This window comes from Vigna radiata, chromosome 3 (assembly GCF_000741045.1).
Source record: "Vigna radiata var. radiata cultivar VC1973A chromosome 3, Vradiata_ver6, whole genome shotgun sequence".
NCBI lineage: Eukaryota > Viridiplantae > Streptophyta > Magnoliopsida > Fabales > Fabaceae > Vigna > Vigna radiata.
This window is the reverse complement of record NC_028353.1, coordinates 8,620,936-8,763,877: the sequence shown is the minus strand read 5'-3', so window position 1 is coordinate 8,763,877 and position 142,942 is coordinate 8,620,936. Positions and strand designations below refer to the sequence as shown.

General features: G+C 31.8%; 15 protein-coding genes, 2 non-coding genes and 1 pseudogene across 21 annotated transcripts in view; 10 read left to right on the top strand and 8 right to left on the bottom strand.

The window, feature by feature from the left end:
* LOC106757992 (ATP-citrate synthase alpha chain protein 2) overlaps positions 1 to 4,816 on the top strand; it is a 5,379-nt gene extending 563 nt beyond the window's left edge. Inside the window, exons 3-12 of the mRNA XM_014640870.2 lie at positions 332 to 493; positions 632 to 712; positions 1,074 to 1,125; positions 1,471 to 1,585; positions 1,699 to 1,780; positions 3,413 to 3,508; positions 3,637 to 3,738; positions 3,873 to 3,989; positions 4,074 to 4,190; positions 4,475 to 4,816. Of these exons, the coding sequence (XP_014496356.1) occupies positions 332 to 493; positions 632 to 712; positions 1,074 to 1,125; positions 1,471 to 1,585; positions 1,699 to 1,780; positions 3,413 to 3,508; positions 3,637 to 3,738; positions 3,873 to 3,989; positions 4,074 to 4,190; positions 4,475 to 4,546 (996 nt within the window). The 3' untranslated portion in view covers positions 4,547 to 4,816. The remainder of the gene's footprint in view (positions 1 to 331; positions 494 to 631; positions 713 to 1,073; positions 1,126 to 1,470; positions 1,586 to 1,698; positions 1,781 to 3,412; positions 3,509 to 3,636; positions 3,739 to 3,872; positions 3,990 to 4,073; positions 4,191 to 4,474) is intronic.
* A 543-nt stretch (positions 4,817 to 5,359) lies between these two features.
* On the bottom strand, positions 5,360 to 5,433 carry TRNAI-UAU. The gene has a single exon. It is a non-coding gene; the product is annotated as a tRNA-Ile (tRNA).
* A 1,268-nt stretch (positions 5,434 to 6,701) lies between these two features.
* On the top strand, positions 6,702 to 6,772 carry TRNAF-GAA. Its single transcript has one exon. It is a non-coding gene; the product is annotated as a tRNA-Phe (tRNA).
* A 1,761-nt stretch (positions 6,773 to 8,533) lies between these two features.
* LOC106757817 (probable receptor-like protein kinase At5g18500) lies at positions 8,534 to 12,968 on the bottom strand. 2 transcript variants are annotated; one of them, XM_014640626.2, is made up of 8 exons: positions 12,361 to 12,968; positions 11,502 to 12,195; positions 11,284 to 11,388; positions 10,625 to 10,747; positions 10,385 to 10,555; positions 10,147 to 10,276; positions 9,136 to 9,348; positions 8,534 to 8,877 (listed from the first exon to the last, which is right to left on the bottom strand). In XM_014640626.2, exons 2-8 carry the CDS (start codon positions 12,173 to 12,175, stop codon positions 8,761 to 8,763), a joined length of 1,533 nt encoding a protein of 510 aa, XP_014496112.1. In that variant the 5' UTR covers positions 12,176 to 12,195; positions 12,361 to 12,968; the 3' UTR covers positions 8,534 to 8,760. The 2 variants fall into 2 exon arrangements, with proteins under 2 accessions (XP_014496112.1, XP_014496113.1); XM_014640627.2 differs by having other exon boundaries at positions 12,367 to 12,968.
* A 10,781-nt stretch (positions 12,969 to 23,749) lies between these two features.
* LOC106757143 (serine/threonine-protein kinase haspin homolog) lies at positions 23,750 to 30,468 on the top strand. Its single transcript, XM_014639741.2, has 14 exons — positions 23,750 to 24,081; positions 24,170 to 24,259; positions 24,337 to 24,427; positions 24,656 to 25,230; positions 26,170 to 26,293; positions 26,461 to 26,570; positions 26,858 to 26,969; positions 27,337 to 27,429; positions 27,520 to 27,581; positions 27,662 to 27,792; positions 27,876 to 27,946; positions 28,025 to 28,077; positions 29,628 to 29,694; positions 30,045 to 30,468. Exons 1-14 carry the CDS (start codon positions 23,846 to 23,848, stop codon positions 30,174 to 30,176), a joined length of 1,947 nt encoding a protein of 648 aa, XP_014495227.1. The 5' UTR covers positions 23,750 to 23,845; the 3' UTR covers positions 30,177 to 30,468.
* A 2,372-nt stretch (positions 30,469 to 32,840) lies between these two features.
* Positions 32,841 to 36,109, top strand: LOC106757955. The gene is made up of 4 exons (XM_014640822.2): positions 32,841 to 33,232; positions 33,321 to 34,667; positions 35,295 to 35,343; positions 35,447 to 36,109. The coding sequence occupies exons 1-4, from the start codon at positions 33,172 to 33,174 to the stop codon at positions 35,583 to 35,585; spliced, it is 1,596 nt and encodes a 531-aa protein (XP_014496308.1). The 5' UTR covers positions 32,841 to 33,171; the 3' UTR covers positions 35,586 to 36,109.
* A 4,067-nt stretch (positions 36,110 to 40,176) lies between these two features.
* On the top strand, positions 40,177 to 44,584 carry LOC106757711. Of its 2 annotated transcripts, none has more exons than XM_014640469.2 (3): positions 40,177 to 40,633; positions 41,613 to 43,056; positions 43,152 to 44,584. In XM_014640469.2, the coding sequence occupies exons 1-3, from the start codon at positions 40,372 to 40,374 to the stop codon at positions 43,336 to 43,338; spliced, it is 1,893 nt and encodes a 630-aa protein (XP_014495955.1). In that variant the 5' UTR covers positions 40,177 to 40,371; the 3' UTR covers positions 43,339 to 44,584. The 2 variants fall into 2 exon arrangements, with proteins under 2 accessions (XP_014495955.1, XP_022635080.1); XM_022779359.1 differs by having other exon boundaries at positions 40,499 to 40,637.
* Positions 44,585 to 47,258: 2,674 nt separating this feature from the next.
* On the bottom strand, positions 47,259 to 49,756 carry LOC106757980 (probable L-cysteine desulfhydrase, chloroplastic). Of its 2 annotated transcripts, none has more exons than XM_014640852.2 (2): positions 48,214 to 49,756; positions 47,259 to 47,534 (listed from the first exon to the last, which is right to left on the bottom strand). In XM_014640852.2, exon 1 carries the CDS (start codon positions 49,595 to 49,597, stop codon positions 48,242 to 48,244), a length of 1,356 nt encoding a protein of 451 aa, XP_014496338.1. In that variant the 5' UTR covers positions 49,598 to 49,756; the 3' UTR covers positions 47,259 to 47,534; positions 48,214 to 48,241. The 2 variants fall into 2 exon arrangements, with proteins under 2 accessions (XP_014496338.1, XP_014496337.1); XM_014640851.2 differs by having other exon boundaries at positions 48,238 to 49,755.
* A 4,351-nt stretch (positions 49,757 to 54,107) lies between these two features.
* Positions 54,108 to 58,566, top strand: LOC106757806 (cyprosin). Its single transcript, XM_014640605.2, has 14 exons — positions 54,108 to 54,260; positions 54,990 to 55,359; positions 55,437 to 55,497; positions 55,640 to 55,734; positions 55,817 to 55,929; positions 56,036 to 56,204; positions 56,344 to 56,383; positions 56,656 to 56,720; positions 56,797 to 56,910; positions 57,007 to 57,071; positions 57,449 to 57,602; positions 57,702 to 57,821; positions 57,962 to 58,050; positions 58,183 to 58,566. The coding sequence occupies exons 2-14, from the start codon at positions 55,003 to 55,005 to the stop codon at positions 58,265 to 58,267; spliced, it is 1,527 nt and encodes a 508-aa protein (XP_014496091.1). The 5' UTR covers positions 54,108 to 54,260; positions 54,990 to 55,002; the 3' UTR covers positions 58,268 to 58,566.
* Positions 58,567 to 59,636: 1,070 nt separating this feature from the next.
* On the bottom strand, positions 59,637 to 63,144 carry LOC106756737 (G patch domain-containing protein 8). 2 transcript variants are annotated; one of them, XM_014639287.2, is made up of 8 exons: positions 62,950 to 63,144; positions 62,599 to 62,677; positions 61,913 to 62,108; positions 61,072 to 61,226; positions 60,679 to 60,822; positions 60,470 to 60,573; positions 60,169 to 60,322; positions 59,637 to 59,954 (listed from the first exon to the last, which is right to left on the bottom strand). In XM_014639287.2, exons 2-8 carry the CDS (start codon positions 62,668 to 62,670, stop codon positions 59,865 to 59,867), a joined length of 915 nt encoding a protein of 304 aa, XP_014494773.1. In that variant the 5' UTR covers positions 62,671 to 62,677; positions 62,950 to 63,144; the 3' UTR covers positions 59,637 to 59,864. The 2 variants fall into 2 exon arrangements, with proteins under 2 accessions (XP_014494773.1, XP_014494772.1); XM_014639286.2 differs by having other exon boundaries at positions 62,977 to 63,144.
* A 15,530-nt stretch (positions 63,145 to 78,674) lies between these two features.
* On the bottom strand, positions 78,675 to 79,670 carry LOC106757363 (hydrophobic protein RCI2A). Its single transcript, XM_014640018.2, has 3 exons — positions 79,517 to 79,670; positions 79,296 to 79,411; positions 78,675 to 78,880 (listed from the first exon to the last, which is right to left on the bottom strand). The coding sequence occupies exons 1-2, from the start codon at positions 79,604 to 79,606 to the stop codon at positions 79,328 to 79,330; spliced, it is 174 nt and encodes a 57-aa protein (XP_014495504.1). The 5' UTR covers positions 79,607 to 79,670; the 3' UTR covers positions 78,675 to 78,880; positions 79,296 to 79,327.
* A 1,683-nt stretch (positions 79,671 to 81,353) lies between these two features.
* Positions 81,354 to 83,583, top strand: LOC106756990 (pentatricopeptide repeat-containing protein At3g24000, mitochondrial-like). Its single transcript, XM_014639578.2, has one exon. The coding sequence runs from the start codon at positions 81,445 to 81,447 to the stop codon at positions 83,548 to 83,550; it is 2,106 nt and encodes a 701-aa protein (XP_014495064.2). The 5' UTR covers positions 81,354 to 81,444; the 3' UTR covers positions 83,551 to 83,583.
* Positions 83,584 to 87,155: 3,572 nt separating this feature from the next.
* LOC106756809 (transcription factor PIF3) lies at positions 87,156 to 90,255 on the top strand. The gene is made up of 6 exons (XM_014639402.2): positions 87,156 to 87,395; positions 87,497 to 88,556; positions 88,651 to 88,752; positions 88,880 to 88,945; positions 89,360 to 89,425; positions 89,519 to 90,255. Exons 1-6 carry the CDS (start codon positions 87,358 to 87,360, stop codon positions 89,993 to 89,995), a joined length of 1,809 nt encoding a protein of 602 aa, XP_014494888.1. The 5' UTR covers positions 87,156 to 87,357; the 3' UTR covers positions 89,996 to 90,255.
* Positions 90,256 to 98,395: 8,140 nt separating this feature from the next.
* LOC106757123 (transcription factor MYB61) lies at positions 98,396 to 100,754 on the top strand. Its single transcript, XM_014639712.2, has 3 exons — positions 98,396 to 99,022; positions 99,169 to 99,298; positions 99,474 to 100,754. The coding sequence occupies exons 1-3, from the start codon at positions 98,890 to 98,892 to the stop codon at positions 100,528 to 100,530; spliced, it is 1,320 nt and encodes a 439-aa protein (XP_014495198.1). The 5' UTR covers positions 98,396 to 98,889; the 3' UTR covers positions 100,531 to 100,754.
* Positions 100,755 to 107,086: 6,332 nt separating this feature from the next.
* Positions 107,087 to 111,567, bottom strand: LOC106757094 (pectin acetylesterase 12). Its single transcript, XM_014639682.2, has 12 exons — positions 110,867 to 111,567; positions 110,350 to 110,432; positions 109,925 to 110,054; positions 109,745 to 109,818; positions 109,077 to 109,163; positions 108,861 to 108,985; positions 108,694 to 108,754; positions 108,374 to 108,427; positions 108,166 to 108,243; positions 107,953 to 108,058; positions 107,705 to 107,850; positions 107,087 to 107,541 (listed from the first exon to the last, which is right to left on the bottom strand). Exons 1-12 carry the CDS (start codon positions 111,069 to 111,071, stop codon positions 107,434 to 107,436), a joined length of 1,257 nt encoding a protein of 418 aa, XP_014495168.1. The 5' UTR covers positions 111,072 to 111,567; the 3' UTR covers positions 107,087 to 107,433.
* Positions 111,568 to 116,214: 4,647 nt separating this feature from the next.
* On the bottom strand, positions 116,215 to 120,214 carry LOC106757785 (protein NRT1/ PTR FAMILY 4.6). Its single transcript, XM_014640576.2, has 6 exons — positions 119,606 to 120,214; positions 119,399 to 119,486; positions 119,080 to 119,297; positions 118,462 to 118,884; positions 118,233 to 118,351; positions 116,215 to 117,381 (listed from the first exon to the last, which is right to left on the bottom strand). The coding sequence occupies exons 1-6, from the start codon at positions 119,606 to 119,608 to the stop codon at positions 116,502 to 116,504; spliced, it is 1,731 nt and encodes a 576-aa protein (XP_014496062.1). The 5' UTR covers positions 119,609 to 120,214; the 3' UTR covers positions 116,215 to 116,501.
* Positions 120,215 to 130,609: 10,395 nt separating this feature from the next.
* LOC106757061 (rhicadhesin receptor) lies at positions 130,610 to 132,063 on the top strand. The gene is made up of 2 exons (XM_014639644.2): positions 130,610 to 130,876; positions 131,311 to 132,063. The coding sequence occupies exons 1-2, from the start codon at positions 130,765 to 130,767 to the stop codon at positions 131,847 to 131,849; spliced, it is 651 nt and encodes a 216-aa protein (XP_014495130.1). The 5' UTR covers positions 130,610 to 130,764; the 3' UTR covers positions 131,850 to 132,063.
* A 2,076-nt stretch (positions 132,064 to 134,139) lies between these two features.
* LOC106757788 lies at positions 134,140 to 139,451 on the bottom strand (annotated as a pseudogene).
* Between the last annotated feature and the right edge of the window lie 3,491 nt (positions 139,452 to 142,942).

The window sequence follows — 142,942 nt, the reverse complement described above, 5'->3', positions numbered from 1 at the left end:
CTCCTTTGTTACATACGTTTCACTTATTTGGCTTTGTTGCCTCCATCTTTTTTTTATTCTCCTGCTATCTTAGTACTTCAGTTTCGATTATCAACCTGACATTCAATATTATCAGATGGAAATGCTAAGCTGCACGTCTGAAATTCTGTTAAATATATATTGGATGTCAAGTTGATAGATGAATTTGTAGGAATCGAAATCTGATTAAAAAAAAAAAAATGAGAGGAATTTAATTTGTGAAATGATGGATAAAGGGAGCGAAAAAGTGCTATTAAGTTGTAACATTTCGTCTTCCTTGCCTGAACTTTTTATTGTATTGAACATTTGGTAGGTTGAGATGGGAGGTTGCAAGGCGCCTATAACTACTTTCATTGTGGAACCGTTTGTTGCTCATGACCAAGAGTATTATTTGTCCATTGTTTCTGAAAGGCTTGGCTCCACTATCAGCTTCTCCGAATGCGGGGGCATTGATATTGAAGAGAATTGGGATAAGGTGTTATTGACGTATGGTTAAATTAAATTGAATCAGTGTTACTGTTTTACTTGTTTTGTCTAGTGTGATGCCGTGTTTGTGCTTCCTTTCTGCAAATGCAACCTTGATAAGATGGGAAGGTTGACTGCTGATTGTCAGGTGAAAACTATATTCCTTCCAACGGAAAAACAGTTGACTCCGGAGGCATGCGCACCGTTGATTGCTACACTTCCCTTGGAGGTCAGTATTTTGCCACTTCCCTTATTTCTATCAGTTTCTTGTGTGTTTGCTTGGGAGTTTACATCATGTTGAGCATTCAAAGAATTCATATAGTCTCCAGAATTGCTCTCGCGCTAACTTTAGTTGAGATTTTGCATTTGGTGAAAAAGTCACACAGACGTGACTGCATGATTTGGATGTGATATGTTTAGTTTCGTTTGGTTCTAACCTTTGCACTATCTCTATTAAGATTTTGAGAGTTTGTTTGAACTTCTCTTTCTTTAGGATAATGCTTGTCTATATTCACTATTTCTTTATATGTAGAAGCTTTTTTCTTCTCCATTGTGCATCGAACCAATGCTTATTCAACTCTAATTTACAGATTCGGGGAACAATAGGTGATTTCATACTGGGTGTGTTTGCTGTTTTCCAAGGTATGGCATAAGCAAGCTTGAAAACTACTTGATCACCTCGTGGTTTTGGAACCTAAAGCAAAATATGAACTCTGGAACGTAGAATTTAGAAAATGCTTTAGAACTTTTAATATGTGCTTTTAAGTCGTCCATCTCAACTCACTAACTCGTGCATGACTAGTCGAAGATAATAATGAATATTGTTTGCTCTATTTAACTTAAGATACGGGGAAATTCTAAATACTCAATTTTGTGCAAGATAGAATTCATTTGTGTTTACTTCTCTCATAAAAAATGCTAACTGTCATCGCTATCCCTATATGCACTAGTCTAACCTTTTTTTTTTAACTCCCATATTTTCCATAGATCTGGACTTCAATTTCCTTGAGATGAATCCATTTACACTGGTGAACGAAAAGCCATATCCTCTGGATATGAGAGGGGAATTGGATGACACTGCTGCATTTAAGAACTTCAACAAGTATAATCCTTTTGATATTATGTTAAGAGATGAATATTTAATTTTTAAGTGGAAATTTCGTATCTAGTGCATATAACTAGTTGTTTCTAATCTATATATCTTAATGCCTTCAGGTGGGGAGATATAGAGTTTCCATTGCCTTTTGGAAGAGTTCTCAGCCCNNCAGAAAGCTTCATTCATTCATTGGATGATAAGGTATATGTTTTTTATTTTTTTGCATTTTAGGTTTAAATAAGTTTTATATCTTTCATATATTACTTTTTGTTTTGTTTTAACTAATCAATAAATTACTTTCTTAATTTGAGCATTTAATAAATTATAAAAATTGATTTAAGTATTTGGAATTTTTTATTTATTGTAATATTATATTATATCTTTTAACTAATTTTTTAAATATTTTAAGATTTTNTTTTAGTCTCTCAACTTGTTTTTTTTTTTATCATAATAACTTTGTATATTTATAGTTAGATGAAGTGTAAGAGAAATTACTTTACTTACACATATATAATTTTCTAACATTGATTTAATTAACTTGTGAATAGTAAAAGTATAAACACAATCCACTTCTGCAAAATTATTATATTACATTGGGTTATTTAAGATATACTATCGGTTTTAGGATGAACCGTAGACCTAGTTGATGTAATAAATTAAATATATTACATTAGGTTGTTTAAGATATACTATCGGTTTTAAAATGGATGTAGATCTAGTTGACGTAATAAATTAAAAATATTTTACATTGGTTATTTATAATCGATTTAATATTTAAAAAAAAAAAATCACTCGTCCATGAAGTTGTCCACGAAGCGTTATCCATGATGTTGTACCATCTCGAAGCATCATCAAAGACAATGTTATTCACCATGACACTTTTAAGACCTTGGTTTGAATCAAAGGAGCTAAATTAATTCTCCACTACGTCGATTATTCACTATAACCGTTGTAGTATCTAGTTTCTTTTTTAAAAAATAACCTTAAGAAAACATATTACATTATTTATATATATATATATATATATATATATATATATATATATATATATATATATATATATATATATATATATATATATATATATATATATATATATATATATATATATTTATTTCGTGTATTTAAACAAATGCCACCGTACAAAAAATCACATTATTTTTTCAAGAACTAATATCATAATATGTTGTTATATCTCTATTTTATACTAGTGTATCGTACAAAATTAAATCCAAATACAATATTTATTGGATATTAAATTTGAAAAAAAAATATATATAATAGTTACTCGAACTTAAGGTCAGACTAAAAACCTATCTCAACATTTATTTTAATATGTAAAATTTATTTGCCATTGCTTTAAAAGATTTTTTATGTTCGTATAATGTGCTGAAAACAATTTTATGCAATAATTTTGTGAGGAGACTAAATATTGATAGCGTATAACATTCACAATAGATTCAACAAATGTTTTAGGATAAAGTCTTATATCATATTAATGAAAAATAAATTTAATTCATCTTCACAAAATCAAATTGTAAAATAAAGATTACTCCTTTAATTCACATTATTGCTAATGGAATCTCTAACCAGTCCATAATAGCATTTTCTGTCACCATTCTGATGAAGTTGAGAAAATAGTTCCTGATTTCGTGATAAATCTCGCCTCAGTAAGTCATCCACATATTTACAGTTGATCACCTTATGGTTATCATGTTCTTACAGTACATTAGTTCATTAAAATTCATACTTCCCCGTTATAATAATTGCAAATTGCATGTGGAACTTTTCTGTGTAAAGATTCTTAAATTTTTTGTCTTTTTCATATTACAGACAAGTGCGTCTTTGAAATTTACTGTATTGAACCCAAAAGGACGCATCTGGACAATGGTAGCTGGAGGTGGTGCAAGTGTAATTTATGCCGATACTGTAAGCTTCCATTTTTTATGGATTATTTTAATTCTGGCTAAAATTGTAAATAAAGGACCATCTCCAACATTGATTGATTATTGAATAACTTCTACTTTAGTATGTCATCTATACATGCTGTTTACTAGGTTGGAGATTTAGGCTATGCATCAGAGCTTGGTAACTATGCTGAGTATAGTGGAGCACCAAACGAGGAGGAAGTGCTGCAGTATGCAAGAGTCGTAATTGATGTAAAACTCACATATCCAATTGATATATTCTTTTTCTTTCTTGTGGCTTAAATTTCTCTAATTGGTCATATCTATTGGCTTTATCACTACATCATTTGTGAAGATTGTGCTCACGAACCATGACTGTGTTACAGTGTGCTACTGCAGACCCTGATGGCCGTAAGAGAGCCCTACTTATTGGAGGTGGCATAGCAAATTTCACTGATGTTGCTGCCACATTCAGCGGAATTATTCGAGCGCTGAAAGAGAAGGTATGTTAATGTTAGTTGTATCCTTAGTACGCTTCAACTTGTTAACTTGAAAGTTATGAGTTTGTTTCCCTATCACTCCAACAGGAATCAAAGCTTAAAGCAGCGCGAGTCCACATCTTTGTCAGAAGAGGTGGTCCAAACTATCAGACTGGTTTGGCAAAGATGCGTGCATTGGGAGAGGAATTGGGAGTACCGATTCAGGTAAGGAATGAGGATGACAATCTTTGTAGGGATCTCGCTTTGAAATGTAAAATAAATTTGCTCACCTGCTAACCACTGGCAAGCTACCTTTAGTTATCAGAATCTGGGAGCGATAAGGTTAATCATTGATCAAACTATTATAGAAAATGATTTAAATTTTGAAGTCTTGCAACTTAGTTCTTTACCTTAAAGCTTAAGACAGAAGATTTTAAAGCTAAACAGTTGAAATACAAATTATTTTTTCTGTATTGAGTTGTGTGATTGTGGCGGTGTTGTTGTTCCAGGTTTATGGACCGGAGGCCACAATGACGGGTATCTGCAAACAAGCTATAGATTGCATCATATCCGAAGCTTAACGCCGAAACTTTTGGCTCATGCATCATGTTTCATTTCGGTAACTAACTTGGTGGCTTGTTGATGGATATAAGTCCGTAATGTGGACCAAGCAAGGAGGAATAAGATTCGTGTGGAGAGGATACACGTTGCAAGGAAGCTGTTCTTATCTTTTGTCATTGTGAAATCTGGACTGGAATATGGTCATAACACTGTTAAATTCCCCAGTAGTATACGACCAAAGTGTAACTTTAGTTGAAGGCTTTTTCTTTCAAGTGATGGATTCGATTCAATGTCTTTTTCCCTTAAAAATTTACCCCAAAGCAGTCTTTTTAATTTACAAGAATAGGACAGATTATTGTAAAAAGTTTAGAATTCGGTATTCCCCTTAATTAATAAAAAAATAAAAATAAAGGTTAAAATGTTTTCTGTTGAAATTTAATTTTGCACCGGAATCTGTACTATTACAATAAATACATAAAAAATGTGTATGATAAACTTTTATAGGCATACACAAAGATGTCTCAAGCCCCATTGTCAAGAACAAGTACTTCTCAAAATGCTTTTGAGGCATTAATTCATGACATAAATGTTAAAATCTCAATTGACTGTGATTTGATGTCAGGTCACATTCATAAACAAAAGAAAAAAGAAAAAGAAGAGGAAAAAGAAAAACATGTAACAACGTTGACAACAAAGCAAGAAGATAAAATGCATCATTGTACGACCAAACCGTCCTCGTCACCAATCCTAGCCGCCGCGACTCAGCCAAATTTGTCTTAAAGTAATTAAAAAAAGACAGATTTATATAAAAAGTGTAGAACCAAATTTAACAATGGTTCCGGCGGGGCTCGAACCCGCGACCTTCGGCTCATAAGACCAACGCTCTAACCAACTGAGCTACGGAACCATTACATTAAAGCATTTCAATATAAATTTTACAAAGTAAGAAAGTAGCTATTAGCTCTAGTTTAGCATACCTAAATATAATTCTTTTAGTTGATTTTGTTTTCCTTATCTCTTTTATGTTACAATTCCATTTTAGATGCTCAACAAATATTTTATGAAACGTGAATTGAAGAATAAATTCCATCTGCATTCTTTAAAACATTTGGTATTGTTGTTATTATTAAACGGAATTCTTTTACGTGTTAAAATCGTTCACAGAACATATTTTTCATAAATAAATATAGGTCATTAACACTCTTATTCTTATAAATATGTAAAAGTTAAGATGTAAATATGAATGATATAATAACTGTGTAAATAGAATATGTACATATGCATAATATTATTTGGATTTGATTGATATTCGGAATTAAATTAGAATTCAACATGATTCAGTAGAAAAATAATCCATGTAGATGGAATTTTACTGGATACTGTAAGTTTATAAAGTCCTAAGTATTTTTATATTTAAGGGTTAAATCGTGTCTTAATTTTTAGTAAAATTTGGAATTAGTCTCTCTTTGAAATTTTGGTCTAATTTAGTTTTCTAACTTTATAAATGTATGAATTTAGTTCTTTTAACTAAATTTTGTTTATTTTATTTGATATTTCAAACACGTTTCATGACAACATTTGGGTTGTTTATACTATTTGACCCATTTTTGCTTGAATCTTAACTTAGAAATACATTTGAAACATCAAATAAAGTTAACAAATTTTGGTTAAAAAGACTAAATTCATACATTTCTAAAGTTAAGGGACTAAATTAAGCCAACATTTTGAAGAGAGACTAATTCTAATTTTTACTAGATCAAAAACATATTTAACCGTATATTTAATAATATCAATTGTACTTTTTTGTCTTTTACTCCAAAATAATTTATAATCCCTAATCAGGACTAGAGAAATCTGAGTCATAATTTAATCATTTTAAATCAAAAGTTAATTAAAAAAATTGTAAATAAAAATAAAGGTTTAGTGATAAAATTTATTTTCTTTATATTAAAAACGAATTAACTTTCACATAAGACTTTTGACAAATATTTTCGATAGATATTCAGGAATAAAAAACTTAAAAGTAAGAAGTTTTGTACCACTATTTGAAAGTAAACGATGGACCTGTAAACATTTTAATTTTATAAAATCCTGTGCAAAAATATTGATGTGTATTATGTTTTCTTTATCCGATTTTCATAGTCTTAATATATAATAAACTTTAAATTTCGCGTTGCGGGGATAGCTCAGTTGGGAGAGCGTCAGACTGAAGATCTGAAGGTCGCGTGTTCGATCCGCTCACCGCATATCCTCTTTTTTTCTTAATTCCTATTGATTCGTTTTTATTTTTCACCACGTTTTATATAATTTATTTAATAATAAAAGAATTCCTTGATATAAACACTTTATTTGGCTATGTATAGCCAAATAATTATATTTAAATAATAATTGTATAAACAATAAATTGTATTTAAAAAATTGTGCGAATAAAAGAGCACACGGTATTGTCGCATTTTTCATTTTATTTCTAAATTTGGATCAATTAGTATATATATATATATATATATATATATATATATATATATATATATATANTCCCTTGGTCCTCGTATTTGTGTGAAAATCTCAGTTCGGTCCTCAAGTTTTGAACTGTCTCAATTGAGTCATAATTTTTGTAAAAATGCACACATTTTACCCCGACTGTTAACCGATCTCAAACGGCGTTAAGTTTAGCTGACGTGGTATGCTGACGTGTTGGCTTAATCCCTTCTTGGTCCTCGTATTTGTGTGAAAATCTCAGTTCGGTCCTCAAGTTTTGAACTGTCTCAATTGGGTCATGATTTTTGTAAAAATGCACACATTTTACCCCAACCGTTAACTGATCTCAAACGGCGTTAAATTTAGCTGACGTGGTAGCCAGAGGACATGCTGACGTGTATTATTTAATTATATGAATTATTTTTTAAAATAAGCAGTGTTTCACGTGGCACAGTGAGATCAATTAGCGATTGGGGTAAAATGTGTGCATTTTTACAAAAATTATGGCCCAATTGAGACAGTTCAAAACTTGAGGACCGAATTGAGATTTTCACACAAAGACGAGGACCAAGAAGGGATTAAGCTACCACGTCAGCATACCACGTCAACTAAACTTAACTCCGTTTGAGAGATCAATTAACGGTTGGGGTAAAATGTGTGCATTTTTACAAAAATCATGACCCAATTGAGACAGTTTAAAACTTGAGGACCAAACTGAGATTTTCACACAAATACGAGGACCAAGGGAGGTATTAAGCCTAAAAAAAACTCACTAGAAGTCTTTTATTGTGTTTCTTAATAGCGATAAATGAATATTTGGTAGAAGGAAAATAAATTAAAAAAAATAGAAAATATATCGAAAATAAATATTATATAACTGAAGAAAAATATATTAAAATTTTTGTTATTAATTTTTATTGTTATAATAAAAAATAAATGAAGGTAATAGGTATAAAAGATTAGTCTTATCTGAATAATTTATTAAGAGTAGCAATGTGTTTTTTGGCTGAAAGTGGAGCATTTAGATGGTTGTGTTTGGTTTGGTGTTGCTTTAGAAATCCGATTGCTTTGACACGAAGATAAGTATTCACCATGCACCTTCATAGTTCCTTCATGTATATTTTTATATTATAAATTATGATACCTAACCTTACTTCCATTTTTTCTATTCTCTCTAACAACTATCTGAAATTATTTTCTTTCACGTATCAAACTGTGTTTCTTTTCTATTTATCTGTATAATCAACCTCCATTTTTTTTTTTTATTTCCATCCCTAAATTTTATTATTTTTTTCAATATGTTAATAAAAAATAAATTATTACTATTAGTATTACTTTTATAATTTGATCTAAAAATCACCAACCATATTAGAAAGACGTATACACAAATATAGGTACCATCACACATATGCAAGAACATTTTGTATCTGTTATAAATTTTAGCATAAATATTCACATACAAGATATTTTTTTCATTCTAGGAACAGACTAAGGAATACAGTTTGCAGGAGAGAAAGAAAGATATAAAGTTCTGTACAGACCCCAATGTTATGGGTTATTATCTCAGAAATAGCATCTACACACAAGCAAAGGGACACCAAGAACTGATGAATGCATAGAAAAAGAAATATTAAAATGAGCTGTACCATCGAAGAATCAGAAAAGCTATGGAAGAAAATAAAAAAGAAGCTAGCACTTCCACTTTGTACACCCACCAAATTCTGAATAAGAATCCATCTTAAGGTCATTTGTATCGTCACCCTCTTCTTTCTTCTCTGGAATCCTGAATCTCACTCCTGTCTGTGTCAGAATATTCCTTCTGGGAATCCATTTCTCCACTCCCCCCTCCATTTCTTCTTCGGTGTCTTCGGTCCTGAACATTCACACAACCATCTCAAATATCCAATATTTTTAAATCATGTCATTTATGCTTCCAAGTTTTTACTCTAAAAAACAACTTAATAGTATAGCAAAACCCGGTATAAATTTCTTCATCCATCTAATGTGAATTAAGAAAATAATTGGTAAGTTTTTTGTTGATTTTTACTATAGATAATCCCAGACTAAAGGGGGAAAATGTGCAATATTTAATGTATTCATGAAAGTAGAGTGGCAATGGGGAAAAACAAACCTCTCTTGGTAAAGGGTATTCCTCTGACTCCACCATTCGAACCACTTGGCCCATCTTCGGCCTTTTCTCAGAATCTGGATCTACACATCTTAAAGCTGTTAAGAGAGCCCGTTTTAAAGCTCTTGTGGATGGCTTCACCTCAATGTTGGGGTCCACCACTTCTTCTGATCTCCTATTACCAACCATCATCTTCAGCCAATCAACCAGGTTCACCTGTAAACAATTCAGATAATTGGTACAGCCAAGTTAAAACCACTGTATCAGAACCTGTCACGTAGAAATAAGTTATAAAGAACATAGAATTCTTGTTAATAATCGAGCAAAGGGTGCTGGATACAGGAATATTTATAATCATTCACCCAAAATCCTCTTAGAAATAATGAAAGTAGAAAAATAGTGTTAATTTTTTTATCCCAGAGCAAAGATAACAAGTAATGAACATGAAAAAAATTATTTATCAAGAATCAACTAAGTATTTATCCTAAAGTAGTAGTGAAAACAATGAACATGCAAAAGAATAGTTACTACCATTGTTGAGAATGTTATTTAGTGCTATATGCTTCAAAACCGAAGATTAACTTTAATTCCTATCCTTGTTTTACTTTAACTGTCAAATGTCTTTTAAGCATAATGTCCCAGTATATCCCAAGTCACTGCTTCAAATCCTAGCTTCTCCACCTGAGCCAAAAGGTCACATGCATCTACCATTCAACAAACTTCACCAGGTGTGGAGCCTTGTACACTGGGTCACTCTTTAATGTCCCAATTATTTGCTTCTTTCAGTGTTGGAGAAAATAATTAGATTTTATAGCTATAACATATGTTTAGATTAGCCTCATATACACAAGACATCCATATAGTTACTTTGGTGCAGCAATTTAGCTGAATGATCCTAACTCACTGCAGGGTTTGAACCGCTACACAGGATATTTGGTGAAATGCTCAAAAAACAAGTGCGCACGCATACTGAAAGCTATACTTTGCCCAAGAAAAACAACAAGTTTTACTCACTTCATTTGCTGGTCGACCATAGTCAACTGGGTCTCTTCCAGTAATTCCTTCCAATAACAAAACACCAAAGCTATAAACATCACTCTTCTCATTCAGAAGACCAGTATTTGCATATTCAGGAGCCACGTATCTGTGAAATATTTATAGCAATAAAGAAATAAGCATAGTTTTTTTATTTTCTTACCAAAATAACAATACTGAGAATGGGAAAACTTCAGCAAAGCAAAAAATCACTGACCCAAAAGTTCCCATAACTCTTGTGGTGACATAACTCTTCCCAGCACCCAATAACTTGGCCAGGCCAAAATCAGAAACCTTGGCATTGAAATCATCATCAATTAATATGTTGCTTGACTTGATATCACGGTGTACCACCTTTGGCTCAATTGCTTCATGCAAATATGCTAGCCTGTAATAAGTAAATTGCTTTATATGAGGACTAAGAAAAGATAGAAGTAAAATAGATGCAGACGCTCACGCTTTGGCCGTGCCCAGCAGAATCTTGATACGTGCTTCCCAGGTAAGGTATCCATGGTGCCGCATTGCTCCATGAAGCCATTGCTCTAAGTTTCCATTATTGACATACTCATAAACCAACATCCTGTGAATGTATCATAACAGGACAAATATGCCCAGTAGCAGATTAATAAACACGCACAATTCATATTATTACGGAAAAAAATGTTTAATTTAGCTAAGCCGGTTATAATGTTATATGCAAGATTGTCAAACTCAAAAAAGTTCACATAAAATTGAAGAGTTTCCATAAACTTGTAAGACTTTACTCAATATTAAAAACCCAGTAATGACATATATGCATAATATAACACTAAGCACAGCAATATTTCCACATTTTAATTTGATAATACAGAAAAGTACCAAACCACCATAAAAAAGTGTGATGATACATTAGCACTATTAAGAACAAACTGCATAACTGACCTAATCATATATAAACACATCTTAAAGTGAAAACATTTAAAAGAGGAGTTGATTTCTTCAAACAATTTGAGTCTTAGAGCTAACTCGTTTCGGTTACTTTTAATCGTACAAGTGTAAGAGTTAACTTGAGAAATTGACAAGGTTATATTAAATCATTTATATTGAGATGATAATACTGTAACTGATAATTGATACCTGTGGGTTCCCTCAACGCAGAACCCCAAAAGGCGAACCAGGTTTTTGTGTCGGACATGGCCAATAGCTTCAACTTCCACTCTAAATTCTTTCTCTGCTTGACCACTGCTAAACCAAAAACGTTAGAGTAGAATTTCAGCTGAACAGAGAAGGAACAAAAGCAAAGCAAGTAAGGTATCTATCTACAATGGACAATTGGACATTGTACTGGAACTCACATGTTATTGAGTATCTTTTTAACTGCAACTGGAGTTCCATTGACCAATTGGCCCTTATAAACTACTCCATACCCTCCTTCACCCAGGACATTTTCTTTGGAAAAACGGTTAGTGGCAAGTTCAAGATCCCTCAAGGTAAACCAGTGACCCCAACCCAAGTGAGAAAATTCTGGAAGGCCAGATAGAGGTGAGGGAGCTGTTATAGGGTGTGAAGAAGATTGCTTGTACACTGTAAACGTGCCAGAGCTACCTTCTTCTCCGGACTGTGAGTGTGAACCGCTTCCATCTTTCTCTATGTAACGAAATGAATCTGAGTGAGTGTTGCTGTTCCCATTCTTCATCTTCCCCACACCTAAATGAACCATGACATTGTCTGATTCCTTGCCACTGGACTTGTCCCGAATTGTAAGAAGTATTCCATCGCGAGGAGCAAATGAATTAGTTGGCACTTGTTCAACCCGCACTTCCTTGATTTCCTTTGACACAGTTGGTATTTGACTAAGGGGAATCCTGTCTTTCTCTTTTCTAGATTTCTTCCTTGACGTGAGGCAAAGTGAGACCACAGAAAGAATGACTATTATTGACAAACCAACTACAATTCCAATGATTTCCCAAACTTTGAGACCGAAAATTGGAGTTTTCTTGGATAATTCAGCATTAAGACCAGACCCCATTTTTCAGAAAGCCTCAATATCTACAATATGCAACAAAAAGACATTATCAATATCAATCAATCAGCACAACAGAACACGTTCATAAAAATAAAAATTAAAAAAAAAATGGAAGGAAAAAGAACCAAGAAACACAGACATGAGATTGGAAATAACTCAAATTAAAGAGATAATAATCACACTCTGACCAGTACTCATTCAGAAGAACAAGTGAGAAGCCTGAAATCCCAGATCTTTGAAATAGCCCCTTCACAAACTAAGAGGCTGAAACAATGGAAGAAACTCAAAAGGGCAGATCTTTGAGGCCTCCGAATGTTGGGGTGTCAGCAAAAGCAAGTTTGCCTATATGAGCGAGAATCCTATTCCCATATATATGCGGAAAATGTTAGAGTGAATCTAAGTTGGAGTGGAGCTATCTGAAGAACAGAGAGAAAGGTGGTCGGGTAAGAGGGAGATGAAGGGGAATGTGAGTGATGATAAAGAGGAAGGGGTGGAGTTATCAGTGGTAGGTGATGAGTTTTGGAATAGATGCCTTCCAACGCATGCATATAAACAAACATCCATTTTCTTTTTCTAACATCAAAATTCTCTTATGTAATGCAAGTACGGCACCACAAAAACACGGCCATGCTTCTCCCTCTTGCCATTTCACGAACATCACTCTCTATATGCCTAACTATTTTCATTTCAATCCTTTTTCTTTCACTTCGTTTCGTGCTCAACCATGCTGTGAATTTACCATACATCAACACCTGCATCTCTCAATCTTTATCTTTTCTTTTCCTATTTTTCTCTTACCCCCTCCTTCATTAATGCCACATTCATGTTTTTTTATCCATTTTCTAACAAATATTCAAATTTTAGTTTATGTGGAATCAAATCCCTTTAACTGAACCTAACCAAGATCATATTTTTAATCCATTTTTGAGGAAACCAATACAGATCCCACCATTTTGTTACTATAAATTTAAGTTACCATTTATTTTATCCTTTTGCTTCTCTTAAGAGAAAACTTAGACACCATATTGTATTAAATGCATTGTACATTATTAAGACAGAAGAAAATTATTAATTACCTGTTAGTGTTTCTGCTTAGAGAACTAACTACTTATTAGCGCTGGAGTCTATTCCTAATTGCCAAAACTCATGAACGATTTTTATAATAAAATATATGATTGGCTTTTCACTGATTACGATAAGATGAGTATTTATTAACACCTTTAAAAGATACTTAACAGTCAGACTGTGGGAAAACAACGAATAAAAAAGAAAGAAAGAAAAACAATAATCAAATCAATTAATGAAATTTAACATGGCTATATTAAACGCTAAACAGATACATGCTAGTATATTTATTTTTTATTTTTTACTTATATGTGATGAAAATAGTTTTCGCTCAAAGTTGGAGAACACTATACTATCAATTGCAACAAAAAGTTTAATTGAATTACCAGATTTATCATCATCCATTAACGAATTACCATGTTGGTATAAATAATTTATCATATACTATAAATGATTTACATTAAGTAAGGGTTGAATATAATTATAGCTACATTACTTTACGTAAGAAGATAACTATTTTTCTTGAAGATTCTAATATATAAAGTTTCAAAAATATGTAGTCATAAAACAGATAATAGGTGCCCTCAATTCATGATTTTAATGACATTAAATGTTAATTTAATATAATTATAAATTAAATTAAAAGTATTGTGAAATAAATGCATGTCTCTATTATGAAGCAATCACTAAATGAATGCACGTCAGTTGTCGATGATTGATGATGTTTGTGAACCACAAGATGGACTTACAAAGGAAACACCCAAATTCCCATGTTTTAAACATAAATTCAATATATAGTTGATTCTACTGTAAACATATTCGTTCTGAATTTAAATTAAAGAGGAAATAAATTGAAAAAATAATAATTTTTAGTAGTCACTGTTTTGTTATTTTATCAAAAAAAATTCTTAATTATCTTGTCTTTTTTATCCAAACGGATGTCAAAGCCGCCCAATACATCGATTTATAGATTTTTACTTTATATAATATTTTGTTCTGCTTTTAATTTTTCCGTCAGATATAAATTTATATTTATTGTTTTGGGATGATGATCAAAGTATTCTTTCACCATTTTTTCTAAAGTTTTATAAGGTCGTTTTTTATTTATTTTATCGTGAGAGATAAATTCATATTCATTGTGTTTGACAAATTACAATCAAAATATCCATTAACACTCTAAGTTTTCTAATATTGTTTTTGGTTTTTGTCACTCTGATGCTTAAGTCACTAAAATATTTTATAAGTTAATACAATAAAGTTTTAAATTCATAATTCATCTACCTTCTTATCTAACTTTTGTATTTATAGATTTTGAAATAAACTTTTTAATTATGATTAATATGATCACGACCCAAAAACTAGTAAGTATATTTTACCTGTGTTCAATTTGTAATGTCATCAACTAATAAATATTTGATCGATTGGTTACTTACTCTTTAAAGCACCTGTACGATATGCAGAAGGTAAACAACAATGAAAACGTTAACTTCCTCAACTCATATAAAAACGTTAATCATCCGGTAAATCGAGAACCGATCGACCATATAATACACTTATATTTCTAACAATTTCTTTTATACATAACATCAACAATGATACATACCTGACTAGTATATAAGAAAAAAAGTGGTTACAAGAAAAAAACGAAAAAAGAAGGAGGGAATATAGAAACTATTATTATATGTATTAGAAATTAGAAGGTGGCATTGAAATTTGTGAAGAAGTTCTAATTGTGAATTAAGTGTTGAGTTAAATGTTGGGTTGATAGGTTAAGGAAGATCTTAATTCTTTCACGTTTTGGATTTGGGATCCCATGCTAATGATACGGTCAAATGACCAAACTTATTATGGACCTAAACATCTTAGTCATGCCACCAAACTTAACTTTTTCAGCCACCACCATATACAGTTAATACATTGTTCAACATTATAAAAAAAAAAAATTCTAACAAGATGAAGTGGGTAATCCCTTGTGAATTCTATAATTTCTTAGTGATTTCTTTTGCAAATTTTGCAAATTCAATTAGTTATGGAGTAAAAAAAATTGAATGTGATCATTAGAATATCATAACCTCCTACAACTTATATCAGATTTATGATAAGGTAACTTTTTTAGCATGATTATATATTATAGGAACTTTTTAACTATTTTTTTTAATGTACATTAGATGGTAAAATGTCACAACCCAGGTCGTCCAGGTCCTATCTGTTATAATTTAATATAAATAGATGATTTTGTTTTGCTATTTTTTTTTTAAAATCATTAGGATAAATATGTTTGTAATTTTTAAATTTTAATAGAAATTGATTTTTTTTAAATATTTGTAAAATTTTTATTTTTATATTTTACTAATTAATAGTTATAATTCTCAAAATTCATATTAATTGTTTTTTACATATTATCTTTATACTATCATTTTAATTAAACAATGTTAAACGAGATCAAATATTATATTAAACACATGGTTTATGCTTAAAAAACTTTACACATTTAAGTTATAATAATTATATCAATTAATTTTTAAGATTTGAAGACCAAATTATATCAAGTTTGGAATAATGATGAATTTATACACTAAACACATATCATTCTTAATTATTTAATATATATATATATATATATATATATATATATTATAATTGTGTTTGTTTAAGAGAATTAATTATTCACAATTATGAAAAAATTAAATCAGTTCTATTTGTTGCTAAAAATATGGGTAGAAATACAATGATTGAAACATATAAGCGATGATGTTGGAGTCATTGTTGTGAGAAAAAAAAAATCAATTTAATAAAATGATTTTTCGCATTTAACATTACATTTTTCATTTATTGTGCATTTTCATGTGTTTTCAACTATGAATTATTGATACGTGTGAGTGACTCTCGTGTCATGGCATAATTAACGGTGCAAGTCGACTATGGATATTTTTTTTCATATATACATTTTTTTAAATCAAATATAGACCATGAAATAATAAGGATTGAGAGTATAATTTTAAATAATATATTATCATTCATTCTAAAATATTATTAAACATAAGGATAAAATGGCAATACTATGAATTTATAAATTAAAAATTATTTTGCTATCACAACAATTAAATCATTCACAAATTTATGTTTCACATTTTATTTATTTTTTCTTAATTCAAACAATCTTTCTTTACGCTTTCTTTTCCCTTTTTTTCATAATTTTTCACTTCCTTAAATTCAATATTTGATTCAAAAGAAACATCTTTCTATCATATTTTTTTTTCTCTCATTTCAATTTTTTTCCACTCCATCAAATTCACTTAAACAAGAGGAAACATGAAATCTACTAACCTAAGTTTACTTAAATCTTCGATCTCAATACTCTTTTACCTAACCTAAAAATGATAAAATAATTATATATGATTTATCTTATAAAGTTACTTCAAATAAAAAATACAATAAAATGGTGCAAACTATATGATTTTCAGTCTAAATTCCAATATAATTTATTTTCAGTTAATAAAATGTATACATTTCATAAAATAAACCAGTAATCATATTTTAAAAAAATTAAAGTTCTGATGTAAATTTTATGTTGATTTTTATTGGATTTAAATCCTCATCCAATATTCCAATTTGAAGGTAGGTCAGTAGCGTAGTTTATCCGACCTATCCTTACAGAAATATAAATGATCTTCTTATCATGATACAACTTCTGATAATTATTACATTACAAACAAGTTAATGTAAAAAAGTTGCTTTACTCTAAAATTTAAATTATAATTTTATATTATTTTTATTATTTAAATTGGATTTTGTTAAAGTTAAATAATAATAAAATATAAACAAATTATTCATATATTGAAATAATGTCAGAATTTGTTTTACATAAACCATATATCAAATATTTTTTATTGATATTAAAATTCACAAATACAGTATATGTGAAAATAAATTTCATTACATCAATTTTATGAAAAGAATTATGTTAATTAAAAACTATTAAATAATATAACTGTCAATAAAAGTTATATATTGTAATTTGATTACTGATGTATTGTGTTGTGTATGTTAGGATGATGTTGATAAAGATTTCGATAAATGATTTTAAGAAAAAATAATTAAAGTATATATATTTCTTCATAATCTAAAATTATGTTGTCCATATGATTTAAAAAACCATATTTAGTGATGATTTAACTTTAGAGTTTGAGACAGCATGAGAAAGTACAGCAATGATGCCAAAACAACAGGAATTGTGAACAAACTTAAGCAAACCAGCTATGAAACAAAACATGATAGAAGTGAAGGTTCCTGTGAACAAAACTATGTCACTAACTAATTTCACGAGTTTAGTTAGGGAGACAACTTTTAGGTATCACCATTATTGTATTTCTATAAAACTGAAATATTCCATTGTTAAATTTCCTAAGATTTCGGTTTTTCAATAACTATACATCAATGAACAAGGAAATTCTAATTAATGAAAAAAAATAAATTTTTATTTAAATTATTTCTATCATATTCAATAATCTTGTAAAAATTAAAATTAGAAAAAAATCTAAAATAGTTTAAATATTTTTTTTATCTTCTAATGTATTTTTTTTTTAAAAACAAAACTATAATAAACAAGGCTTCAAAATAAATAATATTTTGAATATACAATTGATTCTAAAACTACTATTCGAAAAATTTGTAATCGAAACATAAATAAAATACGTTTTTTCTCTTAAAAAAATATATTTTTATATATTATTTTATTACTTAATTTTGATAATGACCAAAAATATTGAAAGAAAAAAATAATAGATTATAAGTTCAATCAAATGGTTTATCATTATTTGCTTGACCTAACTCATGACATAATTCAAAAATATTCTTTCACTGCTTTTCATTTTTTGGTTTGTGGACCAATTCTAACAAACAATACTACACAAAAATTCCAAACGTAAACATAAGTAATAAACACTATAATTTAAGTTTAGGAGCTGTGAATGCCCAATTTGTTCCAAGTAAATAGCTACAATACAAACAAGGATAAAAAGAAAAAAAAAAAGGTATAGTTTTGAATTAAATAAAACAACCTGTCTTTCTATGTTTGACTCAATGACTTTAGAATAATGTTTAATTATTGAGTTATTATAATTTGGACTTATGTTTCACTTCAACTTTACAAAATTTATTTGTAATTTGAAAATAGTTATTATTAGAAAGTATAAGAAATTGGGTGGTCCAATAGCGATCCAACAACATATATATCATATTAGAAGTGGACTTTAAGTCTAACTCAATTCCACAAAACTAGTTTGTAAATTGATCTTATTTTTAGTTGACGTGAAATTGACCTTATTTTTAGTTGACATGAAATTTAATGAAGTGAGAGATGTTAGTTTTATAAGAGCACACAAACATGAGTATGCTGGAACATGGTAAAATAGTTTATCCTATAATAATCTATAATATATTCTAACATCATGGCTTAAAATACAATTAAATCCTTTAAAATAGTGATAGCAAAACCATACGATGAAGAAAGGAAGGAAAGTAGGTTGGGTGGTGTAGATAGTACTTTGAATTGAAAAAGAAACCCTAACAAATTTGATTTGAAATTTATGAACGCTGAATCTGAAGCAAATTGTGCATTGAATTAATCTTGGCGAAAATCATAGCTTGTGGTGGTTATGAGCAACACTGGCAACTGATTTAGATTGCGATAACACATTTTTCTTTGGTATACAAACAAACATATCAAACTGCATAATTGTGGTTATGTTGTGTGTGCTTGGTCGCTTCAGTGATTAAATGACAATAATGATGAATGAAATTGGTCTTGGGTGGTCTCAAATGCTCCACTTAGAAAGGTACCAAGAAATTTGACATGTGTTGTCGAATTATTTAATGTTTGTTAAGCAGACAAAGCATGTCATTGTACACACGAATGCTAAAACATAAGCCTCTCCAAATAACCGCATTATTATGGCATTAGTGCTACTTTATGTAAAGTAGCTGCAATATATATGGTAGGTGTTAGTATCTGATTAATTGAGACACTGAAATTATGCATCTTTGTCTTCATTCATGATGCAACACGCATTTCTCACAACTTTCTCAAACGCAATTTATTGACGGTGGGCGTGAGAGTGACACAGATGTTAGCATCCTTCTTGCCTTCTTCATATGCATTATTCATTCAAAACAACACCTGTTTTCGCTTTATTTATTTTTTAATTCCCAACTTCACATAATTTATATATAAAAAAGTGTTTACATATAAAACTAAATTTTGAAATTAAATATGTTTTTCATTCTTTAATTTTTAATAAAAATTAGAATTTGTCTCTTAATTTTAAAAAAGTGTAAATTTAATTAAATTTATTTAATATTTCAAATGTATTTTATAATAATATTTTTTAAATTCTTTATTTTAAATTATTTATATTATTTGACGCATTTTTTTAATATTAATTAAAAAACACAAAATTTCAAATAAATCTAATAAAATTTAGTTAAAAAAAATTAAACTCACATAATTTTAAAAATAAAAGATAAAATTAATCAAAAATTTGAAAAAAAAAACATAAAACTAAATTCACATAATTTTAAAGATAAAAGATAAAATTAATAAAAAATTTGAAAAAAAAACATAATTATAATTTTCACATAAAATTAAGAATAAATAAAAAAACATATTTAATCTTAAATTTTAATTTTAAGTATATAAAGGAGAGATGAAATTTGCTTTATGATTTGACACCAAACTTATAATTTAACAAATAAGTGTGTGATTGGAATATACGTGAGTCCATGACTTTGTTGATATATAATATGTTTTGTGGAATTTCAGATGTGAAAACATAAACTATTTTATTTAAAAATATATAACATTAATATAAATATTAAATCTTTTATTTATTAAAATAAAATAACATGATAAGTTAAAATATATAACATAAGTAAACTAAAACTTTTTGGGTGTTGATCCCTACACCTCCACCATTTGGAGTTCTACCTCCCCATTTTTTTTTAAATTTTCATTAATTATAAAACTAACTTTTTTTATTTTTTATTTTTACTTTTTTAACCCTCTTAAAAAATAACTCTACTTTACTTTCTACTTTTGAAAACAACTTCACTCCCCTTCCACTTTGCATTCAGCAAGATTCTCTCGCCTCGCTCTTTTTCTAGTTTTTCATTTTCTTCTTCTCACGGTTCAAGGTTCCAGTAACCCAAATTTCGAGACTCTCGTGGCCTTCAAAACCGCTTCAGACACTTCCCAGAAGCTCACAACATGGAACACCAGCACCACCNGCCCNTGTTCCTGGAGCGGNGTGTCGTGCATTGGCGACTGTGTCTCGCGACTCGTTCTCGAAAACCTCGACCTCCAAGGCTCCATTCATCCCTTGACTTCTCTAACTCAGCTCCGAGTACGCTCCCCCCTTTCATTTGCCAAAAGTTTTCAACTTTTCCAGTTATCTCCGGCGGTTGTGTGCGGAGGTTCGGTGATTGTGTGCCGCAGTGCGGCACGGTGGTCGTGGCTCTGTAGTGCGGTGTGAGTGTGTGTGGCACGGTGGTCGTGGCTCTGTGGGTGTGTGTGGCCTTGCAGCGGCGGCGGTGCTGCGTGGTGTGTGCGGCGGTGCGGCTTGAGCGTGCGGCGAGTGTTTGGTTTCTGCTTAGTTTTCGTTGATTTTTTGGTTTGCAAATGTATGTGATTTAGGGTTTAAGATCAAATTGATTTTTTGCTCTAAGACCTTAACGGATGTTGACATCCGTTGACGGATAATCAGATCTGTTTAAGGTATTAGGATAAACATATCTTTAAGAGGAGAAGAATTCTGTCAATAATTCTCACAATGAAAGAAAATTCTCACAATAAAAGAAAATTTTGACAGTGAAAGAAAAGAGCACACAAAAAATTTGAAAAACCAAATGAAACAGAGAGAGAGTTGGAAGAAAAAAAAGTTAAAAGTTAGGTTTATATTAGAATTAAAATTAATCTATTAGATTTTACTAAAGGGTATAATAGGAATATAAATAATAAATAAAAATATAAATAAAAAAAAGGAAAGATAAAAGTGGGATGGGGAGGTGGAAGTTCAAATATGTGGAGGTGCAGAGATCAACGCCCAAACTTTTTTGGTTCACAGTTACAAGAAAAGAAAGCCTCAAACAACACCAAAGTCGTGGGCATTTATATTGGGCTGGATCCACTAAGGGCCCAGTTTGGCGATGGAATTAAGAATCGAATTACTTTTGTTGTTTGGGTGTTGCTCCCTACACCTCCCCAAGTGGGACCTGTACCTCTCCATTAATTTAATTTATTTCAAAAATATTCTATACCTCCCCACTATTTTCTTTATTCCAAAAATACCCTACAGTTCCCCATTATCCTTAACAATCTTTCTCTTTCTCTCTCTACATTAATGGATTCACATGATTGAGATTTGAATTTGTAACATACTACAAAATATAAAATTAAGAGGAAATTTCAATATTAGTACTTCTACCTTTTCCATTTTATAAAATTAAAAGTTAGATGCAAATACAAAATAATAAACATAATAATATTAATAGTAAATAATGATATATTATTATTATTATTATTATTATTATTATTATTATTATTATTATATACTAACTTTATAATGACGAAAGAACTAAATAAATTCTAAATCTTTAACAAATAACTTTTTTTTATATTTTAAGTATTTAATAATATTTTTATATTATTTATCTAATAAATTAAATATTTTATTCAAGTTATTTGAGTCAAACATGTCGGTGAGTTAAAACATAATATAATGTTAAAAATTATAGATATTATATGTAAAAAAAAGATACGTGTATATAAACATTTTTCTAGAAATTTAGAAATTTTTTTTACCATTTATTAAGTAATTTGAAAAGAAAAAAATATATTTAACAACGAAAATAAGATTGAATCAAACTTATTTAATAAAATATATTCAAATTTAAGTCATATAAATGTTCCATTAATGAGCCATGTAAATGTTCAATTAATGTAGAGAGAGAAAGAGAAAGATTGTTAAGGATAGTGAGGAGGTGTATGGTATTTTTGGAATAAAAGAAAGAGTGTTTCTCCCTCCACCTCACATTCTTCTTCCTGCACCTCCAAAATTACTCATTTGTCCTTCGTTTAATAAATTTAAAGCATAATTAATGATTATTTAATTATATTCTATCCTCCCTGCAACCCCACACTCCCTTCGCGTTCACTTTTATGGCATTTTTTTCCATTCAGTTTTACAGTTTATATATTGTTATTTCTAATTCTAATTCTGATCCGTGGTGTGGTGGTGCTTATTGGTCGTGGTGGTGATACTTGGTGGTGATGATCTTGACATTGGAGGAGAGAAAGAAGAAGAGACAGCTCGTGAAGGTTGCAAACTGCGAACCGCGTTTCGCTTCAGCCGCAATGTGAACTGCGGACAACGAAGATGCACCCCCAAAATAAACCAACCGCACTTCGAAATGCGGTTAAGGGGTGCCGCACTTTGAAATGCGGTTAAGGGTGCTGCATTTCGAAATGCGGTTAAGGGACTTTTTTAATTTTCAAAAATGCACCCCTTATTTTTAATTTTCAAATTGTAAAATTGGACTTTTTTTAATATGAAGATGCAGAGAAAAATATATAAAGGTGAAATTAATGCTTCTAGTTCCCAGTAATTGATATTTGCTTTCATGTTTGCATTTTAAGCAATTAACGTTCATTTTCAGTTATTCTTTTCCATATAATAATGATTATGAAATTTAAAATATTAATAATAAGATGCATATTTTAAAAATTAAAATTATAATATTTTAATTTTAAAGAATTATTTGATACTTTATTTTTTAAATTTCAGACCCATGAGTTCATACACAGGAATAGGAATACCAGGAAAATTTGTCTATATGTATAAATTGATAGATAATATATCGGAGTAACAGAGAGAAGAAGAGAAAATGGTGAAAATATAACCAATTTTAGCACCCTTAACCGCATTTCGAAATGCGGCACCCCTTCGAAATGCGGCACCCTTTAACCGCATTTCAAAGTGCGACACCTCTTAACTGCATTTCAAAGTGCGGTTTGTTTATTTTGGGGTGCATCTTCCTATCTCTTCTTCTTCTTCCTCTGCTCCAATGTCGAGATCATCACCACCAAGTATCACTACCAACAAGCACCACCACAACACGATTAGAAATAGAAATAACAATGTATAAACAGTAAAACTGAATGAGAAAGAAATGTCATAAAAGTGAACGGGAAGGGAGTGTGGGGGTGCAGGGAGGATAGAATATAATTAAATAATCATTAATTATGCTTTAAATTTATTAAAAGAAGGACAAATGAGTAATTTTGGAGGTGCAGGAAGAAGGAGGTGAGGTGTAGGGAGAAACACTCTAAAAGGAAATAGTAGGGAAGTGTAGAATATTTTTGAAATAAATTAAATTAATGGGGAGGTACAAGTCCTACTTGGGGAGGTGTAGGAAGCAACACGCTTGTTGTTTTTGTGTATTTTTTGTCTACAGCACCAGAAGAAGCATAAAGGAGAAATCAATGCTTGAAAGTTCCCGCCAGGCATAATTTTAAACTGGGAACATTGATAGGATGGGACTTGAATCAAATTGATGAGTGAAGCAAAAGTAGAAGCAGAACAGAAGTACAGAAGCATGAGCACCAATTCCAAAGCAATTAACGGCACGGGTTTTCCTCTTCCTCGCTGCCCTTCCTCAAATTCAAATGCATCATCTTCTTCACTTGATCTATGGTCACAAATCATCGCCGTTGAATCCCCCCAACCCCAACGAATCGACGTCGTTTACCGGAGAAGACACCCTCGCAACCCCCACAATCCTACCAACTCGTACCTCCCTCTTCTTCACTCCGTCAGTATGTTCTTTTTCATTTTCATTTTTTATTTTTGTTTTTTCATTTTCGGTTCATTTTTTCAGAAACCCTTCCGATCTTCCCCTACCGCGTCCTACTCGGCCGAGTTTGGATCCCAACAAGCGAATCAGTTGGAATCGTTCGCTTTCCACCAGGTCTGCATTCTCTTCTTTAGTTGCTCTCCAATCCTCGATCGCTGTTTCGTCTGATTTTTTACTAACGTTTTTTACAGAGGGAGGACTAGTATTGCTGTTGGTGCCTGTATGGTTTACCAGCCTCAGTTGAAGAAGGACAAAAGGAAAGGAAAGCCTGCACTTCCCAAAGTATGTCTTTGTCATCACACTATGTTACTCCATGTCTTGTATTCTGCACATTCTGGAAGATATCAAAATCAATAGCTGGGAGTTAGGTTTGAATTTCTGTTGGGAGAGTTGTCACATTTAATGCTTTGCAATCCCTCGAACAGGATTACCTTTGAAGGAGAATAATATCTGTGAGGTTTTAGGATACTTTGGTTGTTTGTTTGTTATTTGTGTGTTTGGTATGTATAGGGGAAGCTTGTGCAACCTCCGAACGTTGAGAAGGAGAGGTTATACTTTGAAGAGGTTGATGCTTTTGAGTTGTTGGAGGAAAGCCCCTCACCCAAGAAAAGCACATGGATCACAGGTGATATGACACAAGAGGGACCATTGCCAACTATATGCTCCAGATTAGAAAAGTGGTTACACTCCAGAAGGTTGAACTCCTCCTACGGTCCCTCGACTACACTGTCCAAAATACTAGATACTTCACCCACGCGTTTGGAAGGTATTCAAGATATTGATTTTAGTACTCCTGAATTGAGAATATTGGAAACAAATGAGAAAAACAATTCACTACTGCAAACCATTAAAACCGGAGATAGGAAAACTTCTGTTGGAAATGACATTCATCTGCGCCAAACAAATGAAAAGATGCTGTTTGCTCATAGTGGTGAAGGATGTGAAGATATTAATGCTGCCGTTAAGAAACTTTCTCTGGCATCAACGTCATCTTCGGTTGACAATGACCACATTAGTCCATTTTCCGCTTTATTAGCAACCTGTGGACAGTCTGCACCTTCACTGTTACAAGATATCTTTTCTAGGTATTTGATTGTTTCTTATTTTCTTGTAACATGCTATTTTTGTGTATGTTTGATTCACAAAGGTTGGCATAAGTGTGTGTGCTCTTGAATTTTTAAAGCATTTTAATTTCTACACGCATCCAAATATTACTTTGTTGTTTGTAGCGCAGTGTTTCTTCTTTTCATGCCGCCTACTTATTTGGTTGTTTTTTTGTAAAAGCATTGTTTTTGGCTTTTGGTATTGGTATTGTTATTTTTAGCTGCGTGCCAATTTTGTCTGCACTTAGTATTGGATTGTGATGCTAAGACGTTAATTTGATGTTAACTGGTTATTCTCCCCTTTATACATATTACGGTGTCATTATCTCACGTTAGCTGTTAAACCGGAAATAGATGACGTTTTGTCTTCAAGATCACAGGGAACTTACGTTATAAATCTGAATTTGTATATTATTTCCTGATAGTAAATTTACTGGGCTAGGGAGGATCTAAGGTTCATGGTGCGAGGTTGAAAACTAAGGGGACATTTATCTGCGCTTTTATTTTTATTTTCTGTTTTCACTTTTTGATTACAAAAATATCACAGTTTTGGATTTGCTTCCTATTTCTAAAGACTGTGTATGGGAATAGATAAAACAAAGGAGTTTTTTTTTCAGTGCTTTCTGTGCAATTATTTAAGAACAATGTGATATTATTGTAACAGAAAAATGAATTAGGGCTTAGGATTTTGGAGATCAAAATGTCTTTGCTAATATTTTTGGGGCATAATTGGCCCTCTGCATACAAACCCATGGAAGTCAAGTAAGCTTGCATCGAGTCTATACAAGAACTCTGTAGTTTTTAATTAAAAAATGTCTTTGCTATAGTTCACCCATGACCTTTTGACCAGCATTCCATGGGATTTTTGAATTATGGTTCAGTGTCCCCATGTTCACAGGAATGCACTTTTCTTTTTTCCAGTGCCTCAAAAACTATTGTGAAAGTTGGTGAAGGAACATTTGGAGAAGCCTTCAAGGTTAATAACTATGTCTGTAAAATTGTTCCGTTTGACGGGGACTTCAGAGTGAATGGTGAAATACAAAAGGTAACAGTCGCATATAATTGTATGATATATTTAGATACTACTACTTTTGTTCCAAATAGTTATATTTCAAATGTAATGGTAACTAAGTTTTCCCTGCTACGATCTGAATATATTTGATGAACAGTTGATGATTAACTTCTTAAATTTGTTGGTTCTATATACTACAGAGATCTGAAGAATTACTAGAGGAGGTGCTTCTATGCAAAACTCTCAATTTATTGAGAGGAAAAGTAGGAGCTTCTGATAATTTGTGCAGCGCATTTATCGATTGCGTAGAGTAAGTATATGACTCAAATAATTTTAACGTGCTGGAAAAAAAATTTTGCCAGAGAAGAAAATTTGTATTGCCTATTCTTCCACCAAGTTTAAGGTTTTAAATTGCGGCTGAGGTTTCTTTTCGTAAGTTGATACTGTGGGAAATTACATACAGTTAGTCGTGGATAACCTAAAAGTCTTAACATGTAGCTTAAATTGTGGTCGCATACTCTTTTTAAAACCTCAATTCTAGCAATACTTTTTGAGTTTACCAATCTCATCTATGTGTGGCCCTATCTTCTGTGATAGATTTAGAGTATGTCAGGGACCTTATGACGCGGAACTAATTCGAGCATGGGAAGATTGGGATCTAAAGCATGGTTCAGAGAATGATCATCCAAAAGAGTTTCCAGATAAACAGGTCTCCTCTTTAACTTTATCAGTGATCAGTGATGAACGTACGTGTATTTCTTATTTCTAATTTGAGTTAAATTTCACAACGATACTTCCAATGATATAATACTGTGAACATAACATGGTGATGAACTTATGAAGCGACTATAATCTTCCGTGAATCAAACCCAGCTAATTTTGTTATACTCTAATAATTTTTTTAAGTAAAAGCTCATATTGGCGAGAACATAGAAGTGATGAACGAAGACACATTCTTTGGTTGCTACTTATACACTATATTTACTCGTCAAATGAGCAATCCATACATCCATAAAAATCAAGCATGGCTGTATCTCCCCAACAAGTATTAGATACTAATATATAACTACATTTAGTGTTATGTGGTGTTCGTACAAGAACATGGTGGCAAGGATCTTGAAGGTTTTGCCCTCCTGAATTTTGACGAGGCAAGGGCATTGCTGGCTCAGGTATGTTATACGTGTTGTGATTTTACCCTCTACGTGCTTGAAGCTTGACGAAGTATTGATTTTTAGGTTAATTTCTGTCATAAAATGCAGGTTACGGCTGGGCTTGCTGTGGCTGAGTCTGCTTTTGAATTTGAACACAGAGATCTTCACTGGTGGGTCATCATGCAGTGACATAAACTATGCTGTCATAGTATTTTCACGATTTCTAATTTATGAATATTCAATTGCTCAGGGGAAATATACTTGTGGGCCGAAGTGACTCTGAAGCGTTGCAGTTCACTCTCGATGGCAGGAAGATGTTAGTCAAAACGTATGGTTTAATAATATCTATTATTGACTTCACTCTATCAAGAATAAACACAGGTGAGCACTTGAAACTTTGGGTTATTATAGATATCGGGTTTTACATTTGTCATTAGTTATGATTAGACGTATTGTTCGCACAGGTGATAGAATACTGTATTTAGATCTTTCCTCTGATCCTGACCTATTTAAAGGACCGAAAGGGGATAAACAGGTAAGGACTGCTTATTTAGAATGGTAAGTTCTGTATCTTCCATCTGATTAAACTAATGATTCTAAATAACATACACAGTCAGAAACATATAGGAAGATGAAGGAGGTGACTGAAGATTGGTGGGAAGGAAGGTACGATTCTCATAACTTTTTTTATCTCCCGTGACAACTTTTTTTTGAAAATAGTTCAGCATGATTCATTATTAAATTAGTGTATCTTCTAACACGGATTCAAATATTTTCGATCGTTAGACTATGGAAAATCCAGCCTCTAGTTTTAGGCACGACTCCCTCGTTCGTCCCTTTTTATTGATTTATTAAGGCCAATTTTCACCAAACTTGGATAATGAACAATGAGAACTTTAATACTAGATTACGAGTGTCATGTGGTGTTTAATATTATTTTTAGTGACGTATGTGACCAGTCGAAGTGATTCAGATCACTTGTTCCGCCACTCCCTTGTCTCTCTAATTAAGAAGCGATACCTCAAATTCTTATAAAAATAGCGATATTTAGGATACGCTGTTTTCGAATGTCGTGTTTTTTTCCGAGACAAACAGGAAAAAGGATAGGCAAGGTGACAGATGATTTGATTCCTCGGTCAACTAGACCCATCAAAGGAGAAAGGAGAGGGAGTATATACTTCCCATATAGCAATCCCTGAAGGATGAGCTAAAACTGATCTAGTGGGTTCTTGCTTACATGAAACATGGGTCTCAAAAATAGGTACATTTTTACGTAGGCAAAAACGCTTTTGATATTATGGATATAGGTTAAGTCCTACAGCTCTACACGATTTTAAATTAAGAACCTTTATACGACTTCAAACGAAGAAGTCGGTTCCATGATTTTTTTTCATTTGAAGTCGTGTGGAACTTGTCTATATCCTTAAAGCGTTTTTGTCTATAAAGGTAAAAAAACCTAAAAGGAGTGATTATATGTAAAATATCTCTTTCTTGTACTCAGGGAAAAGTTATTCAAAATTTCAAACGCGATTCATATCCCTCTTATGTCTTTCTTGTGTAGCCCGTAAATCCCTCCTGACATTTAGGGTATACAACAAAAATACTTATTCTATTGAGATTGACCGTGTCAATCATAGAATTTTCATTCCACTTGTTTAAAGACTACAGCTTTAGAGATATTACTTTGATAATGTACGCTTTAAACCTTATTTTTCTTCTCCTAATTTCTACCATTTGAAGTTTAAAAATTAAGAAAAGGTTTATATGCTGTCGTTGTTCTTTTTTGTTAGTGGAGTGAACAAAATCTGAAACTGAAATAATTCAATCAGAACTCCCTTTAAATGATCTTGCAGTATTTATTTCGAGATTCCTCTAAATAACTTCTCCCAGTGTTGTTGCTGATCTCCTTGTACTNCGTAAATCCCCTTCCTGTGGCATTNTTCGTGTAAGGAAAATTAATCGTGTGATAAAACAATTACATAATTTTTGATTGACTTAAGTATGATTCCACATATCCACGCCAATAGGATAATTTAATCTNTTGTAAGATTTGTCTGTGGTACACTCTTGACANTAGTCCTGGTATACTAGTTCCAATATTCTGCTGTTATTTNTTTGTTGGTACANTCTTGACAATAGTCCTGGTATAGTAGTTCCAATATTCTGTTATTTTGTTTTCTTGACACTGAATTCTTGTTGCCTTTACAAATTTACAGTTGTCCTAAAACAAACGTTTTATGGTTGATCTACTTAGTAGACATACTCCTCACGAAGAAATCATTTGTAAGTCTTCTCTCTAGTTTTACCAATTTTGCGTGTTTATATTATGTATGAAGGAATTCTTGTAGATTTTAAACTTTTAGTTTCAGATTCACTTTACAAATTGTGCTCTGTAAACTCTACTTTCATTTCACTGCATTACTCGATTTCTGGATAGTTTGTTATAATTGTTAAGAAAGTCAATCTTTTTCTTCTCCCTTTCTGAATGTGCTATTCGCACTTGGGTGTGCTACTTTGGTTACTCGGAGTTTAGCGGCACTTATTAAGTAGTCAAAAACTCTGGTCTTAAATGAATTGATCAATGTCGACAACAACATATTGACCTTGAATATAATGAACTACTGTTATTGTAGGAACGTACCTCGAAGCACGAGAGAGATCTACGCTCCTTTAAGAAACGCCTTGACAAGTATGAATCGTCAAAGGAAGCAATTCTTGATCCCTTCTTCACTGATTTGTTCATTGAGTCTGACGCAAAGGTTTAACAATCTATAGCTCCTTTTCCCTATCTAACATGTCATTTTGTCAAAAACTTTATCCACCTTTTTTGCATCATTGGAAGCAGCTCACTCCATTGTTCAGCTCCGTACAAGGTGAATTATGTTTTGCTAAGTTAAAGTATTGATGTATAGACCGAAATCTGATAACAGCATATATGGCTTCAAAACTTCCACAGCAATTCAGGTTAACCGAGAATTTTCTTCTGTAAATATTTCGCAATGATACTAGTACTCTGGTATATTTTTCCGAGTTAATGTTATCACATTTTAATTTTAACGTTTACAATTGACAATATTTTTTCTCCCCTAAACTACCAAACAAATGTTAGGATTACAGGGTACACGGCAAAATTTAGGATTTCAGGGAAATTTAGGTTAATTAAAAAAATAACTAAAAATTCTAACCGTGGCAAGGAATATAAATTTAGAATAAAACGTGTTTTAAGTCTTCATGTCAAATCATAATTAAGTTTAAGGACTCAATCTGTCATATAATCACATCAAGTATACGAAAAAAAAAAAGACAATATCACCATTTTTAAAGTGTAAAAGGCTAAAATTAATTTTAACTAAATCATTTGGAAAATCTAATACACATTTTATAGGTCCACTATGTGTAATTGCAGTTTCAATCCTAGTTAGGTAGGATGCATCTTAATATAGTAATCCTTCAAATTACGTTTTATGAAGCTCTACAAATGTTCATATTCTTTGTTCACGCTTTGACTCCTTAGTCATTCTGCTGTGAATTTTTTTCTAAGGTTTTGAGTAGTAAAGATTAATGAAAGGGTTACTTCACATGCAATACGTTTTTTGTTTAAAACTAAAAGTTGCTTAGGAAGATTCTGAATTACTCAAACTGTGGACGATCATAGACTCATGAGCCTTATAAGAATTAATATGATCAGGGAACTTAGAACCTATGTGTCCAAAGTCGTATAATATATGTTCGAACTCACATGATTGTTAATATCCCGTAAAATCCGCAATTTCTGAATAGCGTACAAATTCAACAATACTTTTTTAATTGCTCTTTGTTTCATGACTGAGATGGAGCTACTATGAGAGTGAAAAAACAAAACCTACACCTCTTTTTATGAAACTAAATTTTTTTCCCTGTTTTTTTAAGGAAGACAGAACAAAGAACTTTATAAACCCATAATCCTAGTAGACCGTTTGTCTTGTTGCCCCTCTTCTTCCTACTTTGTGGTTTTGAGCTTCAGAATGGACCCTTTTGACATATTCTGTGCATCACCCCTAACACTCTTTCTAAGCTTTCGGCCAGAAACCTAGTCAGACACTTGCCCTTGTTAAGTGATAGCAGGCAAAATTGATTATTCCACATGGCTTGTCCCCACTCATCTTACTTGCTAGACATTGTATCTTAGGCATTGCCTTTCTTAATACTCTGCCCAAACTACATATGGCTAACACAACCAATAATCGAAGTACAACCTTTCAGTCTTTCTTTCGTTACTTATTAAATTGTTTTCATTTTCAACCATGGCTTTTGCACCCAACAAAAACATATCCATCACTTTTTTATGCCTTTATTACTATTGGTAGTGGTTTTTGCTGAGCTGAGATACTATGTCTTTTCTTATATAAATCTTTACCACCATCCACTTAGCTTTATAGATCCTTAGTAGATACTCCAAACCTAACCAACGTCGTCGGTGCACATTTACGATTTTATTTTTAATTTGTCATCTTATTTTAAATAAATTAGAAAAATAAAAATTACTTTACAAAATTAAGAGCACATTAGAAGTCTGATTGTTAAAATTATACCTCTTATCTAAAATAACAGAAAAGACAACACAGACTGAATAACCTTTTTAAATAAAATCATTTATTTTTTATCAAAGAGTAGCAGCATCAGCCACTTTATTCAACAACTACCGCTAATGAACTTGCGCCAATCATTAATCACTAATTCATGACCCTCTCAATAATCCAACGGCTCACCATCATTTCTCATACATTAAATAGAATAAAATCAAAATTTCTTAGCTTTAAGCGTTATCACACAGGAACATGACACGTGTCCCACTCCAAGTATTTGTGCCAGCATTTTACGTCGATCTAATAAACATTATTAATCATTAATTATATACAAACAGCATTTACTTTATTTTATAAGTATATAAATATAGAAGAAGGTTTTTTTTCTATATTTATTAATATTTAATTACAATTTCATCAGATCAATAAAAATATCTAATAAGAATATATAATTATTAACAATATCCAAGGATAATTAATATTGCTCTATACATTTATAATCGTGGTTAATTTGGTGGAACAATAATTACATTAATTTATTTTTTAACGTTATTTTTTTTCAATCTGTAAGAATTTTAAATAAAAGAAATTTACAACAACTCACACGATATTCCATCAATTAAACTACTTTCCTTGACTGTATTTAAAGAAATATCAGATTTTGAAGTAGATACTGTATAGAAGATTCTGTCTTGATATTTATAAATCTTCATCAATAGAACAGAGACAGTTTATAAATATGAAAAATCAATAGATTCTAACATAAGAAACTACAAAAGCATTTAGTTTTGATAAATTAAAAAAAAGGAGCGTATAGTTGCAGTGTGAGAAGATCCAGAAGTGGTAGAAGCTGTTGCTGATATTGCTTGCACACAGAAAGGGGTTTGGGAAAGATAAAGAAGCAGCAACTTATGAAAAAGCAAGTTTCTGGTCAGACCCAAACATTTCCCAACCCATCCTTAGTGACAAAGTAACATATTTTCAATATTTTGTAAATGATTATTAGAACTTGGTCGTTTTCTTTTGTTCCAACTTTTCCCCAACCTTTTTGGTTTGGTTTTTGTATCTTGGAACACCTTTCCCGGTCTAAGCTCTGGTTCTTTCCCATGTCCTTTTGTTTTTAAAAGCAACCACTCCTCTCAATATTCCAACACACGCTCATTCTACATTGCTTAACCACAATATCTCTTTCATAATGGCCAAAGAACCTTCTCTGTGCCTCTTCTTCCTCTCTTTTCTCATTCTCCTTTCTTCCGGTGAGTAACCCTTCTCTTCTTCTCAATCTTTGCTTTTTCTTTTCGAATCTCAATCAATAACTGGGCTCCATCCTTTTCTACTTTGCAGGAACTGCATCTTCACCCTCTGTTGCTGCCTCATTCCTCCACCCAACCAAGATCTTCAAATCTCAGATTCGGTTTTCTGTTTCTGATTACAACATTTTGACCACTCTCACAGGCACCAACCTGTCAGTTGATTTCTTCTTAAACGAAAATTTTGTTTCTTCAAAATCATCTCCAGTTGCATGGATGAAAGTTCATCTTTTGAATATTCTTCCCCAAGTGGACATCCGCACCGTCATTGTTAGATGTGGCAGTGTGTGCTTAGGCCGAGATCAGATGCCTTTGCTCATACCTGTTATGGAATCAATTCATTCGTTTCTCAGCAATCTTCAACTGGGGAGGGAAGTAAAAGTCTCCGTGGCATTTCCGCTTTCGTTCCTAGAGAATTTGAATGCATCATATGAAAATGATCTTCTTAAGATTGTTGCGTTTGTAAAGAAAATAGATTCGTTTATCATGCTAGAAGACGCCAATGATGGGGAATTGGGAACTGTTCGATCTGTTATTGAAAGAACCATACTTACTTCTATTCTTCCTTGCAAAGATGTCCCTGTGGTTTTCACAATCAAGAGCCGTGATATTCGCAGTTCAATGGAATTAACTCAGTTTAGAGGGGCAGTATCCAAATATCTTGGAGCAGGATCTCATTTTACCAATGCGTTGTGTGCAGAAGTACAGACAACCAAAGGTTTTGTACTGGAAGATCTCAAAAGAGAAGAGGGAGAAGGGGTAATTCCTCTGATCCTGAGAGAAAAGCCAAGCAAAGTCCACATCAGAAGAATTCTTCAAGTCACAAACAACTCACCTACCACAGTTTCCTCCACAAATCCAACCCCACCTGCACCAGTCATCTCTCCTCCAGATACACCAACCATCATCACTGTTCCTTCCACCAATCCTGTCACAGTTTCCCCCACTAATCCAGGGGCAACACCTGTGACAGTTCCTTCTACTACACCAGCTTCTCCCTTAGCACCCACAAATCCAGCTAATCCAGGGCCTCAATCAGTTACCAACCCTGCTACCTCATATCCACCCCCATCAGGAAATGGTCCTGTCACAAATGCCCTTCCTCCTCCTCCAAACACAAATGCTCAAGCCACGCCTGGGGGCCAGAGTTGGTGTGTGGCAAAGACTGGAGTTTCAGAAGCTACTCTTCAAACGGCATTGGACTATGCTTGTGGAATGCCAAGTGTAGATTGTTCACAAATACAGCAAGGTGGGAGTTGTTACAATCCAAATTCACTTCAAAACCATGCTTCTTTTGCCTTCAATAGCTACTACCAGAAGAATCCTGCGTCAACAAGCTGTGACTTTGGAGGCGCTGCAACCATAGTTAACACCAATCCAAGTAAGATCTTAGTAGTTCAATATCCTTTTCTTTCAGAGTTTGATTTATATATTGTTACTCTAAAGATTAAATGGTTAATTTATCCCTTACTATTGTCTTCATTTTAAGATGATAATAAGTTTTAGTCTCCTTGCATGCATAAAAGGTTATTTAGTCTTATACTTGTATAAAAGAGAAGTTTCGGTTTCCATTACAATTATGAGAAAACTGTTTTTACCGTGTAAATAGACACCAAGAAAAACCACTACAAAACACACTGTTCAAGGACTAAAACTTACAGTATTCTGAGTTAAGTTCTAAGTCTTAAAATGTAAACCACTTTAAGAAAGAAACGCTAATTTAACCTTTGCTAAAACATCAGTTGACAGATATTCAATGAGAATTTACTTTATTATGGTATAATCTTATCGGATGTTTGTGTAAAGATGTTATCTACTAAAATCATCATTCTGTATCCCTAAGAGTATTTATGGGAAGAAATTCTTCCTCTAAATAAATTTCAGTGTTTTCTTTGTTGTTAGGATATATCCCAAGTTAAAAGAAATGTATGTAAATTAAACTCTTTCATAATTTGTAATTCACATAATTGAAGATAATTTCTGAAGGACTCTGTTAAACTGTGACCAGGTTCGGGTTCTTGCATTTACCCATCTTCTTCAGGGGCAGGCACATCCGGGTAAGTAAAAAGAAATGGATTCCTTAGCTACAGCAAATAGTTTTTTTTACCACTAAGCCTACAAGATACTGATCATGGTCCTGTATACTGCCATCTTTTGCAGCTCTAGTGGCTCACCTTCAGTTTTAGGATCCCAAAGCCCTCCTGATTTAAATACCTCAAATCCAGCTGGTCTGAGGCCTTCTATTAACTTTATGGTCCTGGTGGTATTATCCTTAGTCAGCATAAGACTCACTATATGAGTTTTCCTCAATACACGTAGTGTTGGAGTTACAATCAGTGTACAGCGCAAACAGCAGTATGACAGTAGAATGAATAGAAGAATAGAGACTACATGAGGATGACAGGTTGTGGTCTGGTTCAGGTACAAGAGTAGTGCGTAATTTAGTATGCATTGGTCAGAGTTTGTGTTGGAAATTCGTTTGCATATAAATGAGGGTTTGTTACTATTTTTCAAAATGATTCACGTGAATATGTCGAGTTAGAATCCAGGTTATTGAACTCATGGAACAATGTCACGCTATGGAAGAGTCAATTATGAGAGCTTGTGGTGATGTAGAAGATTAATAAAGAGGTGTTACGTTTCATGGCAATCATTTCTGTAAAGCAGAGCAGCAATTATGATACTGGTAGATTGTGAAGGTTTTTTTTGGGAAACCACTCTAAGGGGCACTGTAGATGATCGTAGTGGACTTCTCATGATTATATGCTGTAGAGCATGCATGCTTTGCTGGTTTTGAATCATCATAAGCAATATTTGTCCATATTCAAAAAGTTCTTCTTCTTAAATGAGTTACTGTTTGTTAAGGTAATGGTTGTGCATTATTGTTGCAGCAGATGGAGTTATCTAATGTTAATCTATTGCAATTATAAAATCAATTTTTAATTAAATGATTCCGAACTAATGAACTAAAAAAGACTGAACACAATGAGTCAAAGATGGGTTAAAAAACATTAAAAAATTAAGGTATTTTTCGTGGTATATGTATGATTCACAAACATTCAGTACCATCTCTCAAAAACTTTTTAAGTCGTTTTAAGTTGTCTTTTTCTTTGCTGCAGCAAATCTTTTTGACACCACAAAACTTCATGCTCCTGAGATTTGCATAATTTTTAGTGATGTATTTGGACGAGTGAGTGTTTGAATTCGACAGAGTAGAAAAAGAAGTAAACGAAGAAGAGGAGGGCGAAAGGTGATGTTATGCATACTAAGAGAAAAATGAAGAGAAAATAATTTTAGTTAAATATTACATTTTAGTCTTCTTATTATTTCGTAAATCTATTTTAATTATTTTTTTTAATGCACTGGATATCAAAATTTAAAGTAATTAATTTTCAATATTTTTAGTTTACTTATTTCTCTTATTATAACATACAATTAATAAAATATTAAAATATTGGATTTTATTGGTTATTTTAATTATTTATTTTTATAATATAAACTTATATTAATAAAATAGTAAATTAGTTTACATCATCTATTTATTTTAATATTTTTTTAATTATATGTTTTATTATAATATAACATAAATTTAAAAAGTTATCACATTTAAAATATTTAAATGCACGCTACTATTGATTAAAATTTTCACATAATCAATTATTTTTGTACTTTCTTCAGCAATCATCTATTTTGTCTGGAAAAAAGAAAATTGTTTCAAAAGTCTTTCGTTTTTTATAATCCTTTTTGTTTTTCGTACTCCTAACTTAAATATGTTCACACAAACATTGGAATCATAGTAACAAACAGAGGAAAAAGTTTTAAGCTACGCAGAGTGGGTGTGAAAAACAACAGAATGAAGTGCAGACTAATCTCGCATTCTCCTCAAAATGAAAGAATCGATTTTGTCCTAACCTCAGAATCAAAGAATCGATCCACACTGCACGTTGGTGGTGGACTTGGGCAGCATTTCTGGTATAGCGTGGTCTTCTTTGTGCTTTGCCAGTGGTGGGTCTTCTTCCCGCGTGATTATCATAGTAAATAGGAAATAACCTATTTTTATTAATTAAAACATTTAAATTTATATAACATTTTAGGAAGATTCTCATAAATTTTTTTATTCAAATCTCTTCATGCATCTCTTAATCCAAAGAATATATTTTTTTTTTCATTTTCTCGAATCAATCTAGTGACACTCTCTCAAATCATTTTCCTAATTTAAACACTACCTCAATAAAACAAAACTTCATTAATATAAAAAATATCTCGATTTCTTTAACAATAAATATATATATATATATATATATATATATATATATATATATAAATAATATTCAGAAATATAAGAATTTTAATATAATCAAAGTCATTTTAAATATAATAATAACTAATAAATAATTTTAAAGATATTTATGTTATCAAATATTTTAAAAAATTAATATAGTACGATAACGATAATTGATAAAGGTTTTAAAAAACACAATCTATTTTACATAATTATATATCATTTAATAGAAAACAAATTGAATCTATTTTATGTAACTATATATAAATTTACAGGTTAAAAGAACTTATAAATCCAACATAGTATAAAAAATACTCATGTTATTATTTTTCATCACTTTTTATATGTACAAATACTTTTCAAAACTTTATTAACTTAAAATATAAAAAGTTTGAATCTCTTATTAGTCTCTCTTAAAATTTAGACCTCTTCCACTATAAGATAATAATTATGTTATCAAGAGTCACCTACTTTTATTTTCAACCATCCAAATTCAATAAAAAAATAGGGCTTAATATAGTGAATTTTTAAAAGAATATTTATTTAAATATAACTTTAAAGAACGCCATATTAAATATAATTATTATAAACTTTATATTCCATATATATATATATATATATATATATATATATATATATTTATTAATTTACGTAAAATCTTTTTTAGTTGGTATAAGAAAAAAAATACTTTAAATCTAAAAATATTTTAATAATTTTAAAATTTAATTTAAAATAAAAAAATAGTTACTTATTATCAATGATAGCTGGTAATAGTAGTTATTAATTTTTTATTTTAAATAAAAAACAAAAAATACTTATTAAGTTATAAATAACTATCTTTTATTTTTTATTTAAATTAAATGTTAAAATTATTAAAATTTTAAAATATCTTTTTTTAATGAATTCTTTTCATTCAAAATTTAATACACTTTATTAAAATATACAAACTAAAAAAATCTTATATAAATTAAAAAATATTTTATATATATATATATATATATATATATATATATAAATAATTAAATAACTAATACACGTTTCGAATAAAAAATTATAGATGTAGAAGTTTTAACTTTGTTTTTATGTCTGTTCAACATAATAAAAAAGTTATTTCTTATATATTTGTTTATATCTCCTTAATTTATTTTATGTTTTAAAATAAATATATAGTTTTATTATTTTTCAGTAGACGTAGAGTAAAAAATTGAGTCCATATTATACAACATGTTTTTAATTCTTTTATCTTATAGTATATTGAAGATTAATGAAAATGGAATTGGTGATGGTACCTCACACAAAACACAAAATAAAAGGAATCTCATTTGTGAAGTAAAATGTGAAGATGAAAGTAAGAAGGGGATGCAGCAAAGGCTTGTGATGAGATGAAGAAGTCCACCAACATGACATCATAATTTAAACTTAACTTTTAAAAATTTATATTTGTTACATTAAAAAGTTAAAAAATTTAAACTTAATAATTTTTAAAAATGATATTTGTCACATTAAAAAGTTAAAAATTATGCACTCGGTGAAGATATCGTATCAGTGTGCCCAAGGGTTCTCATCGGCACGCAATCGCGCAGAACAGCACGAATGACCGTGTCTCCATCTTTGAATACGGATACATAACGGCGCTGTACAACACGCGCTCTTCAACACTAGAATTTCCCCCAACCACATCCCTGCCTGTAACTATCCTATCTCTTAAAATTTCGCCTTTATCTGTTTTTAGTCTTTTATAATTAAAAGGCTAGTGCATGAAAGATTTCAGATTAAAACCTTGATTTATTAATGAGAAACAATATATATAATTAACTGACACAAACGTGATTTTGAGGTTTTGATCCATTTCTTGATATTGTCGGATATTGCAAATAAACAGGGCTGATGCAACGATAGTTGAAGTTGCAGAAGCCACCAAATCCATGATCTTGTGCCAAAATTACAAGTCACGGTGATTGTGAATTTTATATGCTGTCAAGTTTCAAATATCTTTTGTTTACTTTTAAATTAATTAATAACTTGATAATAGGTGGGGAAAAAGGGACAAGAGGATTATTTATTAATTTCGGCTCAACAGTATACTATCATATGGGTATAAAAGTATAAAATAATTTTGTTAATTAAAAGATTTATTTTATTTAAATATTTCCTAAGACACAAAAGATTTGGCAATATTTTAAAAGATTTATTACGAATTTCTAAGAAATAAGATTTTGTGAATAATATATCAATAAAAAAATATTAAAACATATTTTTTTAAGAGATAAAATGTGATATAAACTGTTTTTTCAGTTAATATTGTCTTAGAGTCAGAGTTTGAGTATAAATAGATTAAAGTGAAAAGGAAAATTATAATTATAATTTAGTAACTTGATGGTTAGCATTGGGGTGGAATAAAACCTTACTTGCTACAACAGCAGAAATATACATTGCCGCACCCATGCCACGTCCTAAAACTTTATTCCCGCCAACCTAAACCACACATCTGGCCTCCACCTCACACCACCCCAATCACATCAACCGGGTTGCCCCGACCCACAACACCAATTTCATCCCAAAGGGCTAAATCAGTCAATTCATATTACTCTTTTCTTTTATTTCTCTCTCCCACCAACCATAAATCCCAAGAATCCTACCCTCACCTCACCCCCACCATCTTCTTCATCTAACTCCGTTTCTCCCGTCACACGTCTCGACCCTCACAAAAGGAAACCTCCAAGACGCCGCAACTTACTAACGCTGTCAGTCAGAGTGTTAATCAGGAATTCGAACAGATTAGGCTATTGAAGAGATCGGCGTCATGGGCGGAGATGGAGCGACGGCCAACGCGGAGGCGCAGTACGCCTCTGCAAAGACATCGGTGTGGTGGGACATCGAAAACTGCCACGTGCCCAAGGGTTCGGATCCGCACGCGATCGCGCAGAACATCAGCTCCGCGCTGGTCCGCATGAATTATCGTGGCCCTGTCTCCATCTCCGCCTACGGAGACACCACGCGCATCCCACCCTCAGTACAACACGCGCTCTCCAGCACTGGAATTTCCCTCCACCACGTCCCTGCCGGTCGGTAACTATCCTACCTCTTCAAATTTCACCTTTACTTGTTTTCAGTCTCTTATAATTAGAAGGTAAGTGCATGAAAGATTTCGTCTTAAAAATCTGATTTATCAATGATAAACCATATATATAATTAACTGACAAGAACACTTTCTTAATCTCTAAAAACAACTTCTTTAGAAATTAAGCAACAAACTCAAACCCCAGATTTTTAGTAACATGATGTGAAAACAGAGTATAATACTTCAAAAGGATCTCGGTAATCCACGCACAAAATCTCAGTAACCTTTCCTTCTTTTACCCGCACACGGCCCATGGTTACGAGTTTACAAATTAGTTCTGAGTTCCGAGTATACTGGGGTTTGCGCAACAGACCTTGTTAGTTCTGAGTTACTGGGAAGCATCGAGAAGTTCTTGTTGTCTCTTCAAAACATTGGAGAAGAATTTGTTGTATCTCGGTAACGTTCTAGAAGTTCCTGTTGGATCCGGTAGCTTAAGCAACATAACGTGTTTTTAAGGGAAGTGATCATCCACTCCTTAGGAAACTATCTTGTTTTGTTCCTGTTCAGCCAGTATTTATAACATCTAGTAACAGCTAGAAACTTATTAAAACATATTAAATATACAACACATTTTGATGCTTGATGTATAGTTATACACACTTGTGATCTATAATAACTTGGATGTTCTTTCTCCTCACTGTGATGCATGTGAAGGGACTGACGCAGATGGTTATTTGACTACCACAAGAAATTGTACTCCATTGTGACTAATTGTTGGTTCCGGTTTCGTAGTATTCCCCCATGTTACCAGAAATTACAGATAATTGTGGCCCATGCATGGCCACAATTACGAGTTTTCTATTTTTATTTTTATTTTTTTATATAAAGTCTATTGTGAGTTTTTTTTGTCTGTATGTACTGTGAATCTCGAAACATCTATCTTTTTCTCTTTTGAAAATTAACTTTGTAATATTTGTTAATAGGCGTGAAAGACGCAAGTGACAAGAAGATTCTTGTTGACATGCTATTCTGGGCAGTGGATAATCCTGCACCCGCCAATTATTTATTAATTTCGGGTGACCGAGACTTCTCAAATGCTCTCCATCAACTTCGGATGAGGAGATATAATATTCTTCTTGCGCAACCTCAGAAAGCATCAGCACCCTTGGTTGCTGCTGCTAAGAGTGTATGGCTTTGGACTAGCCTCTTAGCTGGAGGACCTCCTCTTTCTAATGGTGAATCGCAACAACTTGGTAATGGTAGCCTTAGCCATGTCTCATCTTCTGACTCCTTACAAGTTCCGGTTACAAGTACTGCTCAGATGCAGCAACAAGTAGAATCCTATTCAGAAGTTCATGCAGGAAATTCAAAATTTCCAAATGGAGGCAGGGGATTCGACACTAGGTTTCAGGGTAAACCTAATTGGAGAAGCCCGAGTCAATCAAATGCACCCAGAGCCGTGAATCCACCACCATCTGGACTTCAAGATAATCGTAATAATATAAACTCTTATCGACCTGGCAACTTTAATCCAAATGTTCCGCAGAGTGGATCTGCTACAAATTATTTTCATGGCAATACTGATCAGTTATGGAGCAGTAATAGTAATCTACAGGGCAATCATCAAGTTCCTTATTCCCAGCCATTAAGGCCAAATAACTTCCCATTGCAGCCTCCTTTTGCACCTAGTAATTCATATACTCCAAATCCCCATACTTTTGCACCTCCAACGGTGCCACCTAGAACTGGTGGTCCCAATTTCAACTCAGGGCCACATACCACTGTTCCAGATATTGGTAATCTAAACATTTCGGGATATCCTAATAGTGTTCATAACCCACCAACTATTCAACAACGGAATGGAGATTTGAAACAAAATCCTAATAGTAGTGCTCCACATCTTTTAAGATCAATTGATGAAAAAAATGGACATGTGGCACATAACAGTGGCACACAACAATTACGCCAAGGTTATCAACATGTTCCAGAATATCAACCAATGCTACCGGCAGCAATGGGTAATAATAATCTTCCTGGTAGTGGTATGTGGGGTTCTCCAGGATGTCCTAAGCCTTCTGAATATGTACAAGGCCTAATAGGGGTTGTTTTACTTGCCTTGAACTCACTGAAAAATGCAAAGATGATGCCAACTGAGGCAAATATAACTGATTGCATCCGGTTTGGAGATCCCAAGCACCGCAACACTGATGTTAAGAAGGCTCTTGACAGTGCTATTGAGCAGAATATGGTTGTGAAACAGAATTTAGGTGCTTTGCCATTGTATGTTGGTAAGAATGATAAACTATGGAAGTGCGTCAATCCTTTAGGTGGTAATCCTAAGCAACGCTCAAAAGAAACATGGGATCAAATTGAAAAGTTTTTAACAACTCCTGCTGGAAGATCAGCAATAATGGCTACTCTGTGCAAGTAAGCATATTGTGATGTCTCAAAAACTTGTAAGTTGATTATTATCTTTTCAAGCTTGTCTTAGTCATCTTATATGTCTTTGTTTTCATTTCTAGGTACGAAGCAGGTATTGTGATTAAGAATATGTGCTTCAAAGATCTTGCTTTGGGCGATGTCCTTCAGATATTGAACATGTTAATTACCCATAAAAAATGGATTGCACATAATCCGTCTGGTTGGCAACCACTTAGCATTGCTCTACCTGAGACAAACCCTGATTCAGGGGTTGTGGCTAGAGTATAACCACATTCTGATTATGGTAATGGAAAGGCACCCAGAGAAAACTCAATGAATATAGTACAAGCCAGTGCTCTAGGAATTTTGATGGCATAATCCTTTCTTTCCCGTCTGAATCAAAAAGGTAGGTAGTAATGGTGAACTGTAATACAAAAAGCATCTTCAGTGTTTATGGTTATTGTTAAAGCCTTCAGCTGGTCTTTAAGGTGAAATGAAAGCAGCATTGGACAATAGTTGAAATATACCAAACACTTAAGTTTGGTCTGGTTGTTGAGGTTTCTACGATGGCCTGCTATGCATCGCAATGGATCTATCTTGGAATTAGTGCGACTTCTTTTGTCATGAGCTTCGAAGCAACTTTTATCTTCCTACAGATTATTATATCTTGCCTGGAGTTTCCATTATTTGGCTGAACTCTTCGGATCGTTTTATTAATATATTTTAAGTAGTTTCCGGGATGCTGACCAAGTATATGTCTTTCACTTCTGCTGGATATTGATGGACCTTTGATCTAGTTAGGTAAACCATCCTCAATGCTGTCTGTTTATCACTTGGAAACTGATCTATCTACTCAATCAAATTCTTCAGGGTGAACTGTGGAATGCAAGTCCTGAAGCTGTTGTATCGCCTTATTTTGTTCGTTGGTGGTTGCCTGTCTTCGAAATGCTGCAGGAAGTTAAACCACTGTACAGAGAACACTTAATTTGCACAAAATTCAAGTTCTGCATGAAGCTCTTGATTTGTTATCTCAACACAAATACTCAGTATGTTTATGATCTGGGAATTTGACTATGAAAATCACGTTATGGAGTACTAAAAATGATTCAAAGATGGTGAAATCAAATGGTAGGGCTTCCTGATGGTGCCTACAGAGTTGTGATATTAACTATACATATGCAGTTAGCTTCTGGATACCTGGCTTAGTGCGCTGAATTGGATAATTTAGTGGGGGAATTAATCTGGTCATGCCGCTTCCTATACCTTGTTATGTTATCGGAATTTAAATTTCCATTGTATCATATTGTTTAATCATATGCCTTCAGCTTTGAGTTATATTTTGACTTGTGTTTGTTGGAGATGATATGGGTGGATGTCCTTATGAATGGAGCATACTTCAATTTGTGGTTAATCTGATTATACTTTCTTAACCTTTGGAATAGTCTGATTGATGGCCACTGGTGTTGGCTCAGACCGCTTCACATCTGTATATAAACAAAGCCAACAAGTAATGTACCGTTCTATTTTCTTTTAATGTTTCAGCGTCAACTAAATTTTCTTTTAATGTTTCAGTGTCAACTAAATTGTAGAATGTAATTCTTGGCTTTTAGATAACTGCAGTCTGTCAAAATACCATAAATCCTCTAATTAGAGATGCTCCAGCTATACTTAAATTCATCCAGAACCTTGATTTGACTTGGTTCGATAAATCTTATAAATTAGAAGGGCGTTCGTTATTTTAAGATTTTTTTTATAATTTAAATAAAGATTTGGTTTGAATCAATAAACCTCACTACGATTTTTTTAAAATTTTGTAGAACCGAAAGAAAATTTATACAATTTTACCCCAAAATTTTGAGGGATCGTAAGATGTTTGGAATGAAAAATAAAAAATGAAACATTAAAAGTGTCGTTGTCTCACATTTTTTTCTTGCATTTTTTTAAAATTTCAAAACTACCTTTTGTAATTTAAAAAATCCTACCACTCTCTTTTTTATATTTCAAAGAATTTCAAGATTGTCTTCAGCAAAGTTTTTGAAAAATCCTCCAATAATAGATTTTAAAATCTGTTAAAAAAACCTTTTAACAAATTTTGAAATTTGTTAAAAAAAACGTAATTCTAAAATTATTTTTGGAATACGAAGATGGAAGAAAAAAAATGTGTGAAGGTGCATAGAAACAATCCGTGTTTTTTAGTACATTTTTTTATAGTATGGTCCAGTTAGGATTTTAAAGTTGATAATTAACGACTTATTTATGAAGTTATAGACATTTAATGACGATTTTATGAAGTCAGACAACTAATGATTAATTTATGCTCTAAATGTAGTTTTCCTACTAAATATGGTCCATTCTATTTTATTTTTAGGAGTTCTAGATTACTGTGTGTTTGTCCAGCTCAGAATAATGTTATATCTTTTACTAACAAATACTTAATTTTAGATATTTCATTTGTCCAATAAAATCGTTTAATAAAATTTTAATTTTGCAATAAAAAGAGTTAGCATAACTGTTACTCCACATGTTATTATAATTTGTTTACCATACATAATTCGTATGTGACCATTTTATATATATTTTTATCATTTTATTTGTATAAATTATTTAAATTTATTATTTACTACATTATATAATATAAATTAATTATTTAATATGTTAAAGTAATTAATTGTATTCACAAAATTGACCTTGATAATTCTTAAATAAATTGTTTGAATCAGTTGCAGTGTAAGTGGATAACATGCACGTTGAGCAGAGCAACAAAATTATGTGTTAGAATAAAATAGTTACATACACACGTGAGTTTTAGCCTTTCCATTCTAAGTTCTCCACTGCAATCTCAAATCTCGTGTTTGACCTTTGTGAAGCAACATGCAAAGTATCCATGGATATATAGGTCACCCACAAATAAAAATGTGTTATAGTTTATGACAGACTGTTAATAAAAAGAAAAAACTGACTTGACCCAAGTAAAATTGAGTAGCTTCTAGATATCCTTTGGTGTTATAACTTTTTCTGTATTTATAGTATGAGAAACATTGTCCGAATTTTTGTTGGTGGTGTTGAGAAAATGGGGGATTGGTGCATCTTCATCAAGGAAGAACAACAATATATTAATTTATGTGATTGTGGATAATGAATATAAAATATAGCAAAATATCATACTAACGAGTCTCGTTTTATGAAGAAATGGACACAACAAATAGCTAAATACCAACTGATTACCCTCTGATAATGCTAGTATTATAAAATTTTAAAGTCTAACAAAGAACTAGTTCAATTTACTTCCAATATACGGGCACCCACCTTTTGTGATGTGCAACCAAACACACCAGACGTCCCATATTCTTATGCACATCATGTGAGCCCTGAAAATCACTATCACCTTTTTACAATCATCTGTTTTGCAATCTTGGAATCCGTCCCCTATAAACCATGAAATATAAGAAATCACCCCTACTAACTCTACCTACAGATGCCACACTCCAAGTCATCGTAAATAAAATAACATGAACAGTCAGAATGAACCAACACCTAAAAGATATAGTTCAAGGAGCCAATCAAATCTCCACCATCCAAACAGAATCCGTCCCTACAGTTCATTGAACCATGTTCCCCCATATATGACTAGAAAAACACAACAGAATCCACAGAAACAGAGCACGGTGCAATCACCAAGCCAAACCCCTCTTTAACATAAACCACTAATGTTTTAGCTGCAGGATAGATTCATGCCTAAAAGGGTTGGGGGTGATGACTGCTAATAGGGCTTTTTGTTGGAACAGGGAGTGTTTACATGTGCATGACATTTTGGGATGGGAAACCTACCTAAATGTGGTAGGAAGTTTTATGTCTATGCAGCTTTGGTACTTGGACACGTTTCTGGGAATAAACCTAAACAAATGTAGTAATGGGAAAACTTTTAAAATGAAAATGTCATAATATTCAATGGGCGGATATGATTGATAAGAAATCGACCAACTAAGATCTTTTCTGAGAACTAAACATCTTTAAAGGTACTTGAAAATTAAACTAGTAAGAACAATTAAAGAATTAAAAATTAACCGTACAAGGGGGGTCAATATCGTACTCTCTTGATGAAAAGATTTGTATTAAAAATGTGTGTGTGTAAGTGTGTTATAATTATTTTCTCTTCATTTCTTGCACATTTCTTTGGAAGCCAGAAACTAAGTAAAAGCAGTGCAAGATTAATCCTAAAATATCAAACTCAAAGATTATGGAAAAGTTTTATATAGACTCAGGAAGTTTCTTAAATCTTCACAGGATCATGATTATACACAAGGATATTTCCATCGATATCGACATTGAAGCTACTCCTAAGGAATTTTTCACAGCAAAGCTAAAATGAGCAATTACTTTAGCTTCTTAGCAAAACCTGCAGTCTATGGTATCGAAACCATCACAACTAGTCAAGCTTGCAAGCAGCTTTTATTCATCAGAAAGACAACAGTGACACCTCTCAACTGCAAATAAAGAATATCACTCCAATAAGAGTAATACCAAATATAACACAACCATAAAAAAACAAACAAAACAATTAAAACAACTAACTAAATTTCTTTGGTTAAACATAAAATGGACTCTTAGCAGTTGCAAAAGAATGTTTTGCCTCAATAACTTTAATAATGTTCTAAAGCCAAAATATACGTTTTAACTTACTAATGGTACCAACAAAAATGAGCACTTGCCGTTACCGAGATTAAAAGTACATAATATATGATATAACAGACTGGCAACTTTTTTCAGTAATGCTTTATGATTTATTAAGGAAATATTAATTTACCCTTTGATAATTTGAATAAGATGTTGAAATTTTCCAATATTTGTGTAAAGCAATGTGAATCAATGATGTTTTCAATCCAGTTATACCAGCACCACTACTCCTCCAAGAAATAAACTATAAACTATAAAGGAACAAACCGCAGTGATGCTGCAATTCTCTAGAAACAAAACTTTTAGACGAGTGGAATAACATTTGCAGTGGATTTCAGTGTCTGCCAGTGTTAACTTCTTGTAATTGTATTTACAATGACATTTTCAAAGGAAGTGGCACCACATTAGGCCACAATCACCGGCTTTACTAGGGTCACATCCAATTGCAAAGTCTGACATTCACACATTTATTGTTAAAAAATGAAGTACCATTCAAAGGAGGTTAGACCAAACCTCTTCAACCCGAAAGATCAGCACACGTGAACCCAATTTGCACAAGTTGGTTAACCGCATCTCTGAACTTGTAATAGTCATCAACTTTGTTATACACTTGATGAGAAATTCTGGCATACCCAGTAATCACCCCAACTTCCCCCTCTCTTGGGGGCCGATAATATAGCGGAACCTCAACTCCAAAAGCATCCCTCAAATGTGTTCTCAACTCTAGAGCATCAGAATCACTTCCAATCCCCAGACAAACGGGCAAACCAACCATAACCATGCTAGCACACATATGCGCCGGACTCCCCAGCCGAGTACCCCATGCCTTTGCCAACATCTCCCCCATCTCCACAACAGCCTCGTGATTCCTCTTCTTGATCCCCTCAATACCCCCTTCAAACCGGTTAACAAACTCCATCGCTGCAGGAACAACCAACTGTGCACTATAATCCCTGGTCCCAATCCAAGCACTCTCCACAGCCAGGCCATTGCCATACTCATGAGACACCACGGGGTGATGTAAATCAGAAACAGAACCCTTGGAGTTCCTACGAGTATACAAAAACGCAATTGAAGGTGGACAAAAGAACCACTTATGCAAATTGCTAGTGTAAAAATCAGCACCAATTTCCTTCATGTCAACATCAGTGCATCCAATGGAATGAGCAGCGTCAACAAAAACCTGGTCCACCCCCTCCTCCCTGCAAATTTGAATCAACTCCTTGACAGGAATAACCACACACGGCATGGAAGTCACGTGATCAATCACCGCTAATCTAACCCTATTTCCGTTACTTTTTCCTCTCTCCAAGGCCTTCCTAAACTCTGAAACGATCTCGTCGTTGGAGTTAACAGGGAAAGGGAGGGGAACCTCGACAACATTGCCTCCGGCGCGAGTGACGTACGCTTCCATGGATTTCTTGACGGCACCGTAAGCGTAGTGAAGCATGAGGACGACATCACCTTTCTGGAATCTTCCTTCGCGGAAGTTCCATGCGGTGTGCTGGAGGACGATGGCGGCAGCGGTGGTGGCGTTGTCGACAATGGAGATCTCATCGACGTGGTCAGCGTTGACAAGGTCCTTGATTAGGGTTCGCGATTGGAGGATGCCCGTTTTGAGGTCATTGAAGTAGAAGTGGTCGGGCTGGCGGAGGTACCGGAGCTGCCAGCGGTGCTGCGCGGCGATGATGGAGGCGGGGCAGCAACCGAAGCTGCCGTTATTGATGCGCGCAACGGAGGTGTCGTGGTGGCCAAATTCGGTTTCGATTTCCGAGGCCGTTATAAGGGAGGAGGAGAGTTTGGGCTTTTTGGGTATGCAAGAACCGTTGTGGTGGTTGTTTTCGTGGATATGGTTATCGGTGGCGGAAGACATTGGGCTTGCGAATTACGAGAATCGAGAAAATGAAGAGAAGAGCAACGAGAATTTCACCATAAGAGAAGACAGGAGCGAGTGAGTGAGTGAGTGAGAGAGAGAGAGAAAAAGAGGGAAAGAAAGGTACATTATAGATGAGGCCAACAATGACAAGTGGCTAACCCTCTTCTTCTTCTTCCATTTAACTATCACATTAATTAATTCATTATTCATAAATCTACCTACTATTATACTTCTTACTACCACTTTACCAAATACCTAGAAAATTGAAAATTACATGAAAATAATTAACTATACCAAGAATATATGTAGATATCACTTTGTTTAGCTTCATTTAGTAGCAAGAGTTTTATCATTATAGCTTTTACTTCTAACTTCGTCTACTTATTTCAGTTTTCTCTTATTTCAATAATCACAAATAGATAACACATTTTTTCATTATAAATTTATCCATACACATTCAGTAATAGTTTTTTAGTTTTGAATTTCAAATTTTTTTATCTAACGTATTCATGTTACATGGTATATTTTCATTTATTCATAATTTTTAGAAATTCCAAAATAAATTTTATCCTTTGGGATAAAAGAACTTTACCAAATGAACTTCTTATAGATTACGTTAATTAAATTCAGCTTTTTAATAAAAAAAAATGCTCAAAATTTGCAAAATTGATGTCTATGTATCATAGTTTTGTTGTTTTTTTTATCTTTGTTTCAATCATTGCAAGTGATGACAAATACGAAATGGTGGACTTCGTCCGCAAACACATGAGACGTTGATTTGTGAAAAAAATAAATAAAATTGTCGCCGACGCTGCCTTAATATGCTGCCCATAATGTACTAATCAAATTCTTTCAATATCCCTTCTTTTTATCATTTCCATTATATTATTATATAAAATATGGAAATAAAAATAGTATTAATAAAAATAATTTAATTTTAAATTTAAATAATTTAAAAATTTATTTCTACTTTTCTTGAGTAAAAAAAAAATATTTCCACTGTACTTTTACCATAATTATCATTTTTTTCACTTTTTTTCATTATATTGAACACATTTTCAGATTTATTTAATGTCTCTAAATAAATTATGTATATTTTCATGATATATATAAAACAATTCTTTGTATTTATATTTACCAGTATTGAATTGTTTTTTTCTTTCAATTTCTTACGGTAGATTTAGGACTGTTGTTGATTGATTTCAAAACTTGAGGATTAGTCTTCTTAAATTATTCCTTCTTTAGAATGAAAAACATTAAGGTAAAAAAGAAAGAATGAAATGATATTATAAATATAAATTTATAAAATTAAAGTTTTAGAGTTTATACTTGTAATCTAGCGTGAATATAAGGTTTTACACGAAAGTGATGTAATTTTTTAAAAGTTTATTAAAACAGTGAAGTCTCTGTAACTTTATTTTTTCCTTTTTAATAGTAAAATTTGTATATGATTTATCATTCTCCACACTTACTAATGGAGTGTTTAGTCAACCCATATTCGTAGTCTATATTTTAAGCATATAATCAGGATTTGTTCTTTTTAATTTTCTCCCATTTCTTGATTGATATCCTAAAAGCGTAATTTCATTCGCAACGTTTTTAGGTTTTTCATCTTGTGGTTAACTTTTACACTCGAATGCATATTTTTATAATTACATTGACTCATTAATAATTTGAATTAATCAATTAAGTCAATTATATAGAACACATTAACATATCATTTAATTTGATTAAAGTTATAAAATTAATATTCAATTGATTCATAATTTCACTTTTAAAACGAAAAAAACAAACTGTAATCACAGAATGTAAAAACAATTTTAGAAAAGAGGAACAAACTCAGAGACTTAAATAATCATTGAGAAAGAAAAGAAAGAAAGTTAAAAAGTTAAGAGAAAAGAGAGAATAAATAAATAGGCAATTATAAAATTGCAAAAGTAAAATGATTTTTGTATATATATTTATAAAAACATTTAGGTGAGGCCTTCTATTTTTCCACCATCTTATTTCTCCATGCACCATAGATGGGATAGAAGGAGCTCTCGTTGCATACCCCAAAGCCAATCCGTGGTAAAGGATGCTCAAATCTCTCATGCAACTACTCTCATTCCGTTTAAGTTTGTTCAATTTAATTTAGGAAAATAATATTTTAACACCATTTTTTGACACCATTTTAATACTGTACACGTGTCAAAATGTGATTGAACGAATTCAAATTAAAAAAACAAACTTTGGTTTCTCTCTTCCAAGTATACCCTACCTCAACTTTTTTAATTTAAAATCGTCCAATCACATTTTGACACGTGTGCAGTGTCAAAATGGTGTCAAAAAATGGTGTTAAAATATCATTTTCCTTTAATTTAATCCATACAATATTGGAAAATGATATTTTAACACTATTTTTTGACATCATTTTGACACTGCACACGTGTCAAAATGTGATTGGACGATTTCAAATTAAAAAGTTGAGACAGGGGTATATTTGAAAGAGAAAAACCAAAGTTTATTTTTTTTAATTTGAAATCGTCCAACCACATTTTGACACGTGTACAGTGTCAAAATGGTGTTAAAATATCATTTTCTTACAATATTAACTGAGTTGGACTCTCAGAATAGAAGAGTAGGAAAAAAAGAAAAATGAAAAATACATTATTAGAGGTGTGCAAACCCATTAAAATTATCAAGCAAAGAGACAAAAAAGTATCCAATAATATATACCAATTACGACACAAACAAGTGCCAAATTCAGATGACAAATAATTTCTCAAATGGAAAGACAGAAAACAGAAACAAACATAGCAGTGTGTGGAGTCACGGAAACATAAACAATATAAATATAACATTACCTAACTTCCCGTGATGTGGTGTCTTAAGTTAAGTTCACATCATGGTTTTATTGCAAATTGCCATGATAAACATAGCAATGTTTGTGTTCTGTCTCAAATTAATTGTATTACATCATTCTAATACTTGTAAGTAATAATGGGAAAGCAAAAACAAACCATGTTCAAAGTAAGCGCATAGAATCATCAAGTGCATCAGTACAGAGACTTTGTTTGGGTTTTATGGATTGGGCTTTTGAACGAAAAGCCCATTAAGATGCCCAGTCAATGATTGGTAGGTATAATTTATTTTGGCTTGGTTTGAGTATTCCATGATGATTACAAGGAACACAAGCGAAGCACTCAATGTTCTGCTTTTGGATTCAAAATAAAAGACTTAATTTTGGATTATGGAAGGACAATGTCACTTTCGGACGAAATACAAGGCAAACCAACCAAAAAGAAAATCATGCCATAACGTGAAACTTCTACGAAATTTCCTTAAAAAAAATATGTCACGACACGATGATAACTATTTTTATAATTTATTTTTATCTACTTTATTGCATTGTTATCTTTTCTTCAAATGTGCAGTCTTCTTGACATATAGCTCTTTTTTTTTCTAGAAAGATTTTTTATATATTAGCAAATAGTTATATTTCGATACAGAGTTATACTTTTTATTTTTAAAAGATATTTTAAATGTGATATAAAATACTTTTGAAAAACATGCATGTCTATTTTAATATAGCACTGACATTTTTTTTATCAATATTTTTCTTTTTGCGTACCCTGATTGTCACCAACTTCTCCAACTGGATGGATATTTTTTAATCACATTAGTTGACCTAAATTATTTTGGCTCAAATTTATAATACAACAATATACGGAAAACTTATGTTCCGTAATGCATGTAAATATAAACTAAATTAGGAACCATGTTTCTTTGAGAAAATTAAATTTATATATCCTTGGTTAGCTTAAACATTTAAGGAATATCTCAACATATCTTATTGATTCTTTGTGGAATGAAGCACGACACCTACTCATGGAAAATCATGTGTTTTTCTCCAATGAAAGGATAATTATGTTATACTTATTTTTCTAACAGTGAATCAATAATAATTAAAAGTTCTATCGCAATATGAAATTATCAGTCACATCATATGCCCTAAATAAATAAATAAAAGGAAGTGTTATCACTGCAGAAAAAAAAGAGAGAAAAAGAAACAAAGGCTAATGCTAAAACTTTTAACTTTGATGTGACCATCAAAACAAAAGAAAAAAAAATATATTAAAAATTTAAATTTGTTAATTTTATAAATAGTTCAAGATATTTAATATTTTCACATCATATATCATCTTCTATGTGCAACAAAAAGTTTCCCATTAAATTACAGAAAGTGTACAAAAAAAATATTTAAAAGGATGTCAGTGATAAAGTTTAATATAAAAAATTTAGTCTATCGAAAAAGTAGTACTTTTTTTTTTTCACTTTTAGGGAAAGAATTATGTTTGATTAAAAATAATCAATTTTTTTTTTCAGAAATAGACATTTGCCAATCTAAACATAAAAAAAAAAAAGAGAGCATAATAAGACCTGCAATTTTTTGGTCTGAAACAGATATTTCTAAAACAAATGACTTTTTATTATTTGATTATGTTAATTAGGTTGCAGATATGGCAAGTTACTGTTAACTTATGAATGGACATCCATCAGATTATTATATATTCCTTACGACCTTCCACCTTGTGTGTGTTTAGAGTTCTCTCCATTTCATCTGTGGGGCGCTCATAGCAGCAACATTATCTTCTGCAGTAGCTTTAAGCTAAGAAAGGTTTGTTTTTTTGTTTTCATTTATTTCAAATATTTTTGTCATCTTAGTGTGTTCAACCCATTTGATTCCTTTACCTCTTCATCTTGTTTTTGTTTTGGTTTTCAATCTTTAATCTTGGAACATGATGATGAGTTTAATCCAGTTGACTTCTGCCCTCTACTAACTATCCACCCCAAATTACCTATTTATTCTCCTTTAGTCTAGATTTTGTGGAATCTGTTCTTATAATTGGTATGTGGGTGTTGGAGATCTGTGTAAAATTGTCTGTAACAATAGTAGAGTGAACTGATTCTGTTTATTATGATTTTTTTTTTGGTGCTTTATGTTTTATGTATAAAACGGGTGGAGAATTACTTCCATGGAGGACGCAAAGATAAATCAACTGTAAATAAAGTTAATATCATTTCCTTTCTGCCACGTTGACCGAAAATGGAAATAGCTCAATGCCTTTTTTTTTTAAGATGACCATATATTCTAGATTGTATAAGAAGCTAAAAATTTTCTTGTGATTATGATGGTAGGAGTAATTGCTACACGAACAGTTACATATCTGTAAGAGGATTATGTTTTTCTGTTTATTTATCTGAGATTGTGTCTATGGAGAGTATACTACAAGGACTTAGTGTCTCAACTGATTTATTTCATTTATTGTTCTATTTTTACTTGCGTTTTGTGTAAAATTAGGACTGTATTCAGTTTAACTTACATTCTGATTACCTTTTACGGCAGATTTTCCTTGAGCATGGGGCAAAAGCATTTGGTGGTGGCCTTCTGTTTATGGGCATTAACATGTTCCCTTCTTCCATCTTTCTCCTACGGAATTCTGAAAATTGGTTTGAAGAAGAGACCTCTAGATCTTAATAGTATTAATGCTGCTAGAAAGGCAAGAGAAGGTTTAAGATCTGGAAGGCCAATTATGGGTGAGCATGATCAGTTTATTGGTAAGGCAAAGGGTGAAAACAGTGTACCTTTGAAAAATTATTTGGATGCTCAGTATTTTGGTGAGATTGGAATTGGCACACCCCCTCAGACCTTCACTGTTGTGTTTGATACTGGTAGTTCCAACCTTTGGGTTCCATCATCAAAATGCTACTTTTCTGTGAGTTCAACTTAACTTGTATGATTTTAGAAACATGTACGTATAAGCTTATCGTATTGACTAGTTTTCTCTCGCAGCTTGCTTGCTATACCCATAATTGGTATAAGCCAAAGAAATCCAGAACGTATGTCAAAAATGGTAATTCCTTTTTGTCATTATTCATGTTGATTAAAGTGGTACTGTGCTAGATGTATGCATTAAATTAAATGATATTCTATACCTTATTGTATGTCATGTAATGTTTGTTTAATCGTCAGTTTGTAACTATCTTGTTGATCAGGAACATCATGTAAAATAAACTATGGATCTGGATCAATATCTGGTTACTTCAGTCAAGATAGTGTTAAAGTTGGCAACGCTATTGTCAAGCAGCTGGTGAGTACCTTTTTTGTGAGCTTCCACTCATTATATATTTGTAGATAGCTATGCTTACAAATGTTACTACTGTGAACTGTAGGATTTCATTGAAGCTACCCGAGAAGGAAGTCTTTCCTTTCTGTCAGCAAAGTTCGATGGAATACTGGGACTTGGATTTCAGGAGATCTCAGTTGCAGATGCTGTTCCATTATGGTGTGTTTCAATATTCCTTTTGTTATTTCATCTGTACCTAATTTCATTATTAGGGCTGTTTCCCTTTTTCGTGCCTTTAACTGACCAGTCCATCATAAAATCACAGGTACAAAATGGTGGACCAAAATCTTATCAGTGAGAAGGTGTTTTCCTTTTGGTTGAATGGGGATCCAAATGCAAAAAAAGGCGGTGAATTAGTTTTCGGTGGTGTTAACCCAAAGCACTTTAAAGGAGACCACACTTATGTTCCAGTTACTGAAAAAGGTTACTGGCAGGTTAGCAAAAACACAATTTATTTGATTAGAAATTCCTTTTAAACACACACACACACACTCACATATGTATGTATGTATGTTGTATTTATGTATGTATTCACACCAGAAAATTCTTGAGCATGAAAGTTATCTTTTGCAGATTGAAATTGGAGATTTTTTCATTGGAGGTGCTTCTACAGGTGATTTTATTGTTCCTCAACAATAAAAACTTCTATTTTGGGATTTACTAATGGAGTCATTGAGTGTTAAGATGCTTTGGAATATGGTATAAGGAGTGAATCTAGACTGAATTTTTTACTTCCTAATACTTGAATTTGTTTTCAAGAAATGCAGAGTCAACAAACTATATCTTTACATCAATGTTTGTGAAATGAGATTTTTTCTCTCTTATTTGTTGCATATGCTTTGATTAATGTCTTTCTAATTCTGAAACATATCAATGCTTTTTTAGGTGTTTGTGAGGGTGGCTGTGCTGCTATTGTGGATTCAGGAACATCTTTGCTTGCTGGTCCAACTGTATGTGCTTCTATATTTCTGGAGATTTTCTGCTTATTTATTCTTATTTATAATTTCTGTTGACCATTAATTTCAGCCTGTTGTAGCTGAAATCAACCATGCTATTGGAGCTGAAGGAGTTCTCAGTGTAGAATGTAAGGATGTCGTTTCTCAATATGGAGAGATGATATGGGATCTCTTGGTATCAGGGGTAGGTATCGAATTGAACATGGTTTTTGGCTTGTGATATTTTTCCCATTTGCATTTTCACTCTTTGGACCTAAATGAGTTTGATCTTGTTCTGTAGGTGAAACCTGATGACATATGTTCCCAAGTTGGTTTATGTTCCGCCAAAAGGATTCAATCTAAGAGGTCAGAAATGTCTATGACTCTTTTATATAGATGTCTCTACTTTCTGCTTCCCTTGAACTGCTTTCTCACCGTATTTGTTTAATTGCTAGTTAGTTTGGTAATCATTTGAAGAGATTGGATGAATGTTTGATACTTCTTTCTGATCATTAAGGTTAAAAAGTCAAATGTATCAATTCCATGCATTAGCAAATAAGAAAAGACGTGTTGTTTAAAAAAACTGTCAGGGAACCTTAATTATATTGCAATTACCAGCTTAATAGTCTATGATTCTATTCTTTTATCATTGGGAGAGTTTAGGATTTGACCTCATGCTAAAAGCCTTCTATATTTTGGCTGAAACAGATTCCTAAATTAGTTTGAATTCTATTGTTGTGCAGCCCTGGGATTGAAATGGTAACTGAAAAGGAACAGAGTGAGTTGACAGCAAGAGATACTCCCTTATGTTCTTCTTGTCAGATGCTTGTTCTTTGGATTCAGAATCAACTAAAACAAAAACAAACAAAGGACAGAGTATTCAACTATGTGAATCAAGTATGCCCTTCACATTATTCCATCCACAAGCTCAAGCAGTAATATATATACGGTTTAGAGTACTGACATGTGGTTAATGTTTGTTTTGATGATTGGAAGCTGTGTGAGAGCTTGCCAAGTCCCTCTGGAGAGTCAGTGATAAGCTGTAACAGTCTTTCCAAGATGCCAAACATTACATTCACAATTGGAGATAAACCTTTTGTCCTTACACCAGAGCAGGTTAGGGTTTGAACATTCCATAAATTAAATTACATTGTGGCTTTGGTGGATATGATTATACTGTTATCTATAGATAGATAGATTAAGGGTAGCAATTTAGTTATTGTTTGTGATTCTAAGAATGTTTTTTGTGGTTTCAGTATATTTTGAGAACTGGAGAAGGCATTACAGAAGTATGCCTTAGTGGGTTTATCGCTTTTGATGTTCCTCCTCCACGGGGTCCATTGTGGTATGTTAACTTGTTAAATTATGTATCCATTTAAGATCACATGTGCACAGTAGAATGTACAGAAGAACCATGAATGAAGTGTATTATCCATGTAAGCTTTGTTCCTGAATGGTAGTGTATATGTATACGCAGGATTCTTGGGGATGTTTTCATGAGAGCATATCACACCATCTTTGACTATGGAAATCTCCGAGTTGGATTTGCTGAAGCTGTGTGATCAGTAATTATGGTTCTGAAAGATATGTTTGCAATCATTTCAGTAGCCTTTCGTGTAATGTAAATAAGTTGTTGTAACATCGCTAGCTGTTGATGGAATCACGGACGCATTTTATCGTTTTGAGACTTAGGAATAAATTTACAGTTGAAAGTGTTGGGTCGAATTATGTGCGCTCTGTTCCTTTCAAATTAGGAATATTTGTAATGTGCCATACTCATGCCAAACTTCCTTTGTAATGTCTCAAAATTTACTTTACTATCACTATAAATTTTCTCGACTGCTTTTCTATGTTGTCTTTAGACACAGTTTTAAAGTGATTTATTTATTTGCTTTATACGTTTCAAAAGAATTTTTTATACTGTTTTGTTCTTTCACCTTATGTTCGGTTTTATTTTATGTATGCAATTCTCTTCACTTATTTTTTTTACCCAAATCTTTCTCCCTTCATTCCTTTTCTTCTCTTTTCTACCCGTGTATTTTTTTTATTAATATAAAAATGTCAATATTTATTTTTTAAATTATTAATTGTTTAATGTTGAAATTTAACTTTTAAATATGTATATAACTTTTCAGGATTTAGATCTTATCTTCATTACCACTGACAGGATATTTTGTCTAATAAATTGTTTACTGTTTAATATATAATGTTGAAATAAAAATGGAATAATTTGTTAAATTTTTGTTTCCCATTATGGTTTTAGTTACTTTTATTGCACACTTAGATTTAATAACGAATACAATAAATGATTAGAATTTGCTAAATAGTGTTTCTCCGCTGACAGCAAATAAGAGAGGAGCCAAATCCAATTCTCTTATATCGTAAGGATACATTACACCGTCCAACTAGGTTTAAAATCTAAAGGATATGAATTGATGAGTAAATCAAACAAGGAAAAAGATACATCTACTAAATTTTTTAAACAGCCATATGACGATTATCTTGTAATATTAAAATATTAAATTGAAATATATAGTAAATTATTCAATAAGAAAAGTAAGAGTTATAAGATGATTGTATCAAAAATTGGGTACTCAAAATTACCTATCTTAATTTCAATTTTTACTCCCACAAATTTTTATATTCATAATAAACATGTGGAAGAATTAAACTCCCGAGAGAAAATGAATAACGCCTGACAGTAAACGCACATGCTTTGTAGCAAAGGACGTCGAACAAATATAAGCTCCCACAACCTAAACTTTTTTCAAAGTCATCTTCATTTCGTTAATAGTTCTGAGAATAGTACATCACTGCATCTAAGCAAAAGCTTTGTAATCACAAATTCACAGCCTTCAGCTTCAAGCTATCGAAAGGTTGTTTTACTGTTTCATGTCATCAGTAGTAACGACAACCTAATTAATTTATGGAAACTAACATAACTATTGTACCCACGTAAAAAATATAAAATCCTTACAAACACAATGTCACACAGATAAACAAATAAGATTTTTGGTCTACCAAATTATCGTGAAATTACAAATGTTTTCTTCCTCTTCAACTGAGGATGGTGGCAAATGTTTAATAAAACATATAATGCAAACCAAACCAGATAAAGGTCACAACATACTGATATGCCACTGCATGAGTAATGTTCCTTTATTCTTCATCGCTATCATTACTAAATATAGAGGAGATCGGGGCACTTTGCTTCTTTGCAACATTTTGTTTCTTGGCACCAAAAGTTATCTGTAAGACATTTTGGAAAAGAAAAAGATATTATTAGCATGCAAAAAGAACACTAAATGCATTGTCAGGCTTGAAAGTGTACAAGGCTTGAATTTGAACAAAACATTATCAAGAATTTGACAATGAGATGTATAAAAACTGCAAGCACTCCAAATTCCCAAGTACTAAGGACAATTTTGTCCTCTTTTCATACCCTAGAACCAGCTGGACATACCTTGGAACCACTGCCTTTAGACGAAAACCCAAATTTCAAAGTATTTCTCTGCTCCTGATCTGTAAGTGCAGTAGCAGTTCTAGATTCGGAGGACACTGTTCCTGATCCAGATTCTTGTTGCAATTGAAGGCGTTGCTGCTTTTGAGCATCAGCACTGATAGACATTAAGGAAACCAAAAACCAAGATAACACCAGAGAAAGTCGATAAAAAATAGAATATTGATCCCCTGGCCACCCACCCATAATAAAAACAAGGGAAGAAAGGGAATAAAAATAAATGGACATTGGATCAAATGGATACATTTGAGCAAACTTTGCCATTTCTCTCTCTTGACGCTGTTGTTCTCGCTTTTGCCTATCATCTCGACTGCCACCACCATGCATTTCCTTCATTTGTTTGAATCGCTGTAGTTAACAACAAGGATTTAGCATTACGAGAGAAAAAATGAGCCAATTTGGAAATCAAATTAACAAAAACAGAGCCAAGTTACTGTTAGTTAAACTGCTTACCTTTCTGTGATTGTGATCATAAGAGCTCAAGTGTGCTTCAAATTCCATAGCTAATTTGTATTGCTTGTTGCAGAGATCACAATAAAACACCTTTCGGATTTCTTTCACTTCAGTTTGAATTTTTTGCTCACGTTCAGCTAACACCTGAATTTTCATAATGTGCACGAAGCAGGCAGAAGAAGCCACCAGGTAATAAAAACTGCAGGAAATTCTCAAGACCTTCCAAACTTGATGGTTCCTTATGACATACCAATCCGGTCAAAAGACATGCATATATGCTATATGCAGCCTTCTGCTATGAGGGGTGCAGGTTTGAGAAAATATAAACATCAACTCGATACTACTATGTGGGTTTTGCACTAAGACCAACTACTAAGGAATGATAAATCATACCTCCCGCTTCTTCACATGTTCTTCTGTCTCCTCCAACTCAACATCAAGTTTTTTTCTCTGGATATTTTCTTCTGCAGTAAAGAAATCATCTTCTTCTTGCTTACCAACTCCAAGTCTTGGATCTCTAATCCCAGATTTAATTGGCTCAGTGATTCCTGTACACATGCCAGGTCAATTATCACATCATTTTCAGCTTAAGCATCCCCTCAATCAGGAACATTACATTATAAAATCAATACTTAAAAAAAATGTACTCATTGCCAAAATCCTTGTTTGAATCAGAAGCAAGTGCATTCAATAAATGAAGCAATTTAGCCGAACCAGAGAAAAATACAACTTTTCACCCAGAAGGAAAAATAAAAAGCTTGTGCAAATAGCACTTTGCATAGCATTAACAAGGGTGCTGAAGGTCTTATTAGCAAAGATCTAATTGTATACAAACAGAAAATCAATTTAAATGCTGGAATAAAATAACAAAAATCACAGCAATCTATGCTTAGAACAAATTAACACTAGGTGTTCATCTATTGAATGAATGACTGAATTAAGCAGCAGTAAAGACCAAAAATCAGAGAGTTTTGCTTTCATTTCAACCACTCCAGAGGAATAGAGAAGAAAGGGAAAAAAATAAACATAAAAGGCGTGTCCTAACGACACTATGAAGGAGGTACAAAAATGGGTGCTCAGAGGGGTAAGGGGAGACATTCAAGATGAACCAAGGAAAAGGGAAAAATTGTGCAGCACAGCAGATGCTAAGACGATGGGTAAATGCATTGTACAAATATTCATAAACAGAGTAACAAATTGTAAAAATCAAAGAAAGTAATAATATAGTACAAACCTTGTTCATCCTTCCCAAGACCCTTCCCTTTCCATCCCATCTTTTGGAGAAGCTTAAAGCCAATATTAGATGATGTTAACTGTGTGTCCAGAGACGCTTGCTCTACGTTGTCCAGATCAACATTTTCTGTTGGCCTGTGGTTGATTGGCAAGCGGAAATCTTCTGACAAATCCTCAACAAGAGAGTCCTGATATGCCTGAAAAATATTCATCTCAATACACTGGAAATCACAGTAATAGTTGCACGTCTAACATGTCTCAAAGACACAATATCATATTCATCGAGTTAAATATAATACACAATGTTTTAAATCCAAGATAGCAACCAGCCACAAAAAATGCTATAGCGGGAAAGTAGATAGCAAGGTAGCTGCTATTTTTAAAATTTTTATATAGTTTAGTATGCTATATATTAATTCTAAAAAATGATAAAAAAAAGATTATAAAGGAATTGATTCATAATTAGCAAAATAAAAAAGAATATTAGTGTCTTAAACAAAACACAAGTAAATGGCAACAAAAGTTTCCCAGATAGGAATCAGCAATCATTATCTTCTAAATTCTGGTCTTCATAATCATTTTCACAACAACTACAGAGACAGTTTTAACTTTCTAAAATTTAAATCTCAAAAACCTTAATGCAAGCACGCACACGACTCAATTGAGGAGATGGGGGATATCAATTACCTGTTCCCTTTTAGATTGCCTCCTGTCACGGCCACCTGTATCCGGCCTACCATTAGTCCACCGATAGTCCATTTTGAATCTGCACAAGAAACAATAATCACAGATAAAATGTAAAGACATCCACCGGGAGAGTCTGTTTACTAAATGAAGGTGGAAAAATGAGCTGAAAGGAGAAAACACAACATGAACCCACTTAGGAAAAAAAATACTACCTTGTTGAAATTTAACTAAAACAAAACAAGGAAAACTGTTAGGAATTAACATTGTAATCAGATCCAGAAAAACCTGGCTTAAACAATCTAAGAACAAAACCACGATTGGGAAATATTATTGTATAAGAAAGTACAAAACCTTGATGATAGGAAGAAGAGAGTATACCCTGAAAAAAAAAACAAAAACGTTGCTTTGTTGTCGTTCTGGTTAGATTTCAACGCAGGGTCTTGGGCTTGATATATTCAGATTTGATGAGATGAGGGGAAAACAGGATCAAGTTGAAAGCAAAAATATAGATATTTTAATATTAAAAGGAAAAAAAAAAAGAAATGGAAAAAAGAAGAGAGAGAAAGAACACGAATGGTGGATATTTAAGGATTGGACATTGGGCTCGTTTTATTCAATTTTGGGCTAAACCTGAAAAGTGTCCTGAGATCCATTTTCTGTGTTTGGGGCTTGGGCCGAGAAAGAAGTGGAAACTGAGAATAAGAATAACTACGGAATCGTATCAAAGTTACGGGAACAAACCTAGGTTTGGTTAGTGTTGTTTTTGCAAACATTACTGTATTACTTTTTTTTTAAAAAAAGAATATAATTTCTTGTTTCAGTTAAAAACTTGAAAAATTACTTTAACTCAGTATTCTTGTTTAACTTCTTAAAAAGAAATGATAAATTTTCAAAATGAGTTTTTGATAATAGAAAGTTTCACATTAGCGGTAAGAGACAAAAATGATGCAGGCTAGCACAAAAACCTCAAATCATACTAAAAAAAATCTCATCTTAATATAATACTAATTACTACCACCCTGAAAGAAAGCTCGAGTCATGTTATACTCAGTTCAGTCAAACATTTTTGCACATTGATTTGAACAGTCTTTACACATAGTGATAATATATATTTATTAGTATGATGCTGAGCACGTGTCATCTTTTTAACTTTTTACATGAAACATACTACAAAACAGTATTAAACAAACAAGACCACTGATCCGTATTTTGCACCCTCAGTTAAGAAACAAGTCATTTTTTTAAATAAATGCAGAAAGATGAGGGAAAAGGTTGAATATAAGACTGAATATGTTCAGTTTCAGGACAATTTTTATATAATTCAAGATAAACTCTTTTAAGGGCGCACTGATATAATGTATATAAAAGATTTATACTTTATGCATTAATATAATAGAAAAAATCATACCCAGTAATCGTATGAGGATTATGCAAATCTTGTAGCTGAAATATTAGACACAGGAATGAAATGTTCTTTTGGTCACAATGTTGAAAAGCTTAATTAAAAGTGATTACAGCTAGAAAACATTATCACAGCAAAGACTTAAAATAGCAGTTGTAATGCAAAGAAAGAATATATTAATATTAAAGGGTCTTGTTAAAGTACAAATGGGTATTCCAAACCATAGCCCTTTGCAAATATCTTAATTAATCAGTGGAGATATTTGAGAGATTCCTCATGCAAATGATGAAGAAAAACAAAAAAGTTCATTTGGTCACAACAGCAGTACCTTGCTTACTGTTAATCACTGATATTTTTGGGATCAGTACTCTGAATGTTAAAACTTGCAATCGAGGTTTTGGGTTATAGGGCGCCACCACTTTAAAGCGACCAAGTACGATCTACAGTGCAAGACAAAAACTTAACCATAACCCCAATAGAGAGAATAAACTTTACTTAAAAGCACTTAATTAAGACTCTTCTTTTGTTATAAAAAATTTTGGAAACGCCTGGATGGACCTTACGCTCCTGTATTGTGCATGAACCAATTAAAAAAGCTGTCTACCAACTATTTTTCACTTTCTTAATACATGACCAAGGATTATTTATTCTGCAAACTATTATTGTTGCTATTGTCATGTTATTTACATAAAAGCAGGTAACTTCTTGAGCAAACGCGTTCACTTTTGAGACTGAAAATCTTACATAGGACAGATGAGTCTAGATACTAGAGATTTTATAGGTTTGCTTGCAAAGTCTGGTTAAAAAGTGAGCTTTTTGTGATAGCTGTCAATGCATATTTGGTAAACTAAATTACATAACATGCACCACACACACTAGGACCCAATAGAATGCTTCTTACGAAGAGAGGAAAGGGTAAGTGGAAGATGGAACCCCAGCAACTGTGAAGTTTTCATGATCAAACGGGGAATGGGGCATAGCCAAGACCAACTTTGTGACTGAGTGAAACCAGCGGACCACAGAAAATGTGCCTTTGCCAAAAGATGGAACCGTTATACATGTTCCATGTCAGCTTTAATTGGACCATGAATATTGATCACAACAGTGGTTTGAATCGGATTCTCCACACCCTTAATCCCAGTTTAAAAAAGTTGCCAACTTGTGCTTATAAATTCAGCCCCTAGCCTCCAACGAGTAATCCAACACCTCAACTCCTACAAGTTTCTTTCCACTTGAACTCACCAAAAAGAGTCTCATCAGTGTTTCATAGCTAAAAAACCATAACCATGGCTGGCAGAAACAGACAACGAAAGTCTTCTTTTCTTTCTGTCTTCAACATTTTCAAATCCGGCAACAAGCAGAGAGGGGGAAGCGGTTACAGCACTTACTATGATGAAGGGCCAAAGGTTTCTGGGACCAAAGTGTGGCCTAGTGATGAGGACAAGGGACGATGGGGGGTGGCTGATCCTGTCATTGACATGAGAGCCACAGCTTACATTGCACAATACAAGAAGCGCGTTTCAGAATCTGAAATTCATTGTCAAGCTCAGTCACAGTACTAGACAATTTTTTGATATCCTTGTTCTTTTGTTGTACCTGTTTTAAACCTGCATGTCTTTAGTTACTATTGATTAATAAGTTGTGAAACACAATAAACCATGGTTGATATCAATAATAATCACGATATATTCTATATTTTTTATCTTTCCTTCTTCTTTCTCATACCATATTGAAAAAATATCAAGCTCTCAGTGGTGAGAGCTGAATCGAGAATAGACTTAACTACTTATAAACTACAATCTAATTATGGTTAAATGATAATTCTGAGTCTGGGTTATATATAGACATCCTTAATTAGTGTGTAATGTAGTTTGAGGTCATTCTTAGAAGGGTAATAATTATATATTGATTAGCATGTATTAATATTTCTTCCAGGACTAAAATGACAGAAAATATGTATAGTGAATTATGGCGATTTTGTTTCTCCTTTTTCCAAGCAAACACAGTGACTTGGTTGGTTTGATGTTATATGGACCAATCCACATGGATTCCCTTTCTACTTCAATCACCAAAGAATACCTTTGATTGCTTATTTGTTTTGACCACAATAGAATGGAATCGTTTGTAATCAAACTTTATAAAAAAGGGACAAAATATATCTAACAATGGAACGCTCCTCTTCTCTTTTAAATCAATCTCTACATATCTAAGACCATAAAAAACATACAATTAATTATTTTCATGACCAAATCATAAAAATACACACATATGAAAGAATGATTTGTTCACCCCAATCCAACGGCTTAACATCTCCTTCACAATCACCATTCCTTAGGATAACATTTAACTCTACCATAGGTTTGGTGTCACATCAAGTGAAAAAATGAATCCATAAAATAATGTTAAAACTGTTGGAGTCTGATACCATAGTTGCGAAAATTTCCCTGTACACACTCACAACGTGATCCACACAAATAATTTTACTCTCCAATCTATTGTGGGTTACCCAGACAAATAATATTACTCTTCAATCCATAGATGAGTTATTTTTATGAAACCTTAGCAACCTTTAAATAGGTGTAAATCAGGTCTCTGGCCAATTACAAATAATAAAAACTGACAATAAAATATCAACTTACCTAAAATCAAATCTCCTATTCTATCATAAAATAATATTAGATAAATAGAAAATCATAATTACCCATCCCTATTTGATATCTATCAAATCAAATCAAATATTACCAAATTCAAAACTAATAAAATAATAAATTTCTAAATTTTAGTTTATCCCAACAAAAACAACAAATCATTATCACACTTTATAAATAATATAAAAAATTAAGTGTTTCACCTAAAAAAACCCTTTCTAGTTTCACATCATCATTTACTCTCTTCTCTAAATATTTAGCAATGACATTCATTTCTGTCATTCCCAACAAATGAACCAATTTTAAAAAAATGTAATCCAATAACACCATAATAAAAACAATAAAACGAAACACAAAAAAATTACTCTTTCACTATAAACACAAATAAATCACGCGAAACCCACGAACCAAAAAACAACAAATTACACCAAACATAACAACACTCCAAAAACCAGCTTTTCCACACAAAAATCCAGTGAAACAGATAATGATGTTGAAAATAAAGACAAAGAATGAACAAACAAGTCTCACAATACACAATGTTCAAATGTTGGGTCTCACATATGCCCAACAAGCATCACAAGCAACAAACGAAAAAAACTCGCAATTTGATGGGATTTTCACTTAACAACCTTCAAAAACATGGGTTTTTCCGAAAATTAAGACCAAAACATAAAATTTTCAAACACCGATGCAATGCATTTGATTTCCACGTTAAAAACAATATAATAATCTGGACTAATGAAACAACATTACTAGAGTCAAAATATTTTCTTCAATATATCGTTTGCCAATAGAATGTCATCCACATAAATGAGGGAAAATATAGTTGATTTAGAAGAAAAATTAATTAATAAAAAGAAGTTTATTGAGTGCAGTACTCAATTTTTAAACAAGTTTTTTTTTTTCATTAAATACTTGATGATATAATATTTTATTTAATTTCTTAAAAATATCTAATTAATATTCGTAAGAATAAGGGCAAATACATACGTGTCAAACCTTTCCCGATGATGATGGAGTGATAAAAAAAAATCGTAAGGATGAAATTTTACTTTCAAGACTGAGATGGAATAGTCAAATCAGGATCCACCCTCTCCCCTTTTTCAACTTATTTTGTATCAACCATATTAAAAAAAGTATATTTCAAACAATTTCTTATGTTTTAAATTTGATAAAAATTTTAAACCTGATGGGAAATCAAATTTAAAACATATATATAATTTTTCTAGATAAATTAAATGTGTAAATTATTGTAATCTTATTAACTCGAAATTCATTTTAGACTTTGAATTTTGGCATATGTCAAAATAACATATAAAGATAATATTTTTATTTTACAATTAATTTGTATAGTTTTCTCATCAAATTTCAGAGTTGATATCTTTACGTTATTCGCATTTAACGTAATAGAATTCTGATTATTAATAACACTTTTTTGTATTATTCTCTTAAAAAAAAACTTTAACTAAAAATAGTATACATATAAGTTGATAGATGTTGGATGGATTTTTTTTTTCTTTTTCTAGAATTTATATAATAACATAAATTAATAAAATCAAACAGTGATTTTCTCCCTGAACTGGCTATGCACGAACAGATATAAAGATTATACTATAAAATAAAAAAAGATGTGCATTAAAAACTATCGAAACTACATATATATGTGCCATAAATTAAAATCAGAAGCAACTTTTTGTTATCTGGTTTTGTTGACCATAAAACCGTATCTAAATACGCCCATGTCATCTGTCTAGGTGTGGTTGTTTATTTTTTAAGTATTTTTTAATTAAAATATATGTTTAAAAAGTATACAAAGTGTTTTCAAACAAAAACCTTCAAATGTTTTTCACAAATAATTTTTTCAGTTAAAAAAAAAGCCTTCATTACTATTTCTTTCTTCTTCTTTTTTTTTTAAAAAAAAAAAAGTGACCTTGATGATATGATTATTTTTTAATTGAGTGAATGCCAGCTCTTGGAAGGAAACGGGGTTCTTGTGGTTTTGTTTGGGAAAAAAACAGTACCGTACGTTGTCTATGTTTTCTTATCAACCTCTTTTTGTGCTTCACTTTCAAACACTCCAATTTCATTTCCTTTCCTTCCTTTTTGGTCATTCCCTTTATTCTGTTATCAAAGACTTACGTAATCCCAAGTGAAATCCATTAGATAATTGAGGGCTCAAATTCAGCATCACATGTTAATTAATGAGAAACTACTGTTATTATTTGACGAAGAAATTAGTCGTTTAACGAGATCTTAAAACAACAACAATCAAGTTTAATGTTTGTTTTTTCTCTTTTTGAATGAAGAAAGGAAATGTAGATTAAGCAAAGTCCATTATTGGTGGTACAAGTGAAAAGTTGCAATATTCAATTAATAATAAGAATAAGGTGAATCTTCACTGAGGTGAGGAGAAAGTACAAAAGATGATAGCCTAGCTAGCCAGCATTATTAACAGTACCCTATACCTAGCTAGCTATACTCTCAATACTCTTCACATAAAAGCTTGTTTCGGTCAAAACGTGACTTGCGGACTATAGCAAATGTGCCATGCCAAAAGTATTGCTACCTTCATACTGCCGTTTGTTTCCATGCCATGCAATCATCAACGTTGATTGAGTCCTTCATCTTACCACTCCTTTATCAGATTCTCCAGTATTCATGGCCATTCACCAACCCATTTTACAACGCCACCCTCCTCAACCCACTATAAATTCAGATCATCGATAATTCATTATTTAACAATCATATTCCAAGAAGAGTTAACAACATGGGAGGTAAGTATTCATTGAGCTTCTTCTTTGTTTTCAACTTGTTCAGAAGAAACAAGAAGACGAAAGGAAGGCATAGCGATGGGCGTGAGACTGTGCGTGATTGGCCTAGCGATTATGACAAAGGGACTTGGGGTGTCGCTTCACCCAATATTGACAGCAAAGCTCGAATTTTCATTGATAAGCAGAAGAACCGTGTTCACCATCAACCTTGATTTCGCTATCAATGCTTGCATGCATGCTGTGGAAGAACAATATATCTCACTATTTCTTTATTTCTCTGGATTTTATTATTAAGCACTGACATGAAAAAAAAAATACAGTAATTTCTAATTTTAATTATTTCCATTATCAGTACTCTATTTTGTTCATACCTGTCCCTTGTTTTAAACAATCAAAATCTTAATAATTTCAAACTGGATCCAGTTGTCAACCTTATAATTGGTTTTTGTTTCCAAGTACAAAATATGACACGTTGAACACGAGCATGCATATTTCTAATTACATCTTACTTCTCACGTGCTTTTCAAAAGATGCCATCTTCTTCTTTTTTTTCTGCCCGTCTTTATTCCTCCCTTTATAGTATATATTGTTCATGTTTTTTTAGTTCAGCTTTCTAAGTGAAGGTGAAAGAAAGCGAATAATGGAGGAAGTTATATTCTACCAACTTCATGATATTTGACGAATTACTTTTTTATAAGATAGTCAATAATTATAATTTTTTTTCTTCTTATAATACATATTGAATAGTTATAAGAGAAATACCTGATCATTCATCTTAATAATTTCGACCTTATGTATATATACTCGTGAATTTCGTCCAGATTATACTAATGCTGACTTTCTCTATCTAATATTAAAGATACATAAATAAATAATTTAAACTCAAATTTATTATGAAGACTCAGTTGATGGGATTTACTATACTTTTAGTGACTTTAACAGTTTAATTCTTCTGCATATTTTCATTGCAAAAGTTGAGTTTAATAGACATACGAAGTGGTGTGCGCTGGACCATCTTTTGTTGAGTTACAGAGATAATATTATAATATTACATAATTTATAAATATATTAGGAACCTCGCTAAATTTTATATTGTATTCCTGTGTGTTATTCCGTTAGTTTAGATTAGTTGCTTGTATGTTAACATAACATTAGTATACAAACTATATTGTAATTTTTGTGTGAATTATAAAAACATTTTACTTTCAAATAACTTTTATAAAACTTAATAAATTTATTACGCGTTATGATTTTTAATTTGATAATAACGTAAACTTTTATATCATAATATATATTATTGATTCAAATTATTTTCACACAAATATTCAATATAAAGTGGAACAATTTTATCATATTACATATTAATTAAAACAAAAAAACAAATTTACTGAATTGATTATCATGATTTCAAAGTTTTGGGAGGCGGGGCATAGTAATTAAATCTTTTGAGAGATATTTCTTTTATAAGGCAAAGATAATGGTGTCGTTGTGTTGTCGAAATATTGAGCAAGAGTATCCGAACCCTGATACATAAATAAGGTAACATTATATGTGTGAAATACCTAAGATTTTGATATTGAAATTTGAATAATAAAAGAATGAAAAGAAAAAGTACAATATTGATGTGGTTTTCTCAAGAAAAAGCTACTATACATATCATGGTATAATTTTTTTTTTCGAAAATAAAAGAATGTTATTTTGAGGGTAGATATATACACATTTTTAAAATTGTTCAGTTTGTCTACTATTATTGCACATATTTTTATAAATAATATAGAATAGTAAGTAAATTTGAAAAGACAGTTTGTTGTAGAGAAAATTAATGAAAGCATATATATATATATATATATATATATATATATATATATATATATATATACACATAACTTTAAAAGGTAGGTAAGAATCCACTTTTTTCCATCAACATCAGCTTTATGATTTTGATGGTATGAGATATTCCAAGTTGCAGCAACCCTCCCAAGCAGGTAAAGAAAGAAAGATATGGTAAACTAAACAGCACACTGAATTTGGGGAGTCCAATTTACTTGCCAAGGGTTTTTGTGGAAACTAATATTCGCTTGTCTTGTCTACATCCATTTTCTTTGTTTGGCAACAAATAATTATAAATATTGTCTTTTGCTTTTGGTTTCCTTCTTTCCTTTAATTTCTGGATTCTGAAGCAAACCAAAAGGGAAAAAAATAAAATAAAAATGGAGTGAGTTAGTGATGCCAGGCTAAAAGAAAATGGTTCTCTAGTACTGTTGTACAGCTTTTGTATAACAGAACATAATGGTGACCATGGAAATGCAAATAAGGGTTTTACACTCAACCTTTTCAAGATACCTGCTGCAGTTCCATGCATATCAGTGTTGTTTTGTAGGTTTCTCATGTCATCGTGTGTCTTTTGCAGATTGTTTATAGACCCTTCCCTTCAATTCCATGCTTCACATCGACACCTGTATTCATTTACTGTTCATTTTCAAAACATAGAATTTTTTACATTAATACTTATATATATTGTGAGCATCCAGATAACTCGGTTTAAAGCCTCGAATTATTCATCCCACAATCATTTTAAAAGGATTTTTAATGCAGACAGATAAAGATAAAGTTGCTCCGAATTAATCCTCTGATGTTAGGTTTATTACTTCGCACTGTAACTCTTGATATATATTAACTCTAAGCATTCTAACTTACAGATCAAGTTTACAAACTTTTTTATCAAACTTGAAAAGTATGTTTGGTTTTTTTTTTTATGTAAAGTAAAATTGATTTATAGTATAGTTTTCTGAAATAGAGATAATTATTGCGAATAAAATTAGAGCATCTGTGCCAAGTAATTTTGGATAGCTTAAATTTAAACAAAATTCTTAAGTAAATTGTCATTTATGAGTTGTATATAGAGAATATGAAATATTATGAAAAAGAAAAAATGTTTTTGAAACAAATTTTTAATGTAGTTACATTAATTACATGTATGCTAGAAATGGTTTATATTTTTACAAGCTTATGGTAATTATTGACTGAGGAGACCATGTGTTTAATAATGATGGTAATTAGACATTTAGTTTTAGTATTTCTGACATGGAAAAACATAAGATGCAGTTGCAACGAAATTGATTTTTCAACAAAGATCGTGTTATTATTCCCTCTTTTCGTCCGGTCTCAAATAGGTCTCTTTCTTTTTAGGCGTCTCAATTAAGTTCTTATTTTCTTAAAATTGAATTAAATAGGATCTTTCCGTCAAATTGAGATGACGTCGTTAAGAAGAGTTTTTTAACTGTTGTAGTTTTTTATTACGTGGCATTGAAAATGTGACTGAATTGTATTTTTTTAATTTTTGAATTAAAAAATGAAGTATACTTTGTATATTTCATTTTTTAATTAAAAAATTAAAAAATACAATTTAGTCATATTTTTAATGTCGCGTAATAAAAAATTACACAATATACCCTTCTTAACGGCGTCATCTCAATTTGACGGAAATGTCCTATCTAATTCAAGTTTACAAAAATTAAGACTCAATTAAGACGTCGAAAAAAAAAAAAAGACCTATTTAAAATTTTGGACTAAAATAAGGACATATTGAGACATTGAAAAAAAAAATACATGTTTACAAATTCTAATGCTCAAGTAAAAAACGTTAGAAATGTGTTTTAGAAGATAAATGTTATAATAAATAAACATGTAATTAATATTGTTATTTATATTATATTTATGGATTTTTATCTTATTTGATATGAAATAACAACCATCGTAGTTAATTTATTTAATATTCTATTAATACATCTTAATTATTAATCCTAAACTAATTACAGTTTGTCCCATTAACTTTTATCATAACGTTCTTGGTGATATGATGTAGTGCTATTAAAGGATATCTCAGTAAAAACACAATGTCAATGTAGTAACAAGTATCAACAATGTGAGTGATCATAAAAATATAGGTCAAGACGATTTTAGATACCCAATCTGAGATGAACTGGGGCATATATAATACACTTATTACAGAAGATTCAATTTTTAACACTATTAAAAAATTTAAAAGAAAAATATTATAAGTTAATTATAAAATATAAATAAAATAGATAAATATAAAACAAAAATAACTCATAATGATTAAGAATTCATTTTTAATATTTCAAAAGAGTGGTGTGTGAAATATAATTCAGAATGAAAGAAAAATAATATTGAAAATTTTAGGGTCTCTTTCCTTTTATTTTATTTTATTTTATGTTTTTTCATTTTATATAAAATTGTAATGTCATTTTTCTATTTTAATAAATTTGTATAAAAAATGAAAAATATTGTTTGATGTGTTTTCATAAAAGTTTAAAACGGGAAAAAACTAGAAAATAATGAGATATCGAAAAGGGAAAACAGAAAAATTAAAATACATACACATAAATAAAAGTAAACGGTTCCTTATTTGACTTCATATAAACGCATACATTGTATCCCACTATCTTTATTCTTTTTATATATGATAAGAAAATATTGAACTCAGACAACAAAATTACCCTCAACTAAGTATTAATGATCTTATATTTATAGAAAATTAATTTCAATAAATAAGATGAAACAATTATTTAAGTGTAATAAGTGTGTGTTTGGTCTGTCCACTGAAATTTCAAACTTGTGAAAAAATGTAAATTGTCAAAGAAATCTGATACTTTTAACACTAATTAATTTATTAGAGTTAATGCAACATAGTGAACATGCTGGAGGGTAATCAGCCAAATGAATCTTACCAAATTATAGCTAAAGTCATTTGCCCTTTAGCCTTTGATGAAAACACACAGATTATTTGAACATTCTCTTTTCAACCATTCAAACAAAATAATCAGCTTTCATTTTTTCCTTATAATATTAATTCATTTACATCAGAATCATATTCTGACTGCGATCCATAGCATGTTAACTGAAGCCTGCCATAAAGAGTTCAAATTTAATTAACCTAAAAGGCATCATTTAGTCAAATTGGTTTTCAGTATATTTTGAATTTTGAACTTCTAGAACTAGAAAAAGTAATCACACTGTCATAAAAACAAGTTTTCATAAACACATAAAAAACTTATTTTTGATATGCACCAATGTTGAAAATGATGATAGACAACAGAAACTTGTGAATTAGAGCTCTTATACTCAAAGGAAACTTGTTTCTTGCTCCATTTCATCATATGGGTGTTGGAGAGCAAACAAAGTCCCACGTTGAGTGAAAGAAGGACTGATCAAGAATTTATATACACATAAATATTTCCAATGGTAAGAGCGTGAAGTTTCCATTATAACTACATTTTCGTCTTTTTAAGATATTAGAGCGTGAAGTGACAAAATAAAAATGAGGGGTGGTAATAGCGTTCTGATATTTTAAAATAATGCGAGGTGCCAAGATGGGCCGATTATAAAAGTGGAACCACTTGGCCCAGTTTACAGATAATTTTTGGATTAATAAATAGTACGATGTTATTATTGTGGAAGTGAAACCATTTGCCCAATGTAAAATTATCAATTTACTGTACTGTGAGACTCCTGTTTTATGTTACTTTATATCTATTATTTTTTTAACATAATTTGATTTCATTTTTTTTATGTAGATGAATATGATGGGACAATTACATATTTAAATTGATTAAGAAAAGTCTAAGAAAATATTTTAAAATATAAAATATCCCTGTTTTGGAAAATTAGAAACGACTCAAGTTCAAAAGATAAAAGAAAAAATGATTATTGAAAAAGGCAAAGAAATAAAACTAGCGTTATTTAAAAAATAAAGGATATGAAAAATATATTTGGAATACTTTTAACTGAGATTTATGAATGTTAACACAATTACAAAGAAAAAAAAGAAAACTAGGAGTTAAGAAAGTAATATTCTATCAACAGAGATTAAGTATAGTTAAAGAATTTAATCTTGCGCGTGTTAAGATTTGAATCTCCATTAAAAATGTGTTCATATTTAATATCAAAACATGTACTACCAATCATTATCTACGAAGAAAAATATAACCACGTTTTTTATATTTAAATTTAATAAAAAATAACATAAAACAAACTTATCGAAATAAAATAAAGTACTATAAGAAATGTTTATATAGCATGGACATCTTAATTTTTGGGAACGTAGATAAACTTAAAAGTATTAATGTGGATAGAGTTAGACTGATTATAAAAATTCGTTGCCTAACTCGTTTAAAATTGTTTGGATTGGATTAAATATGTGTCATTTTTATATCTTCGAAATAAAATTTACTTAATCAAATTGTGATTTTGACCATGATTTTTGAGTTAAGGTAAAATATCTACAATGTTAACCTTTTAAATTTGAAAGAAATGACGGTCTGTTTTATTTTTATTCAATCTATTATAAATTCTAAAAATTAATTGGTCCATTTAATCGTGATTAAAGATATTATGAATAAATTTCTTTTTTGAATACTGAAAATTTATATAATAAATAAACTTGGATTGATTTCATCATCTAAATAATATTATGTCATGTTTTATTTTAAGATGATATTTAGCAATTTATAATGTTTAATATTGATGGATATTTTGTTGATAAAATGGTTGTCAAAACTTTTGCTCGAGTATAATCATATTGTTGTAATATTATTGGTAAATTTGTTGGCAATTGAATTTTTTAAATTTTTTTGATAAATTCAATAATAATTCATTTTTTAAATTTACTAGTAATTATGTCTTCTAAAAATTGGTTAATAATTTTATTGATAAAGCTATTAATAAAATGAATGTTAATTTTTTTTGTTAAATTTGAAGATTATAAATTAATTGGAGATGAGTGGAAAAAATGGAAATAGTGGTAAGAGAAGATGATGATCATAAGGTGATAACAACAATAATAATAGAAAAAAGAGAAGTCGAAAGTGTTAAATGCAATAAAAACAAGAATGACGATAGGATGAAAAAAAAAAGTGAAGAAAAAAACAAAAAAACAAAATAAAATCATGACATTTATTAATTTTTAAAATCTGTTAATAATTATTGACAGATTTTAATATAATAAAAATTTATTCACCATTTATCGATGGTAACATGTTCATAAAACATCAAACAGTTTTATTTTATTATATATTTAAGTAATTAATGACAAATTTTGTATTTATAAATCTATAATTTTAACATAAAATTTTACTTTTATTGCTAGATTACATCTATTATTGATATAAGAAATAAAACCGCATTAGAGTAAATTACTTTTCCTTATATAAGAAATCCAACCTGGAACAAAGGAAATTACTTTTATGTGTTTAGAGGTATTATCATTTAAATATATACTATGAAATCTTGTAATTTTAATATTTTTCAGGCAACTACTTATAGTGGAAACCATGAATACATTTCATTTAAGTAAAGTGACTAAAATGAACAAATACAATTTTATTGGAAAATACGGTTCAAATAATGTTCCCCAATCAGTGATAACACGATTCATAATAAATATTTTATTATTATTATTAATTTGCATTTTATGATTGAAATACTTATTCAAGCTATATTTATTATTGAATAAATGTGTCTTCTAAGATATTGATATGAGAATATTTAACATAACTGTGATTTTAAAATGTGATGTTGCCAGATATTGAGTAATAATTGCATGGTTTGAGAAGTTTCAATGATAAATTGTTTACCCACAAAAACATGATATGTTTTTTTTTTAATATTTTTATTTTAAAGTAAATATAGATACTTTACAACCTATAATATATTTATCTAATAATATATTAAAAAAACTTTAATCAGGTACAATCTTGTGTCTTTATGTAATGTTTTTGATTGGTCTAGGATAATATAGTTTGATAACAATTTTTTTATAATATTTTTACATTATTTTTATTATTTTATAATTAATTTGTATTGATGTTTATGATTATTATAATTAATTGTATAGTGATTTGGATAATCATAAAATCACACGTTGTGTTAAAATGCTATTATTATATCTATTTATTTATAAGCGTAGGGTATATGTGATATCCTTGGGATCAACCTATGTATTTGAAAAATTGTGAGAAAAACAACAACTAATGATTTGAATACAGTGTACTCGAAGTGTTAATGTTTATTAGATCATTAATGAAACTGGTTCTTCACGTTTATGTGACCCCATTTTGAAGAACCTTTATTCTCATATTTCACTTGCCAGATTCGTCAAAATGATACATCCACTTCTTCAAGATTTCTGAAAGATTATTAAAAATAAATAGAAAGGATTTTAAGTATAAGTTTTTTGTCGATAAACATTATCTGTACAAAATGTTGATGAATAAGTAATAAGTAAAGACTAATTTATGCTTCTAGACTGCGACGTTTATTAAAATATTACAAATGTTTTCGGTAATGGTTTTGTCTTTTAAAAGCTTTTCTAAAACAATAAAATAAATACATAGAAAGTTTAATTTTTGCATGAACAAAATTTTACTCAGAAATGGTTTTTACGAAGAAACTTATACAAAAAATGGTTTCGGCTCAATGGAATCAATAATTTCAATAAAACTTTTAAAAATTAATTTAATGTCTAAACTTTTTATATGATTAAGAAGTATATATATGTACTTATAAGGATCAAATGAAAAAACTTTTGCTTTGATAAAGTAATTGAATTTTAAATTTGTTACGCAATTACCAAACACGATTCCAATACAATACAGAGCAGGTGTCTCGTGGAGTATTATAATATTATTATTAATAAGAAATTTTTGGCTATGTTCACTTCTGCATTTAGATGCTTCCGTTTATGAGAGAGGAATTTCATTTTATTTATTTTGTGCCACATTTTAGGACAAGATGATAGATAAAATAAAATATAAAAGGAAAACAGATAAATGAATATAATGTCACTTACTGCTCTCTTTGAAACGAAACCTACAAAACATCATGTTCTTAATTGACGGAAAATCGATAATTTCAATGCAGAGGATACACAATGAGTCACGTTAACTATATGAGAATAACAGAGTAATCAAGCTTCCTAACTCCCTCTTTTAATTTAACACTCTTTATAAGTATAGTTTAATTAATTTTTTGATTTTTATTTTATTTTTTATAATGCAAAACTAATATAATTTATATTGGTAATGGCTTATATAATCGTGATATGTATTTTAAAATACTTTGTACTTTGTCTTTTTCAAAACATTATCAACCACTTCAATCTAACACGTTTCTTTTAAATACGAAGAAAATTTAGAGAATACATTAATATATACGAAAAAGGGCAGAAGAAGATAAGTATTAGGAATTCAATTTGATAAGCATGCGTTAAAAATAAAGGACACAATGTCCACATTTGGTTCCACATAAGGAAATAACAGTAATAAAAAAACACAACAATAAAACGGAATATTGACACTGATAAACAGAAAACGAAAGCATCACGTGAGTCCACATAAGATCAAACGATGACGCTCCTCTGAAACTCAATCACTGTCAACCTGCCCACAAAAAACCATCTATTTCAACTGCTGAGTAGAAGAAGGACCACCTCCATCACCAAAAACAAAACAAAATGTAATCAAGGCAAAGCAAAGTAAGCGCTACGCTACTACCTAACCACAATTATTCTTCCAGAAAACACCTTCAAATTCCATCTCAAATAACCTATTTCAGAAATGGTTAATCATCCTGTTCATGAGTTTGTTTTTTTTTGTTTTTTTTTTCCACGCGTTCTATTAAAACGTGAATTTCATTTCTTGGTTGGTTAAATCGCTCTCAGGAGTAAAAAAGAATACATAAAAATAATAATTTAGAAACAGAGAGTTGAGCTCATCTGGTATATGCATGGCAGAGTACTGCATAGTTTTACAGATAGTCATACGAAAAATGGAGGAAGAAGAGGGAAAAGGTTACTTAGAAAAGGTGGATGATGAATATGATGAGTTTCACTTGGTGATGGCATAGACAGCATAGATAATTCCAGGAATGTAGCCGAGAATGGTGAGCAGCAAACAGATCCAGAACTCTAACTGTATATGGAATTTGCAGAGCAGAAAGCAATAAAATTAGGTATTAAAAGAAGAAGCAAAAAACAAATAGAAAGAAGAAAAGAGAAAAATAGAGAGTGCATATACCTTGCAGGCATACTTGAGAAAAACTCCAAGAGGAGGGAGGATGATGGCGATGAGGATATCGACGCAGGTAGCTGTGCTGCCATCGGCCATTTTCTTTTTTTGCTTCCTTTTTCTTTTACAAGGATGATGACCACGACTTCCATGGTGTAGGTGCTGATGTTATTTATACTACAGGAAACACGTTTTAACAACTCCACTTTATTTTCACCATTTCGCATTACATGCAATTTCTTTACTCACCTATGTTAATTATTACGCGTTTTCTCACTAGTTATTATATAATAAATGCTTATACACGTTATTTATTACGTTATTTATTAGATGCATTTATTGTTCTAAGAAAAATATATTAAATAATGTTTTTATCACTTGATTTTTTTTTTCCAATAAAGATAGTGGAATATTTCAAAGCTATAACCCAGAAATTTAAACTTCAAAAATTATTTGTGATCATTCATAATAAGAAAAGGAAAATGATATTTTGATGACACAATTTTAATACTGCACATGTGTCAAAATGTGATTGAACAATTTCAAATTAAAAAAATAAATTTTGGTTTTTCTCTTTCAAATATACCCCTGCCTCAACTTTTTTAATTTGAAATCGTCCAATTATATTTTGACACGTGTGCAGTGTCAAAATGGTGTCAAAAAATAGTGTTAAAATGTCATTTTCCATAAGAAAAAACAAACTATATGCTCATTAATATAAAATGATTTTACTTTATCACTTAACAATGATTTTTTATAATAGTTATTTTAAACGGTAAGACTGGCATATAATTCTTTTTAGGGTTAAATATGTTTTTAGTCTCAATATCTTGAGATAATTTTGGTTTTAGTCCATTTTTAAACTATGGTACAATTTATTCTTTCAACTTTAGAAAACTCTGGTTTTAGTCTTTTTTACCAATTTTTTTTAATTTTATTTGTTGTTTCAAGCACGTTTCTTAGTTAACATTGAAGCAAAAATGTGTCAAACAGTGTAAAAAATCTAAATGCTATAATGAAACGTGTTTGAAACAACAAATAATATTAAAAAAAATTGGTAAAAAAGACTAAAACCAGAGTTTTCTAAAATTAAAGGACTAATACCATAATTTGAAAATTGACTAAAACCAAAATCGCCCCAAAGTATAGGGACTAAAAACATATTTAACCCTTCTTTTTATATATTGTAAAATTGTTTTGCACTGTTATCACTACACTCAATAAATATATATATATATATATATATATATATATATATATATATATATATATATATATATATATATAAGGTTTATAACAGTGAGCTTCCTAGCTTTTGCAAAATAGTTTCTTGTGTTAAAAAATATTATTATTTTTCTAAATTTAATTCAAATTAATAAACATATCTTTATATAACTCATTCAGAGATATTATGAGTTAGACATGTATGAATGAAGTGATAAACAAATATTTACATATCGAAAGTTAGGAGGACCACACTGTCATAGTTAAAGTTAGCGAGTGAACTGAAAGTTTTTTTTTTTTTTTTTTAAATTATTGGTAAAAAATATTGATATTATACTGAGGAAAAAAATATGTCAAATGAGAAAATAAATTACTATATTGATATTTATATAAAGCAAAAGGCGATTTACTAAAAATACATATCTAAATCTTAAATAAAGCACATTGTATTCATGATAAATAAAGACAATCACTCTTTTTATATAAACTAGCAACCGCCTACAACCACCACAGATACACCATTACCAAAACACAACAAAGATTCCCACTTCCTAAAACTATTATCACATGGGTAGTTTTGATATTTTCGAAGACGGGGTGCAGGAAGAAATTTATTTAACAGTAGTTTTATTTTGAAGGCCTGGCCCAATGTTTTCATTTCATTTGGGTATCGTTAGCTTCGCAAAACAAAAGTGAGTAACGTTCTATGAGTGATGATTATTATGAAACTTGCTTTGCTGATAAGAAGCAGCGGCAACCAAAATGGTGTTCCAAAATTGCACCGATTCTCCTCAGTTCCCGACATCAAACTTCACCTGGACAAGGCCGCAAATCTGAAGAACCTTAAACACGCGACGCAAATCCACTCGCAAATCGTAACGACCAATCAGACTTCCCTCGGCAACATCAACAGCCTCCTCGTGGTTTACGCAAAATGCGGTTCCATCAAGCACGCGGTCCTCTTGTTCGGCACAACCCCTGGCGCCTCATCCAGCGTGGTCACGTGGACCACACTCATAACCCAACTCTCCCATTTCAACAAACCCTTCCAAGCCCTCACTTCTTTCAACCTGATGCGAACCACCGGCATATACCCCAATCAGTTCACCTTCTCAGCCATCTTACCCGCCTGCGCTCACGCCACGCTCCTTTCACAGGGCCAACAAATCCACGCCTTGCTTCTCAAACACGCCTTCTACACCGACACTTTTGTTGCCACCGCTTTGCTCCACATGTACGCCTCATGTGGCTCCATGTCCTTCGCGGAGAATGTGTTCGACCAAATGCCCCACAGAAATCTCGTTTCCTGGAACTCCATGATTGTGGGGTTTGTTAAAAACAAAATGTACTGTCGTGCCATTGGGTTTTTTAGAGAGGTTCTTTCACTTGACCCCGACCAAGTTAGTTTCTCCAGCGTGTTGAGTGCTTGTGCTGGGTTGGTTGAGCTTGGGTTTGGGAAACAAGTTCATGGGAGCATTGTTAAGCGTGGTTTGGTGGGGTTGGTTTACGTGAAGAACTCGCTGGTAGACATGTATTGCAAATGCGGTTTGTTTGAGGATGCAACTAAGCTGTTCTGTGGTGGTGGAGACAGAGATGTTGTGACGTGGAATGTAATGATCATGGGATGTGTTCATAGCCAAAACTTCGAACAAGCTTGCACCTTTTTCCAGGCTATGATAAGGGAAGGCGTGGAACCGGACGAGGCTTCATACTCATCTCTCCTTCACGCTTCTGCAAGTATTGCTGCACTGGCACAAGGCAGCTTGATCCATTGTCATGTATTAAAAACCGGGCATGTGAAAAATGCCCGTGTTTCGAGTTCTTTGGTAACCATGTATGGAAAGTGTGGAAGTCTGTTTGATGCCTACTGTGTTTTTGGAGAAACTAAGGATTGCAATGTGGTTTGTTGGACTGCTATGATAACAGTTTGCCATCAACATGGTTGCGCAAATGAGGCAATCGAATTGTTTGAAGAGATGCTCAAGGAGGGGATTGCGCCAGAATACATAACTTTTGTTTCCGTGTTGTCGGCTTGCAGCCATACAGGGAAGGTTGATGATGGTTTTAAGTACTTCAATTCCATGGCTAATGTTCATAACATTGAACCAGGGCTTGAGCATTATGCTTGCATGGTTGACTTGCTTGGTCGCGTTGGTCGTTTGGAGGAAGCATGGAGGTTCATTGAATTGATGCCGATCGAGCCTGACTCGTCCGTTTGGGGGGCTTTTCTTGGGGCATGCGGAAAGCATGGCAATGTTGAAATGGGAAGAGAGGTTGCAGAGAGGCTTTTCAAGTTGGAACCAGATAATCCAGGAAACTACGTGCTGCTAGCGAATATCTATACTCGGCATGGGATGTTGGATGAAGCTGATGAAGTCAGAAGATTGATGGGGATCAATGGGGTGAGGAAAGAGACTGGGTGTAGCTGGATTGATGTTAAGAACAGAACCTTTGTGTTCAATGTGAATGATAAGTCTCATTCAAGGACACGAGAGATTTATGAAATGTTGCAGAAGTTGAAGGAATTGATGAAGAGGAGAGGGTATGTGGCTGACACTCAGTTTGCAACTAACAGCGTGGAAGGTTCTGAAGAGCAGAGTTTGTGGTGTCACAGTGAGAAATTAGCTCTTGCATTTGGACTTCTAGTCCTCCCACCTGGATCTCCGGTAAGGATAAAGAAGAATTTGAGGACCTGTGGTGATTGTCATACTGTTATGAAGTTTGCTTCAGAGATTTTTCAGAGAGAAATTATTGTGAGAGATATCAATAGGTTTCATCGATTCACAAATGGATCGTGCTCTTGTAGGGATTATTGGTGATTGAATTTGAAGCACATGCAACAAAATGAACACGAGTCATGACTACATAAGAACAAGAAAAAACTAAGATTGATTTATACATGCTTAATCAGTTTATACAATCCGATCGAGGACTGATTTATTTTTCTTAACATGTGCTACACCAATACTTTTTTTAGTTTCTTGTGTATATTAACTTTCTGTATAAATTTAATAAAAATACCTAACCTATTTATATTCTCAAATTGTACAAAGTTTAAACTCCCAGTTCTCAACTTATTTAAAAAATCCCACAAATAAAAGATTTAGAGTTCAAAACCCAATACAATTTTCTAATACTTAGGCAACAATGAACTGAAATATATACTAATTAAAATTTTGAACTTTATAAAATTTATAATCACCAAACTGTCAACTATAGACGAGTCAACGGTGCTCGAAATCCATTCTAAAATTATAAATAAAAGTTTTAAACATCAAAAAACTAATAATGATAAAAGCAAACATTCATATCCTCAAAACACAAGTGACGTAGTAAACACTTGTTCTCGACTTCTTAACCCAAAAAAAATACATATCCTTAAAAATTTCACATCAATTAAAAATAAAATTTCATCAACTGAAATTAAGTTAAATTTAAAATTCATTCTTAATAATATTTGAAACACATTGCAACAAGATGCTTTTGCTTATTTGTGAAAGTGTTCACAAGTATATATCAGAATAAAGATCCACCTTTGCATTTGAGACCTTAATAGGAATAACACAGTTGGAGTGCAGAAATTGAAGAAGAAATCGAAAAATTATCACAACAATAATATTGGTAGATACCGTTTTTCTGTCTAAGTGTGAAGGAATTAAGATGACAATAATTTGCTATGGTTCACGCTTAAGACAACTATTCCTAAAATACTTCAGTATGAAGTTGTTTAACGTGTTTTTGCAATCAAAATGTACATAAAACCTATTTTTGTTCCACATAAAGTGTTATGATACACGAGGGCCTTTTCCGTCCATAAATTAAATGGCCAATACATGTATTTGGTTAAATTATCCGATTTTAAAGTATATTTTTTTAATTTTAAAATAAAGGCTTAATACCTCCCTTGGTTCTCGTATGTGAAAAATTCAGTTAGATCCTCAATTTTTGAATTGTCTCAATTGGGTCATAATTTTTGTAAAAATACACACATTTTACCCCAACCGTTAACTGATCTCAAATGGCGTTAAGTTTAGGTGACGTGGTATGCTGACGTGTTGGCTTAATCCCTTCTTGGTCCTCGTATTTGTGTGAAAATTTCAGTTCGGTCTTCAAGTTTTGAACTGTCTCAATTGGGTCATAATTTTTGTAAAAATTTACCCCAATCGCTAACTGATTTCACTATGCAACAGTTATCTTCTGCTGCCAGTGGAATAAATAACTTAAAGGCTGGTGATGAACCTATAGGCAAATTTTCCGGTGACTTTATTTTTTGAGCTGACGAGATAATCTGTGAAACACTGATATTTTAAAAATAATTCATATAATTAAATAATACATGTCAACATGTCCTCTAGCTACCACAATTCAAATAAACTAAATAATAGGCATTGTGCCACGTGAAACACTGCTTATTTTAAAAAATAATTCATATAATTAAATAATACACGTTAGCATGTCCTCTAGCTACCACTTCAGCTAAACTTAACGCCGTTTGAGATCAAGTAGCGATTGAGGTAAAATGTGTGCATTTTTAAAAAATTATGACCCAATCGAGACAGTTCAAAACTTGAGGACTGAACTGAAATTTTCACACAAATACGACGACCAAGAAGGGATTAAGCCAACACGTCAGCATACCACAGCTAAACTTAACGCCGTTTGAGATCAGTTAACGGTTGGGGTAAAATGTGTGCATTTTTATAAAAATTATGACCCAATTGAGAACGTTCAAAACTTGAGGACCGAACTGATATTTTTACACAAATACGAGGACCAAGGAAAGTATTGAGCCTAAAGTAATTTTAGTAAAAAAAATAAAAATAAAAATTTTCTCCCAGCATATACAAATAAATATATAAAAAGTCATGACGATCCATGTTTTACAGAACATCAACAGTACACATAAACACAGTAAAAAAATAAACAATATATGAAAACTAAAAAAAAAATATAATATTACCATGGTATACTTGCACTTTTTGAACTAAAATTTAATTCGTTAAAAAGAGACATTTTTTTAAATCGCCATATTACCATGTAAAAAAATTTGGTGTCTAACATCTCATCTCATCTCCTGACATGGCATGTGCTCCACAGATTATGCGATGGACCACTAGCACTACTAAACCGCTTTCTCTGTTTTCTCCAGATACCTTTTTTAACTCCCCACCTCAAAATATAAAATATAATAAAGTTTAACATTTATAATTCTTTCAAAATTTAAATACCTTAATTCAAGAGACAAGTATTCTCATGTTTACAAAATTAAAAAGAAAACATTTTTTGTGTGTGAATATTTACAATATATAAATATTTTAATTAGGCATCAACCACGTACCCTTCAAAGAATATATACAGTGATAAAGTAGCAAATAGATGAATGAAACCACCATACAGATGTCACCATTAATTTACTAGGCGAATCAAGAATATTAGGTTGTGTTTGTAACTTTATAAGAAAAAAAATGTAAAAATGGGAAGAGGCGTGATTGCTGCAACTATGTTTGTTGGAGTCAAGAATGAAGGGACAACGTGACTCACCATCAATCGTTCTTTTCGTTTTATTCCATTCAAGCAACAATCACGACCAACAACTCAATTACTTTAGTTTTTCCTTAATTTCCATTCTTTAAACTATTAAATCTATAACCATATATTTTTTATTTTTAATTATATTTTAGACCAGTTAATATCTTGTCTTAACAATAAAGGAAAAAAATTAATATAAATTATTTATCCATTAAAAAAATTAACAGTTCCACAATATAATTATATTTTTTGTTATCTTATCAAAAAAATATACTTTATATTACTTCCTTAACATTATTTCTATTAATAGTCAAAAAATCATAATACATGTTAAAATAAGAAATAAAAAAAAAACTATTCATATGGTCGTATTATATGTTCTTGCTTAGTGATCATCAATCACATACAGCTTCCGGCAACCAAGGTAGCCGTCTGATCTGAGTGTGTCAGTCGTGAGTGTTACTTGAAGGTAACCGTTGGATTTTGTTTGAGATTGATTGCACAAAATTCAGGGTCCCACACAACCTGAACCACTGGAATCCCTTGGTTAAAAAGAAAGGAAAAAAAAAATTACATTGAGAAAACAATTTTTCTTCTGTCCATTTAAAATCTCAATAAAATATTAAATTAAAATAAAAAATAAAAAATTACGTAGTTATTATATGGTAATATAAATTTTGAAGAGAGTAAAACATATCACATACCAAAAGGAAAATCCAGAATCTATTCCTTTTTCTGTGTCTGGTGGTACATGTTACATGTTGTGCGACATGTGTCTTCGGTTCTCAATGCTTTCATCTGCAACTTCCTCACGCAAAAGAAAGATTTTATGTTCCGCAAATAATTATTTATTACTGTTACTTTCTTATCTTTCCCCTTCTATGTTCGAATCAAACAGTGTGTGTGGTGGGGCTAGCGTCAGGATTCCGTGTGTGGGCTCTGAAAGGTGGTTCGCACTTCACAGTTAACACTGTGCTTTTGTCGGATGCAACAACAATAATGGCTAAGTTTATTATAAGAGTGCTTCATTACATCAGTTCATCATGCCTCTGCATGAGTTTTACGGTGTGAATTAAGGAGACTTGATTCCAAAAGAGATGAATAACAACACTTGTGCAGCTGATCAATCTTATGCGTAAGTTCAATATCATGTTTTTGTTAATCCCATTTTATTTTATCTTTGTTGTGTTTCCGTGACTTGCTTCCTCGTTTGTTTTAACCCTACCTTTGTGGCAGATCCAAAAACGATTTGTTTGAGCTGGTTTGGGAAAAGGGCCAGATTTCAATGCAGGGTCAATCATTTAGAGCTCGAAAGAGCCCAAATTGTAAAACTTTGCCATCTCATTGCTTACCATCTCACACTCCTCTAGGAGGATATGCTAAGGATAATAATACTACCATCACAAGGATGGGGAAGTGTGGCAGTTTAGGAGCTGAATTGAATGAAATCACAAGGGTGGTCCCTTCGGGTGAAGTGTATTTTAGTGAGGAAGAAGAAGCTGAAGACATGGTGATGCCATGGTTGAATTATGGAATGGATGACTCTTTGCAACATGGATATAGTTCTGATTTTTTCAATGAACTATCTGGGGTCACCATGAATGAGCCGTCAGCATCAAATGGTTTTTCTTTGTTAGACAGAAGAAATAGTTGTAGTAAGGTATTTAGGGACACTCATAAAAACACTCCATTTGCATCTGTTAGATCCAAGATAGTAGATATAGCTGAAAATAATACAAATAATGTTCCATCTCCCTCAAGTGGTTTTTCTGGCTTAAAGATGGAGAAGCAAGGCTCGGTTGCGTGTGGCAATAGTTCCACCATGATGAATTTTTCCCACTTTGCAAAGCCTGTTGCTATTGTCAAAGCTAACCTTGAGAACATTGGTTTGGCATCAAGATCAGCAAGTGTGGGAATAAAGATAAAAGGTGCTGCTGCAACTGTTGCGACAAATCCTGCTGAATCATCAAAAGTTGAATTATTCGGAGAGTGTCCAAAAAAAGCAGTCACACAAAGTCATCAGGTTACGGAGCCAAAACCTCTTGAGCAGGATGGTGCCGTTTCTACAAAGTGTGATCCTTCTTGCAAAGATGTCTGCAGGATTGATGACACTTCAAACCTAGTCGTTGGAGAAAGTGTTAACAAAGGAAAGGAAGCTGTTGAAAAAAACGAACAGCCAGCTGTAGTCTCCTCTTCTGTTTGCTCCGGCAATGGTGCAGAGAGGTGTTCTAAGGATCCAAATCAAAATTTGAAGAGAAAAAGTGTAGACACCGACGACTTTGAGAGCCAAAGTGAAGTTAGTTTCTTAGAATTACGCTGTCTGATATGTTAGTATTGCTTTCTTATTTGTTTTATGGTGTTCCACTATATTAACTTTTGTTTCATTTAAGGATGTTGAGGAAGAATCAGTTGGTGTAGAAAAGGAGGTTCCTGCACCACAAATTGGAGCCAAGAGACACCGTTCAGCTGAAGTGCATAATCTATCTGAAAGGGTGTGCAAGACTATTTACAGTTTGTGTTGAGTTAATTAAATTTTTATCAATGTTCCTTATTAAGTGTTTGTTAATTATATTGTTTCTGATGTATATGATAATAAAATTTTGGGACTTGTTTATGCAGAGAAGAAGAGACAGGATCAATGAGAAGATGCGTGCATTACAAGAACTAGTACCAAATTGCAATAAGGTTGAACTTAACTTTCTCATTTTTGCTTGGTACACATAGGAAAGCTTTTTGACACTATAGTATGTTGATTATCTATCACCATGGATTTAAGCTTTAGTTGGATGTGTCATTATTTTATTTGATGGAATGGACAATGTTTTTATCAAAGCGAATTTTAAGACAAAGCCACTATTTTAAGACATATATCTTATGTATCTTGATATTTCCACAACGATTTCAACTGGATCATTTTGTCTTAAAATAGTGGCTTTGTGTTAATATTGATGATTTGTTGCACATCGTTGAAGTAACTAAGCCTTTTCACTTATAGAAAACCTTTTGATGATTTGTTTTAAACATAAAAAATTTGAATAAGTTCTATTTTTATACTCGATTACTTGTTTATCATGATTTTTCTGATTCCATGTGTATTAGGCGGATAAAGCTTCGATGTTGGATGAGGCGATAGAGTATCTCAAAACACTTCAACTCCAACTTCAAGTACCCTGTTTTCCATCTATCCTTTGAATTTTAATTGATGAAATCATGTATGATTCATTGAAAGTTTCGATTGTTTCGTATGTTTTTACATAGGTAATGTCAATGGGAACTGGTTTATACATGCCTGCTATGATGTTACCTCCGGGAATACAACACATGCACGCACGACATATGGGTCCTTTTCCTCCAATAGGTGTTGGCATGCAAATGAGGTTAAGAGTGGGTTGTGGCATGGGCATGATTGATGGTAATGATGAGACTTCTGGATTTCCAATGGCTCATGTGCCCCAAATGCAAGGAGCAAAACTTCCCATTGCACATGCATCTGGTTCCACTGCTTTACATGGAATGCCAAATGGTCAAGTGTTTGGGGTTCTTGGTCAGGGTCACCCCATGCCAATGCCACATGCTCCCATATTTTCATTTCCAGGGGAATCCTTTATGGAACCATCAACTTTAGGACTAAATGCCTGTGGAACAGCACTCACGGAAAATGTTGGTTCGGTTTCAGCCTGTAACTTAAAGGATCCAGTGCCACATGTGAACTCACAAGATGCAACAAAACACTAACATGCCAAATGTCAACACAAGATTGTAATATTGTATCTTTTATCAGCAATTATATATATAAAGTAGTAGAATACTAAGGGTGCTACAACCCATATATAGAAAAAAATACATACATTAAACAGTACTACAAAACACCTAATGGAATCTCATTGTACCCTTTCAAAACAGTATTATATAGTCTTAAAACTTAGAAACTACCTGTCAAACTACCATTTACCAAAATTGAAATAAAGACCGACAATACTCCTTAATCCAACTTATTCACTACGTACAAAAATCTAACCACTACATCATATAATAAAGAAAATATCAACTTATCGAAATATATACCTTCTCGTAATCTATCTTTCCTATATTGCCCCTACTTTTTTTTTTTTTTTGCTTTATCTTTTCCACCACCTCATTAGCTATAAGTATGTTGTCAAACAATCCTCTCCCTTTTCTTGTGTTCCGGAATGATAGAGAGTAGGGATACGATGTAATAGCCTAAATTCTACAGAGTTTTAGGTTTGCTCATCACAGTTATTATTGGGTCTAACCGATATTAGCATGATAGAGCAACCAAGAAAGTAGGGCCCTGCATACTTTAAAATAAGACGTGTTCTTTGGACAGTGTGGTAACAAAGGTTAGGGCATTGGAAAAAATAAATTATTTTATTGCTATGCTCAAGTTTTGAGACTCTTTAATTTAATGTGTAAATCGAATAAGTTCAATGTAGATAAAGTAAATTATGTGATAAGAAAATTATCATAAATTTGTGAAGTGAAACAATCAAACAATCACAACTTTAACTTGGGTCAAATTAATTCCATTTCAATTTAAATTAATTTATTAATTTTTGGGTCTAAGCTAAATTAATTGAACCTTTAATCTAGATTGACTCAATTGAGTCTTTAACCTGAATTTACTCGAATCAATTTTTACGAGTGGAGTAAAAATGAGTAAAATTTTAATTTTTTTTATACTTTTAAGGGTATTCAAATTATTCTATTTTATTCATTTAAAATAATTTTTAATATATTTTAAATTTGAATTTTTTTTCTAATTATTTTATTCAAACAAATCATTTTAATGTAAAAAAGTTTAAATTCTTCAAATAAATGAATTAAATTATCTCATCTAATACAGCATTTGTGTGTTTTTGGAAAATAAAATCCAAAATAATGAGGTGCAAGAAGAAATTTAATAGGATGTAAGAAGAAAATGCTAATAACCTACCAAATGGGTCATTTTGCAAGAGCGTCCAACAATATGGTTAATATGAAAGAGGGAGGAAGAGATGGAAATGTATGCACGGGCATAAAAAGGAAGTGTAGAAGTAAAACTAGTGGTTGCATACAACAAACATGGATATTTGGACTATAAATTTTTCTTCTAATCCATTAAATGGAATTATTTCCTGCACCCCATAATTTGTAAAATGTCTATCATGTGCTTAGGAGTAAATTATTCACTTTACAATCTAAGTTTTGAATAAATTATATGTTTATATTTTAAATTGTACAATTTAGAATATAAATTTCATGTTCTGAATTTCAAATATAAATTTTATCATATATTTTGGATTATATTATTAAAAATGTAAAAGTTTCGTTCGAGATGCTTTGATCCGTGCATGCTCTCTTACCATCTCTCTCTTCTAATTGAGGGATTAATGTGTTGGATAAAAGTTACATTTTAAATTACGGAGTATAATTTTAAATTAAAAAAATATATTTTAAATTATATAATTTGAAATATATTTTTTCATTAAGAATAAAATTGTCATTTCGATATACGGAGTCGCAAGAAAATATGGAGGTGCAACTAAATGTAAGGAATGTAACTAAAAAGTAAGTGAAGCCACGTCACCTTAAAGACTAATTGTCAATCTTAATCAAGCTAAGTGATTAAAGAGTTTTAATAAACTTTCACATTTAATAACTATTCAAACGAGTTTTCTTTTAAAGACTTTAATTTGAAAAAAGTTTATAAGTTCAACTTAATTTATATATAAAATTCTTCTAAAAGATCTTTTAAAATTTGTATTTTTAATTTAGGCATAGAATAGCTATAACTTATAACGCATTAATTTATTTTTTTACCTAATTTTTTCATCTATAGTCTTTGCTATCCAAATAATTGAATTATGAATCTCTTTGGCTAGGACTTAATTCTCTTAAGCAATCATTTTGCCTTATTGTTTTTAAAAAACAAAAAACAAAAAAGAAAACTATTTATAAAGTATTTGGGTACTCTTTATGTTGATTGATGTTACCTTATTTTATTCTGATGTTCATGTAGAATGACTTTTTTTTTTCCCTACCGACCAGAATGAAATCTAGACACAGTCATGTGGGAACCATCAATAACAATACAAAAGCTAACGATCTCAGTTTCTTGTAGTAGTATAAAAGGAAAGAAAAATAAAAATATTTACAGGAATTTTATTTTTTAATTGTTATTTCAAAAACTAATTTTTATATATTATTTAATACAATTGTAAGCCTGATTCTTCGATTTCTAAGATTAAACAAATTAAGTCTATCATTATTATTATTGAATTACCGATAAAAAATCATATTATTTGAAATAACATATACTAAAATGAATTATTAATTTTCTAATAATATGTTACATAGATAAAAAATTGAGATTATTATTACTTATGAATGTGTATAATTATTTTTTAAGCAATAAGAAGACAATTACTTAAATTTTAAAATTAAGAACTATTATATTTGCTGTTAAAATCATACACAGTTGGGTCTATCAAGGAGGAATTGACACCACCATTTACCCAAAACCTTAAAGCAATGAATTAATGGGTCTTTCGTCTTTATATAGTGCTTTACTTTCTCATTTTTATCAAATGTGGGACTTGGACTCGCTCTTACATTTCCAATAAGATTATGATTTAACTAGTATAGGTAAGTTAGTAGTTTACTTAAAAAATGTTAAGTATATTGTATTGTGAAGATATTGTTATTGTTATTATTTAAAATGAAAATACATTGTATGTATGTGAAGTAGAAGAGAAGGAGGAGTATATAAAAATGAAATGGTAGATTGGTACGTAGAGAGAGAGGGAAAAGTAAGAATGATCGAAATAGATATTGGTGTGTGTAATGTCTGGCACTAGTGAATTTGATTAGACCCTTGTAATAAAATTGTGTGGAGTATTCCCCAAGTTCCACACACAAGTTCTGATTGAGAAGACTCAAGTCCCACACCTAATGCCTATTAGAATCTCAAATAGTTCAAATGAAGGCATAAGCTCTCTCCCAAAATCACAAGCAATCATGTTAATGTAGCAATAAAGTTGACTATCATTTCCCACTACAAAGCAAAAGTGAAAAATGTAATTATGCAACAATGGGGTACAAAGGAACATTTCAACCAGACAAACCCTTTTCATAATTGATGGCCCTTCTCTTATCTTATTCTTTATTTCATACTTAATAAACTAATCCCTCTCATTACTCAACTTAACTTAATAATCATTATTAGTTGGATCTTAATCTTCCATAAATGGAAAGCAACGTCAACAATGAGACACTCATGTTTCTGTCATCATCATCATCATTATCATCATCGCTTCTTGCTTTGACAAGACTAAAGATAACTAAGTTGCTGTTAACTAAAACACATGAAGTTTTGCATGTGCCTGTGTTTCCAATCACGCTTAATGGGTTAATATCGTCTTCTTAGATTCAAACTTTTCTCAACATTACTAGTTTCAGTTATCCAACAAATCAAGGTGGAAACTCGCTGGCCACGATCATACTTTCTACTACTAATACTCATGCCAATTTCCTAATTACTTAACTAAGCAAAATATCTTCCTAAGGAACAACCTCAAACTCTTCTCAATAATAATAGTTTTGGTGGGAACTTTGACACAGACCAAATTCTGCAAACTAAGCTTAACTCCAGAGTGGTTACAACTATTTCTACAGTTTCATCTTCATTATTTTAATCAAATATCTCCCATTAACAAACTAGTTCAATTATACCTAGCAAAGATGGTTAAGTATAATGAAATTATGAATTCTAACAACTGCTCTTTCTTGTCAATTAGTTGTCTGCTGTGGGATTAGACGTGGAAATGCTGGTTTTTAGTATAATGCAGAGGCATCTTCAATTTTTCAAGAGCAAGTGGATTATGTCTCCTTCTATTTCAAATGCCCATTATGATCATCTAAAAGATCTCTTTATGAAATTTGCTTCTCAAACTTCCCATCAATATTATAACTCGGGCGTTTAACCATTTCAAATCACACATTTTTCTTTTCTTTGATGACATAGTTTTTAAATGATTAAAATCGTTTCTAGTAGTACTAATTGTTATTACAGCCTCCCACATGATAAGCCAGCCTTTGCAGAACTTCTAGAATTTTTTTTTATAGAATAATAATTTCCAAAACCAAATTATACTTCTGCTTTATGTAGTCAATAAAGAATCCCAAGGCCACAGAGACATTTTTCAATGAACCTGCTACAGTCATATTGAGGCACTGAACCAGCAGAATACAAATTGTTGAACCATTTGTTGCTACCAATTGTCTGCACTGCTTGTATTTTGGTTAGTGTTTGAAAATTCTGGCCATCAATTTCTACATACATACATTGAGCAGATTCACGTGTTTTTATTTCTTTAAAAATTGTTCATTATGCCTTCAAATTTTGCATCTGTGAAGTACTCTTAAGAAGTATTTTACCCTATGTGAGTAATTGCTTGGGCCTTGTTAATGTATTGGAGGAGTCGTAGTAAGGACAAGATTTTTGTTGTTGGTAATCAATGATTTGTGGACAAATTAGAAGAGACTTGAATAGAATTTTTCTTTTGTTTAAGGAAAGAGTGTCATACTTATGTCTTATAGTCCTTTATCTCTCATTTATGGCACTATGCATTGGACCTAAATAATAAGCTTAACTTTAGGTATGGCCTACCAAGATTAACATCACATATTCCCGAATTGACGATAATGCCATACAATTGCTTTCTTATGCAGAGCTCTTTGCTGCAGAATAACTAGGGGACCAGTAGCTGCAATTACTGAAAATTCCCATATATGTATATTCAACCATCACAAAGCAATCCCAGCAAAGCAAGTTGTGAGACAAATACACAGCAAAGTGTCCAAGTGATTTTGGATTAGATTTGTCTCAACTACTGTCTGCCTCTGATTATAAAAATGCATGGCTCAAGAGAATTTGACATACCTATTGGCTCTTACCTTTGTGTTGTCTGACTAGTAATGGCCAGTTAGTTTTCAAAAAACAAAATGAAAAAGTAAAACATATTCAAATTCCTCCAACAGTTCTTCCATACAAGCCTGTTTCTAACAAGAACTAAGGTGCCACCCTAGCTTCTATCCTGGAACCGAATATTTGCCCCCTATGGACTGGCTAAACTTTTATCATAACATAACAAAACAAGTTATCATTATTTAATGTTAAAACAAGACTGCTTCATCTGTCCCATAAACATAGACATTAATTTTGATTTCACGCAAGAAATGAAATAAATAAAAAAGGGTAGAAGAAGAATAGGACTAGAAAACATTGGTTCAATTATAAGGCTGACCAACTTCATTTTTGTCACTAATCAAATGAGCCAGTTGATTATTTTGCTGAGAATATCCGAAGGACAACGAAGCCGACATATATTATAGACGTGTTTAGACAGCAAGTGTAATGGAGTGTATAAACATTTTACAATGTTGTGAGTTTGACTTTTTGAAACAGCTCATATGGGAAAAATATAAGATAAGCCTAGAGGTACATGATGAGGTATGGTCGTGGACTATGGAGATTACAAGCATCTTTCCATGGAGGACTTATTTATAATTCAAATGCCCAATTGGATGGCTGAATTAGGACATGGCTTAGGCCGCGGAAGCTCACAACATGTCAGAACAAATAGACACGCAATCGCAGAAAGATATCAAAACTAATATTGCTAATATATAAACTTGTATTGTATCATTGAGAGGTGAAGGAAGATACCCTTACGGGTTTAGAACGTGTTTGTGAAAAAATGAAGCACTTCAAGACAAGACACAAATTTGGATTCTTGTGCGCCATGAATAACTTGCAGAGAATATTGTGCAATTTGTGCCATCTCAGAAGGACAAAGGAAAAGTTTAATTTATTATGCGTACAATGTCATGTAATACTTCTATTCCAAGATATCTAATGTAATTATTTTTTTCTTCCCACATAAAAGATAGAAGTAGGTCACCCTTTCAATATATCTTCAATATACATTACTTTAGACACATGCTGCGACCCTTATTGCTGTTAAGTTTTCCTGTTTTGAAATGATTGAAGCGAATGTCTATGACTTGATTAATTTACTACTCGATGGCCATGTCCTTTTTTTTTTCCCTCAACAACTATATCTGATAATTGAAGGCTAATTCTCTTAGTCGAAATTGTTAAAATAGACTTTTTTTTTTTTAATAATTAAGTGCATAAATTATGTTCAACTTTATTCATTACATACCATGGTTAGCACACAGTAACTAGTCCCTGATTTAACTAACTGGTTGTGGTATTATCATTTTTTCCTGCTAACTTTAGAATTCTCTAGCAGACAAACTCTGTAGAGTGAAAGGCTTAGTTTAGATAATAACCTTTCAGCAAGAACTCAATGACATAGTGAGGAATCCTCCAATCTCCATCGAAGACACGAATTACAATGCAATTTAAAATTGACTTTTTCTAGCAAAAGTCAGAATGCTGATGGGCTTTTTGGACCTGTGATCTCTCTGCTCCACTTTTTTGATTTGTCCCTATAGAGGGGGAAAGCTATCGTTAGCCAAACTTGTTGAACATCTTTTTGCAAACACAATTGTTTTTTAACTGAACCACAATTAACTTTTCTGAATGATTTTTTTTCTGTACACAAAGCTGAAACTATGAGACTTTACTCAATACAAATCAATTGTGCATTACTTAAACTTTCTAACTTTTTGGTCACTTTTTTTTTTTTTTGTCTCCCATTCTGTAATATTTTTGAAGTTGAACAATTCTAGATGTATGTTTCCTTAATTTTTATTAGGTTAAGGGAATATTTTCTTAGTGCAGTATGCATTCGTAGAGATGGAATATTGTTTGATGAGTTGCAGGCTGTAATGAGAATTTGACAGTAGATAGTGAGAGGTATAAATACTAACTAGATACGAGACAGAGATGCAGACATAGTAACACAGGAAATTTGATGAGTTTAGACGTAATGAAGGTGAAGTTTGGTGGTAAAGATAAATTAATGATGGAGGTTTATAAAAAATGCAGGGTTGGATAAGCGAATTAAAGGGACAGTTATATTATTGCGATTGTCGTACTTGTATAGAGTTGTTTGTCTGTATTATTAACTATGGTTATGGTACTCTACATAAAACAAGGACGGTTTTAGTATGTTTCCACAGAGACGCAGAATTTTGATAAAGATCGAAGGTTGAAATTGAAGAAATGGAGATTTAATGAAAAAGAGAGTTAATTATGAAAATGCAAAAATGATGAATCATTTGGATAGTTGGTTGAAGTCCAACAATTTCTATGAGAAGAAATGTGACCTTAACTAGCTGGTTTGTCAAAAGTAAAATTGTATTTGTACCCAAATGATGGAACTTTTCCAAAGGATAATGATTTTTGAAAAATGATCCCTAAAAGCTAAAAAGAAGAGAAGGTCAGTTTTGTACCAAAGAGTATCTGGCGGAAAAGTTGGACAAGAAAAGGAAAGGGCTATAGAGTTTTCAAAACTTGAAGTATTATCAGCAATAGGAGCAAGAGAAGCTAGAGAAGGTTCTGTTATCGTCAATTTAATGCAGTATGCTTTGTTTGCTTACCTTACCTCTCTCAGCCTTTACTTTTCCACGAGAATTTTGCCCTTCTTAATTCTACTGGTTTATTTGTACTTCATATTACTAATCTTGGACTTGCCTTTCCCTAGGCCATGCCACTCCTCCAAATTCCATTCAAGCTTCTTCCTTTCTTCTCTCTCACCCAAGTCATGTGGGAATGGAGAAATTTCGTCACACTCCACAACTTTCAAACTCACGAGATAACAACTATATGCTCTAAACCAGCATGGTACATATTACATAACATAACCACCAAGGTCGGTTAAAAGTGAAAACCGTCCTAGCTACCATTGTAGCAATTATACCCACCACAATTTCGCACATACCTATCTTTAGGACTACCTTCACTTCCTTACAACCAATTTAACTTTTCCCATATTTACACATTTCTCAACTGTTTTTTTCCCTTCACATCCTATTTTCTTTACGTATACCTCTTACATCACTCTTTTTTTTTTTTATTATTATTATTTAACCTATTCTGTCTCATCTTTCTTACAATATAAAAAATAATTATACAGTATTAATCAATTTCAAACTCAGTTGATGTTGTTGTAAGTAGTAGTTGATTGGGAGTGTAAAACTCTTGGCTGTAAAAGTGCAAAGACTATTTTCTGGTAACAAAAAACCTGAAAAGAAAAAGGGTGAGCAATGGCCATGGTGGTGGTGGGACATTCTCATAAATAAGTCAAAGCATATGATCCTCCCTGGTGGGATGTGATCCGTTGGATTTAAGAGAGGAGTTGCAGGAGGAGCGTTGGATGAGAGTGTGGGACCGAAACAATTATGTGGAATGTCTCGTGAAGAAAAAAGATGAAGCTAGTTCTGGAAGGTCAGATATATAAATTCAAAACGACAGTGTCCAATCACCCTTCTTATTATAAGGCTCCTTCTATATATTCGAATCTCTATGCAAGTTGCAAAATTCTTAAGCTCCAACGCTTCCCATTAATTCACATCAAAGCTCCTGTGTCCTTCTTAACCATCCACGTAGGTTCTGACACAAGACTTTTGCCGCTTTTAACAAACATTTCAAATCGCACATGGGGAGACACTCTTGCTGCTACAAACAGAAGCTTCGTAAAGGCCTCTGGTCTCCTGAGGAAGACGAGAAGCTTTTGAATTACATCACCAAACATGGCCATGGATGTTGGAGCTCCGTTCCTAAACTCGCTGGTACCACTACTGTGCTACACATAATAATCTTTCATCACTTTATCAGTATTGCAGCATCTGCACAACACAATAACTCTTTTAATTAATTTATTTATTACCCTTCCTTCTTTCTCTCTCTCAAACTTTCTTCTTCCTTTCTATGCCAGGCCTTCAGAGGTGTGGCAAGAGCTGCAGATTAAGGTGGATTAATTACCTTAGGCCAGATTTGAAGAGAGGGGCGTTCTCACAGCAGGAAGAGAACTCCATAATTGAACTTCATGCAGTCCTTGGCAACAGGTACTGTTATTGTGTTCCAAGTTGTTTCGTTTTTGGCTTTTCCTCATGTAGATTGTTGCCACTACAAGAATTCTTGGTGGAACAATTTCTGCAGCTTGTCGGTAATACATGTTTTTGTTTCGTGCTTTTTGTTTATGGGATTCTATGCGTTTTGAACTTTTGATGGGTGTACCAGGTGGTCGCAGATCGCTGCCCAGTTACCAGGAAGAACTGATAATGAGATAAAGAATCTATGGAATTCCTGTCTGAAGAAGAAGCTTAGGCAAAGAGGCATTGACCCAAACACACACCAACCCCTCTCTGAGGTTGAGAATGACAAGGACAAGCCTCTCACGGCTGACAGAAGCAACCAGAAAGCCTCCAATGAGGTGAGTGTTATTGAGCCACCAAAACAAAAGCCCATAACTTGTACTACTTCCATGCCAATGGATAGATATCCCCTTGAAGTTTCTGCTACCTCAAAGATCAGCGGTGGTGGCAACAACAGCAGCAGCACCCTAGACAGGTTTGGCACTTGTCATGACAACAACAGTTCCATGGCTAGTTCTGATATGATGGGAATGGGATACTTCCCTTTCCAGCACCTGAACTATGGACCAAACATGGGACTCACTGCTGCAAACCCCAACAACACCCCACTTTGTTTCATTCCTGGTTCCACATCTTCCCAAATGATGTCAGAGCTGAATTCCACCATGCTCCATTCTGTGTTCTCAACACATGTAAAGCCCACTGTCAGCCTCCAGTCTAATAACAACAACCCATCTTCCATATTTTCTGACGGGGTTCAGAACTGGGAAGGAAGTGCCTTCAGCAATAACAACAACAACAATGCAAGCAAAAGCAATGGGAGCAGTAGCTGCAGCATCCAATTACAAAGCAGCACTAACTTCCTTGATCATGGCAGCACAATAACATGGGGGCTGCAGGCAGAATCTGCCACCAAGACAGATAATAAAGATGCTAATTCTTCTCATGTGGTACCCTTGCAATCAGAAGCAGAAGACATCAAATGGTCCGAGTATCTGAACAACACCCCTTTTTACCTGGGAAGCACAGTGCAGCAGCATCAAACCACTCACTCTCTCTACAGTGACGAGGTGAAGCCAGAAACAGGCTTCATAGCAGACGAATCAAGTACCAGTTGGCACCACAGCCAGCACTTTCAACCCTCGGATATATATAGCAAAGATCTCCAGAGATTTTCAGTAGCCTTTGGACAATCCCTGTAGCCTGCAGGCAATGACTGTACTTAACACGTGGAAACCTCAACCAAAGAGTGGAGCAAGATGCCGACATTTCCAATGTGAAGTAGGTCAGAAATTTGTCGTGAGTTCTGACCGCAGGTGTGTGCTGTAAATTTTTCTTTTGATATTGTAAATGTGTCCGATTTATACCAAAAAAGAAACACCTCAGCAATCAGCATTATGTTACAGTATAACTAATATTTGTGATTGATTCAAGCTTCTTCTTCTTCATCCATCACTTTGTTCATTAAACACAGAATAAGGCTTGTTCCATACAGATCTCGATTCCTTATACAGTATTCATATGGATCTACATACAATTATTATTTATGATAAAAGTGATCTTGTTTTTTTGCTATATTGTGTAATAGTTACCATTAAGGTGATGGAGCGTGCGTGTGACACAATACAGTTTGAAATCTAGTATGATGATCTTTTGTGTGTCCGTGATTTGCTACTACACAGTCAGCTTTTCACTTGATCCTTTTCCAATTGAGAATCCAGTGAAGTTATTTTCTTTTGTGTCGTGGTACCGTTTTTTCTTTAATGGGTGTCTATCACTGTCTCATACAGATAAAAGAGTGTTTACACTTATTGGACAAACCTTAGCGAGTGAAGATAAGAAAATTATAGACTACTACTACTACCACTCTACGTCTTTCTAATCTACGCAATCCAAAACTGTTGACAGTTTTAATTCCCACTGTAGTCTCTGCAACCTACAAAAATCTAAATAACCCACACCCACTAATTCACTTTAATAAAGACTCATCCCAACTTCTTTAACGCCTTCTTTCTTTCTAATCTTGTCTTATTGTCTTTCTTTCCGATTATCATTTCCAGGGAAAGATCAAAAAATCAAAGTAAAATAAAATTACATAATTCTCCTTTTGTGTTTAATCAAATTTTACCATGGCTAATTTCAATAAACCAATTTTTAATTTAATATATTTTTATCAATATTTATTTTTTATATTTTAAATAATTACTAATTACAATTTATTTTCACTTACTTTTATGAATTCGGATAAAATTATAATATTCTATTTTACCAATTAAAATATTTTTTAATCTATCAATCTATTCAATATTTTATTTTCAATTTTTTAATTATAATATTATTATATTTATTCTTAAAAATAAAATAATAATTATCTAATTTTATTTAATAATATTTTCTTTAAATATCTCGTACCTCAGATTATTACACCATTTATTTCTCAAATTTAAATAATTTCCTATCATCATTATTTAAATTCATTTTCCAAAATCTATCTCCTAAACACAAATTTTATTATAAAGAAGCGGTGCAACTAAAAATTAAAACAACATAATGAAATAATGCTACACATTTTACTTACATTTCCATGTTCCATATAACTTTCTCAGTTTTCACCATGGTTTTAATTATATACATGTACTTTTTAAATTTTACATTTAACTATATGTTTATATTAATGTATTATAACCTAACTTAGGTCTTATATTGAAGGTTTTGATTAACATGGAGTTGAAATTAGGGATTGTGTTGAAATTTTGCATGAGATAAGAACAATGATAAAACATTCTTATTGAAATGTTTCATCATTATCTATTGTGAACCAAATTAATTAAACAAGATAGTTTGGTTGACCAGTGCTTTGCCAACTTTGACAAAATAAAAGAAAGGAAAATTTTATTATAATAAATATTATTTTAATTTAATGATTTTTAAAATGAAACACTACAATACTATATTAATAGAAATTTAATATCATGATTCAATTTTTATAAATATTATATAACTCTTAATTTAAAAATTAAATTCCATTCTTTCTTTCAAAGTTTTACCTCAATTTTTTTTATATAGCTTGAAATTAATGGAGAAAATTCAACCCCTTCTATCCAAGTTGTTTTTTTCTTTTTTTAATTTATGAATTGAAAATAATAATAAAAAAAGACACAACTCTCGTTGGATCCTGCTTGTATTGTATAACATTTTTTATGTCCCAAATAGATAAACACTTACTTTCTTTAAGTTTACTGTAAGAATATTGTTTACAAATTTTAGCTTTCAATTGTAAACTGTGTTTCTATTTTAATTACACTGAAATCAAAATCAAAAGCAAACTCTTTGGATTAGTTTAGAAGAAACACTATTTATCTTAATTCAATTTTTTTTTCTAAAATACTTTTCGTTATCAGAGGAGTAAATAAAAGAGTTATTGAAAAATATATTTATAATTTGGAGAGTGTTCGAGAAATAATATTATTAAAGAAAGTGAATTCCATCTATTAAGAGAATTGTCGTATACTTTGATACATTTTGCTTAATTTGTACTGAAGATAACTATTCATTGGAATAGTATTAATATTTAATAGAATTATATATTAAAGATTTGAAACTTAAAATCAGTTGATTATGAAAATATATTTATTGCATGATAGAAAAAGTACGAATTTGAAGTTGTGACGATAGAATTCTGCATGAATGGGTCCCACAACTCATGACACTGAAATAGGTTTCCTTGTTTTTTAGTCTGAGTGACATTGGAAATGACAGCCACACACAAAATTAATATTATTAATAACATCTTACGAGAATAAATAACTCTCAATCCTCACCGCGGAATTTCCGAACAAATTTAGCGCACGAGTTAATGCACCTTCTGTGTCATCCAACACGTTCACTATGGATTGGTTAGCAAATAATTCAGTTTAATTCATTTATTCACGAGTTAAAAAATAAATAAATTTGGTCTAACTTATTATAGATTAACGAGTTAAATAGATTTAGGATCATAACTTCAAAAAATTAGATAAATTAATAACCAAACTTATTATATGTAGATCAACTGAATTTTTAATGAATTAAGCTTAAAATTAATTTATATCAAAATTTAAGTTCTTTTTAAATTCAATTCAACTTGAATCAATGATAGACTGAGTTTAAACTCATTTCGATAACACTACATGTATGGTAATGTTGAATAAATACAACTTTTAAAACAAACAATCATCAAATAGTAAATTATAATTTTTTGATATTTAATTTAATTTGAAATTAAAATTTTAATATTTATAAATCTATGGATATATTTTAATTTTTTTCAATATGATATTCTTTTATTAAAATTTAATAATAAAATATATGAAATTGTAATATATCATAAAAACAATCATTGAAATTATTTATGTAATTTTTTAAATATTTAATATATTGATTTTATTTATTCGACGTTAAAATAAAAGTTCTATAAAAAAAGTCATCTATCATGAATCATAATAATTCATCTAAATTAATCCGAAAGTAAATCATAAGTTGATAATTAAATTATTAAATATAAAAACTAGAATATTAATAAAATTAAATTTAATTCGAATCCGATCCGTACTTAATAAATAATCTTTAATTTCACCTAATAAAAAATTAAATAAATTTAATTTCTTAAATTACACGTATAAACCCTTGGTAAGAACGTATATGGTTATTAAACAAACTCAAAGCTAGCAGATATTGATCATTATCAATACCATACTTTTCATAAAATGGTAAAACTATTTCCTTTAATCGGATATCATCTCAATTAATGAACAAGTCATTTAGTATATTTTGATTCTAAATACCTAATGTCACACGATGCCACTTTAATAGATATTGATTATGACTAAATACTTGAATCATTAATGGTTAACTAATAAAGAATCTATTAAACTTATAATTGTTTTTAGTTATATGTATAATTATGACAACTGATTTAAGCCCTTATTTAATGTCATTTACTAAATGAAGAAACGCGTTTATTAATTAGTAACCAATAAATAAATTATTATTAATTAACAACTAGAGTTTAAACTTTGTACGAAGATAATCTTACATCATAAAATAGAGATTTATCTCAAATGACCACACTACACTTTGTGTTTTTGTGGTACAATAGAAAGTTTCATAAAATTGCTTTCAACACCTTATTTCCTTCCTAGTTTTTGTGATGCATAATCTACTTTCATCATATTGAATTGAATTAAATTATTTTAAATTATTCTTTCGATTCTAGAATCAAGTTACCATCGATACTTTTCACAATTTGCTTTCAATTTTTTTCTGTGAACACTGACAGTCTGGCTTCCAGTTCCCTTTTGAATGGATATCGTCCGGTCGAGTACTTGTCAAAGATTCTCTGATGTTCAAGTCAGTACACTATTTACTCAGTAAATCAAGAGCAGTAATAAATGTGCAGTAAATGTGAATCACCTACCTCATACTTTTGATCTCTATTTATAGTTTTTACCATGGACTTATGATTAGTGGAATCTTAATCACGACCCAATAATGTCCAATAATCCTAATCATGTCTTACCTTAATCTTGTCCTAATCCGAGAGTTGTGATCGAACTTCGGTATCATTTTTAATACACGTTTCATACCGTCCGGTTCTTCCAATACAATTATAATAAACTATTATAGTAATATAACTTTTAAAAATTAAACTATTAAATACCAGTACTTAAATTTAAGAAGAAAATAACTTATTGTTGAAAAAACACATTTTCAAATAGGATATAATTTTAGTAATAACTTACAAAACTAATCTAATTTTTTTGTAAGATTAAAGTAAACTCAATTTTTTATATCTAAAATCACTCATGAACGTATGCAATTTGATTCAACTATTTCATATTGTAATTTACGTGATCCACGTAGATTATTATATATTTCAATTTAGGCTTCTTACATCATTCAATGAGAGAGGTAGCATAAGGGTGATGCAGAAAGAGGAATATTTTAAAAGATTGAATATTTATTATTGATAGATAAGGACAAATTCTGGAGTCATAGTTACAAATATTAAAGCCACCCCCCTTCACATTCTTAAATTTAATTATTTGAAAAATAGTCCTTATATTGTCCATGTGCACGCACAAATTCAATAACTAGTCTTAGTCTTTAAATATTCTCTGGCTTCTTCGTTGTTTAATTTATGGACATTTCTGATTCCATGTTTAGAATCTTGAACCATGTGAAACAAATTATTGCCTTTATTTTCTATGACCCTACAATCATCACTGTCCAGGAACACAACAAAAATCTCGGATAATGGCAAACCAATCCCATGTTTGATCTTCCACATAATATACTAATTTATATTGTTGCTAAACAAACCTCACAAAGTTGCTTCCAAACACACGATTCTAATAAAAAAAAATATAATAAAATAATTTTTAATTACAAGCAAGGGTGAAAATATATCTGTATCATGTTTCATAAACAAAAGTTTTAATTTTTAATTATTGTCTTCGAGACTATCTACATTTAAAAGAAAAGTAACCAATAGACAATTTGTTGATTATGACAAAGATGAATAAAATGATTTGGATAATGATTGAACTAATAAGGACGGTGATGATTATTAAATAACCTTGTCGGAAGATTTGATCCCGGAGAAGGTTAATTTATATCAGTTTTTAAGCAATGGTAACAATCTAAGGCCCATGTTTAACGTATTGCACTATGAATAGGAACCAGTGTTAATGTCGGATTCTAATTAAAAATTAGCGGCTTTAAACCCACGTTTTAAACAGAATATTCTCTATAAAATCTTGAGCATGACCAACTTTATATTGCATATCATAAAAAAAAATCATATGCAAGGTCATCCAGGTAAGTTTGATACGGTGGGTTGAATCCTTCTCAATGAAAATCAAATTCTTGAAATGGTTAGCTACAAATTGATTAATTTTAAGTACAATCGAGTCTATTACTGAAATAATACAGAATAGCAAATCATAATGAAATGAAAGAAAAAGTATTAATGAATAATTTCAAAAGTCAAAACTATAAAATCATACAACATTGATATTATTATACTGGTTCTTGTTGAATCAAGTTTTATGTGTTCGATATTCCAACAAAAGATACTTGAATTTTAAAATATGAACTTAATCAATAATTTGAACCAAATCAAATTTAGTTAGAGTTAATCAGATCAAGTAATGTGAGACTCATCCACCCCTTCATATGTATATCATCTCCATGACTTCTACGCAGTACATGGCTAAGTGTAGTTAAAGCATTGAATGTTTTTTTTTTTTGTCCAAACAGTTTGGAATCTTGTGAGTTGTTCGAATTTAGTAAGTGATTGGGTTGGGCAACTGCAACATAAGCAACTTTGGGCCATACCCAGCCCAATAACGTGTAGTGCGCCCAAACTCAGCTCTTGTGGGCTATTTTAAGTGATTCTATCATTCCGGAATTTGGTTTCCGCAACACATTAAAATAAATCCGATTTTTCTTTTATTTTTTCTGTAGATAATCACTCCATTTCTATTACGGATATAATTTTCCGGAAACTTTTAATTGGGTGCACCAAGAAATTTGATAAGGTGTAAGAAGTCCTTGCCATTCTTCAATTTAAGATAATGTTTCGAGTGATTCATTCTCACGTATAATTGTTTCGTTTTTTACTTTATTTTTTAGCAAGGGCAGGGGGACTAATAATTTAAATTCAGATAAATTCATCCTTCTTTTTTTTCTAATTTCTTCTATAGCAATAGTATGGCGTAAAGTACTTAAATGAGTGCTACCTTTTGTAATGAAGTTTTGTCACATACACAATCATGAACCAAATTCCTAAGACAGTTAAAAACACAGAAATCTGCAGCTAAGTGTGCCAAACTTTGTTGGTACACGTTCTTTTTCATTGTAAGCTAGAAGGGAACTAAACTATAACATTTGGTTATTGCTGCAACTTGGCATTCCCAACATGGTAATGGTCGATAGATTTGTTTTCCCAACTTGGCATTCTCAGTTTTTTTTTTTATTTGTTTTCCATAATTTAATTGAATGACATAATCCTCCACTTATGAGAAGTAGCGCAGAAATGAATGAGACGATGGATGAAGTTTGGCTCATCTGAAAATCAGATGATGGCACGTATTATCACAAGGGTATGGACAATCAATAACCTTAACACCTGCTCGATCGAAATACCAATCTCCAACAGCCAGAGCAATAGCCTGCACAAGCACATTGATCAATATCTAGAACATAATTTAACTATATATTATATTATATTAATAGAAATAGCCAGCAATCACTATTATGTAGCCGCATATTTAAAAACCATCTATAACTTCCTATGTTGTTTGACATTGCATTAGTCCAAAGTGTCAGACTGACCTTGTTCCTAATAACAGGAGAATTGTCAGCAAACCATGTATCCTGTCTCTCAGTTTGGCAGTGAGAAAAACATGAGTTAATAAACAAGCCATTCTGGTTTGCTCTTGCGAAGTCTTTAATAACATTCAGCATGTGATTCCTGAATCCTGCACCAAAGAGATAATGAAATATCTCAATCAGTTTAATAATTTATTAAAGGCCTCCCTCCACTTATAGTAATTGCTATTTCTCTACAGCATCTTTATTACCTTGCAGATATTGGATTTGCGGTGCAGTACATTTAGCATGATTTAATCTACAATCACGCCAATAGCCATGCGGATCTGCAGATGGAGGAGCTAAACTGGACTGGATCTGATGATAAGCAGGGATAGGTATTTATCAAGTCTAATTTGTCAATGGCTAATATAATGATCTAGAATTTATGATTTATTACCAGTTGATAAAATGACACAATTTACCTGCCATGAATCATAAGCAGCATTAAGAATGAATAGCGGGGTCTTAACACTGGCAATCAAGTTTTGAGGAAAGAAGCACTGAAAATGGAGTAGAAAACAAGTCAGTGAAAGTTCAATTAAGAGCAAGAAACAATGATGCATCCCTTTTCTGCATATTAGTTTAAACGAAACTGATATTCCTAAATTTTTGGTACAAGGCAATGAATACCGAGATGGGATCAAGGTGATTAGTACAAATTTGAGGCAGATTCTTCTGCGCTCCCTGCAATGATTAAACAAATATTTATCAGCATCCCTTGAAGTTTATACCCATGTAAATGACCAAGTTTTCAAACCATACAAACTGTTTCAACTAAAATTGGTTTCAGAATACAGTTTAACTGCTCATAGTATGATTTCATACTATATTCAACGCTAGCTTTTGGTTTTGTAGGTGTTGTTGAAACACATACTATAAGTCAAATTTTCAAGACAACCATGAAATAATTGAATATGGAAGTAGTTTCTTAATAAATCGTACTATCTTACCTGCAATCCTACAACACCACTGTATAAGTTCCTGAGTGTACGGCCGCCAGATACGTCAATCCTATAATTCCAAGGGAACAACAATTGGACACTAAATTAAGAACGAAAATTGTATGATGATGGTGGAAATTGCAGTGAAAGCATGAAGTAGACAGCTTGCCACATACGCATCAAGAAACAACCCAGCATCGCTTAGACATTTGACTCTGGTGGTCATTGGAAAGAGACCACGAAATTCATCACAATGAATAATAGTAGCTAACCCACCCGCGGAGCATCCCGAAAGAAGAGCCTGAAGCAAAATTAAATGCACATTACATGAAAAGAAATATTACTGACATAGTATTATACATATATCCATGTTTAATAGTTTCTTCTATAACCTGATCGGCAAAACGCATTCCCTTTGACATCAAATCCTCCATGGCAGCTGTCCAAATACGTTGTCCTCTGAATTGCAGTTCAGCAGTCTATTTTGACAAACAATTTATGAAAGTAAATACAGTTTGAATATTCTTCAATTAATTGATCATCAAGTGAATTCGAGAATAGGAAAAAACAAACACTTAAGCAGATTGGAACGAAAATCACTATGTTGTCTCTTGGTACAATAAATTCATAAGAAGGTGGATGTATTTTGTCTTCATTTCAACCTGTTTTGTATTTTCATTTTTCCCACTTTACACCTAGTTAACCAAACAAGCCCATATAATATAGAATCTGTATGTTGCAAAACTAGTCCTCTTGTGAGTTTAAACCTTTTCCTTTGTACTTCATGTTCGATTTACTTTTGTTTGACTAACTGTGAAAAGAGTCTCGCACTAGCATTAAACCATATGGTACCAAGAGTTTAAAAATTGTTAAAATTTTCCACTGCAAATTTATTAAAATGCAAATTGACAGTAACTTTCTCAAATTGCACTCATTAAAGTGAACAGTTCAGAATGCTATTCCACATATTATACTAAACTTTTAAGGTAACAGCTTCTGTTATTTCATCTTCTTGTAACCAAAATATTAATTTTAGGAACATCAGAATATCAAACTCTACCTCATCTTCACTGTCCCCAGCAAATGAGGCACCATCACAATAACGAAGCTTTACTCTATTCCAGTTGAAAAAATCTACGAACATGAGGAACAATAACATAAACAGAACGGCTGATGCATATAACAAGGAAAAGAAAATAGAAGAATTTGATCATCTCAGATTTTTCAACTGAAAAGAAACCTGGATTTTCTTCAGCCTTATTACTCAATATTCCAGTAAAATATATCTCTTTTTCCATGAAATCTGATGATCCACGCCGAGTTTTCTTGCGATAAACACATGTTCTGATATTATTACACCATCCACCACCCTGCCACACAATTCACTTCAACATCACTCTAAACCGTTACAGCCTATCAAGCTGAGAAGTAAGTTGATCAGTACATAATGCTTAAAAAAGAATCTCAATGACATTTAGAGATCCAAAAACATTTTTGTTTCTATGCATGTCATGTACCAAAAACCAGATACCATCAACTCATTCACTACAATTTACAAATGCTTTCCAAGTGTGAAAAAGAAATGCATATCAACCTTTTGCAAGGCATGTTTTACGAGGTAAAAACTACCACAGAAAAATAAAATGAATAAAAACAAAACAATACCTCTAAATTAATAAGCCAGCTATTTGCTCCTGATCCATATCCCCGGTGCAAATGATAACCGGGTAATGTTCCATCCAAGCAAACTGCCAAATCCAAAGAAAGGAATTACATTTAGCCAAATTAAAGCCAAAGAATTCTTAATTATGGTAAAAAACGGCTGTTCAATGCCAAATATTCCATAAATATATTGCAGTTCCTGCATGTGGAAACATTCATATTTTACTTGGTTAAAATTAATTGAGACACGCTAGGCTAATTAATGCTGCGGAGAGACAGCTGCAAGGACTTAGTACTTAAAAAGTTCAGAATCAAAAACTTGTAAGAAAAAAATTTAAAAAATGAAAGAGAAAACAGAACAATATCAATCAGACAAAGTACATTCCAAGTAACAACATAATATTAAAAATTGAGAGGTGGCAACAACAGTTATACTTCATACTACTGAGTCATAGGCTAATTCATTTGCTTATAAAATGAAAAATAAATAAAATAACAAAGGTTGGAACTGGATGATTACCTGCTCCTTTAGCAGCAGCATTTTGCACAAGGGTGAGTCCTACCAGCAGAAGATTACTCCCGGCGTAGGATAAGGAAGCTTCATGAGCCTCTAATAAAGACAACTCTGTTTCATTGAATTGATGTTCATAATAACCTTCGAACCCATCAACCCAGCTGCTGAAAACTAGTGCTATAGCAATGGCAGTCCAGAAAACTCTCGCCATGGGCAAACAACACTTGGTGAGTTGGCAAAAACACTGTGCTTTGTTAGGCTAATGAAGCAAACAATAATGCACACCCAAATCAGACATTACCAACAGATGAAAAGCCATTTTTATTGAAAAATGTTTTCTCTACTCTAAAATTTCGGAGCTAATCAAGGAAGAGTTACTAAGGTGGTAATAACTAACGAGAAAGATAAAGAAAATGAAGGAAGGAAGAAGAGGAATCAGATTTATACACACAACACTACGTTTGGAATCGTATAAAGTTCACGCTTGCTAAATAAACATCTTGCGAACACCGTTTCTGTCACGGACTCTCTTTCCACTTTTTCTTTTTTCTACATTAATTTTGATGCTCTGCTCGATCAAAAGTTTATACTGGTACCAAATCAAAATTAGAACTTTCGTTTAATCTTTACTCAATTTAGTTGAATTCGTGTAAATTCAAACTAAGAATTGTGTTTCAAAAAAGGATTCCCAATTATTATAATCACATTAAGATGTTTGTACAAAAGAGGAAATGTCAAAAGTAAATTATGGATTTGGTTTTAATGTTGTTATGTGTAATAAAGAAAAGTGCAGTCTGGTTTTAATGAGAACACGAGACACCGCTATAAGCGGTAGTTATGTCAAGTATTGAGTAGTTCTTCTTTTCTTTTTTTGTCTTGTGACCACTTTTATTGTTTTATACTATTTTTTTAACTAAGATTTTTTTTCTATTTTTCATTTGTCCTTGATGTTATGGCCATGAGGAGAAAATGAAAACAATATAGTTTGATACTTTTCTAAATTCACTTAATACATTAATTCTCATTAGAAAAATCAATGAATGAAAGTGTTTCTTACACAAGTATAATGAAATGGAAGTATAATTTTTTTACGTTATCAACATATTTAAATTAAATTCACAGTGTAATAAAGTTATCTTGAAATCCTTTTTTTTTTCAACCTCGTGGATCTGCATGTCATAATTATCAAAAATCGTCTTTCCATACAACACTTACTATTTCAACTTCGTTCTAAATTGATAAAATAAAAATATAAAATTATAGAAGGTGCGATGATAGCACATGCTCATCACCACCTTTTTTACAAACACATGCTGCAAAGTTTTGTTGTTTTTATTATTCAAAGTAAAATTAATTTATCATGGGGGATAATAGACAAACATCCTATATTCAAGACACATCTATTCCACACCAATCGTATCGTATTTTTATTTTAAAATATAGACTAATTCAAGAAGAATAGCCTATAAAATTAAATGTGTCATTTTTCTATTAGGTGTGCCACAAGGTTAAGAAAATTTAAGGATATATTTTCATATAGTGGGACCAATCTATATAATACATGATTGCATTATGAACATTTACGTTAAAAAAAGTTGTTATTATCGATTAGAGATTAATTTATAATAATAAGTAGGTGCAAATATTTTTTAATTAATGAAATATAAATATTTATTAAGTTATTGTTCATACAGAAGATGTGTATCTTTATCAAAAACTCATTAATTAACCACTTAAAAAAACTTAACATCCCATTTCAACTCAAATACATTATATTAGACTTATTTATCCTTATCACATATGCGTATATCTAATAAAAAAACTTTTTAATTACTTAAATTCCAACATTACGTAAAATATAGTAAAAACAATTGTAAAATATGATTTAGTAGCTGAGCTTTATTATTAGTTTTAAAGATGATAAAGCAATTGTTTCAAAATGGTGCAAACCAGTTTACATTTTGATGACTCTCCCACCCAAAGAAACTTCCAAATTTAGTTTAAGTTATGAGATACTTTAGCAATAGTTTGGAACAATATAGTAAGCAAATAAACAGTGAGAATTAGATATGGTAGCCAGTTCAGAGCTGCCGACAACATAAAAATTTGAAAAATGACTCTGGAATTCAGTGAATGGGTCCATTTTTATCAGTTTTGTAATTAGACGCAAAGTCCAGTTAAGAAAGTAAAGAATGTAGAAAGAAACTGGGAAGTTTTGGTGGGTGGGACGAAATATGCGTTTCTATTGAATTTGCATTTCCCACACATAGGTTATTGGTTAGTGTGTTAGAAGGGGAAGCACCTGATGAAGAGGTTGTGCACCCATTGCGTGTACGCAATTTTATCTCTATTCCCTTTCATTTGTGCCCACCAGCTATTTGTTGTGTGGTGCTCTACGCCTAAACTTCACATTTCTCCAAGCTTAATTAATTCCATTCATTAGTGTTTACCCACAGAAACCATGTGCTCCACCCACTCAACTTGTTCCTCTTTTCATTCTGTTTCAAATTCTATTCAACTTGACCTAATTCTTCAATCACATTTCGGTTATATTTATATAAGTTCATACAATGTTTTTCCAAATTTAAATGTACGAGTTACCAAATTTTAGTGCACAAAGTGAAGAAGAAATAGTTTTGTTTTGGTCTTGGTGTTGAAAGTTATCTGGAATATTCAAGTGTATTATTTTTCTTTAGTTAGCATTGTCTTGTAACTTTCAAAGAATTTGTTTTTCTAAATTTGCATTACGGGATGATTGATTCTCTCTTATAATAGTTTTCAACCGATTGGTGAAAGTTATTGGATACAAACAAAGTCTCACATAAGACAAAATAAGAGATGAACATAAGTTTATATACACATAAAATATCTTTATCGATAAGAGGCCTTTTGGAATGTACCAAAAACAAATCCGTAAAGATTTACTCAAAACGAATGATATCTTATCATTAAAAATAAATTATCCGGATCCACCCATTTAAATATTTTATTTAAAATGTAAACAGAAAAAATGTATATATGTATATAAATAAAGTAGTAAAGAGATATTAACATGATTGAAATTTTCAATGTATATAAGATTATTTGTGATGACATGCAACAGACACATAGATTAATGTGGTGAAGCACAATTCATCTTCCCAATCATGATTTCTTCACATGACCCGCAATCACATGCGAGATGCAAATTTGGCACAGACACGCATAGCTACATCTAACAGGTAGATAACAATGTCTCATGGTTTTACTTTTTTTTTTTTTTTTTTTACAGTGATGAAAAAAATAGAAAATTTAATAATATATGATAAGTTATGTGAGTTGTTAAAGAGAGAAAGGCAAAAATGAGGGTTGAGAAAAAGGTTAGCTAAAGCAAAAGGCAGAAACAGAATGGAGAGTGAGATCTTAGGCTCTCTGCCCTGCTTCGACCAACATAGAATGTTAAAGTGCATAAACTCAACCTTTAGTTTCTTATTTCTGCATCTCCAGCTACGCATACCATATTTTAACTTATAATAATATTTATTTATCTGAGTGGCTTACAGCACCAAAGAGCAAAACAAGAATAATAGACAAGAGCTGAAATGAGTCTGGATCTGGAACTCTTCTGGCAAAAGGTAATAATAGTATGTGGCTCATTATATTTTAATTCTCAGTTAGTTCTTATGTATACAGTATACTAACTTAACTTTCATGTTTCTGGAATTTTTCTATAATACAAACATCAACATCCTCTTCTTTCTAAATATTTTTTACTTACATGTTGCCTATTTCTATTAGGTACTTACGGTAATGTAATGGATAATGGACGGTTATATATTATTATTATTATTATTATTATTATATATGTTTTCAGTTTATTTTCAAAATTAATAACTTCTTTACATTTTTATTTTATTAGTATTATTATTATAACGATAATAATGAATATGTATTTAAATAAAATATTTTTATTTTATTTTATACTTTTTCTTTTTCAATCAGATTATCTTTATTTTTAACTTTTTCTCTATTTTTTTTTTGTCTAAATAATCTATTTTTCATTTAATTTTTTTTCTTTTACTTCCTGTATTTTTTTATGGTTTGTTGATGATATAATTTTTTATAGTTGATATGAGATTTTAATATTAATTGACAGTAAAAAATATTTTGATTTAGATTGTTCATGTTACAACAGCATGGGAAATTTTAAATAAAAAAACATGTTAACAAAAATACCAGCAAATGTTTAAAACAAAAATAAAGAAATATTAAACAAAAATATTTTATATATGTTTTATTGATTATACATTCTTTATCTTTCAAAGTATAAACTATTGAACGAGTTTATTTTTTTTTAGTATTAAATGTTATTATTTAAATTTTAAATAAGAAAGAATGTATTTAATTAAAAAAATATCACTTATATAAAAATAAATTAATATAAAATATCTTATAAATCTCAAAACTGCGGTGAAAATTTTATTTATTTAATATTTTTATTGTAATTAAAAAATGATGATAGAAAATCATTTAAAGTGTTCAGCAGACGAAAACTCATAAAGAAATTATATTATACTTTTTAATATAGTTAAGATGATATAATCTAGTGGGTTCAACCGTGCTCGTGAATTATTCTATACTTCTTTATCGGTGCTTTTAAATTTTATAAATAAAAAAATCATGATATATAGTTGAAAGATTTATATTCCTAAAAGAGACAGATGCCTAAAATAAATTGCACATGATTTGTTTAAGTAGTGTATGTTTTGGGTTACATATATAGGATGATACGCAGCAGCAACAATGAACGTATAGAGTAGAATCTGATTTGAATGGTCCTTTGGATCATAATCCAAATCTTGGATACCTAATTTTAAACAAATTGTCAATGGAATTTCCTTTTTAAACTTTTTCTGATGGAATGATTTGTCACTTCGCCATCCATCACCAAATATCTATTTTCATTTTTCCTTTTTTTTTTCATCTGCAGCCCTGCACTGGAAATATACTGAAGAAAAAAATATGAAATATACACTATTGCTTATACTGTCTCTTTGAAATTCTGTGTATTAGTTTGCTTGTGATGAAATAAATTCATGTTCATTTTAATAATAAGAAACTTGAATCTGGAATGTTATCAAAATCTAACGAATCAATTAAGAAGAAGTATAGATTATATAAATCATAAGGGGAAAGAAAGAGACAAACCTCATATCATGCAATTTAATGAAGAATACAGAATGTTATTAAACTATTTTGTTTTAATAATAGTTAAAGAAAAATGTTATTTACCCTTTCAATTAATGGTATCTTAAAACTGAAGGATTAAGGTTTTTGGTTTTTATTTAGTCACAGAAAAAAGTTATTACAAATCATAAATATAATTTGATCTTTGTTTCTTTTATAAGACTGAGTATTAAACTAACATCGCTTAATGGCCATTAGGCTATAAGAAAAGCAGGTGAATGAACTTACATGGAAAAAGAAAACCTTTGAAAGTCTGGACACAGTTCCAGAGGCAACAAAAAGAAATGAAGCATACAAGCAAACATGTAGCACAATAGAGATTTCAAGCACTAATTAACTACTTCCACATCCCAAGCTCAGTACATGATATCATAGCAGCCTCTTATATATGGTTATTCTATTGAATATCCTTTCATTATTCTCTATCACTGCCGTAATCTTCTTTTCTCTCAACCCTTTTGAGAGGCATTTCAGCCAAAGCCTTAAAACCTGGACCGGAGTCTTCACATTTGTACTTGTACTTTGAGGCCCAATAGAGATAGTTAAAAAAGTTAAGGCAACTGAGGGTGGCTAGGAACCAATAGAACAAGTTAAGGTTGTTTTGGTTCAAGTCGAAGCCATGCAACCAGCCTTGTTTGCTTGGAGTGATCCTTTTGGTGACAGCATTGATGACATTGACAAAGACTGTGCTCAAGAAGTAACCAAGGGCTGTAGACAACCACGTGAAAGAGGTTGAAAGTGATTTCATGTTAGCAGGTGATTCCCTGTAAAAGAATTCCAATAATCCCACAAGGGTGAACATATCCGCAATGCCAAATATACCATACTGAAATGAAAGCCAAAATAGGCTTATAGGCCTAGAAGGGTCTTTCCTTCCTTGGTCCCTTCTTTTCACTTCCACAATCCCAGCCACTGCCATTGATATTGCTGAGAGTACCAACCCCACCCCTACCCTTTGGAGCTGTGTTATGCCTGAAGGGTGGTGAGTGATTTTTCTTGCAATTGGCACAAAAAATAACTCATACAAGGGAACTAGGACACTTATGAAGACAAGGGGGATAACAGGAATGGATGGTGCAGGCACTGTCAGGGACCCAAGTTTCAGGTTCATTATGTTCCCTTGTTGAACTGAGAATGTTTGAAGCTGTGCCATACAAGTGTTCAGTATAATGGTACTGGCTACTATCGGTAACATTCTTGTTAGGATCTTCACCTCTTCAACTTGTGTCACTGTGCACACTTTCCATGCTTCGGGTTTTGAGTTTTCTTGGATAATTGCCGCTTTGTCTAGAAACCTGCGTAATTGAACAAACCACAACTTTTTAACATGCATGAATGTGAAAAAAGGGGATAGGAGACATCTGTATGCCTAAACCCAAATCTTGTCATCAATTATTTTTCAATTATTGTACATAGGAAGGCTATGATTTAAGCAACCGAATAATAATTAAATATCAACAAAAGAAGAAATCATTGAAGTTGGCTCGATTCATGAGTCTAAAGTTTTTCAATTTTAGAGGTAAAAAGATATACAAGCAGAAATCGGGTTAGTAGGACATGGATGGTAAAAAGAAAAAGTTAGATTTAATTCAGACTTCTAAAGTTGAATCTGATCCTCCGATCCTCTGATCCCAATGAAAACTATTCATTTATATTTGTTTAAAGTTTAAAATTCAAATTCTTTCATCAGGCAGGTTGGCGTGGACAGAGAACCAAATTTCCTACTCAGAGACAAAAATAAAAATCACAGTTATCCGCTGAGGTGAATGATAATATTTCAGAAAAATGAAAAAAGAAAAAAAAGAAACTAACTGAGTGATTGCATTCAGTACTGTTCTTTAAAGGTCTCTTCCTTAGTTATGTCAGAATACTTTTATTTTATGTTGTGCAATTTACACACGGCATGGATTTTTTTCCCTTCTATAATGATTCATTCCCCCATATCTCTGCCGTTCCTTGACGTGTAGAGGTTATAGTGGGACCATGGTGCTTGGCGTTACCTACTCCGAGGTACATGAAAAAGAATCCTAACATACCAATTTGCTGGACCCTGTTTAGTTTAATGGTCTTGTCATTTGCAAGAAATTATTAACCTTTATTCTGTGTATGCCTGTTGTTAAGTATGAAATTGAGCAGGGAGAGTCACCTCATTTGGTTGGTGTGGGTAATCTTTTCCGTTGTAGCATCTTTATCACTGATTTCATATAGTTCTCCATGTGACTCCGGCAGTGACAACTTTCGGTTCTTAAAAGCCACAACAATAACCTGTAGTTAACAAATAAAATGGTTTTTCAACATTATAAAAATGAGCATGTAAGCTGGTTTAGTGGTTTAGTACTTATGATGAAGGAAAACCCAAATAGAGAGATGCAGACCTGAGCAATTCTCAAAGTGGGGCTGTCTCCTGGAGTTTTGATGCGGTAGAATGGCTTACCAAGGGCAAGGGTCACAAACCCAACAGAGGAAGCAATGGTTATTATGAAAAAACCCCAATGCCATGATTTTTGGGTGCTAACCCACACAACACCAGTGACTCCTGTTATTGCTCCCACTGTTGAACTCAGCAAAAGCCAATTGAAAAAACTGGCAAGGGCTTTTGCCTCAGTTGGATCCTTCTCATCAAATTGGTCAGCACCAAATGCAGTCATGGATCCTCTCACCCCTCCCATTCCCAATGCCAACAAGCACAGTGATGTGTAAAACATCCCTGCTATGCCACCCTTGACGCAGCTTGATTTGCCACAAGCTTCAGGGTGTAAATGACTTGAAGCAGCCTGAACTGTGAGCATTGCCAAAGCCTACATGTGTGAACCCAGATACGGTATAAGCTTGGTTTGATACCTTTTGAGAAACAATGTTTTTTCTTCTTCAGAAACTTTATCAAAAGGTTGAAAGTAAGTAATTATTTTGTTCAAGTAACATTGGTTTCTATGTTGGGCAGGTCCTTGGGATTTGGGATTTGTCAAAGATATTATTTATTGTTCATCACTTACCAGAACCTCCAGTGATCCGAAAAGCAAGCATGTGGTGAATCTGTTCAAGTAAGTATCTGAGATGAAGCCTCCAACGAGGGAAAGCAAGTAGGTTGAACCCATAAAGTTTGTGAGGGTGTTGGCTGAGCTGGCCAGATCAAAGTGCATCACTCCATAAAAGTATAGGACTATGCTCACCATGTTTGCCACAAAACCCATGTTGTCCAATGCTGACAAGACTACAATGAACAAGGGAAAGGGGGTGAAAAAAGCTTAATATATATCTTGCAATCAAATCATACAACAGAGTTTAGTGTCTTCTCCTTTTGCTTTTGCATACCAAAAATGAACATGGAAGCCACGAATCCCCCTTTGCTTCTCTTCCATTGGTTGAGGGGCCTTTGTTCTTCTTTGGCATCATGGTCAGCCTGTATGAAAAGATTTGAAACTCATTAATCAACAATACACACAGAGAGAGAAGATAAAGGTTGAGATAAGGAGGATTGAGTATAACAGAAAGAATGAGTGACCAGTCCTTGTGGCTTACCATTCTAGAGATTTTGGAGAAGTGTGTTTTAGACAGGAATGGAGTGTTCAGGGGAAATGGTGTTTATGAACATATAGCCGAAAAAGGAAGCTTTCGAGAAAAAGATAGAGCTCAGACAAGGATGGTAAAGAGAGAGCAACTTTGAGCATAAAATGCACAAGAGGGCCTAGTTTATAATTTCCATGACCTTAAATTGATTCCCTGTATCCTTCACTAATTGTCCTCCATGCTACTCATCATGCTCTCTGTCCCTCCTTTTTCAAGGCCTCTTAGCTCACTAGTTTGGCATTTTCAAATCCAAAACAGAAAAGAAAGATTTGGGTAGTATTCTTGACAGGGTATCCCTCAATACTCACTGATTAGGAGGCACAACTGGCTTAAGGCTGTTAATTGTGGATGCTTAATCAATCAATTATCTTAATCAACCCAACATGCTTGCCCCACTCCACTCCATCTATCTGCTTGTCTTAGTTGAACAATCCATTGCTAGCATTTATCTACTTCCAGAGCCAGAAGCTTTCATGGGTCAAATTGAAAGGAAAAGACCGCTTTACGAAATTGCGTAGACTTTTCTCGCTTTGATTACATAGCATTATTTGATTTAGTGGTCATATCACACACTTCAAATTCATTAACTGTTTATTAACCATAAAGCAGCAGCATACTCTCATCACGTGATTTCCTCATGATTTTGCTCTTAATTATGTCATAAGAACAATAACCTTGATATATGTGTGAACATATTATACTGCATCATTAATGAGAACTGGTAATGGTTTGGATTCGAACTTTGGTGAATGCGTAAAATGTGGACTCTTAACATTTTGGTTGTTAAATTAAAGCTGCACCAGCAGCAGCAACTTTGTGTCAAAGCTAGGATAATTAATTGTTATTCTGATACGTATGAGAGGACTAAGGTTGAAATTGAAACTTGTCCTTTTGGTTAAGCAGCTTTGTCAGACAGAAAAAAGTATATCATTTATTTATTTCTGTGGAAAAAAAAAAAACACATATCGCCCAGAAATTTGCATTTGTACGAACTAGGAAGAAACACATAAAGCTTCACGGCCAAAGCTGACCTTCCAGTTCCATCCCCCAGGGCAGTAAAAAATTGAGAAATGACACGAAAAACCGAAATCCTAAGTCAAATATTCAAAGTTTCAAACTATGGGTCACATGGTACAGCTCATATGGTGTCCTCAATGTCCTTTTAGAGCTCCATTGTTTGATAAAAGTCCATGACTGTCACTTTCCCTCTCTTATCATGCACATCACTGAAACTCGAGAGCTTTTCCTTTAGCTTTGCTTTGTGAATCTCATTCCACTAATAAAATCCATTTTACATTTGAACTGTCTCTTTCACAATAGCAGTCTAACTTCTAGTATCTCAATCATGCTAAATCTTTTTGTTCGAAAATCACTGTCAACTGAAAACACTTTTTTCAGTGTTCCCTCATCCTGTTTGATTGGTGGGTGAAGCAAAGATGGGTTAGAACGAACTGGTTTTCCTATCATAGTTTCACCTTACAATTCAATCACTTTGAAAGTTAAAATTAAAAAGTAAAAAACCTGTCTGTCTACATATTAGATGATGCATGGTAGTTCTGTTTCCCAGTCCAGCCAGAGCCAGCTAGTCCCACAGAAACGAAGACATCATAGTAAATGAGCCCATCAACATCATCTGCATTGTAGCTGCTTGTCAAAAGAAAATGCACCTGATAATTGTCCAAATCATGTTCATTACATTCGAGGGACATATCAAAACACCTGATGCTATCAATGTCCTGTTCTAAAGATATTTATACAATTAAAATAACCCTCCATCTTTCCAAGTTCAAAAATCAGAGCTCAGAATGGAGCAAGTATCCTACTTTTATTTATAATCTGCAATCTCAACGAGACTACAAGCATTAGTTCCAACAAATTAGAAACTTTAAAATCCACAAGGCTATAGCTGACCAAAATGAATATGGGGAAATTGGAACCCAATTTTCAAATGGACCACATCACACTTTCTAAAGGATAAGGTTTTGTTTTCAAAAACTAATCTTTAGAGTAACACTTGTGTTTCGTTTCAGCATAAAAGAAGAAAGATCTTTTTTTTTTCACATGGTTTGATTTGATTAACAAGGAGAAATAGAAAAGAAAAAAATTAGTGGGAGACTTGCCAAAAATAATTCCCTCATTTGACGACAAAGGAAAACTGAAAAGAAAAATTGGACAGAAATATACTTTCAACTTTATCATTTTTTCTACCTTAATATAAATTAAAAGGGAAATATACCTTTATTAGAAAAGCTAATTTTCATGATTGGAGAGAAAGTTAAAGTTTTTCAAAAGATAAAAAGATGTTAACTTTCAAAAAGTACCTTTCTTAAATAATTTTGTTTTTAATTTTCAGTTTTAATAACAGAAAACAAATGTTAGGAACGTAGTCAATTAATTTATAATCACCTGAACTAAAATGCTTACTTACTAGTGTAAACTTGGAAGAAAAGAAAAATTATTAGCCAGCTATGAAGTAGGAAGCAATTGAATTACTGACAGTGGTGATGAGAAGGAGCTATAAACAGAAGAAACAAACCAAAAGAAACCATTTTATTGAGATGGTGGGTACTAATCAACAACCACTACTAATAGAAGTAGCTGATGCCACTTTAAAATTTTTTGGATGTATCAATTTCAATCAAAATCATGAATCCCTTTGTCGTGGATGTGAGTTTATGTTCATGATGATTAGACTTTTACTGAGAGAAACTCTGCTATAGAAATAGCCCTTCTTAATTCATAGATGTTCTTTTTTCAGAAAAGCTTCCCCACCTTCCATTCCTTCACATTTGCTTTTTGAACATCATCCCATTGTTCATGCTTTTCCAAAGTGCATGCTTCATCACTTCTCTTACCATCTTCTGGGCTTCTTGCTGTCCCTCCATCTCCTTTTCCAATATGTTATCCCCACAAAACAAATTCACATACTATCTACCACTTCTTTCCTGCTTCTATTATTACTTCTGCTTCTGCCTGATACATAGTACAAACACTATGTTTTCTGGTATTCATGACACATTGTTTTTATTTCTTTCTGCTTGTCTTTCACTTGTTAAATCATTAACTGTAATTTTTGAACATGACAAATTAACAAGACAATGTCTGTTATATAAAAAAGGTTGGACTCTAACATTGAAATCATAATTGTAAAATTTTAGTTAATGTGAAACTGAATTTTTGTTCTCGGAGTAGTGAAATATTAAAGATGATAATTTCTTATGTAATTGAAGTATTAAACTCTCAATGTTTGGATTGTGTTTAAATAATGAATATGAATTACAGATTTTAAAGTAGACAGAATGGTTTTGACAAAGACACGTGAATTTGTTCCATTGTGTTTAATTGATGTACGTCAAAATGATTGATGAAGAACAAATCAATAGTGAGATGAATATGAATTTTAAATGATAATTGGTTTGCTTGAATGTAAAAGGATTGAAAAGTTAAATTAATGATACAATTTTATTATGATAATCTGAAAACCACGCATGTGAAAACAGTTTAGCGACATTGATCACATGAGAACTTGTCTTACATTCATCTTAAGCACATTTTCTGTATATACAGACCTTAAAGTAGACTAATCTTTAAAAAAATGTCATTTTACTTTTATATATACATTTATAGCTTTTTCTAATTTATTAATATTTCTTATAAAAGAAAAATAGTTGTCTTTTATTTTTCTTTCCATCAAAGAGTCTGAGGAGCTTAATACTTCGATTATTAGAAATAACTTTTAAGCCGTATATTTATTGATTATGATGCTATTTTGTTTCTCTTATATTTTTTTACCTTTTAAACCAAATACCGAATTATATTTATTTTTCAAAACTATAAAATTTCTTTAGAATAATATTTTTCTACATGGTCTTAATCCTAACATATAATATTGTTTTAAGATCTGTATTTTCTATATTTTTTTAAATAGTTAAAAGTGTCCTTTACTTTTTCATAAAGTTAAAGATAAAAGTACAATTGCGATCTTTCATACCATTTGCCTCTTTGTCACATTGGTTAAGTATTAAACTTAAAAGTTTAAAAGAAAAAAATAAGTGACTAAACTAGCTAAATGTTAGGATTTTGGGGATCTTGGAAATATATATTGGATATATAGATATATGTTACATAGAAGAGTTTGCTATTTAATTTCATTGATCTATTTTATATAAAGATCAAAATATGATAAAATATTAAATATTTACAATATTGTAATGATTTTTTAAATATAAATAATAATTAAATATATTTTTATTTTTATATAAAAAAGATATTTTCAAAATGAAAAGATTTTTTGAAAAACTAATTTAAATTAAAAAGATATTAAGTAATTTTCAAATTTGATTCTATTTTTTAATGTTTATTTTTCTCATTTTTTTTCTTCCATGTATCATGTCGTCATTCAATTTGACATTTTTTATTTTATTTATTCTTCCATAATCATCATTTTATTTGTTATATGTGAATTTCATGGTATTAACATTGGGCTTTTGATGGATATTAGAAAATATTCTTCATCTACTTGCTTTTGTATTAGACATCATATTTATTTTAAGAGAAATTTATTTTATTTTGTATTTTGATTATTCTTTCGCATTCTTTTCATTTGTAGCGAATTTCTCTTTCATTAAATGAAAAATAAAAAAATTGTCTTTCATGTAAATTTTGAACACTTCTAAGTTGTTTGTGTCATTAACCACACAGTTTGTTTTCAAAAAACACTTTATAACCCTTTTATAAGGTTGAACCATTTCTTTAAAGTTGAGCAACAATTAAATTTTTTTGAATAATTTGAAGAAACATATGAGATATCAAAAATTAATTTGATACCATGAGTTTTAATTGTGATTGTTATTGCGTCTTTCACAACAATTTCTTTTTCATTCTCAATTCTTACTTTAAAAATATTTGATTTGTTGAGCTTTATGAGAAGTTCTCGACCATGAGTCATATGATTTGTATAACCACTATCTATAATCCAACATTTTGTAGATGTGTTGGTTGTAACACATCATATTGTAAGAAGTAACACATCTTATTTGTCCTCTACATCCTCTATAATCTTGACATCTTTTTTGAGATGCTGAGATTTGCATTTTTTTTCTACATGTAATTGATCATATTTTTACATTTGCATTTGGCCACCTCCAACACCTATTACGTTGGTGGTTATTTTTCTTAACATAGAAACAAGTTGAAAAAAATAGTGTATTATTAGTTTGACTACATTTGCTCCTTTCTTAAAATAAAGATAATAGGATGTAAAATACTTTCAACCGCATGATTTTTTTCTCATTAGTCTTTGTGCTTTATGCTTACAAAACATGTATCACTTATATCAAAGTAATGATAGATAGATCTTTTTGTGGTTTTCAACAAAGTAATAGATGTTTCATAACTGTTTAGCAATGAGTCTAGAATATGAAAACTCCTTTCCAAACTATTCTTACATAATCGAATGTATATCCTATCATGTAAAGACTCCAAAAGCACTCAAAATACTCAAGCTTTCATTCTCAAGGATACTCATCCTCTCTAAGAGTGCTCGTTCTCTCAAAATCAGATAAGGACTGCACTTATAGAAGATACTCTTACGTCATGTTAGCTAAGTGCATTAGCTAACAATAAATGCAATAATTAATGAACATCCTTCGTAAAATGAGTTATTTATACTAATGTTCATGGGTCCTTACTTGGATAGGCCTAGGCCATGTGACCAAATAACCTATTAATCTTGAATTATTGTAGTTAATTATAGATTATTGTGAATAATAAGTGGTTGACGTGATGTAATCCTAGTCAAATAAATATAGAGTGGATATATATATGAACTTAGCAACATGACATGTATTTGAACAAAAAAAAGTTATGTATCATGAGATCTTAGCCATATATAATACACAAACAATTTTATTTTATTACTAATATCCAACAATTTATTTAGTATTCCTAACTTACAATACTCTTTCATTTTTTATAGCAGAAATCTTCTTATAAAATTTACAACTTTCATGTCTTGAATTTCTATTTTCCCTCGTATATATTCTTCTTTCAAATAATTTCAATTTTTGTAAAGTGATTTTAAAGTCACCATTACAGTGAGAATCATTTATGAAACACCTATAAATAAGTATTATTTTTCTTTACTGTTTTATCTTTTTTCCTTTTGCATTTTTATTTAAACTATGATTAGATTTTTACCATAGTGTTGTCTTCCTCCAAAACATCTCATAAATCTAGTCTTTCTATCTAAGCTTACATTCTCATCATGCATGGATCATAACTTTCATTATAATTTGTAGAAAATTTCTTTCCATTTTACATATTTCTTAAAATAATAATTCTTGATACGGCTATAGAAGTTTTAGGAATTTTGAAAATATATGTTGAAAATGTAAAAATATGAAAAATACCTTATTAAGAAGAATTTTTATTTTATTTTATTAATTTTCTGTATATATGTAGCAAAATATAACAAATATTAAATATTTATAATATCTTAATCTTGATTTTTTAATTTAAATAATAATTAAATATATTTCTATCTCTACATAGAAAATATTTTTAAAACTAAACTTTTAAAAATAATTAATTTAAATAAGAAAAATAATAAATAATTATTTTCAACATAAAAAATATACCATACAAGTAAGTTAAAATTTGATTTTAATAAAATATAACTTTAATTTTAGTTTTAATTAAATTTAACTTAGTAATATATACATTATTTTAATGTTTTAGCGATGAATACACACATGTATATATAGCATAATATTCACACTCAATTTTTTTATTATAAATATTAAATTATTCGTTAATCATTACTTACAAATATTTATTTAAAGTATCTATTTATTATTCTAAACAAATTTTATCTCCAAATAATTATATATATATATATATATATATATATATATATATATATATATATATATATATATATATTGTTATTTTAAGTTGACTTTTAATAAAAATATGTATGTACAAAGATGACTAGCATTTTTCTTCTTTATTTCAAATTTTATTTAGCAAAAATAAATAGGGTGCCATAAGTTTCCATGAACAAGAACAGTATGAAATTTAATTTTAAAAACAAATGATGGTAACTAATTTTATGGCATATATACTTTATAATCTTCTTACATTTTAGCTTCGAAATATTATATATTTTATCAAATTTGTTTTGTGTAAAATCGTGTTCACTTTTTTAAAAAAATTGTAATTTTGATTCAGTATAAAATCTTTATAAATTAATTTTAGGTTTAATTATATTTAGCTTTTAAGCAAAATCAAATGAAGCCATGTAACCAAACTTGTTCGGTAGGATAAGAATTTTTTCCACCATGTGTAAATATATTATATATGGTTATCTATAAAAAAAAAGATATCCAAAAATTTAGAAACCCTATAATGAAAATGGGAAAAAGAAAATAGAAGTATCAAATGTCTCATCTGTCCTTACAGAAAACTGTTTTGGTGTTTTTCATTTTTAACAACTTAATAATAATTGAAACTCGTTGCAATTTTTAACTAAATTTTAGCTAACAAGAAATATTGTATTAAAATTTCTGAAAAGCATTAAAAAATCCTGAATAATTATATGTTGCTAGCATTTTTTTTTTTCCTTTAACGTATTTGTTGGTTCGTTTTGTAACATGCTAATATTGTGGCTCTTTTTTCATGTTAGCTCGTATTTGTGACTAAGCCGACTGGATCGTAGTGGGCTTGGCAGAAATCAATTTGGACCAATTATTGATTGGATATTTCTTTCTTCACTCCTTTGATTTCAACCTACAACCCCTGAGTTTGAAAATTTCAAATTTATTACCTGACAGTTTCTGTTCCAGATTGTGTAACACATCAATATTCTTTCTAAAATGTATATGTGCTCAAAGTCTCCAACTTAGATTAAGAGGAAAATAAGGTAAGAAAAGAGAAAGATATTAATTTTCATCGTTTCGTGGGCAGTGAGCATGATTCCTCTACTTTATACTTGAGGTTTTGCTTCTAATTCTTAAGGAAAGCAATGATGTAAGCTTCATAGATTATATTTTTTTTTTCAGCAAACCCCATTCATTAATTTAATGGGATTTTATTCACTAATAATGAATATAAAATAAATTTTAAAACCGTTTTAATATTCAAAATTAAACATTATTAGGAGTTTAAGTTGAGTTAGAAATTTCAATTAGATAAAAATTAATAAGATGATGAGTATAAAGTGACTGATGTTTTGAGATGAAAATAATGTTTTGACTTTTTATACGAACTTGTTCATAACTTATTGATACTAAATCTTTTGGTGTCTCTTATAAAAAGAAATCTCATAATAATTTTAAAGTTAATGATTCATTTTGGTAACACTCGAAACAAAAAATGTTAAAAATTTAATGAGTTAAAATTGTAGAGAAGTAAGTAAGATGACCACTATATACATAATATAATGACTCATAAATTATTTAAAAATTTTATACTAAATATTATCATGATCTTTTATATGAATTTGTTTACAAATTATTATTCATTGATAGGAATCTCTTCATGTCAGTAAAAAAATAAACGCCAGCCTTTTTTTTCCAATAAAATCACGAATACAAATTATTCTTACTTTATATATATTATTGAGATTGTTTTGTCTTATATACAGCCATCCCAAAATGTCGGAAATTTCCATGTATAAGTAAGTTGTGGTGTTGTCCACAATAATTAAATGAAATTGAATTTGAATTTGTGTGTGAATTTAGGAGTCTTTGATGGCCTGGTGATTAGGAATGATGCAGAAATGGTACAAGGGAAAAGTCAAGGAGTGATTACAGCAATTAGAAAAAGATGAAAGAAATGATAATCATGTAATTGGATTAGTTAGAATTTGGAGGATGGCTTGTTTCTGTCTTTGCCTATCCTTAACATAGACTCAACACCTAACGTTTATCACTTTTTTTTTTCTTTGCATGACGTCGTCTTTCTATATTATACCTATCACTATTTTATTTTATTAGTTTGTTTAAATTTAATTTTAAAAAAATATTTTAAACGAACCATTATAAGTTATCATCTATATATTATAAGATATTGTTAAAAAAGTATTTTTGATATGAAGAACGAAACCAGAAACCAAAGCAATTCAAGATCCTTCCATTCATGCACTTTGGATAAGCTTTTTATTCAGCTTTTCATTAACACTAAACAACAATGTCAACTTCTGCTACCTCGTGACAGATATCACCTAGCAGAATTTTAATTAAAATACTACAGCAAGATTATACTATGCATAGTGCAAATTATAAATTCTTTTGAATAGTACTATTCATAAAGAGTATTGGATAAAAAAGGTAAATTATTTAAAAGTCTTGCAGCATAAAATGTATTTAATACTTACCAACTAACATGTATAACCAAAAGAAGTAAGGTAGGAGAATTTTAAAGTATTTATTTAAAAAGTTTGATGTGTTATTTTAATACACTTTAATTGCTGGTTGGAATTTCTCATAATTATAAAAAATTTGTATGGGTAGAATTTATTATTTAATTATGGTTCTGTGATTTTTAATATATTTTAACCAATAAAAGGTCCATTAGAAAAAAAAAATGCATTCCTGGTAATTTAAAAAATATCGTGTTAAAAATATTTATAAATTATAAATTGTTCGTTGTTTTCATTTTTTATTTTATGAGGTGCGTTTGCAGCACATTCCATTGTTTGATAAAATTATTAATAAAATTATAGACTTACGAGGGAGGATATTAATAAAAAAAGTTGAAGAATTGGATACTTCTATCTTTATAATAAATTTCAATAAACTACATAGATTAATAAAAAAATGGGTTTAAGTATAATTAGCATTCACAAAACTAGTTTTTAAGAAAACTATTTTAAGATGGTGAATATTTCCACTTTTTTGTGCATAAAATTAAATATTTGTAAATGATCTAATAATAATTCAATAACATGTCATATGATAGGTTAAAAAAAATCCTAAGATCAGTATCATACTAAGAAGAATGTTTAAATCTAACATATTATCACAAAACTATCTTTAATAGATGTGAAATCTTTAAAATATTTTTTTCTTTTTAAATTGGGTATATCATGCATGTAATATGTTTTAAATATGTTTTAAGCTTATTGAAGAATGTTATAATTTGGTTTTCTTGTCCTTTTATCTATCTTTTTGTTTGGTAATCTTTAACTCTGATGGACGAGTATAAGTTGTGTTTATATGCTTAGCTAAATAATATTATTTATAATCAATATAAATGTGATTTAACAATTTATATACAGTATCATTTTTGTATCTATCTTTTTATTGTTGCAATGTGAAATAAATTATGGGTAATAAAACGAAGCTTGTATTATATGTAGTATGAATTCTTGATGATATAATATTTTTCTTTACAATATAACGTATAATTGTCAAATAACAGAGCATAATTTTATTGGGTTAATTATATTTTTTTTCCTAATCTTTTATGAAAAATGTGTTTAATATCTAAATTAATTACAAGTATTTTGTTCATACATTTTATGAAAGTTACATAAAACATAATGCTCAAGAAAGTAAATATAAAAGTTATATTTTAATTTATTATAGAACTTTGTTTGTGATATGAAAATCCTAATAGAAAATGGAACTGACCCATGTGAGGGTTGCTCATTCCGTAGAAGACACAACCTAAAATAAACATTTTGTTTAAAGTAAACGCCATCTATTCAAATTTTGGGAACACAAAACAAGTTAACTTATGATTCTGACTGTAAATTAATCAGACAGCCATGAACAGAAGGATGTGGCACGCGCCAGACCCGCAACTCACCATTGACTTGGTCATTCATCACCAAAACACAGGTCGTAGGTTTAAAGTCCAAGAATTAGGCATGTTGCATGCGTTTAATTGACACGCGCCATTTGTTCAACTTATTAACTTATTATGATTACATTATTCTTTCCTTCTGCATCTACTCTCTACCGCTTGTGATAAATACCCCAACCACGCCATCACTTCCTTCAAACAATACAATTCCAACATACTTTTCTTCTCTTTTCTCCACTTGTTCTTCTTAAAAGTCTCTGCTTTTTTTTTTCTCCTTTCATTCCCAACCATTATACTCTGATATGAAGCTCACAGCCTCCCTCCTACTATTCACTTTTGCTTTGGTGTTAACCACCATCACTGCATCAGATCCTGATCCTCTTCAAGACCTCTGTGTCGCTGATCTTGCCTCAGGTACTCTTTTTCTATCAAAGATGTCAACTTTCATGCACACCTTCACTTTCCCACTTAATAATTAGATTTCATCCTTTTTTTTCTTAATCAATTCATTCTCCCAGACCTACCAACTCCTTTGATTTTGCTTTTTAATCAAACCTTACCCGTTTCTACAATTCAACATTAAAATAAACCTCTCACCAACTCCCATTAATCATTTCGCATTTCTGTAGCATGATTGGTGCACTGAACTTTTGATTCGTGTATAGTTTGATAGTGAGTTTTTTTCTTTTTTTGTACAATAGACATACAGAATTTGACTACAAGTTTTTACCATCTTAAATAACCAGAAGTAATTTCCAGCATCATTCTTATCAAGGATGTTGTACATGAGAATCTGTGATCTGCATAACATGTTTTTTTTTTTTTTTGTGCAATTCTGATTGTTACAGCTGTTAAAGTGAATGGATTCACCTGCAAAGATGCTGCGAAGGTAAATGCGTCTGATTTCTCCTCAGACATATTAGCGAAAGCAGGTGCGACAAACAACACCTATGGGTCCTTGGTGACTGCAGCCAATGTTCTGAAAATCCCAGGACTGAACACCCTTGGTGTATCTCTGTCACGAGTTGACTATGCTCCAGGTGGGATCAACCCTCCTCACACGCACCCACGTGCCACCGAGATTGTGTTTGTGCTGGAAGGAGAACTCGATGTGGGATTCATAACCACAGGCAATGTGCTCATATCAAAGACCATAAGCAAGGGTGAGATTTTTGTGTTCCCAAAAGGCTTAGTTCACTTCCAAAAGAACAATGCAAAGGAACCTGCTTCGGTCCTTGCAGCCTTCAACAGTCAATTACCTGGCACACAGTCCATTGCTCTCACCCTCTTTACAGCCACACCACCTGTTCCAGACCATGTCTTGACCAAGGCCTTCCAGATTGGTACCAAGGAGGTTGAGAAAATCAAGTCCAGGCTTGCACCTTAGGAATAATTTATGTTTGAATCTGTTTCCATTGTCTCTGTCATTGCTCTTTCACCCTTCTTCTGTCTTCTTGTTGCTTTACGATTCATGTCTGTTGGAAAATCATAAAGGATTTAGAATGTGAGTAAATGGGGTATATTCATTTCTTTCATAATTGCAATTTGAAATACCATTGCACGCTTCTTATTTTCTTCATCAAATCTTCCATTAGTGGTCATGTCTCTGCTGTTGACTTCGTAATAGTTATCAATATCTGCTCCACAACCTTGCCTACTGTTCTCCCGTGAAACTGTGAAATCTCAATCTATTCATATCTTCCCCTCACTTCATTTCTTCACTACCAACCAAAGTAAAGGTAAAAGAATAAAGGAATAACTAGCTCTCTAATTTTGTCAATTTGAATTAATAAAAGTCTTTATGTTAAATGCATTTAACGCCGTGAAGTTTTTGAACATGTGACACGCTAACGTTTTCAGGTGACATCGTTTCAAGTGCATGAGTGGATTATAAAAGGGTGAAATCCCTAAATTAAAAGGAATTTCACCCTTTTATAATCCACCTATGCGGTGCCGCCTGGAAACGTCAGCGTGCCACATGTTCAAAAACTTCACGACGTTAATTATATTTAACAGAAAGACTTTTATTGATTTAAATTGATAAAATTAGGGACCTAATTTATCACTTTTAAAATGGGAGAACCCAATTGAAACAAATTCCCAAATATAGTGAACTCCGAACCTATTAAACCAAGAATAAAATATGAAAGGGACAAAAACAGAGTGAGTACAGAGATAAAACTAATAAGTTCAAATGTGTTTTTTATATAAGACAAAATTGAAATTTTGTTCATAAACTTGGATATAATTTTCTTATTTAAACTTATAAAATCTATGGATATTATTCTAGTAATTCAATTGTGTTAAACTTTTCACATTGAAAATATTAATTTATTTTTAAAGTTTAAAAATGAAACTATATCAAATTTTGGAACCAAATTTTAAGTTTAAATAAAAATTTAAAAGCTAAAAATATATTTAAACCAAACTAATAATAAAAAGGAAAATAATATATATGTATATAGATATATATTCCATTGTTTTCATTTATTTGCCTTATAATTAACCTATATAAATTTGAAATCACATAGACTTCTTACCAATTTTTTTATGTATTACTGCAATAAATCTATACTACAACACTTAATCACACATTCATTCTTTCTTCACACCTTTTTGTCTTAATTATGTAAAAAATTGTGCAAGCATAAGGGATGTCATTTTAGTACAGATACTGTTAATTTAAGTTACTATAGTGTCACCAATCCAATTGCGATATTCAAATTGATGGGTTTTTTTTTTTTTTTTCTTTTTTTGGTGAAAATAAAATGTGATATTATACTGTTAAAGAACCGTTAAATAATATGTTTGAAAAGACAACAAAAGCTGGTAACTAAGTATGGGAGAAGTTTAATTATATACTTTAACAAGGTCATCGACATACATCTGGAAGGTGCAAATTACAAAATTAATTAACTAATGTGGCACTACCAACCCATATTCATTTCGCATATTACCTCGTGCAACCAATTTAACCCATCTCCAAATATAATATCAATTTTCTGGAAATAAAATGCATATAACTCTATCTTTTGAAATAAAAAACTTTTGGTCTTGTTACTCAAGAGCCATATTTTAGTGTCAGGACCACTCTCAATATTTTTTAATAACATAAAGATGCAACTTTTAATAATATAGGACTGAACAAAAAAATTTGAATCTCTAAAATGAAACTCAGTTTAGTAAAAGTCCAATATATTTTTACGTTACCAAACTCGTATTTAATTTGAATTCAAAATTTTAAAGTCCAGGAAACTAGTAACTTGTTATTTATTAATTTGGTCCATCTATTAATAAAACATTTAATAAAATTTATCAATTCTAAAACGGGATATTTTCTATAAAATGGTCAATATATAAATATTGATAATTTTAATTTATATATACATATATATTGATAACTTTTGAAACTAATGACACAAATTCAACGGATAATAAGAAGATTTTATTATTGCATGAACTTGATGGGACCTTACAGTGATTTGTGTTTCAATTAAAAATAAGACTATATGAAATGAAATAAATAAATAATAAAACGGAAAAAGGAAACTTATTTTTTCACCATAACATTTCCTCCTGACTCTTAAACTAAGAACCTCTTTTGTTCTCGTAAATATGAATAAGCTGAGTGGGATTCAAACTGAAATATCTGAATAATTTGGAATAAATTCTGTTAATGATGCGAAGTGTTCCTAGTTAGCTTTTATTTATGTTTCATTCTGTTGAAAATGAGGCATAATAAGAGCACTTGAGGAGAGAGCGTGAATGATTAGTTATACATATCTACATTATCACCTTACAAGAAGGTAGGTACATAAAAACAAGAGCTAAATATTGAACAAGGAATGCAAATTTCTTGCACCCTTCACTTTCGGATATACAAAAAATATGGTTTGATTTAATTATTTCCAGGAGCTGCGGCAAGTTCAACAGATAAGATGAAAGATGAATTGCCTGCTTCCCTTATGTAACGTACTTCTCCATTCATCAGCTTTAGCAGCTTTCTGCTAATCAGCATGCTGATACCTTCCTCAGATTCATCACCATCACGTCCAAACATTTGGTTCAGCAGTGTTTCTGGAACCCCAAAACCATCATGTGTTATGCTGCAAAAAATAACAAAAAGCAAACACAGTCATTAACAAATTACATATCTATATAATCTCAATATAGCATAACAAGTTTATTTTCCTTCAGAAGTTGTTACATGAATCCAATTCAGGGTGAGCGTGACCTGAGTTGGACCTGTATGAACATAGAGAAGTGTAGGAATAATCTAAGTCTAAGTTACACGTTGAATAGAAATGATAAAATTAAATATCATATAAAAAAATCCATAAACTCAATGTCTTGAGATTTTGGATTAAAAGTGGTGTTAATCCTTTGTGTGGGTTAGACTCAAGTCACTGTAATCTCTTCCTAATAATCACCTTGAGAAAACAAAACAAAACCATAAGTGGTTAATTACCTGAGCTCCAAATTAGCAAGATGAACTAGTTTCCCTAACTGCTGATTTGTTAATGAGGCTGCCACAACAACCTGACCTCCAGTTGGTGTGAAATTGATGGAAACCAATAAAAAGTCGGCTAAGACCTGCTGGAGCCTGAGACCATCACCGTATAAGGTTTCTGTTGCGATCTGCTCTTCAACATCATTGACCACTCGGACACCTTTTGCATTACCTTTCGTCATGGCTTGACTTAAGGAGGCAACTAACACTTCATGCAGAGTAAATTCAAGCATTTCCAAATCCAGGTACCTGTTGAAGATGCAGGAAACAAATGCACATAAAATAAACTGAGTCAAAATTATGCAGGACAGAAGGGATGACTAGTAAGACTGAAGTCTATGCTTCTATTGTAAAAGCACAATATTTAGCAATATCATACCCATCAATGATGCTGTCAAGATCTGAGTCATCCAGGACTTTGCTAAGTTGGCGTTGACACCGAGTACCCGTTTGCAGAAATTGTATTTGTTCAGGTCCTAACTGAGTACCTTCTAACAATTTCCGGGTGAAAACAATCCCGTATAAAGGACTCCGAATTTGCCTTTTCAAATAAGTTAAAGCTTTCAGTCTTTTGGATGCAGTTTGTTCAGATAGGTGCTGAATGTGTAATGCTTGTTGCAGCTCTGGACTAGCTAGTTGCAAGAAGCAGAAGACTCCGGTAACTACACCCTCTGCATCCAACTTCTTACTCACAGAAAGCAGACATTCTACGTGTTTCCCATCACGAGTAATGAAACTAAAAGGAACCTTCTCCGTTTCCAAACCAGCCATGGCTTTGTTAAGTACAATGCTGAAGTTAACAACAGCTTCCTGTTTCCTCAGACGACAACAAGCTATATGTGTACCAAAAACCTCCCCTAAAAGCATTTTATCCATCACCTCCTCTCGCTTCCATCCAGTTAACTTTGTCATAGCTGGATTCCATTCACAACACCACCCAAATTCATCTGTGCCAAATATTGGAGGGATCAATGGGTTTGGGTTCTGCACAATTGCCTTGTAGTCTCCTTCAATTCGGGTGAATTTGTCCATCACTGTCTTCTGAGCAGTTATATCTTGGGCCACAAAACAAACCCCCACAACATTATCTTGAAGATCCCTGCTTGCACAAGCATTAACCACCAAGCTGATAGGACCAGAATCAATCTTCAAATCGTGTGTTTTGATCTCAAATTGCACACTTTTCTCTTCCTCACCTGATCACGTTGTAACATGTTAAATTATAGGAAGTTCAGATAAAAATTAAGTTTAACTTCGAAGCCAAGACTAATTAATAATTCTTCCATAATGCAATATTCATGAATGACTTTAGGGAACATGGCAACCTAACACGTAAATACTCACTCTTTCAAAGTCTCTGCTCATGAATGCTTAGACCTAAAACAAATAGGAGAGCTTGTATGATAATAAGACGAGAAAAGAAAAAGGCATACCCTGCAGTGCCATGTCCAACATCTTCTTGACTCTATCTACTGAAAAATCTTCAACAAGAGTGAGTAAATGCTTCCCAATAGCTTGCTCAACTGGAAGACATGTCAACTCAGCAATTTTTGTATTCCATCCGTTGACCATTCCATTGACATCAACAGCCAAAATTGGTACTGTTGCTGTTTCAATTAACCTTACCATCTCACTAGTCACTGCTTCCAGTTCTTGCATCCCTTCAATTTTCAAATCACCTAATCTTGTATTGATAGCATATGTGCTTATCTCCATACTCTCGTTGTCCTTGAATGCATTTCTCAGTATTAGCTGCAATGAATGAATGGCGTCCATTTCATAATCCTTCCAGGGCAAACTCCTTGTCTTCACAACTTCAAGGAAAGCCTTGAATGAAGATCTTGGATGCATCCTGCTACCATCATCCCTTTCACCAGGCTCATGCTTTGCACCACCCCATCGAATTTCTGCGGCTGTGTGAGATCGGAACCACAAAACTATATCTTTGGAAGATATTCTGACAGCTGCCATTCCACAAGTTATATCACCAAGAGTAGCAGCCCCTGGGAAGCCTGCATCAGACAAGCTATCTGTACTCAAACCTGTGGAATCCCTGTGACATTCAGAGAGCCACAAAGCTCTCTCTTATCTGGGATTCACTTGGCGTTACCCCTAATCTCCATACCTTGTTTTTATACAACAGTGCTGCACCATCGCACTTAACAAGATCCATTATGTTAGGACTCTGTGATACAATACCTAGGGGTGCATCTCGCATCAGCATATCGCACAAGAGTGTTTGAGTCCTCAGGATACTCTTCTCAATAATCTGATACTCTATCTCAAGTTCTTTGTTCACATGGATGGCAAATACCTGAGCCAGGAATTCGCAAGCATACCTGAGAGGGAAAGGAACAAACCTGGGAGTGGAGTGATGGCAAACTACTAAACCCCATAATCTCTTTCTATTCTGTGGCTGAACAGCATCAGAACTATCCCCATCTTCATCATTGTCATTGACCACAACGGCCATAACCAAGGAAGCACTAGAATTCATATTTTGCATGTACTGCAAGTGACAACTATGAGCAGCCCTCAAGGTTGATCCACACAGAGTTAATTCAAATGGAATTTTTTTGTCCTGAAGCACCTTCACATGCTTTGCACGGCAATCAACTATCATACGCACCTTGTTCTTCATAAACAAAAAACGTGTAGCCTGAGGAATATCAGTTGCTGGGTAGTGCAACCCCAGATACGGCTCTAGGTCTGGCCTTTTCACTTCAGCAATCACTTCCCCGTGATCATCCTCATGAAATTTATAAGCCATCACTCTATCATAACCTGTTAGTTCAAAAACCTCTCGAACCATTGTGTCACACAGAGTGTCCATGTTCCCACTAGGCAACGATTGCAATCTAGTTATAGCTTTTGCTGCAAATTTATAGGACTGCAGGGCACCTGCTGCAGTCATGGAAACTTCATGAGGCTTGACTGGCTCAAAATCAATGATCACACTGCCGGTAACACGATGGATAATTGCATAAAAGGGCTTCCCAGAGGACTTGCAATGAACTAGAATGGGGTTAAGAAGTGAAACCTCCCCAAATCCCAGTGCCTTCTGAATAGAAGTAGAACTCGGGGAAGTGAAAATAGTTCTTATGTCAGTGCCAATGCCAAGAGCAAGGTGGTCACCAACACTGGGGACAGCATGGCTAACCATGGTGAGCATTTCAGGTGCATTCTCACTGTAAGCAATGACCCTAAATGTTTTCTCATCTAACGCTAGCAAGCACCCAAATGGTTGGATAAGCTTGCTTTTCTGTAACTGATGGAGGTAAGCAGTTGTGACTTCATCAGACCTTGGTTGATGATCACCACTGGCAGTGCCTGTGCCAGGAGACAATCTCACTGAATTGGAGTAGTTAAAAGAACTACCGGATTCCTCGAAAGTTGCATGCAGTTTTGCGTCTAAAGTTGTCTGAGCAAGAACCCTAGCACTGCGTCTTGATGATCTTGATCTGCCAGAATTATTGCTGGATGATTGGCTAGGCCTTGAGGAGGACATTGTCACTTCAACTGCACTTGAAATAAACCACAAGCACAGAATCACTAAGTTAATATCTCGCAAGGAAGAATGGAATCTGTTTGATTGCTCTAATAGAGATGCAAAGCTACTATGGACCTTGTCAAATGACATCATCCTTACTATCACAATTCAAGAAGAGAAAGTGAATTTTTCGACACTAGAACATTCACAAACTTTGAAAGGCATATCATATTACTTAACTACTATATATCCAAAGTTCAAATAATAATAGCATTATTATTATTTTTTTATCCTTAGCACTCTTCCGCTGCTATCTGATGCACACGGTAAGAGGCCATAAATTCTCTAAAGAATTTCACTGGTATAGACTCAACTAAACACACTCCACTCAGCAAAACATAACTTTATTTCCTTTTTTGCAAATTTGTGTTTATTTTTTTTTTCCACTTTAATTTGCAGGAACAGTAAATGGTACGGTGTCTTAATTGTCCCGGAAAAGACAGAAGAAACACCTAGAGTACGGTTAAGAAGAATTTTCCTTTCCAGAAAGGAGTACATACACCAGAAACGTTAAAAAAAAAAGGAAGAAGCAAATTTAGGAGAATAAGGAATAATAACCAACGTATCCAGAAGAAGCAACAATCATGAACTGAATAGAAAGAAAATGCAGAAGAAGAAACCCACCTTGCAAGGCAAAATCTGATTCCAACCAATGAGCAGAGAGAAGGTCTGAATAGAAGCAGAAAGCAACTAGGGAATATAAATCCCCGATAGCTACTTACTGTTTAGCTGCATCTGTAGATGAACAAGAAGAAGAAGAAGAAGAAAATCTTAACCACCGACCTTTGGGACACAAGTGGAAAGTGAGAACCTCCAAGCTCACAGAACTCGGCAGTTAGAACTGAGACACAGTAGATAATGCCATGACATAGTAAAAATAACAATTTAAGACTACTCTCTCTCTCTCTCTCTCTCTCTCTCTCTCTCTCTCTCTCTCTCTTTCTCTTTCTGGCGATTACTGATATTTAATATTATCATGCAATCATATAGTTTATTATAATATTATTACTGCTATAAAATAATGGATTGGTTTCTAAGTAAGGGACGGGTAATGATGATTGCATCTATAAATAGAAATAAGCAACTTTTGCTTCTCTTATCACGATCTTCTTAATCACCTACAACTCTGACTTTCCTTTTTGTTTGATTGTTGGATACAAATTTAAGAGAAGAAAATACCCAAAAACCTTATTTTGTTTGCATAACTAATTAAGCAAGCTTAATTACCCTACTAAATGGAAACTATTTTCTGGGTCACTCATTTTTTTCATTGGATAGCATAGCAACCCCATCCATAGAAGGAAACATACATAGCGAATAGCAACAAGAAAAAGAGTTATGGGTGTCACGTGCAGCTCCCTAAGCTTATGCCTTTTAACTACAAAAAAGGTAAGAATACCACAAGCAGACACATTTCCACTGCATCTGCTAACTCAGACCAGTGATAATCAAATCATGGAAAGTACTACAGACATGTGTAAGTTATTTACAGTGCTACAGTTTCTAAACACTTTTATACCTGTTAAGGTTTGATTCTTTTTTACTTAATTGTTATTATTTTGACGGCTGAGAAATGAAATCGTACGTGTAACTTTGGGAACCAAGTCAACATAATAATAACAACATACTATTTTGATTTTATTAAATGAATATTACTTTATAAGACAAAATTTGTATACATTCTCTAGAAATTATCATTCTTGAAACACCATAACCTAAATATCTTTTAGGTGGATCTTCAACAATAACACCTACTAAATTCAAGGAAAATAAAATTTTAACACCATTTTTTTGACACCATTTTAACACTGCACACGTGTCAAAATGTGGTTGGACGATTTCAAATTAAAAAATAAACTTTGGTTTTTTTCTTCCAAACATACCCCTGTCTCAACTTTTTTAATTTAAAATCGTCCAATCACGTTTTAACACGTGTGCAATGTCAAAATAGTGTTAAAAAATGGTGTTAAAATATCATTTTCCTAAATTCAATTATATATAGCCATGTTGGAAGTTCTCATTTACACTTAAAAATTCTATTTCCATAATTCACGTGATAAAATTTAATAATAAACTTTTAATAATATATATATATATAGTTAAATTAGGTTTATTAGAGGATTAACAACAATTGATCTGTATTTTAGTGATATGAAATGCTGAAATTAAGGATGGTAAATTGACAGAAGCATCTGTGTAGTGGAGGTTTGGCCTTATCAGTAAAGTGGATCTTTATTGGAAGATGGTTGATTCAATGATAGCGTAATGTGCACGTAGGGTTGCTGTCATGAGGTGGTACTTGCGATTTCCAAGCTACAGCGTTGGAAGTTAGAAAGGTTTCTAATCAACTACACACAACACGACCAATGGCTATTCATTTGAACCCCATCATGGATAAACTACAGTTTTTATTATGTCTATATTTAAAAGTAGGTCAATTGATCTTTTATTTGTTATTTTTTATAATATTCAATTTTATATAATTTTAAAATACTTTCATTAAAAAAAACTTTATGATATATAATTTTTAAAATAATCCTGAAGAAAATTAGCTTAGTTCTTTAATAAAACTTTAAAATTGTAACCTATTTAATTAGTTCTCTTTGCTTGCTGTTCCCTACTCCACCATGGTCCTTACCCTACCCACATGCAAACTCAACATCTGCTTTATTGATTTATTAGTTCGTCTTTCAGATCATCCACTAATTCTCGAGCTTTCCCTCCAAGAGTTTATCTTCTCAGAAGCCCACAACTGCATACAAAATTAAGTGCAGTGCTGAGGAGACGAGTTATTGATGGTAGAGCTGTTGTTATATCTATTATGGTTGAAGCTTTAAAGCTCTTCTTGTTCTAAGCTTCCTATATATGTTAATTACATAGCAACGTTGACATAAATGTTGGTGCCATTGACATTAATATATGACACATTGTTTGTTGCATCAACATTGTGAGGTCGGGAAAAACATCAATGTTAACAATAATTAACTTCATTACAAATAGTATTTGCTGTCAAAATAAAATATTAAGTAAACAATTATTTGAACTAGTAGGTTAATCACGTTTATCAATTACAACTAGTTTTGGTGGTGTGCTTGATTGTAATTTGAATCGTCAGAGTATTATTCATATTCAGACCACCTTGTTTCGGTACCAATTTGGTTTCCATCACTAGATTATTCAAGGAAAAGGTAAATAGCACAAAAACATTTCAAAGAAACAAACCAAACAGATAATCAAGTTAATTGCTGTTGCTGTTAACGGTATGTGACCATTCACCGTTACAGTTATCTTCTCTTTGATAACAATGGTATTTGATTCAGAACATTTTGCCTCCCAGAATTCCAGATATTCTTTTTCTTTTCCAAAAAACATGTTCCTTTAACGAGGTGATGTGCTGAGTTTGGTTAATCTGTTTCCAGAATTGTGTTCCAGCCTTGCTGGAATAACACGCTTTTGCTTTTGGGATTCCTCTGTTTGTAACCAAAAGCAAAAGCTTTAGGGATAAAAGAATCTCATAAGTAAAAATTCTCTATTGTTGGGATAAGGATAACATATTTCTTATCTATTAGTCAAAACCTGCAAGTTTGCCTGAGAATCAGAACTATGTGATATTACAGCGTAACTGGTTTTTTTTGGCAGATAACTCAACTTATGATAACATTTAACCTTACTTAAGTACGAGAATATTTAAGCAAACTAACATTTCCCATTCAAAAATAGATTGTGCCAGAACTAAATTAACCAGATACCCCACAATAATCATGCAACATGAAACTATGCATGCATGATAGAGTAATCGTATAACACGGGATGTTGAAATTTTTATTTTACCATTTGTTACAAAATTAGCAAATCATCAATCACAAGTCATTTTTTTCAGGTAAGACACCACCTTGTTGGCAGTTCACCACCTTTCTTTGTCCTTGTCAAATATTGTAAAGCATCAATTTCTCCTTCATCCATTACACTACTGATTCTTTAAGAAAATCAAAATCTGGACAATAAAAGCTAGACAAACAAATTTCAACAAGAGCGCAATAGTGAGGCGAACATCCATCCCTCCTTCCCCAAATAAATAAATAACGAGTATATTACAGGGCATCAGCCTCTGAATTAGTGATGAGAATGAAATAGATGCCAGAAAAAATTGTGACTAAATGCCACCAACAAACACTAGAAAGAGAGATCAATAAACAAAACTACCTTTTTCTTCTTTATCTTGGTTTTCTTGTTTTCTATCTCATGTAGAATGTTTAAAACTAAAATATAAGTCATATAAGGAATTTTTAGCCTTGCTATGGGTCAAAGATACAAGTCTCAGCCAAGACGAAGGTGTACCAACATGGTTTCCACTACCAAGTTTGGGACCATAAGTAGACCTAGGTCACACATCTAACACAATAACTCAACAGCCGAACCA

Excerpts from the sequence above, each read along its gene's own strand:
- LOC106757123 (XM_014639712.2), top strand. The coding sequence starts at position 98,890 with ATGGGGAGACACTCTTGCTGCTACAAACAGAAGCTTCGTAAAGGCCTC. Across the intron at positions 99,023-99,168 it reads CTCCGTTCCTAAACTCGCTG|GCCTTCAGAGGTGTGGCAAG; the intron begins GTACCACTACTG and ends TTTCTATGCCAG. Across the intron at positions 99,299-99,473 it reads CATGCAGTCCTTGGCAACAG|GTGGTCGCAGATCGCTGCCC; the intron begins GTACTGTTATTG and ends TGGGTGTACCAG.
- LOC106757094 (XM_014639682.2), bottom strand. The coding sequence starts at position 111,071 with ATGGCGAGAGTTTTCTGGACTGCCATTGCTATAGCACTAGTTTTCAGC. Across the intron at positions 110,433-110,866 it reads TGCTGCTGCTAAAGGAGCAG|TTTGCTTGGATGGAACATTA; the intron begins GTAATCATCCAG and ends TGGATTTGGCAG. Across the intron at positions 108,428-108,693 it reads GTGGTGTTGTAGGATTGCAG|GGAGCGCAGAAGAATCTGCC; the intron begins GTAAGATAGTAC and ends TAATCATTGCAG.
- LOC106756737 (XM_014639287.2), bottom strand. The coding sequence starts at position 62,670 with ATGGACTATCGGTGGACTAATGGTAGGCCGGATACAGGTGGCCGTGAC. Across the intron at positions 61,227-61,912 it reads TCTTGGGAAGGATGAACAAG|GAATCACTGAGCCAATTAAA; the intron begins GTTTGTACTATA and ends GCATGTGTACAG. Across the intron at positions 60,323-60,469 it reads ATGGCAAAGTTTGCTCAAAT|TGCTGATGCTCAAAAGCAGC; the intron begins GTATCCATTTGA and ends AATGTCTATCAG.
- LOC106757980 (XM_014640852.2), bottom strand. The coding sequence starts at position 49,597 with ATGTCTTCCGCCACCGATAACCATATCCACGAAAACAACCACCACAAC.
- LOC106757363 (XM_014640018.2), bottom strand. The coding sequence starts at position 79,606 with ATGGCCGATGGCAGCACAGCTACCTGCGTCGATATCCTCATCGCCATC. Across the intron at positions 79,412-79,516 it reads TTCTCAAGTATGCCTGCAAG|TTAGAGTTCTGGATCTGTTT; the intron begins GTATATGCACTC and ends TTCCATATACAG.
- LOC106757143 (XM_014639741.2), top strand. The coding sequence starts at position 23,846 with ATGAGTGAAGCAAAAGTAGAAGCAGAACAGAAGTACAGAAGCATGAGC. Across the intron at positions 26,294-26,460 it reads TGAATGGTGAAATACAAAAG|AGATCTGAAGAATTACTAGA; the intron begins GTAACAGTCGCA and ends TATATACTACAG. Across the intron at positions 27,947-28,024 it reads GACCGAAAGGGGATAAACAG|TCAGAAACATATAGGAAGAT; the intron begins GTAAGGACTGCT and ends TAACATACACAG.
- LOC106756990 (XM_014639578.2), top strand. The coding sequence starts at position 81,445 with ATGATTATTATGAAACTTGCTTTGCTGATAAGAAGCAGCGGCAACCAA.
- LOC106757806 (XM_014640605.2), top strand. The coding sequence starts at position 55,003 with ATGGGGCAAAAGCATTTGGTGGTGGCCTTCTGTTTATGGGCATTAACA. Across the intron at positions 56,721-56,796 it reads CTTTGCTTGCTGGTCCAACT|CCTGTTGTAGCTGAAATCAA; the intron begins GTATGTGCTTCT and ends CATTAATTTCAG. Across the intron at positions 57,072-57,448 it reads AAAAGGATTCAATCTAAGAG|CCCTGGGATTGAAATGGTAA; the intron begins GTCAGAAATGTC and ends ATTGTTGTGCAG.
- LOC106757785 (XM_014640576.2), bottom strand. Across the intron at positions 118,885-119,079 it reads TCGGATCACTGGAGGTTCTG|GCTTTGGCAATGCTCACAGT; the intron begins GTAAGTGATGAA and ends TCACACATGTAG. Across the intron at positions 117,382-118,232 it reads ACCCACACCAACCAAATGAG|GTTTCTAGACAAAGCGGCAA; the intron begins GTGACTCTCCCT and ends TCAATTACGCAG.
- LOC106757061 (XM_014639644.2), top strand. The coding sequence starts at position 130,765 with ATGAAGCTCACAGCCTCCCTCCTACTATTCACTTTTGCTTTGGTGTTA. Across the intron at positions 130,877-131,310 it reads TGTCGCTGATCTTGCCTCAG|CTGTTAAAGTGAATGGATTC; the intron begins GTACTCTTTTTC and ends TGATTGTTACAG.
- LOC106757955 (XM_014640822.2), top strand. The coding sequence starts at position 33,172 with ATGGCCAAAGAACCTTCTCTGTGCCTCTTCTTCCTCTCTTTTCTCATT. Across the intron at positions 33,233-33,320 it reads TCTCATTCTCCTTTCTTCCG|GAACTGCATCTTCACCCTCT; the intron begins GTGAGTAACCCT and ends TCTACTTTGCAG. Across the intron at positions 35,344-35,446 it reads TCAGGGGCAGGCACATCCGG|CTCTAGTGGCTCACCTTCAG; the intron begins GTAAGTAAAAAG and ends CATCTTTTGCAG.
- LOC106757711 (XM_014640469.2), top strand. The coding sequence starts at position 40,372 with ATGGGCGGAGATGGAGCGACGGCCAACGCGGAGGCGCAGTACGCCTCT. Across the intron at positions 40,634-41,612 it reads CCTCCACCACGTCCCTGCCG|GCGTGAAAGACGCAAGTGAC; the intron begins GTCGGTAACTAT and ends ATTTGTTAATAG. Across the intron at positions 43,057-43,151 it reads ATAATGGCTACTCTGTGCAA|GTACGAAGCAGGTATTGTGA; the intron begins GTAAGCATATTG and ends TTTCATTTCTAG.
- LOC106756809 (XM_014639402.2), top strand. The coding sequence starts at position 87,358 with ATGAATAACAACACTTGTGCAGCTGATCAATCTTATGC. Across the intron at positions 87,396-87,496 it reads GCAGCTGATCAATCTTATGC|ATCCAAAAACGATTTGTTTG; the intron begins GTAAGTTCAATA and ends CCTTTGTGGCAG. Across the intron at positions 88,557-88,650 it reads ACTTTGAGAGCCAAAGTGAA|GATGTTGAGGAAGAATCAGT; the intron begins GTTAGTTTCTTA and ends GTTTCATTTAAG.
- LOC106757817 (XM_014640626.2), bottom strand. The coding sequence starts at position 12,175 with ATGGGGTCTGGTCTTAATGCTGAATTATCCAAGAAAACTCCAATTTTC. Across the intron at positions 11,389-11,501 it reads AAAAAGATACTCAATAACAT|TGGTCAAGCAGAGAAAGAAT; the intron begins GTGAGTTCCAGT and ends TTGGTTTAGCAG. Across the intron at positions 10,556-10,624 it reads CTGCTGGGCACGGCCAAAGC|GCTAGCATATTTGCATGAAG; the intron begins GTGAGCGTCTGC and ends TACTTATTACAG.